General features: G+C 40.8%; 2 protein-coding genes, 2 long non-coding RNA genes and 1 pseudogene across 8 annotated transcripts in view; 3 read left to right on the top strand and 2 right to left on the bottom strand.

Annotated features, from left to right (window-relative positions):
* Positions 1-7,034, top strand: part of LOC147578343 (uncharacterized) — a 7,154-nt gene extending 120 nt beyond the window's left edge. The window contains exons 2-3 of the long non-coding RNA XR_015255087.1: positions 2,873-2,963; positions 6,777-7,034. This is a non-coding gene — a long non-coding RNA (uncharacterized LOC147578343). The remainder of the gene's footprint in view (positions 1-2,872; positions 2,964-6,776) is intronic.
* Positions 7,035-47,500: 40,466 nt separating this feature from the next.
* On the bottom strand, positions 47,501-55,971 carry PLEKHO1 (pleckstrin homology domain containing O1). The gene is made up of 6 exons (XM_086718080.1): positions 55,757-55,971; positions 55,035-55,181; positions 50,704-50,844; positions 49,863-49,967; positions 49,393-49,494; positions 47,501-48,289 (listed from the first exon to the last, which is right to left on the bottom strand). Exons 1-6 carry the CDS (start codon positions 55,781-55,783, stop codon positions 47,585-47,587), a joined length of 1,227 nt encoding a protein of 408 aa, XP_086574206.1. The 5' UTR covers positions 55,784-55,971; the 3' UTR covers positions 47,501-47,584.
* Positions 55,972-61,391: 5,420 nt separating this feature from the next.
* Positions 61,392-128,320, bottom strand: VPS45 (vacuolar protein sorting 45 homolog). 5 transcript variants are annotated; one of them, XM_086718076.1, is made up of 15 exons: positions 128,123-128,320; positions 127,350-127,484; positions 124,374-124,434; positions 121,136-121,215; positions 119,767-119,835; positions 119,512-119,649; positions 118,970-119,080; positions 116,560-116,694; positions 115,860-115,973; positions 115,296-115,463; positions 105,429-105,587; positions 105,118-105,225; positions 104,178-104,299; positions 87,478-87,609; positions 61,392-61,789 (listed from the first exon to the last, which is right to left on the bottom strand). In XM_086718076.1, the coding sequence occupies exons 1-15, from the start codon at positions 128,213-128,215 to the stop codon at positions 61,510-61,512; spliced, it is 1,905 nt and encodes a 634-aa protein (XP_086574202.1). In that variant the 5' UTR covers positions 128,216-128,320; the 3' UTR covers positions 61,392-61,509. The 5 variants fall into 5 exon arrangements, with proteins under 5 accessions (XP_086574202.1, XP_086574203.1, XP_025787127.1 ...); XM_086718077.1 differs by having other exon boundaries at positions 127,350-127,504; positions 128,123-128,268; XM_025931342.2 differs by having other exon boundaries at positions 61,539-61,767; positions 128,123-128,318.
* LOC147578342 (large ribosomal subunit protein eL33 pseudogene) lies at positions 118,162-118,603 on the top strand (annotated as a pseudogene).
* Positions 128,321-129,456: 1,136 nt separating the features above from the next.
* LOC147578341 (uncharacterized) lies at positions 129,457-131,201 on the top strand. Its single transcript, XR_015255083.1, has 2 exons — positions 129,457-129,506; positions 129,572-131,201. It is a non-coding gene; the product is annotated as an uncharacterized LOC147578341 (long non-coding RNA).
* The last annotated feature ends 12,978 nt before the right edge of the window (positions 131,202-144,179 follow it).

The raw sequence follows: 144,179 nt of genomic DNA, 5'->3' as shown, positions 1-144,179 counted from the left end.
CCTTTTCCCGCTTCCTTCCTCCTGCCGGGTCCGCTCCGCTGACACCCAGGGACACTCGCCGGTCAGGTCCTTAGGACCTTAACTTTATTCATTCTTTTACACTTTCCAGCTCTCGCTTAACGATGTACAGAGCTGTTGTTTTCAAAATTTGAATTAGTCTCAGGTTCATGAATATCACCCAAGTTGGTGTTTTATGTACGTTTTCGTGATTTCTAACCTGGAAATGCGGCTGGAGCTGAGGACACTTTGCTTCTGCTTCTTGTTTGTGCATGTTCAAGTTTGCATTTGAGTGACGTTTGTTCGTGAACTTTGCTCCTTGTCTCTAGGAGCTAGCTTGCTATCCTGTGGTTTTCCTATTTTCATTTTCTGTATTAAAGTTCAGTCAGGTTGGTACCTAAGGACGAATCAGTTGTGGAAAATATTAGAGCAAGCAACTGCTTATAGGCAAAGCACTGGAAAATGATACTTAGACCACAAGTAAAATGACAAAAGAAATATAACACAGATTGAGTTTTTTCCCTTTCTCCTAAAAGGAAAGAATGGTTCCATTGGAGAAGTTTTGTAAAGGTCAACAAGCTGAGCATTTAAGGTTTTCTTTTAGGTAGGGCAGCTAAATTGCAGTTTGTTAGAAGTGTCTCAAAACTATTGAGAAACTGTCATGAAATTATACTTTTTATTGAAATTAGTCACCTTTCATTTCAGATAGTATTTGTGTGTATGCAATTAAAAAAATTTTTAATTTTTTTTTTTTTTTTTTGAGAGAGAGAGAGAGACAGAGTTTGAGCAGGGGAGGGGCAGAGAGAGAGAGGGAGACACAATCCGAAGCAGGCTCCAGGCTCTGAGCTGTCAGCACAGAGCCTGACGCGGGGCAGGAACCCACGAACTGTGAGATCATGACCTGACTGAAGTCCGACACTTAACTGACAGCCACTCAGATGCCCCTGTATGTAATTTTTTTTAAATGTTTTTATTTTTGAGAGAGAGAGAGCATGTGCATAAGCATGGGAGGGGCAGAGAGAGAGAGAGAGGGAGACACAGAATCCCAAGCAGGCTCAAAGCTCCACACTGTCAGCAGAAAGTTCAGGGTAGGCCTCAACTCTACAAACAGATATCATGACCTGAGCCAAAGTTGGACGCTCAACCAACTGAGCCACCCAGGCACCCCTGTGTGTACAGTTTTTATAAAAATATTAAAGGATGCTGGGGTGCTTGGCTGGCTCAGTTGGTAGAGCATGGGACTCTTGGTTTCTAGGTGGTGAGCTCAAGCCCCACTTGGGTTGTAGCGATTACTTAAAAATAAAATCTTAAAGAATGGGTTTATGTGTCTATAGAATTAGCAAGTGTACATTTTGTTTTTTAAGAAAAAAAGGTTGGGTTTATGTTTCTATAGAATTAGCAACTACATTTTTTGGTAAGATTTTATTTTTACTTATTTTTTAAAGTTTATTGTGAGAGAGACAGTGCAAGCCGGGGAGGGGCAGAGAGAGAGGGAACAGGATCTCAAGCAGGCTCTGCACTGACAGCAAAGAACTCAACGCAGGGCTCGAACTCACGAACTGTGAGATCATGATCTGAGCCAAGAGCCACGAGGGCACCACATAAGATTTTATTTTTAAGTAATCTCTACACCCCACGTGGGGCTCAAACTTACAACCCAGAACTTCAGGCATATACTCTACCAACTGAGCCAGCCAAGCACCCCTATAAATGTTTAACTCTAGTAAATCTAATGCCAATAATGTCTCAGGCTTTTTCTTTTTCCTTCCTTCCTTCCTTCCTTCCTTCCTTCCTTCCTTCCTTCCTTCCTTCCTTCCTTTCCTTCTTTCTTCTTCTTCTTCTTCTTTTCTTCTTCTTCTTTTTAAGACTTCATTTTTTTAAAAGTAATTTTTACACACAATGTGGGACTCAAACTCACAACCCTGAGATCAAGAGTCACAGGCTCCACCAACTGAGCCAGCAAGGTGCCTCTTCTCAGGCTTTTTCAATGGCTTTTACAAAACAGTCACAAAATTGGGTTAAATGAAGACCAACTACTTTGTTTAAAATAAGAGATGAGAACATACCTGGATTTTAAGAAGCCAAGATTTTCTGTTGGGTAACAGCATTTCTCAGAAAAGGATTTTCCTTTTGACAAGGTAAATAGGAGTAAGTTCTCCTCCCCTCCCCCTTATATTGAGAAATTGTATTTTTAGCATTGTTTTGATGTTGCCACAGCACTCAAAAATAATTATTGGAGCGCCTGGGTGGCTCAGTTGGCTAAGTGTCCCACTCTTGATTTCAGCTCAGGTCATGATCACATGGTTCGTGAGTTCAAGACCTGCGTTGGGCTCTGTGCTGATGGTGCAGAGCCTGCTTGGGATTCTCTCTCTCCCTCTCTCTGCCCCTTTCCCTCTTGTGCACTCTCTCTCTCTCTCTCAAAATAAACAAACATTAAAAAAAAATCTTCTCTAAAAAAATAATTATTAACAGGGGAAGTTGGCAATGAAGTTTTTTTTTTTTTTTTTTTTTTTTTACAACCAGTAGAACACTGAGAGACTAATTGCTGAGAAAGAGGTTATAGCCATCTGGTCTATATTAAGAGGCCAAAGCATTACACCGATGTGATGATAAATCTTTTCTTTTTGTGTCCTTTATTTTTCCCTTCCACCACTATTCTGTATCAGCCATGAGGTTGCTGTTGGAGTTCAGGGACAAATAAGAGGTCATATAATGTAGGTCATTGCATAATGATGAAATGTCAATTCTGTGGTCTGTCTGTAAGGCTCTGTCCTTCATAGTAAGATACACTGTGCTGTGATGGTTGTGAAGCTATCACTCCATGTTAGAGATTCATTATTTTTAGTTCACATGCTTGTGATTTACTTTCTTTCAGGTTGTTATGTGTTCAATCTTCACAAGTCATTTCCAATTTACCTGGTGAGGAAAAAACCAATGGAGAGGTTGTGTCCACATGTTTTTTTAAGGTAAGGAGGTCTAGAGCTATGATCAAAGGCATAAGATGTGGAAAATTGTTCATTTAACAAACGTTTTAAAGATTTTATTTATTGGGGTGCCTGGGTTGGCTCAGTCGGTTGAGCGTCCGACTTCAGCTCAGGTCACGATCTCACGGTTCGTGAGTTTGAGCCCCGCGTCGGGCTCTGGGCCGATGGCTCAGAGCCTGGAGCCTGCTTCCGATTCTGTGTCTCCCTCTCTCTCTGCCCCTACCCCGTTCATGCTCTGTCTCTCTCTGTCCCAAAAATAAATAAACGTTAAAAAAAAAATTAAAAAAAAAAGATTTTATTTATTTATTCATTATTATTTTTTAGAGAGGGAGGGGCAGAGAGAGACTGTGAGAGAGGATCTTAAGCAGCCTCCACACTCAGCCTGACTTGGGGCTTTATCTTAGGACCCTGAGATCATGACCTGAGCTGAAATCAGAGGAGTTGGACGCTTAATGGACTAAGCCAGCCAGATGCCACCTAAAGATTTTATTTTTAAGTAATCTCTACCCCCAACATGGAGCTTGAACTCATAACCCAGAGGTCAAGAGTTGTGTGCTCTACTGACTGAGACAGCCAGGTGTCCCTAATGAACTTTTTAATACCTTTGTTTAAGGCAATGAAGTGCTAGGAAAACAAAGATGAATAATATACAACCCTATCCCTTGAAGAACACAGTCTTTTTTTTTTTAATATAATTTATTGTCAAATTGGCTTCCATACAATACCCAGTGCTCATCCCAACAAGTGCCCTCCTCAATGCCCATCACGCACTTTCCCCTCTCCCTCACCCCCCATCAACCCTTAGTTTGAAGAACACAGACTTAACACAAGATTATGAGCCAAGAGAGAAATGATAGAAGGTAGACAAATAGCAGAGCTGACAACTTGTGCCCAGGAAGTGCGGAGGCTGCCAGAACCTTGTTTTACTCACCTCAGTGAAGATCTGATTTTGTCAATGCAGATGTGAGGGATAGACTCGTGAGGGATAGACCTGTGCCATGAAAGCTCACAGAGACTGATGCCTAAACCTGAGGGTCAACATAATTGGTTTTCAGGGATATTGTACATTTATATTAACTGCAGTATTCTTGTTCAATGCTCTAGATAAGTGTTCTCCAATAAAAATATAATACTATCCACAAATGTGGGCCACAGAAGTAATTTAAAATTTTCTAGTATCCATATTAAAAAAGTAAAAAGAAACAGATAACATTAATTTTAATAATATATTTTATTTAACCCAGTATATCTAAAATGTTATTGTTTTAACATATAATCAATATATACTTATTGCTGAGATATTTTACATTCTTTTTTTCATACTAAGCCTTTGCAAGCTGGGGTGGATTTTACACTTAAGCACAACTCAGTTAGGAGTAGCAACATTTCAAGTACTCATGTGCCCTGTGGAGGTCTAGGATATCCCCTTCCTAGAAAAAGAAAAACTGGGAGGCCAGTTAATTACAGCATGGAATTAGAACTGAAGGTGCTAGATGGTTGGGGGATAAGTTGTTGGTCTGGCAAGCTGGATGAACTTACTTTGATCCCCATTAGAATATACCTTTTTCATTGTTTTAGTATTTATTCAAAAATTTTAAACATTTTATTTATTTTTGAGAGAGTGAGACAGATCAGAGTTGGGGAGGGGGAGAGAGAGGGGAGTACACAGAATACAAAGTAGGCTCCAGGCCCTGAGCTGTCAGCACAGAGGCCGACGCGGGGCTTGAACCCATGGACTGCAAGACCACGACCTGAGCTAAAGTTGGCTGCTTAACCAACTGAGCCACCCAGGCGCCCCCATTGGTTTAGTATTTATTGTATTAAGCATGTCTTGCCTCAGGAGTATGAGACTACTATGGCCAAATTCTTCTGATTTTATGTGAACTGCTTTCTTCTATTAACATACTTTGTATTCAAACAGGTTTTTAAATTTCTTTACCTCTTTTATATTTGGCCATGTTTGAGTACAGAGAAGTTAATCTGATTTATATGTATCTAATCTCTTCACCCACACAGTTATTTTCTTTCATGGGGGTTAATACCACAATTGGCTAACTTTATCCATGATGTATTTTTAAAAATAAATATTTTTAATTAGAAATGTATTTTAAGAATGTAAATTATAATCATATTACTAAAATTTTGGAAAATAGAGAAAAACAAATAAAAGCTACCATAATACAATAATTGTTTATTATAGTGCATATTTTTATTTAGTTGGAATCATAGACTATAAATTCATATTGTTAATTTTATCCCTTAATATAATAAGACATAAAAACTTTCCCCCATATTATTAGAATTTCAAATGAAATGGTTTTTGAAACAAATGGAATTTCAAATGAAATAGAATTTTACTCTGTGCATATGCCCAATTTATCCAATGTTTTTTTTCTATTTCTCTCTTTGTCTCTCCTCTCTCTTCGTATAAAAAACACTGTAGTGAACAGCTTAATACTGTGATTGCATTCCCATATTTTAGGATAGTTCCTTAGAATGAATTCCAAGAAGTAGAATTTCTAGATTAAAGGGCATTAATATTTTTATGATTCTTAATTGCCTATTTTCCCAAAGGACTTTTTTTTGGGTAATGTTTATTTATATTAGAGAGAGAAAGTGAAGGAGGGGCAGAGAGAGGAGACAGAATCTGAAGCAGGTTCTGAGCTGTCAGTGCAGAGCCTGATGCCAGGCTCCAACTCACGAACCGTGAGATCATGACCTGAGCCAAAGTCAGATGCTCAACCAACTGAGCCACCCAGGCACTGCCTCCCCCCGCCCCAACAAAGGACTTCTAACAAGCTATCATTGATTATGAGAGTAACAGTTTTACTTCACTCATAATGGTTATTATCTGTCGTAAAACATTTACTTATTTAATAGGCTTATACATTCATTTATTCATTAAATATTTATTGAATACTTATTATACTCCAGGCAATGTCCTCCCAACACAGCAGTGAATAAAACAGACAGAAGTTCCTGCCCTCACAGATCCTCTTGGGAGAAAAAAATCACCTGGATAAATAAATAAAACATATGTGCTAACAGATAAAAATAAAGCACGAAGGAGAATTGGGTGTCATCGGGGTGAGCATTTTAGTTAGAGTGGCTTTTAAAGGTCTCATTGAGTAACTGACAAAATTTGAAAATATATTTTAAATCACAGGCCAAAGAAAACTTGCAAGTATAGAAGCAAGAACTTTTTTTTTCCTGAACATTTGAGAATTACTCATGTAATGTTCTACCTCCCCAAATACTTTGATGTGTTTTTACTGCAGAAATATTTCTCCTACACAACCAAAATGTAACCATCAAAATAAGAGTATTAACACTGAGACATTAATACTATCTTATTCTCATACCCCAGTCAGATTTTGCCAATTGTCTCAATAATGCCTTTTATAGAAAAAGGATCCAATTTTGCATCAAATTGTTGCTTTTAGTTATCATGTCTCTTTAGTATCCTTCAGGCCGAAACAGTTTCTCAGTGTTTCTTCAACTCTTGTGACCTTGATACTTTTGAAAATTCCAGGCCACTTATTTTGTAGAACATCCCCTAATTTAGATTTGTCTGCTGTTTCCTCGTGATCAGATTTAGGGTTATTCATTTCTGGTGGGACTATGACAGAGACAATGCTATGTTCTTATTGTATCTTATCAGGTGACACATAATATCCGTTTGCTCCATTAGGGATAATGTTTACTTTGATCACTACAATTGTAGTATCAAAGATAGTATCTTTCAATCTTGTCCACTGTGTTTTATTTTATTTTTTTAACGTTTATTTTTGACAGAGAACGCAAGCGGGGGAGGGGCAGAGAGAGCGGGAGCCCGATGATCCCAGGTGTGCCCTGTGCTGTCAGAATAGAGCCGGATGTGGGGCTTGATCTCATGTACTGTGAGATCAGGACCTGAGCTGAAATCAGAAGTTGGACACTTAAACTGACTGAGCCACCCAGGTGCCCCTCAATCTTGTCCACTGTAAAATTGTTCCTCTTCTCTTTGTAATTAAGTGTTTTGTGGGGAAAAACTTGATCACATTCCTCATCAGACTTTCAGTTTGTTTGTTTCTATGTATGTGAGCTCATAGTTTCCTATTTTAGTCAGTGAGTGAGTGTCATTTCTTCAGTGTTTTTAGATTTTCCCATTGGAACCCCTTCAAGCTTAGCTTCTGTGTCCTTTTGACATGCCCCCATCATTCTTTGAGCACTTCCTTGTTTTCAGGCATGCCAGCAAGTTCCAGGCTTATCTTGTACTTTCCTGGCCCAGCCCTGGAATCAGCTGTTTGTCTGAGGAGCTCTTAAGAATGCTGTTTTGAAGCCATTCCCTGGGGACTAGGTGTGCTCATTGCTACAGGGATTGAATGGAGTTGCTCCTCCCAGGCCCTTTTTTTTTTTTTTTTTTTTAAGAGAGAGAGAGAGCGCAAGTGAACCAAGTGAGAGAGAGAGAGAGAGAGAGAGAGAGAGAGAGAGAAAGAAAGAAAGGGAGAGAGAGAGAAAGAAAGAAAGGGAGAGAGAGAGGGGGCAGGTGAGTGCAGCTCACCTGAAGTGAGGCACAAGTTTACCCAAAGCGGGACTTGGGCTCACCTGAAGCAGGACTTGAATTCATGAACCGTGAGATCATGACCTGAGCTGAAGTCAGATGCTTAACTGACTGAGCCACCCGGGTGCCCCTCCCAGGCCCTCTTAACAGACAGTGAATATATGTGTATGTGTTTGTCACTTTTGCATATATACACACACAATATATATACATATCTATCTATCTCTGTATATCTATATTGAAAACCATGGTTCACTCCCAATTTCAATCCAACACCTCAGTGTTCACTCTAGTTTTATCCCCTTTGCATCTTTATACCTCTATAATCTAACAGAAATTAGCTCCCCTTATCCTCAATTTATTTACTTACTTGATCAAACCCTCTGTGTATTATCAATCTCTTCCTCTGCTGCCACACCTTTCCCTGACTCAATGCCTTTTTTTTAAAAAAATTTTTCAATGTTTATTTTTCAGAGAGACAGAGAGACAGAGCACGAGGGAGGGAGGGGCAGAGAGAGAGGGAGACACAGAATCCAAAGCAGGCTCCAAGGTCTGAGCTGTCAGCACAGAGCCTGACGTGGGGCTCGAACTGGTGAACTGTGAGATCATGACCTGAGCCAAAGTTGGACACTTAACCAACTGAGCCACCCACGTGCCCCTCCATGCCTTTTCTAACCTCGTTCAGCATGCCCCCACCTCGCTCAGGTCTGACATCGCATGCCAGGCCATCCCTCTGCAAGGGTGCCCTCCTTACGCTTCTTGACTCTGACACACCACTGTGGGCTAGTCTACCTTGTTCTGCCCCATCCTAATGTCTTTAAGACTGAATTGCTTGGGAAAGGAAGGGAATGGGAGGAGGAAAAGTGAAGGAAAATTTTTAGTGAAGACCCAAAGGAAATGGAAAAGCTAACTCTTTGATTCCTTGGTAAGACCACTCCAGATAAGGAATAGCAGGTGTAAAGGCTGGGTAATAGGAGCATGACTGGTGTGGTGGAGGGATACCAAGGCCATGCGGCTGGAACAGTGTAAACAAGAAGGATGGAAACATTAGATAAGCTTATGGAGATAAGGGGTAGAGAAGGGTAAGAAGGGGATAGATCAGGTAGGGCTCCTAAGGTCTTTGGATTGTACCCTCAATGAGAATGAGAAGTTATGGGAGAGCTGAGCAAAGGAGTGAGGCATCTATCTTCGGTTTTAAGAGGTTCACTCTGGCTATTCTGAAAACAGGAAGAGGGGCAAGGACAGAAGCCAGAACACCAGTTAGGAGGCTATGGCAATAATCCAAGAGAAAGATGATGGTGGCTTGCATCCTGGTGGTGATGGGGGAGGTCAATTGAATTCTGAATGTGTTTTGGAGATGGAGCTGACAGGAATTGCCGACCGATGAGATGTGGCATATGAAGGAAAAAGTGGAGTCAGGGTGGTACCAATATTTTTGGTCTGGGCGACGGGAAGAATGGAATTGCCATTACTTGAGAAGGGGAAGACTGCAGGAGAAACTGGTTTGGGAGAGAGAGGGGGGCTCAGTAGTTCAGACTGAGATACATTTTCATTAAGTTTGAGTCACTTGTTAAAAATCCGAGGAGAGATGTTAAGTGGGCAGCTGGCATTCCAGTCAAAGCTGGAGATATAAATTTGGGGAATCATTGATAAATAGATGCTATTTAAAACCATGAGACTGGATGAGATCATTAGGGAATGAGTAGAGATTGAAAAAAGAGAAGTCTCAGTACTGAGTTCTGGGAGCACTTCAACACACAGAAGTTGGGGAGACAGGAGCAAACGAGACTAAGAAGAACCTACCAGGAAAGTAGGAGGAAAAGTAGGTAAATAGGTTACCTCATTGTTGCTTTCATTTACATTTCTTTCACGACTGGTTGCAAGTTCCATTGTAGATTGTTTATAACATTTATCAGGTGGGCTTTTACCGTTTGATTTAAAATAAAATTGTATTAATTTGTTCACGTAATAGGGACTTTAATCCTTTGTCATACAACATAAAACTATTTCTTCCATTCTTTTAAAAAAATATTCATTTGAGAGACAGTGAGAGAGCAAGTGCAAGCCGGAGAGGGGCAGAAGGAGACGGGATGGCACAGAGCCTGATGCGGGGCTTGAACCCATGAACCCAGAGATTATGACCTGAGCCGAAGTTGGGTGCTCAACTGACTGAGCCGCCCAGGTGCCCCGTCTTTTTATTTTGGTTATATGAATGTTCAAAATATTTATGTAGTAAGTCAATTAGTATTTTTGTTTGTGATTCATCTTATCCTTATGAAGCCTGGAAATTCATCTCATCTTCCGGAGATTTGATGATCATTTAATTCTACTTTATTCTAACTTTTCTGTACCTTGATTTATTTTGATTGACTTGTTGACTGCCTAGAATTAGTTTTTGTGCATAATGTGAGGTCAGAATTTAAACACATTTCCTCAAGCAGTGGGCTCAGGCAAATACCAGAAAGCATTATTTGGTTCAAGCAGGAATTCAAAAATAGAAAGGTCAGCGGGATTCATGGGGTCCTGTGCTCACTAAGCAGGAGAGTAGTGTGTTTGCTTGAGTGTACCAGGTGTGCAGGGTCAAACATGGGAGTGGCCTTGAGATTGGAGCTGAATTTCGGTGTCAAATGGCCTGAGCTTGGGTGCTAGCTCTTTAGAGAGGAGCTGGGAATGTTAGCTGCCCAGTGCTTGGATATTTTGGGGGAAGGTGAGATCAGGTACCTCCAGATACCAGCCAGCTCATTCTGGATGATTCTTTGGACAATCTTTGTTGTCTCTCCACACCCTCAAATTGTTAGTTATTCCAACACTACTTATTATTGAATGATCTATCCATTTGCCAGTGATTTGTGATACCTTTTTAAGCATATATTAAATCTTATATTTTGTATTTTACTTATGTCTAATTATTTGAAAATGTTAGTACCATTAACATCAGGATATTAACTTCATGAAGTTAAAATTTAAACATATATTAATCTAATCTGTAAAATGTACTATCATTTAATACAGGGTATGTTAGAGTTAAAAAGAAGCATTACTATATGTATTTACTATTCCTATTTCTGAGAAGTCTTAAGTTCTATCTCTAGTATCAGTAGGATTTTCTCTCTACCTTGAATGCTTCAACAGTAGAGAATATTCAAATAAAGACAGTGCTTAAAATAATGGTTTTCTACTTGATTAAAGCAGAAATTTGCAAGTAGGTTTATTTTCATTTCACTTAAAAAATTTTTTTTAATGTTTACTTATATTGAGAGAGAGAGAGAGACAGAGTGTGAGCAGGGGAGGGGCAGAGAGACAGAATCCGAAGCAGGCTTCAGGCTCTGAGCTGTGAGCTGTGAGCTGACATGGGGCTCGAACCCACAAACAGTGAGATCACGCATGACCTGAGCTAAGTCAGAAGGTCAACTGAATGAGCCCCTAGGTGCCCCTCATTTCACTTTTGAATACGTTTGATTGTTGTTACATTCTTGAAGATGAGGCATTTATTTATTATTCTTTGTAATTATAAGTGGCTACTAATGTTCTGGTTTATCTTTTTTAGTTACCTGAAAGATGACCTCCTAATCTGAAAATAAAATTATCCATTGGAAAAAAAAACACAAGTAAGATTAATACTGACTACTGAAAATGAGTCTTACCAACAATATATAGAAAGAATAATTCAATAACTGAGAAATGCTTATCTCAGAAATTTGAGGATGATTCAATAATAAATCTAATCTTAAAACATTAAATATTAAGTTGCGCCTGGGTGGGGGTTCAGTCCATTAAGCATCTGACTTTGGCTCAGGTCGTGATCTTGCGATTTGTGAGTTTGAGCCCCAGATCAGGCTCTGTGCTTACAGTGTGGAGCCTACTTGGGATTCTCTATCTCCTCCTCTCTCTGTCCCTCCCCGCTCATGCACTCTCTCTTTCTCTCTCTCTCTTTCTCTCTCAAAAACAAGCAAACAAACAAACATTTTTTAAAAATACAAGATATGGGTCGTTTGGGTGGCTCAGTCGGTTAAGCATTGGATTTCGGATCAGGTCATGATCTCTTGGTTCCTGAGTCTAAACCCCGCACAGAGCTCTCTGCCCTCAGCATGGAGCCCACCTCGGATCCCGTGTCTTCTCTCTCTGTGCCCCTCTCACAGGTTCATGCTTTTTCTCTCTCTCAAAAATAAACATTTATATCTATCTATCTATCTATCTATCTATCTATCTATCTATCTATCTATCTAAAATGCTGAAAAGGTATCTGATAAAAATGAACATTCTATCTTAAGTAGTTATTACAATGAAATAAAAGGACAACTCAACATGATAAAATCTTTTTCAAAATAAGAATACTATTCTTAGTGGCAAAATAATTAAGAATGTTTCCATTAAAATGAAAGACCTAAATGTAAGACAGGAAGCCATCAAACTCCTCCAGGAGAAAGCAGGCAAAAGCCTCTTTGACCCTGGCTGCAGCATTTCTTACTCAACACATCTCCAGAAGCAAGGGAAACAAAAGCAAAAATGAACTATTGGAACCTTATCAAAATAAAAAGCTTCTGCACAGCGAATGAACAATCAGCAAAACTAAAAGGCAACTTACAGAATGGGAGAAGATATTTGCAAATGACATATCAGATAAAGGGTTAGTATCCAAAATCTATAAAGAACTTATCAAACTCAACACGCAAAAAACAATAATCCAGTGAAGAAATGGGTGAAGAAATAGGTGAATCCAGTGAAGACATGAATAGACACTTCTCCGAAGAAGACATCCAGAATGGCCAACCAACACATGAAAAAATGCTCAGCATCACTCATCATCAGGGAAATACAAATCAAAATCACAATGAGATACCACCACACACCTGTCAGAATGGCTAACATTAACAACTCAGGCAACAACAGATGTTGGTGAGGATGCAGAGAAAGAGGATCTGTTTTGCATTGCTGGTGGGAATGCAAACTGGTGCAGCCACTCTGGAAAACAGTATGGAGGTTCCTCAAAAAATTAAAAATAGAACAACCCTGCAATCCAGCAATTGCACTACTAGGTATTTATCCAAGGGATACAGGTGTGCTGTTTTGAGGGGACACATGCACCCCAATGTTTTAGCAGCACTATTGATAATAGCCAAAGTATGGAAAGAGCCCAAATGTCCATCAATGAATGAATGGATAAAGAAGATGTGTACACACACACACACACACACACACACACACACACACACACTGGAGTATTACTCGGCAATCAAAAGGAATGAAATCTTGCCATTTGCAACTACGTGGATGGAACTAGAGGGCATTATGCTAAGTGAAATAAGTCAGAGAAAGACAAGTATCATACGATTTCACTCATATGAGGACTTTATGATACAAAACAGATGAACATAAGGGAAGGGAAGCAAAAATAATATAAAAACAGAGAGGGGGACAAAACATAAGAGACTCTTAAATGTGGAGAACAAACAGAGGGTTACTGGAGGGGCTGTGGGAGGGGAGATGGGCCAAATGGGTAAGGGGCATTAACGAATCTGCTCCTGAAATCATTGTTGCACTATATCCTAACTAACTTGGATGTAAATTAATAATAATTAAAAAGAATGTTTCCATTAAAAGGAGCAAAATTAAGGATGCCTGCTGTTGCCTGTGCAAATAAATGAAGACCAACCAAATGAGAAAAACAAAGACTATTTATTCTGAGTTTGATATAGCAAGGGAATCCTACTGTCACTGGAGTTTTGTCAGTTACTCAAAGGCAGGCAGAAGATTGGGGAAGCTTTATAGTGGAGAAAAGGGAAGATTTCATGTGTGGCCCGCCTGTCTAGAGACTGTTGGCATGGGGAAGTTTGTAGACTGGCTAACTAGAAGTGGGGCATCCTTCTGTGGTTGGTCCCACACAGGGAGTTGGGACCAAAATTAGGGAGGCTGTTAGTTATTAATGAAGTCCTGGCCATTTGGGGCAGATTGTTACAGAAGTGATTGTTCAGCTTCTTGGATTGTCAGTATAGATAGCAACCTGGCTTCCTGTAAGTCTGACTTGTAATAGGCTGGCTTCTTGGGTTGTTTATTGTAGATAAGGGTTTGGTTTCCTGGGCAGGTGGCTGAAGCTTGTGGGCCAAGTTTATATTTTCTATATGGTCTGGCCATTGTCCATTTGTCTATTTAGTCTCTCAGCCACTATTATTAAAAATCGTAATAGGGCTCCTGGGTGGCTCAGTAGGTTCGGTGTCCGACTTCAGCTCAGGTCATGATCTCACGGACTGTGGGTTTGAGCCCCACGTTGGGCTCTGTGCTGACAGCTTGGGCCTGGAGGCTGCCTCGGATTCTGTGTCTCCCTCTCTCTACCGTCCTCCACTCACATTCCGTCTCTCTGTGTCTCAAAAATAAACATTAAAAAAATAATAAAAATGAATACAAATAAAATTGTCTGGAAATTTTTGACTAATGCAAAAGATAGTAAACAAGTGTTTTAATCTAGGGGTTGCAGAAAGTAGATGATGGAGTTTTTATGTTAGACTAAATGTTTGAATTAATAAAGTTGTTCAGGAAAAAGCACTTTACTGTTCTGACGGTATTTAGGTAGGGAATGTAATGAAAAATGATTTCATTTACCATATCAAAAAATGCAATTTATAGTTATGCTCTTAATGAAGAGTGTGTTTGATCTATATAATCCAAATTATCAAATTATTACCAGAGAAGAAAACATTGGAAACACCCTCTAATAGAAACACCCTTAATTTTTCAAAATGCTAAGTTTTGGATGCAAAGCCTAAACATTGTAAAGATTTCAGGCTATCTTAAATCAGCTTAAAAATTTAATACAGTTTCCATTTAAATTCTCACTGGAATGTTTTGAGGGGCAACTGAAATTATTTCTAAAGTTGATCTAAAAGAATAAACAAAAAGTAAGACATATTTATTCATTCAATAGGTATTTATTGATTTCTGTGTTCCAAGCTCTAGGGATACGTTAGTCAGTAATAAGATGTAAGTAAAATGTGGTATCGTCTTTTCTTATGGGTTGTTATCATTAACAAATTTAATTTTATGAGGAAGATGTAGACCTGATGTAAAAAAATTAGTTATAAAATTTGTTTAAACAAATCAAATAAAAATGTGTTACATTTTTTTCTCACTAAATTCTTGTTCTAAGCATCACCAAAGGGAAAACTCCTGGAGGACAGGTATTTGCATTTTCTACCTTTTGTAGCAGTATCTTGTTTATAATCCTTGTTTATGATGCTAGGTTAAAAATGGCTAGAATTTACTTTTCTTGAAATATTTCCCCATAACCTCACACTGTTCTTATTGTTTAGACATAAAGCATAAAGTTGTCTAGAGACATTTTTCCATATCAAAGGAGAAAAAATAAGTTGTGTAAAGAGAGAAATACAGTTAAATCCCTACAGTACTATACATATTTAATCGATATATTAACAATTCAGGTTAAATTGCTTAGTACAAGGAGCATCTTGATGTTTGCATTGATGCCAGCTGAAAATAAAGAAATGTTCTGTAATGAATTAATTTACTCTGTGGACACTAAGAAGCAATGAACCCATGTTCTAATTGAAAGGCCAGGTGATATTCAAACAGGACAAGAGAAGATGAAGCAAGATAATTTCTGAAGCTTACTTTCTTAAACTGTAAGTGCTAAGCTAAACTAATTTCTTACATTTCAAATCACGGAAGAACACATTTTGGCCAATTTAGGAAACAGCATCTGGATTAAATATTCTTGTTTTTCATAAGTACTTTGGAAAAGATGTGTACAGAATTTTCTTCACAAAGTTTCAAAAGTCAAAATCATAAGCAATAATGAACATTATGTTTGGAGTTGGATCTTTCTAAATTTGTCAGTGGGTGGCAAAGGAAGGAAAGTTTTCTTTAGGGAGTATGTGCCATTATTTTAATTATTTGAAGGTAGATTTTAATTATAATTCCATAAAGCGTGTCTGAATAATACCTCTAGTTGAGAAGGAGTGTTGTATGGATGCTTCCCATTGGAAGGACTCTCCGGAGCTGCATCACAATGAGGCTCTGAGGCACCGTGGAGGGAGCCTTCACAATGGCTGCTTTCACGTGAAAATACCAGTGAAATGAGATGAGAATACATTGACAGCCAGTTCCCTCTGTCCACATGAAGGGGGTAGGCCTATTTTTCACAAGTTATCAAGCTTAATTCTCTCCTACAGTAACCTAACATGTTTCTAACATCTACTGAAAAGGTCAGCTTTCTGCTAAAGGGTCACACCAAAGTAGCATTGTTGACTCTGTCATTTTGTCTTCTGAAGTCAGCTTCTATTTTCTGAATCAATTTCAACTTTTTTGGCTGTGCTACTGGATTTACTTTATCTCTTGAGATTTCATGGGTAGCTACTGCCACGTGTTTAAATGCAAGTGTCATGGGGCGCCTGGGTGGTGCAGTCGGTTAAGCGTCCGACTTCAGCCAGGTCACGATCTCGCGGTCCGTGAGTTCGAGCCCCGCATCAGGCTCTGGGCTGATGGCTCGGAGCCTGTTTCCAGGCTGTGTCTCCCTCTCTGTCTGCCCTTCCCCCATTCATGCTCTGTCTCTCTCTGTCCCAAAAAAAAAAAAAAAAAAAGTTGAAATGCACGTGTCATGTCCACTAAATTTGTCTTGCGGTGGTTAGTATGGGTGCTCCTCATTGAATGTGTTTGTCTCCAGGTTTGGCTCTTGGGAATGTTATTTAACTTAAGGTAGATAGCAAGTATATTTTAGTGAAAACATAGTTACTAGCAACCAGCAAAAGAGAACACACATTTTAAAAACACAAACATGATGAAATGTGATTGTTCAAATGGTGAAATGCCAACTTAATGGGATATTAAAAATACTAAAAGGTTCATGAAATGTTTCTGTATTCGTTTCCTATTGCTGCTATATATAACAAATGACCATAAACTTAGTCATATTATACAAATTAATTTTCTTACAGTCCTGGAGGTCAGAAGTCTGAAATGGGTCTAATGGGGCTAAATCAAGGTGTCAGCAAAGCTGTAGTAGAGAACCCCATCCTTGTCTTTTCCAGCCCCCATTCCTAAGCTCATGTCCCTTTCATCTTCACAGGTGGCCACTGCACTACTCTGACCTCTGCTTCCGTGATCATACCTCCTCTGACTTTCCTGTCCCCTTCTTTCATAAGGACACTTGTGATGATACTCTGGTTTCTCTTCGGATTGAAGACGGAGACTTGTGATTGCCTTGGGCCCAGCCAGATAATCCAGCCTAATGTCCCCGTCTCAAAATCCTTAGCTTAAGCATACCTGCAGAACCTCATTTGCCATGTTAGGTAATACATTCACAGGTTCTGGGAATCAGGACATGGACTTCTGGGGAGCAGTGGGTGATTATCCTGTTCCTTTAAATGAAAACCTAAGGAAATATTTCCTTCACGGAGTTTAGAGTGCTGTGAAATTAGCAATGAATACATAAACTAATTTCTAGAATAATTTGCTTAAAAAATGTTTATTTATTTTGAAAGAGGGGAGCGAGGGGCAGAGAGAGAGAGGGAGAGAGAGAATTTCGAGCAGGCTCCAAGCTGTCAGTGCAGAGCCAGGCGTGGGGTTCAATCTCAAAGTGTAAGATCATGACCTGAGCCAAAATCAAGAGTCCAGGCACCCCTGTGTTATCATTTTAAATACACATTCTAAGCCATTTGGCTGTCCTTTAAAAAGATCAAAGGCTAAAATCTATCTTACCTTGCTTTATTATACGACTAGAAGACTTTCTAGGGGTGCCTAGGGGAGCCCCGTGTTGGGCTCTGCACTAAGCGTGGAGTCTGCTTGGGATTTTCTCTCTCCCTTACTACCCCTCCTTCACACATATACACACTCTCTCTCTCTCTCTCAAAGAAAAATAAATACATTTTTTTAAAAAGGTGAATTTCTTTTTTGAAAAAAATTTTAATATTTATTTTTGAGATAGAGACAGAGCACAAGTAGGGGAGGGCAGACACACACACACACACAGAATCTGAAGCAGGCTCCAGGTTCTGAGCTGTCAGCACAGAGCCCAACGTCAGGCCCAGACCCATGAACCGTGAGATCATGACCCAAAGTCTGATGCTTAACTGACTGAGCCACCCAGGCGCCCCAAAAAGACAAATTTCTAATCGAATTTAATTAGAGAGGATAGAATGAAACCAGTATAAACAGAGTTAGGAAAGCAGTAGCTTCTAAGAGGAGGCTGGGGAGTGATCACATACTACTCTGTGTAGCTAAAATAGATTTCCATCCCAAGGTTCTGCTTATAGAGCTATAATATTTCCAATTTAAGTCCTAAATATAATAGTAGATCTGAATACATTAATAATAAGTGATATATTCTTTTTTTTAATTTTTAAAAAATGTATTTATTTTTGAGACAGAGAGAGAACATGAGCAGGGGAGGGGCAGAGAGAGAGGGAGACACAGAATCCAAAGCAGGCTCCAGGCTCCGAGCTGTCAGCACAGAGCCTGATGTCTGGCTCAAGCTCACGGACTGTAAGATCATGACCTGAGCTGAAGTCAGACGTTTAACTGACTGAGACACCCAGGTGTCCCAAAAGTGATATATTCTTTTTTTTTTTTTTTAACGTTTATTCATTTTTGAGAGAGAGAGAGCATGAGTGGGGAAGGGGCAGAGAGAGAGGCAGACACAGAATCTGAAGCAGGTTCCAGGCTCTGAGCTGTCAACACAGAGCCTGACGTGAGGCTTGAACTCACGAACTGCGAGATCATGATCTAAACGGAAGTTGGACGCTCAACCGAGCCACCAAGGCGCCCTGTAAAAGTGATATATTCTTAACCAAATAATAATTATTTATTGATTCTTATTTCTTTATTTTCTTTAGTAAAACCAATTTAAGTCAGTGAGAAATTTGATGAAGGGGGTAAGTTACATTCAGGGCCAGTCCAAACTCCTTTTTCATTTTTAAAGTATCTAGTTTGTAGGTTTTAAAATTCATTTGTAGTCATTTGTAGGTTTTAAAATTCACAGAATCAGGATTTATAAGCATAATGTACTTACATGAGGAATAATCATTCACAGCAGGCAGATCTGAATAAACCCTCTTACTGTAACTTTCTAAAATCCAGATTTAAAATTTTGATAATTTATAAGAATTTTCATGTTATGTGTACAATTATTATGTTTCATATTATGTTAGAACACAGAACAGACCATACCTCCCCCTACCCTTTTCCCTACCATCTTCCCTACATTCAGCTAGAAGTGCAAGCTTTGTTTTCTAAGCACTTTGAAAGGAAGTGAAAAGATCTAAGAAGTAAAACTGGGGTATAAAGTTAAAGGTGTAAAGAATTTCCCACTAGCCAGAACTTAGGGGGGTAGGGAGGGAGACCTGATAACCTTAATTCTCTATTTTTTTTTTTTTTGTTTTTATTTAATGCAGAAATGAAATTCTCCTTTATCTCACTTAGAGTAATTACAGGAGACCCTTTTCTGCTTATAATTTTCAGGACTAATGTGAACATTTTGGACAACTTTTTAGTATAATACAGTGGTTTTCAACCAGAGGTGATTTTGCTCCCCAGGTGACATTTAGCAAAGTCTGGAGACCTTTTTGTTTGTCACAACTGGGGTTGGGGATGCTACTGCATCTGGTGGTCAGAGGCCAGGGATGCTGCTAACACCCAGGATACGCCAGGACAAAGACTTATTGACCCAAAATGTCAACAGTGTGAAGTTGAAAAATCCTGGGTTAATAGGATGTTATTTAAGTTTTGACAGACTTTTTTGTGGTATGATGTTAGTGTTTAATTTTATTATACATTTTATTATAAAATTTTATTATAAAAGTATAAGCACTAGAGGGCAGTACCCGCCCAACAGTTGCGGCTAATGTCACTTTACTCTGGAGGGGTGGGTAAAAGTGGAAGGAAAAAAGGAGCTTGTGATTGAGGTAACTTGAAGATAAGGGACTGTAAAAGATCCTTAAAGAACTACTTAAGTCATTCTAGGTCAAAAGACAGTTTTAACGATTACTGTTTCTGAAGTCAGTAAAAGCAGAGCAAGAAGGGTTTTTTTCTTCTTTTTATAATACCTTGTGAACTGTTGCCAGAGAAAGGGGAAAATTCACACTAGGTTTTCACACACTGAAACACTAACGTCATTGCCACTTACACTTCTATTTGCTCTCTTGAAGCAGATTGATGCCAAGTCACTATTCCTAGGGCATGTGGATCTGTCATGCTGTTGAAGCTGTGTCTTGGGCAAGGGACTTAGAAAGGCAAAGCTGATTGAACCTATTAGACAACTCAGAGTCTGACTCAACTCTGATTCTGTGAGACAGAAAAATAATTCCCAGTTTGTTGCTGGAAGATTTACATAAGCTATCTATGCGAGAATGCGATACAATTTTCTATTTTTTTCCCTAAGGGTCAGTCTAGTTTTTAAAAATGAAACAACTTTTTTCTTTTTAGTATGAGACATCCAGGCTTAAACCTGAGTTTTCAAGGATTTTAATAAAGATTGACCCCACTTCCCCAAAACAGGGTACACCATTTGGTAAACTCATGTTAAACTCACATTTTTATTTATTATTAAACATTCAAGGTATACAACTTGATATAAAGAATGGACATCCATGAACCAATCATTCAACTTAAAAAAAAAAAGTAATAATCCAATTTAAACCCACTGCGCACCCTTCTCCAGTTATGTCCTTCTCTCCCTGCCTCCTGCCTGCCCTCAGGCCCTGGTAGAGGAGTTTGATGTTTACCATTCCCCTATATTTCTTTGTACTTTTATTCTGTGTGTTAAATATGCACAGTAATACATAGCTTTTGCATATTTAAAAACTTCATATACCTGGCGTGTTAAGTGTTCTGTAATTTGTGTTTTTCCTTCAACATTCTGTCCATGTTGATACAAATAGCTCTAGTTATATCAACATTTATTCATCATCTTTACCATTATAGATTTTTTATTGTTTCTAGATATTTGCTACTACAAATAATGACGTTGTGTATGATCTCATATATAGTCATTTTGGTGCACATACTTTGTGTTTTGCTATCTTATCAATTAAATCTAATGTTGAAAAATGCAAAACCCTATAATCTGTTGCATCAGATTGCATATTTTCTGAAAGTCTTGAACAAATATGAAGAGAATTCTCTGAATCTTATGCTTTCATTTGGTTTAAGTAATGAGTTTAAACACATCATTGTTGTTGCCTCTGGGGCTAGGGAGAAGGTACTAATTAGTGTAGTGCTATAGAATACTGAATAGATTAATCTTTCTTTTGAGAGGGTGCTAGGAATGGATAAAAGACTAGGAAAATAATGGGCTCATGTAATTTTTGAACTTACTTTTTTTTAAGTAAAATTTTTTAATGTTTATTTATTTTTGAGAGAGACAGCACGAGTGGAGGAGGGGGAGAGAGAGAGGCAGACACAGAATCTGAAGCAGGCTCCAGGCTCTGAGCTATCAGCACAAAGCCAGAGGCTGGGCTCAAACTCATGAACTGTGAGGTCATGACCTGAGCCAAAGTTGGATGCTTACCAACTGAGCCACCCAGGTGCCCTTTATTTTTTTTTGTTTTTAATGTTTATTTATTTTTGAGAGAGAGAGAGTGAGAGTGAGGGAGGGGCACAGAGAATGGGAGACACAGAATCCAAAGCAGGCTCCAGGCTCTGAGCCACCCAGGCACCTCTTGAGCTTACGTTAAAAATCTCTTTTAAATATCCAAGAATAAGTCATATTAAAAGATGGAAATAGTTCAGATTGACTTTATTCATCTGGATGGGCTTTATTGCCTTCTACTAGAATATAAACTCCATGAAGACAGCAATTTTTGTGTTTTTGTTTATACTTGTAAAAATGCCTAGCTTGTAGTAAATGTTCAAGGAATATTTAATCATTGAATGAATGAATATATAGAACACAATGAATGAAAGCTTGAAATTCATTGAACCACTTGGATAGTTATAATACAGCATTTAATACTAAGCAACACTGTTTGGAATTATCAAGATATTTCTTGTTTTTCATCTAGGTATTTTACACAGTAAAGACATAGTTGTGACTTTGCTCTCCACGGTGAATAATAATGATAATGAAAATAGCCAACCCTGGTGAGTAAGTGCTAGGCACAGTACATACTCATGTACATGTACATACTCCTGTAACAACTCTATGAGGTAGGTATTATAATTATCATCATCTCTATTTTTATCAATGAAGAAACTAAACACAAAGCTAGTAAGTGGCAGAGCAGAGATTTGAAATCAAACAGTTTGGAAGAATTTTACTGTTTAAACCTGGGAGTAGGGATCTTTTTTTAAATTAAATTTTATTATTATTGTTATTACTTTTAAAGTTTATTTATTTGCTTTGAGAGAGAGCAAGTGAGCTGGGGAGAGGCAGACAGAGAGAATCCCAAGTAGGTTGCCAAGGCAGAGCCTGATGTGGGGCTCAAACTCAGGAACTGCGAGACCATGACCTGAGCCAAAATCCAGAGTTGAATGCTTAACTGACTGAGCCACCCAGGTGTCCCTGGGAGTAGGGATCTTTGAAGTCCTGGAGTCCAATCCTTTTAAGTCAAGCTTTATATAGAAAGATAACACAAGCCACTTATTTTAAATTAACATTTTTCTAGTTAGCACATTAAAAAAAGTAAAAAAAAAAATTGGTGAAATTCATGTTTTTTTGGAATCAAAATCTTTATTACCAGTACCCTCCAAGAGCACAGGAATATAACTGCATATAAAAAGGTCATTCTGGGGTGCCTGGGTGACTCAGTCAGTTAAGTGTCTGACTTTGGCTCAGGTCATGATCTCCAGTTCATGAATTCAAGCCCCGCATTGGGCTCTGTGCTGACAGCTCAGAGCCTGGAGCCTGCTTCAGATTCTGTGTGTGTGTCTCTCTCTCTCTCTGTCTGCCCCTCTCCCACTCGTGCACACACACGCACTCTCTCTCTTTCTCTCTCTCAAAAATAAATAAATGTTAAAAAAAGTTTTAAAAGTCCTCCGAGCAGTTCATCATTCATCTATGAAGATACAGATTGTAAGAGATTTTTGAAGAACGTTCAACAGAGAAATAAGGCATAAATTTTCCTGTAAATATATCAGTGAATGTATACAAATATGACCTGCTAGTCAAATTATAAAATGAATACTCTCCCAACTTATAGTCCAGAAAGATACCATTTCACTTGACTTGTACTGTATGCCATGGTCTGCGTATGTTAGTGGACTGCTGATATTGCCAGCAGCTGTTGTTGTTTGGAGATGGTGATATAAGAGCGTTTCTGGGGAAAGATGCCTTATACACATCTGAGAACCATGGTGAAGTTAAATTTTTTTTAATTGTATTTTATTTATTTATTTATTTATTAAAAAAAATTTTTTTTTTTTTAACGTTTATTTATTTTTGAGACAGAGCATGAACAGGGGAGGGGCAGAGAGAGAGGAAGACACAGAATCTGAAACAGTCTCCAGGCTCTGAGCTGTCAGCACAGAACCCGACGCGGGGCTCAAACTCACGGACTGTGAGATCATGACCTGAGCCGAAGTCGGACGCCCAACCGACCAAGCCACCCAGGCGCCCCAGGTTAATTTAAAAAAAAAAAAAAAAAAAAAAATTTTTAACGTTTATTTGTTTTTGAGACAGAGAGAGACAGAGCATGAATGGGGGAGGGGCAGAGAGAGAGGGAGACACAGAATTGAAAGCAGGCTCCAGGCTCTGAGCCATCAGTCGAGAGCCCGACGTGGGGCTCGAACTCACGGACCGTTAGATCGTGACCTGAGCTGAAGTCGGATGCTCAACCGACTGAGCCACCCAGGCGCCCCAAGTTAATTTTAATAGTATATTTTCTTGGGGCACCTGGGTGGCTCAGTCAGTTAAGCATTCGACTTCAACGCAGGTCATGATCTCGTGGTTTGTGAGTTAGAGCCCTGTGATCCTGGAGTGAGATCCTGACAGCTCAGATCCTGGAGCCCACTTCAGATTCTGTGTCTCCCTCTCTCTCTACCCCTCTCCCACTCATGCTCTGTCTGTCTCTCAAAAATAAACTTAAAAAATAATCAATTTTATTTAACCTAATATATCAAAATATTATTTTAAAATGTAATCAATATAAAAATTATTAAGATGTCTTACATTAGTTTTTATATTATTTTTATTTTATTAAAAATTTTTATAATGTTTATTCATTTATTTTGTGAGAAATAGAGCACAAATGCACGTGTGAATGGGGGAGGGGCAGTGGGCAAGGGAGAGAGAGAATCCCAAGCAGGCTCCCAGCTGTCAGCGCAGGGCCCAATGAGGGGCTCAATCCCACAAACCTGTGAGATGTGACTTGAACCAAAATCAAGAGTCGGACGCTTAACCAACTGAGCCACCCAGCTGCCCCTATACTAAGTCCTTAAAATGCAGTGTGTATTTGACACTTGCAGCATATCTGAATTTGCAGAAGGCACATTTCCAGGGCTCAAAAGGCACCTGTGGCCGGTAGCTACTGTGACTGAATGGGATAGCTATAAATTATAGGGAAAGCACATAAATTGTCCAAAGTCATGCAATTAGTTGGGTGATTCACAGGTATAGGTAAAAATCTTACCATTTTTAGAGGTGGGGGGAGTGGTGCCAGGTGATGGCAGACGAGGGTTTCTAAAACTCTGAGAGAGACTGGGACCAGGACAGACCCTTGGAAATACAGGAGTAATATGGAGTCCCCTGGAACCACTAGGTAGGTGTAAAATGGATTGATTTAAATGGCTAAAAACTTGTTCCCATTCTGAATTGAGGTTCATTTAGTTATTGGGCATTTAGCTGCCAAATGCGGCAAGAATAGTTATGTAATTACTACATACAGTAAATACAGTGTATCTTTGTCACATATCCCAGGGCATTAAAAGATCCTGGGATCCATTATGTCTGATTATTTCACCAGCCGCTCTACTTAGTGACTTAGCTCTTTATCAATGAGAGAAACAGTCATTGAGAAGTTCTGATTATATGCAGAAGGGATGGGGGATGGGGAGGTAGTTTTACTACAAAAAAACCCCAAATGATCTTGTTTCTCAGTAAGCTTGAAATCTACTGGGAAAGTTAGTATAGAGATTTAGTATAAACTTTATAATCCTAGAATGTTATGCTGTCAAAGTACTAAATTCGTAGTTCCAGAAATGCAGAAGGAGGGAGAGAGAGTTCATGGATCCCAACTTAAAATGAAATATCTAATTATTTCAGAAACAACTTGTTAATCATAGCTGTCATACTGTCATTTGTACATTATTGAGACAGTAGGTTTTTAATTTAAGTTTAATCTGTTTTTTTCCCATTGTGTAAAGCACCCTTTGAAAATTTGGAAAGTATGAAAAAAAAATTAATGCATAATGTTCAACACAGCAGTTTCTGTATATTTCCCTCCAAGTCTTTTAAATGTATTTTAAAAATATTTGGGATCATGAAATATAATTGCTTCTTTTGCTTTTTTCTTAAAATTATGAGCATTTTTTAAAAAGATTTTTTAGGGGCGCCTGGGTGGCGCAGTCGGTTAAGCATCCGACTTCAACCAGGTCACGATCTCGCGGTCCGTGAGTTTGAGCCCCGCGTCAGGCTCTGGGCTGATGGCTCAGAGCCTGGAGCCTGTTTCCGATTCTGTGTCTCCCTCTCTCTCTGCCCCTCCCCCGTTCATGCTCTGTCTCTCTCTGTCCCAAAAATAAATAAACGTTGAAAAAAAATTTTTTTTAAAAGATTTTTTATTTTTAAGCAATCTCTACACCCAATGTGGGGCTTGAACTTAAAACCCTGGGCTCAAGAGTCTCATGCTCTATTGACTGAGTCAGCCAGGCAAACCCCAAATTATGAACATTAAAAAAAATGTTCACAAATATAATTTAAAATGCCTACAGGCCAATAGTCTAATATATCATAATTTGTTCAGCCTTCCTCCATTGCTAGACATTTATTCTACTTTTCCATACAGGTATCATTTGGAGGTATTGTGGGTTTGATTCCAGATCACCACAATAAAGCAAGTCAAATGAATTTTTTGGTTTGCCAGTGCATATAAATGTTTATAATATACTGTCGTCTAATCAGTATGCAATAGCATTATCTCTAAAAAAACAATGTACGTACCTTAATTAAAAAATACTTTATTGCTCAGAAATGCTAACCATCATCTGACCTTTTAGTAAGTCAACTTTTTTTTCTGGTGGAGGGTCTTGTTGCAGTGTTGACAGCCACTGACCGATCAGGGTGGTGGTTGCTGAAGCCTGGGGTGGCTGAGGCAATTTTTAAAAATAAGACAGCAGGGGCGCCTGGGTGGCTCAGTTGGTTATGCGTCTGACTTCAGCTCAGGTCATGATCTCGTGGTTCGTGAGTTCGAGCCCCACATTGGACTCTCCAATGTCTCTCCTCTCTGTCTCCCCTCACTGGATTCTGTGTCTCCTCTCTGCCCCTCACCTGCTTGTGCTCTATCTCAAAATACATAAAGCGAAGCACAATAAAACGAGGTCTGCCTGGGTTCGATGCTTCAGTGACCATCTTTGTAAGCAAACTCTTCTTCATATTCAGCATTAATGTCTTTAGGTCCATTTCCTGGAAATGGAACTGCCATTCTGAAGAATGTAAACATTTGTAAGGTTCCTGATGTATCTTGACAACTTACGTGCAGGAAGGGTTGTCCTGTTTGCACCTCATTGTGGGTGAAAGGGCCCATTTCATGGCAGTCACCAGCGCTGAGGTAGTCTCATTTGCATTTTAGTTGCTAACTTGGGAGACAAAAAATGTTATTTTGGTGCTTTACTATCAATTGCTTGGTCGCTATTGTTCACTATGAACAGTTCCTTATATTGATGGAGATTTTCTATTTATATTATAATTTACTTTGCCATTTTTCTCAGATTTTTCTTATCAGTTCATTTGAGTTCTTGATGTATTAAGACCTTGTTAGTTTTTTAAGTGAATAGTGTTGATTGTTCTTTTAAGTTAATATTCCTTTAAACAGCAATTTCCAACATGTAGGGTTTTTGCTTTTTAAAATATTATTTGAAGAAAACACTCAGTTTCTGTTCTTTTTAGGTGCTCTTTTGAACTGGTTTCTTATACTGTCAATGGATGTGGCCTCAACTGGTATAATACCTATACTTAAGCCATATTTTAAGAAAAAGAAAATTACAAATTTTCTGTAAAATGTACACAAGGTATATATACTAAAGCGTAGAAGAAAATGCTTTTGGAGAAAAGTGTCTTTGGCACTGTTTACTTTGGATTATCTGCACCAGCTCTTCTATCGTAGTGCCAACAGAATTGGTTGATTGCACACAAAGATCTTTAAAAAACTAATTTATTGAAAGGCAATTCAGCATGAAAAAGTTTTTACATTCAAATTTTGGAAAGCTGTATGGTTTGATTTGGAAAGGATGGATGGGCTCTGCATTTGTTTTGTTTTGTTTTGTTTTTTGGGGGTTTTTTTGCTATTGCAAAACCTGAAGAGTGTCTCCTTGTTGATTCCTGGTGCTCAGGACTGACTTTCTTTTCTTTTCTTTTTTCTTTAATTAGTGCTGGTTTCTATAGGTTGCAAACTTTTCTCCAGGAGCTGAAAGCAGAGACTTCTGGGTACTTTTTTTATTTCTTCTTTCTTTCCAGTTTTAAAAGAGCCTCTTTGCCCGCACTGTTTGTCATTATGTGTACTGAAGTACAGAATAGAAAATGCAAAACGAGACAGCTGTACAGGAGGTTTTTCTTTTTAAAGAAGTTGATAGACAAATGGCACAAGGTTCACTGTTCTCACCAGCTGAGAGCTGAGCTTCCAGAAAGCACTACTTTAAGAGAACAAGTGAAGTAGTGTGGAAGGTCTGAAAGGCTTCATTGACACAACAGCTGGGAGCCTCTTGTACCGCATTGTCTGGTATGCACTGCCTTTCCGAAACCAGATCTTGAGACCGAAGTCTCAACATCCCCCAAAGCTTAAAAAATTGTTTTTGTTTTTGTGTTTTGTGTGTGTGGGTTTTTTTTTTTTTTGTTCCCCCCCGCCTCCCCCATTATACTTCATTTTCTAAGTGAAATTCCTGAAAAGGTGTTTGTTTTTGTTTATCTTTGACCTTTGGGTGTTAGTCAATGATTCCCATAATCACATGGCTTACCTAAAGGGAACAGTGGGGGTCTAGGCAGTAAGGCTGTGTTGCTGACAAATTAGTGGTCTAGCAGGTGTTTGTTTCCTGAACTAGAATCTAAGTGCTGTAGCAAAAAGGAGTACTGGAATAGGGGAAATAAGGCAAATCTGAAGCTGATGATTTAAACCATTATTGATAGTTTCTCAGTGTTCTTGAAGGTTGATGTGGAGAGACTTAAGTTTATTATAAGGAATAACTCTCCAGTGGAAGAAGATATTCAAAGTTACTAGGTTTGTGAGTTGTAGACTCACTTGTAGATGTAGAGCGGAGAGCTCTTCAAGGAAGACACAGTCATCTGTTGGTTTGGTATAGAAGGGTTGGGGCCAGGCAACCTCTTCATCAATGGCTTTCATTCAAGTCTTAATAGAGCTCCCATTATGTGTCTTGAGAAAGGATGTGGCCTGTGCTCCTGAACTTTAAGGAGTCATAGACCAGTCAGAGTCAAAGACCCGTAGACTGGAGGATCCTTTGAGATCAGTACTCTACCCTTCTTCTGCAGGGAACACTGAGGCCCAGAAAGGTGACTTCCTCAAGATTACACAGAGGGTTAGTGGCAGACCCTTGACTTTCTTGAAGCTAGATCTTTTTACTCCCAGCGGTATTTTTCCATTCCCCTGTTGTTGAAAGTGCTTTGTAGCTGTTAGAGAACAATTCAAGATATTATATAATTCAGTGTAAAAAACCGAATAATCAGTTGCCATTGTATATTGATAGAGTTCACTGTTAACTGGAATTATCTGGATGTGTGACAGATTTTGAGGAATGGGTATGGTGTGGACATTACAAAAGAACCAGAAAAATCTGGTCTCTGTTCTGTGTTGTTGGGGGACATGAATGAAGAAATTTATATCTTTCAGTCCAAGTACAAAGCCTTTAAAGGTGCTATCTGATGGTGCACATAACCCAGGAAATTGCCCTGGTGAGGATCCAAATGAAAACTGGGCTGGGTTGGGAGGTCACATTTCAGAGTAAACTTGGAAAGACCATCACACCTTTGAGGATGAACCTAGATTATTAGAACATTGAGTCTATGGCAGCCTTGTGGAAGGCTGGATGTGAAGAACTTGAGTCATTTCCTCATTAGGTAACTTCTGCCTGGCTGCTAGAAAAGTTATTTCTTGGCTTTAATATTTGCTCTCTTCTTACCTCTATGCCATATAGGTTTCCTTTCCATTTTTGGAGCACTGCTGAAAGCCAAAGTAACAATCTGAACGATCTGCCACTTAAGCAGAGATTTATTGCTTTTAATGGAAATGATACTTGTTCCAACAGGAGAAAGGTATGCATCAGAGAGGAAAGCCTGTGGCAACACACATTTTGGTCACTGCTCTGCAGTCAAGTTGGTAAGGTGCGGGTCCCCAGAGAGCATACAGCAGATGCAGAGTGTTAGATGCCAGAGAGGGTACACTGCTGGTTCAAGGAACAGGAAGTTCAGCTCTAAACTGGAGTTTAGAGCAAGGTGCAGGCCCGGAGGCATTAGTAAGGGTTTGGGAGGGGGAGACTGAGGCTGAAGAATCCAGATCTGGAGGGCCCAGTAAGCCCCATTAAAGAAGTAGGTTTTCCCTCAAGGACAATGGGGAATCTTCGTGTCATTTAAATTTTAGATGTAGTTCTGATTGCAGTATGTGGATGGCTTCTGGGAGAGAGAGGAAGAGAAACAATGGAATCAGTGAGACTAATTACAAACCTGTTCCGCAGTACCGGAGAGGGGGCCTCAACCTGTAGGGGCAGAACCATGAATAGCAATTTTGGTTCTCAGGGCTAACATCCCCAGATTGACCTTCAAGCAACTCTGTCATTCAAGATATGCCTTGCAAATGGGTGTGACTGGTAATGTGCCTTTCAGTAGCTTTCAATTTAACTAAATATTCTGGGTATTTAGTGCTGTTCTGAGAGTGATATTCTTTTAAATAATTATGTAAAAAATATCTACCTCCTGTAGCTTTTTGTCTCCAGGAACAAAGCATAGTCAACCCCTGGCAGTTAGTCTAGAGAAGAGGTGGGTGAGGGAGGGAGGTAATCAGATTTAGGAGATATTTAAGAAGTAGGATGGACAAGGAAAGCTTTTGAGGGATAAAGAATTTGAGTTCATTTTTTAAGTTGTTTTTTAATTGAAAGAGTAATACATGCTATGATAAAATTCAAACAGTACTAAAGACATAACAATGAAAATATGTCTCCTTAACGAAAGTCAACCACTATGAATAGTTCTTGCGTACTCTTCTAGACATTTTTGGTGCCAGTATAAGCTTATACGGGTGTTGCCAGGTGAACTGGGGAGACCCTGGGCCCTGGGGCCTTGACCCAGCCAGAGTAGAAGGAGTGGCTTCTGAAGGTTCTTGGTCTGGTCACAAGAAGGAATTCAAGAACAGACACAAAGCACAGCAGATGAGTAACACCAGCAGAAAGTTTATTAAAGTGACAAGTACACTGGAGATATGAGGGCCGCAAGCTTTTAGAGAGAGAGCTATGTACCCTGGGGTCGGGTTTCTGTTGTTTATTGACAGTCATTAACTAGGGGATAGAACGCTTACTACTTGGGGCTGCAAGCAGGGCTTCCCAGTTTGTTTGTTTTTTTCCTAATTTGGTCAGGGGTTTCCCCATCTTGGCTCCCACCATCTGGGGCCTGTCTGGTTTGATCCGGCTTCTTGTGTGGACTGCCTCCGCCAGGACAGGCCTCTGACCTTGCCAATAGCTGGCCAGCACTTCCTCTTTGCTGACCTCCAGGTGTCCTGTTAGAACCTAACTAACTGCCTGCTCTAACATAGCAGAGATATTGTGGGTTCGGTTATAGATCAATGCAATAGCACTAGTTCAATGAATTTTTGGTTTCCCAGTGCATCTAAAAGTTATGTCTCTACTATATTGTAGCCTATTAGGTGTGTAATAACATTGTGTCAAAAAAAATTGTACATGCCTATGAAAATCCCTTTGGAAACTTCCACTTGACTTTACCTCCCCCAACTCCCAAGTATATAATCAATCTCTCCTCATGGTCCCAGGGCAGCTCTTCCTGCCCACGGGTCCTGTCCCCATGCTCTAATGAAATCACCTTTTTTGCACCACCCCCTCCAAAAAAATTATGCATGCCTTAATTAAAAAAAAAAATTATTGCTAAAAAATACTATCATCTGAGCTTTCAGCAAGTTGTAATCACTGGTCACAGATCACCATAACAAATAATAATGAAAAAGCTTGAAATATTGTGAGGATTACCAAAATGTGATAAAGACAGGAAATGAGCAAACACTGTTGGTAAAATGGCACTGACAGACTTGCTTGATGTAGGGTCGCCACAAACCTTTAGTCTACAGACTGAAGGCAATGTTTGTGAAGCATGATGAAATGAGGTTTGCCTATTATTTTTAACATTTTGTGAAAATAATATTTATTTGTATTAAGAGAAATATTAAAATATTTTTCTTTTTATAAAATGGGAACATACTATGCATGCTGCTCTCCCTGTACTAAGTCACTTAAACATTATATTGTGGTCCATTGAGTGCATGTGTTACCATAATTTATTTATAGTGGTCTCCAAACTGATGGACTTTGGGGCTGTTTCCAATTTTCGATATTTGAATTAGATTTTATCTATTTATTTATTTATTTATTTATTTATTTATTTATTTATTTTTAAAAATTTCTTTATTTTGAGAGAATGTGTGCGTGAGCAGGGCAGAGGCACGGGGGGGGGGTGGAGAGAGAGAGAGAGAGAGAGAGAGAGAATCTCAAGCAGGCTCTGTGCTGTCACCACAGAGCCCTACAAAGAGGCTCAAGGCAGGGCTGGATTCCATGAACCGTGAGATCACAACTTGAGAGCAAACACCAAGAGTTGGATGCTTAACTGATTGAGCCACCCAGGTACCACTAAAATTAGATTTTAAATAAGAACAGCCACATGAATTAACAAAGGAAGAATTCTAGGTGGTGAGAAAAGGTTTATACATAACTGGGGATCCTAACATTTTTGTGACTGAGGAACTATTCTTGACTTGCCTAAGCCTTAAGGTGCCCTATTTATGAGGGTGGAGGTGGGAGAGCAGAGGGCATTTATGCAGACCTTCAAGTCTATGTGTAGAATTGGAATGTGACTTAAGAGCTGGGCATTTCTTTTTTAACTTAGTTATTTTTATTTTGGAGAGAGAGTGCAAGTGGGGGAGAGGGGCAGAGGGAGAGAGAGGATCTCAAGCAGGCTCCATGCTGTCAGCACAGAGCCCAATGTGGGGCTCCATCCCACGACTCTGGGATCATGACCTGAGCAGAAACCAAGAGTCGGATGCTCAACTGACTGAGCCACCCAGGTGCCCCAAGAGCTGGGCGTTTCTAACAGGCAGTAGCCATTTCTTCACCAACTAAAGATCTTTCAGGGTTGGAGGTGTGAGCGCTGTGGGAACACTGCCCATACTCCCCTGTGGTTAGAAGTGCGTTCTTACCCATCCATAGCTGTCACCCTATTGCACCCTAAATCTGCCTGCTAGCATAATTGTTTCTCTGGGCACCCCAGCCCTCGTGAGAAACAGGAAGGATTTGTAAAAGAAAATAGGTGTGATGACCTGGATAGAAAGCTGTGTCAGGGAGGAAAGAGAAATGGGCCATTTGTGGAAGGCCGCCTCTTTCATTTAAGCACATTTGACTTCTCCCACTGCTGCTGGAAGGGTTTGTTCCCCAAGCACCTAGTTACCACTTGCGTGATTCTGGGAAAGTGTCAACATCTGCAAGCGTCAGTACCCCCATCAGGAAAGGGGCATAATAATTCCTGGTTGGCACAAGCATTGGGAAGGTTGAATAAGCCAATGGGTATCAAAGGGCCTATTGTACTTTTTTCCAAAGACTTGACAGAATGGAGTTTGTAAGGCAATATGTGATCCATTCCAAGACAGTGAAGCATAATCTATTCTTTCCTGGGATGTGCCTGCTGGTGGCCAGTGTAAGCCTCTCATACTCTCAGCCTGTGTGTGTGTTTTAAAGTGTATTTATTTATTTTGAGGGAGAGAAGGAAAGAGAGAGAGAGAGAGAGAGTGTGTGTGTGCATGAGTTGGGGATGGGCAAAGAGAGAGGGAAGAGAGAGAGAATCCCATTGGGCTCCATGGTGAGCCCAGTGGGCTCGATCTCACAACCATGAGATCATGGCCTGAGCTGAAATCAAGAGTCGGACACTTAACCGACTGAGCCACCCAAGAGTCCTCAGCCTGTGTGTTTCATTTAAACCATGCTTGAAAGTTCATCACCTTAGGAAAATACTACCAGATTTCTTTATATTTGTATATCGCTTTGTGGCTGGCAAAGAGACCTTAGCAACAGTGACCTAATGTGAACCTCCCAGCAAACCATCCGGTGTAAGAAAGGCATGTCTTATTCCCATGTAGCAGGTGGTGTAACTGAGGCTCAGAGAGACTGATATAATGAAACTGAGACTCAGGGAAGACACATAAATAATAAACACTGGAGACCAGGAATAGGTCCCCTCTAGGCTACTTACAGGACTCAGAAGGTGAGAGGTAGCTACCCTGCTCTTTATCGACCTAGGCTTGAAATTCCTGAGTCTGTTTTCCCAATTTTACCCAATCATATTTTATATCCTAGTAAAATGTATGCAACTTTAAAAATAGTTTTTACCCCAAATAGCCAAAGCAATCTTAAAAAAAGCAAAGCAAAGCTGGAGGCATCACAATCCCGGACATCAAGTTGTATTACAAAACTGTAGTCATCAAGACAGTATGGTACTGACACAAAAACAGACACATAGATCAATGGAACAGAATAGAAACCCCAGAAATGGTTCCACAACTATATGGTCAACTAATCTTCGACAAAGCAGGAAAGAATATCCAGTGGAAGAAAGACAGCAAATCGTGCTGGGAAAACTGGACAGTGACATGCAGAAGAATGAACCTGGACCACTTTCTTACACCATACACAAAAATAAATTCAAAATGGACGAAGGACCCAAATGTGAGAAGGGAAACCATTAAAATCCTAGAGGAGAACACAGGTAGCAACCTCTTTGACCTCAGCCGGGGCAACTTTGTACTAGATCTGTCTCTAGAAACAAGGGAAACAAAGGCAGAAATGAACTATTGGGACCTCATCAAGATAAAACGCTTCTGCACAGAGAAAAACAATCAAGAAAACTAAAGGGCAACCTACAGAATGGGAGAAGATATTTGCAAATGACGTGTCTGATAAAGGGTTAGTATCTAAAAATCTATAAAGAATTTATCAAACTCAACACCCAAGAAACAAATAATCCAGTTAAGAAATGGGCAGAAGACATGAACAGACATTTTTCCAAAGATATCCAAATGGCCAACAGACACATAAAAAGATGCTCAACACCACTCATCATCAGGGAGATGCAAATCAAAACCGTGATGAGATACCAATTCACACCTGTCAGAATGGCTAACATTAACAACACAGGAAACAACAGATGTTGGTGAGGATGTGGAAAAAAGAGAACCCTCTTACATTGCTGGTGGGAATGCAAACTGGTGCAGCCACCCTGGAAAATAGTATGGAGATTCCTCAGAAAGTTTAAAAATAGACTACCCTATGACCCAGCAATTGCACCACTAGATATTTACCCAAAGGATACAAAAATACTGATTTGAAGGAGCACGTGCATTCCAATGTTTATAGCAGCATTATCAACAATAGCCAACTTATGGAAAGAGCCCAACTGTCTATTGACTGATGAGTGGATAAAGAAGATGTATATATACAATGGAATATTACTCAACCATCAAAAAGAATGAAATCTTGCCATTTGCAATGACATGGATGGAACTAGAGTATATTATGCTAAGCAAAATAAGTCAGAGAAAGACAAATACCATATGATTTCACTCACATGTGGAATTTAAGAATAAAACAGATGACATAGGGGAAGGAAGAAAAAAAAAAGAGAAAGAGGCAAACCATAAGACACTCTTATGTTTATAGACTCTTAGGTTCTCTGATAGAAAACAAACTGAGGATTGCTGGAAGGGTGGTGATTGGGGGGTGGGCTAATTGGGTGACAAGCATTAAGGAGAACACTTGTTGGGATGAGCACTGGGTGTTACATGTAAGTGATGAATCACTAAATTCTTCTGAAACCAATATTGCACTGTATATTAACTAATTAGAATTTAAATATAAACTTGAAACACAAAAAATACTTTTTCATTGAAAAAAATAAATACCATTGGCAAGATATTTTAGTTTACACCTTAAACACTTAAAATCCATGGACTCATTTGATTCTTACAGTAACCCTATAGGTAAGCAGAACAAACATGAATAATTCCACTTTGCAGATGAGGAAATAGATTTAGGAATTGAGACCTGTCCAAGGTCAAAAACCCAGTAAGGAGCAGAGCCAGAATGGGAACCTGGGTTTTTGGTCAACAACTTCAATGCCTTTTTATACTTTCATTATTGTTATTAGGCTTTTATTATGCTTTTAAAATCAAATAACCTTGTGTAGACATTCATTACAAAACATTTATTGAGTACCTTTGTAAACTGCTCAGCATCTAGTTGGGAGAAAAGTAAATAAACAAAGAGTTGCAATAAAAGACAAAACAAAGTTTGCAATTTGGAGATTTCACAAATGGTTTTTAATGACAGCATGATGACAGGTTTTACTCAAAAGGTAATAATCACAGCTGACTTTTGTGAAAAGTGGGAGAAAGAAGCCACACACACATACCTGTGTGTAACTACCCAACCCACCCCAACCCCATCAGTGAAAATCCGAATCTTACATTCCAGGAAGTAAGTGGCATCTTCTTGGCATGTTAATCTGTAGGAAATTACAGGCCGAGGTGTTGTGGTGTATCGGCAGAGAATGTCGAGTAGATTACTGGGTTATGTTAATTTTGATGTCGCTGCCCAGCATTGTTTTGGTCTTTTCCTTGCTAACAGATACATTTACTAGATGTTAGCTTGACAACATCATGTGAAAAAGGGGAATTTATAATAATTTCCTTTGTAAACAGCTTATTTCTTGCTTGATAATAAAGACTTTGCTTATAGAAGTCCCTTTGCTATTTTTAGGGGTAGCTCAGGTGGTTAAGCGTCCGGCTCTTGATTTTGGCTTAGCTCGTGTCTCACAGTTTGTGCGTTCAAGACCTGTGTCGTGCTCTGTACTGACAGTGCAGAGCCTGCTTGGGATTCTCTTTCTCTCTCTCTGCCCCTTGCCCACTCGTGCTCTCTCTCAAAATAAAGAAATAGACTTAAAAGAAGGGGGCACCTGGGTGGCTCAGTCGGTTGAGCGTCTGACTTCGGCTCAGGTCATGATCTCACGGCTTGTGGGTTCGAGCCCTGCATCGGGCTCTGTGCTGATGGCTCAGAACCTGGAGCCTCTTCACATTCTGTGTCTTTCTCTCTCTCTCTGCCCCTCTCCCGCTCACACTCTCTCTCTGTCTCTCAAAAATAAACAAACATTAAAAAAAAAAAAAGGTCTCTTGCTATTTTGGGGCCTCAGTTGCTTGTTGGTCTGCTCACCTTCTTAGTTCTCCAGGGTAAATGTGACCTGGAGCAGATTCTAAGAGAGGAGGGGTGGAGCAAGGCTTTGAGATCAACGATTAGACAGAATAGTATCTTTGGAGCACTAGATTTGGAATTAAAAAAAAAAAGCAAAACAATCCTGTATAGTGAAGAATTAACTTTTTAAAAATTTATTTGAGGGAGAGAGAGAGAGAGAGAGAGAGAGAGAGAGAGAGAGAGAGAGCAGGAGAGGGGCAGAGAGAGAGGGGGAGAGAGAATCCCAAGCAGGCTCCATGCTGTCAGCGCAGAGCCCAATGCAGAGCTCGAACTCAGGAAGTGTGAAATCATGACTTGAGCTGAAATCAAGAGCCAGATGCTTAACTGACTGAGCCACCCAGGCACCCCAAGAATTGACTTTACCCAAAGAGAGGCATGGCTTTTGCCTTCTGCTACTGGGAGGTGATCTCTAGGCACCTAGAATGTCCTGCTTGATAGGAGTGTCTTTGTCCTGGGGGTGGGGGCTGGCTACTGGGCAGTCTGACAATGTGATTTGTGATGGCTTTGAAACATGCTGTATCAGTTCCAACCTCCAGAGAAGCTGGAGACTATGGGTCAGCAGTGTAGGTGGTGTCTGATAGAGCCCCGATAAAAACTCTGGACACCAAAGACTTGGGAAAGTGCCCCTGGTTGGCAACACTCAAGTATTGTCACACACTGTAGGTGAGAGGAGTATATGCCATCCAGGACTCCACAGGAGATGACCAGAAGCATTATGTTTGGGCCCTTCCCAGATTTCACCCCATCTGTCTGTTTTTTTTTTTTTTTTTGGCTGGTTCTGGTTTGTATCCTTGTAATAAAACTTTAATTGTAAGTACAGTGCTTTCCTGGTTCTGTGAGTAGTTCTAGCAAATTATCAAACTTGAGGAGGTAGTGGGACCCTTGAACTTGTGATGAGTGTCTGAAGTGAGGGCACTATGAATTTTGGCCTACCTGTGGTTGACAGCTGGTGTCAGACATCATTGCATTTCCCAAAACCTGATTTTAGATTCAGATTTTGGCACTTTCTAGTTTGGTTACTTCTGTCAGCTTCGGTTGTGTGTGTGTGTGTGTGTGTGTGTGTGTGTTTATCCTTAATTTGGGTATCATCTCTGTTCTATTTTCCACACAGGGTTAATTCTTAAGATCAATAAATAAAGTATGTAAAAGAATATGCTATTTAAAAACTGATGGGCTGTCAAGATATAGCAACATCATTACAATGGAAGTAAATGGTGTGGATGAATATAACAGAGGTTTGCGTGGGACTTTAATCATTCATTCGTTGCACAAATGTTGCATTAAATATTGTGTGCAGTGCACTGGGAGAGAACAGTGAACAAGTCAAGATCCTAGGCAAAAGAGGCAAATAATTAGACTGTGGTAATTGTTGAAGGAATTGAAGGGAGCAAATAGTAATGTGACATGGAGCAAGTCATCTGAAGGGGTGCTCCCCCTGGAAGAGACAGAGTGACCAGTAAAGAGCTCTCAGGGGGGCTGACATTTGAATAAAGATTTTAAGGAAGAGAACTAAAATGTTTTCTAAGTAGAAGGAATAGCAGGGGCAAAGGGCCTGAGGTGGGAAGAAGATTGGTGTGTTTGATGAATAGGAAGGAGCTCTGTGCGGCTGGATCAGGATAACATAAGGTGGGAGGTATGCATGGGTCAGATGACAAAGGGCTTTATTTTCCAGGGAAAGGAGTTTGGATTCTTATTGGATTTTCATTTTAAGAGTGTTGTGAAGCTTGGACGATTTTAAGTAGGCAAATTACAAGAATTGCAGGGGCGCCTGGGTGGCTTAGTCAGTTAAACATCTGACTTTGGCTCAGGTCACGATCTCACAGTTTTGTGAGTTCCAGCCCAGCATTTGGCTCACTGCTGTCAGTGCAGAGTCTGCTTCGGATCCTCTCTCTCCCCCTCTCTCTGCCCCTGCCCTGCTTGTTCTCTCCCTCTCTCAAAAACAAATAAATAAACATTTAAAAATAAGTAAGTAAATAAAAGCCTTCCTTTAAAAAAAAGTTACAAGGGTTGCTTCCCCAGTTTCTGAATGGGGAAGAGTCGAAGCAGAGACAGAGGTCATCAGGAGACCATGCAGTTATTTGGACGATGACGGCCTGGCAGGGGAGAGATAGAGAAATGGTCAAATACTAGATATGCTTTTAAGGTAGAGCCAAAAGACTTGCACATAGATTGTTGCACATGTTGCACATGTTGGCGCTGGGGAGGTCAAGAGGAAGAAAGGTATGTTGGTTGGGTCCTCTAGGAAGTAGATGCTGAGGAGTGGGGAGTGTAAGAGCTGTAAGGAGGGGGTATGCCTATGATAGGAAAGGGGAGAGGAAGCAGGCTTGGGCAGGGAGAGCCTTGGTCTGAAATGCAGATGAAACCTTGGGCAACCCACTGGGAACCCCAGAGCAAAGATTCTCAAGAGAGGAGTTCCCATTGGGCAGAAATGTTCAGGCCCTCACCACCCCTCACTCTGTTGTTAGTCAGGAGGGGGGGGGGGTGCCAGGAGGGGCGTGCCCTGGCTTGAAAACTGAGACCAAGCCTGAAGCTTCCAGCAGCTGAGGGCTGATAGCTGACTGCCCTTCCTGCAGCTGCTCAGCAAGCTCTTTCCTGAAGGCACATCTAAGCAGGGCACCTCCATGGCCACCACAGTCCATCCCTTGTACTGTGTGGACCCACTTTCCAGACACATACGAGGGGTAGTCCTTCATCCTAGTGAGCTCTCTTCCTAAAGGGACCTAGAAAAGGATGGCTTAACCAGAGGCTGTTGCTGTGGCGGGTCTTGGGCTGCAGCTGGTAATTTATTATCTTTCTCCTCCATTATCCACCGTCATCTCGGCTGGTGTTGATGGCTTACCTGGTGGAGTCATCCTAACCCTGATTCTCGAGGCGGTCTGAGCCCCTGATAACCTCACCCTTCATGGGCTGTGCTGTGCTTGCCATTCACATCACAATTAGACAACAGAGCGCCAAGAGGTGCCCATGTGGATCACCTGAGTTCCATAGGTATTCCCGCCCCAGGTGTTGCAGCATTCCACCTCCTTCTGCTGATCAGTCTTGATATCCCTGTCTCAGTTCCCACTCAAAGCCACAACCTTGTGTGTCACCCAGGATATAGACTGGAGCAGTATTCCTAAGTGTCGAACATGTTGTTTCCAGAACGAAGAGGTCCACCAGGTACCGGGCATGTAAGATGCAGCAGTTTCTTTATAGGGGATGTCCTAGCATACCTCTGACCACTGGATCCCCCAAACTACTGATGGGGGAGACCCCTAGAATCCTCATAGAGTTTATACCCCACCCTCTTGAGTGAATGTGTCTTACCAAGGCCTCCAGGTGTTAACCACCTGTTGCCCGTTCTCTACAATCAGCACAATGTTATTGATGCAGTGGATCAATGTGATGTTCTCTAGGATGTCCATGTGGTCCAGATCTTTCCTGAATAGATCATGACATAGATTGGGAGAGTTGTTACAGCCTGGGGGAAAAACTAAATGAATGTTGTTGTTCAGTCTGTGCGAGGGCTGTTTCTGGTCCTCTTTCCTGACTGAGATGAAGAAGAACACAGATGTTAAATCCCTGGCCACATGTCTTGTGCTTTGAAGCTATGTTTATAAGCCACATCCAGCACAGTGGCTGCAATCAGGGCTTGAATTGAGTTGGCTGTAGTCTACTGTCACTCTCCAGGATCCATTTCTTTTCTGCAGGAGCCAGACTGGCAAATTAACCAGAGGTATGATAGAGACCACTATCCTTTGAGATCCTTACGGGTGGTGCTGATCTGTCTTTCCTCTCTAACGGGATATATATTTTTTAAATTGAAGTATAGTTGACACACAATGTTATATTAGTTCCAGTGTACGACATGGTGATTTGAATGTATGCTATGCTTACTACAAGTGTAGCTACCATCTGTTACCATACAACACTATTATAATACATACCATTGACTACATTCCCTATGCATACCTTTCATCCTTGTGAGCTATTCATTCATAATTGGAAGCCTGTACCCACCCACCCCCACTCCCCTTCACCCATTTTGCCCATCTCCCCCACTCTCTTCCTCTGTGGTAACCACCAGTTTGTTCTGGGATATTGTTTTTTATTTGCCATGATGCTTTGAAAGTATGTGAGTGGGGAGAGAGGCACAATTTCAGAAGCTTCCCCACTGTGATAGCTCTTACAGTTTATTTTGAGAGAGAGAGTGTGCATGAGCTGGGGAGGGGCAAGGAGAGAGAGAGAGAATCCCAAGCAGGCTCTGCACTGCCAGCGTGGAGCCTGATGCAGGGCTGATGTAGGGCTTGAACCCATGGACTGTGAGATCCTGCTCTGAGCCAGATCATGGCCTGAGCTGAAATCGAGAGTTGGATGCTTAATGGACTGAGCCACCCAGGCCTCCCCCTCATCCCACCCCCCCCCCCCGTGACAGCTCTTACAGAAACCAATGACCCAATAATGTAGGGGCTTTCCTAACAGCCAAATATATCAATTGCAGTTACACATTCAGAAACTGGGGCAATGACCACCAGGTGGGGCCATGGGCCCACGGAGCACCTTGAGATGGATGTCAGCCAGGACTCCATTTTGACTGGGCCCATAGTCCATCACTCTAGTGAGGGTCCACAATGACATTTCAGGTCTCGAAATACCAATATCATTTCAGACCTTATGTTGTACTGGATATTCCCTCTCCCCTAGTTTACAGTCACTGAAGTAAATGCCTGTAAGTCCCTTTGAGAGAAGGACTGGTGGAATTAGCACAATACATACTTGCTGTAGGGTCCTTCCTCCTGGGGTGGGGGCGGGGGGGGGGGTGTTCAGCCACTTTTTCATTCAATAGATTTCAGGTCTGAAAACTATTTCAGGTGTAGGAACTGGGCAAGAGATCATGGCATTTTTAAAGTGTCTTTAAAAATTTTTATATTTAACTGAGGTTAACATATATAATAAATATATAATAAAATTTATCATCCATTTTTAAGCGTGCAGTTCAGTAGTGTTAAGCATATTCACAATGTTGTGCAACCCAGCTCTAGAACTTTTTCTTCTTGCAATACTGAAACTCTGTCCCCATCAAACAACTCCCCATTTCCCCCTTCCCCCAGCCCCTGGAAACCACCAGTCTACTTTCTGTTTCTATGAATTTGACTACTTTAGATACCTCATGTAAGGGGAATCATACGGTATTTTTTTTTGTCTGACTTAGCTCATGTAGCATAATGTCCTCGAGGTTCATTCATGTAAGTATATGACAGATTTCCTTCCATTTTAAGGCGGAATACTATTTCATTATATGTATATAGCACATTTTGCTTAGCCATTCATCCTTTGATGGACACTTGAGTTACTTCTATCTCTGACCCATTGTGAATAATGCTACTATAAATGTGGGTGAGCAGATATCTCTTCAATATCTAGCTTCAGTTCTTTTCGATATATATCAGGAGTGGGATTGCTAGATCATGTGATAATTCTTTTTTTTTTTTTTTTTTAAGGAACCGCCATATTGTTTTCTATAGTAGGACACACCATTTTACATTCTTACCAACAGTGCACAAGGGTTTCAATTCCTCCAGTTTCTTCTGGCTGGAGACTGTTCCTGTCTCTTTATGATTTCCCCCTCAAATTTTGCTTGAAAACGGGTTCCTTTGTTAGTTCCTTTCTCTTTCAATACCTTATCATTTACAGCTAAGAAAAGCATATTGGTATTGTCAACATTCTCCTTGGAAATCCCTTTAGCCACCTCCAACAACTTCATTAGGTACATTTTCTATTTTCCAAGTACCACAGATGATGGTTTCATAAATTATTCCACCACTACATAACACAGGTGACCCTTTCTCAGAGCATCCAACAACAATTTCATCCCTGTTCATCCAGCCTCTACTAATAGTCTTTTTGCTGCCTGCCCTTATAGCCTCTGTCTGTTCCCTGGTCCCAATGCCAATGCCATGTGTTTTAGGTTTTAATTATGATGGTATCCCACTTCTGCATACCAATTTCTGTTTCCATATCTACTGCTGAATAACAAACCACTTCCAAACTTAGTGGCTTCAGACAACAATGATTTATCAACTTCTCACAATTCTGTGGATTGACTGGAAGGTTGGCCGTCTGGTCTTGCATCGTGTGCTACATTTAGCCAGTGTTTGTGTGGAGGCTTGGATGTTGGGATGATTCCATGTGGTTTCAGGACCTCTTTCCCCATTGGTCTCACATCCTTGAGCTAGCCCAAGCTTCTTGCATGCAGCTGAATTTTAAGAAGCCCAGGCTTCTTACATGCAGTGAGGGAACTGCAAGACCTCTTAGGGTCTAAGCTTTGGAACTTACACAATGGCACATTCCATCGGTGAGATCAAGGCAAACCCAGATTCAAATGGCAGTTGGAGAAATCTTGAGCGGAGGATGGTAACTCACATTGCAAAAGAGCATGGAGGAAGGCTGATTCACCAAGAACCATTGTTTAAAGATCTTCCACATTTATGTTAAGTTTAAGATGCCTGTAGACACTGAAGTAGAGATGTCAGATGGGCACGTGGCTGTAAGTGCCTTTATTTCAGAGGCGGGTTCGGGCCCGGAAGGTAAATCTGGGAGTCCTCCACATATAGACATGCTGCTTCTGTGGGTTGTCCTGCCCACCAAGTACCTGGTTCCTGAGTAAATCTGGACTGTAGATGAGGCGGGGTGTGAGCCGAGTGTAGCCCACTGCAGCCAGAGCTGGGTGGAGGCTGGGGGAAGAGACACCTGTTCTTGAAGTGACTCCAAGTCCCCTTACCACTTGGGCAGAGCCTTGTCCTTCCCTTCCCATCTCAACAGAGCCACAAGTGCCAGGGATGGGGTTGGGACAACTGGCCCGCACGCAGAGGACATAGGACAGGGAACCTTCCTACTGCCCTGTTTTGCCACCTAAAGAAAGGAACCGAGGGAACGAGGGCCACATTGCCCTCCATCTTTTTTCCTGTGGTGCTGAGGTTGCTGCCAGGTCGGAAAGCTGCAAAAGCAACCGGATTCTACCACTTCTATTTCTTCTCATTCTTCCTCTAGAAGACAGTAAGTTGGGCATCATCACCATATTTCGTTAACCCAAACCTGATCGCCTTTGTTTTACCCTATTCCATGTTTCTTGGGAGGAAGGAACTGTTTGCTCTCATTGTTTTCATATCTGGAAGAAGGAGGAGCAAGAGTGAGGTGGAATCTAGCATTTCTGAAAGAAAGAGGGGATTTCAGAGTTACTGCAAACCAGCAGGAAAGATAGGGGAGACAACCCCAACTTGTCCGAAGTAAAGAGGAAGAGGGATGATGAGTTGGAGATGGGTGCAGGCCCAAGATTCCAGTGCTACCCGCCCTTCTGAGTTCCTGGGCTCCGTATTGTCTTTCAGAGAAAGAAAACTGCCAACTGCCTGCCGTATGGCCCTGCACCAACCTCCACCCTACTGATCACTTAAGAGGAGATGGGAATCTGTATTCTTCCCAACTTCAATGCAGTTTTCTGCACGTTTGTCAACTCTCCAAGATCCTATTTTTAAACTGGTCCTGCTAATCTTTGCCTTCTCCCCTGCCTGCTTCCAAAGCCAGGGTTGAGGTGGGGGTGAGGCGCCTACAAGAGTTTCTGGCTCCACCCCTCATTTCCTGGGCTGAGCTGGGTTGCACTAATTGACCTCAAGGGTCTCAGCTGTGCTAAGCTGGGTGTTTGTTATATCTCGTTAGGCTTGTAATTAGTGCAGAAAATCTAGGTCAGAGGCAACTGGTTGGAGTGATGGTCTCAGGGGGTGTGAATAAAGGCGGGGAATAGCAAACAGGTTCCTCCTTCTGTGTGTGTGTGTGGGGGGGGGTGGTGGGTGAGCCGGGGACAGGGAGCCGTAGGGCTGGTGTCATCCACACGGAAGAAGGGACACAGGGTCTTGTGCAGAAAGGTGCTCAAACTCTAGGGTGTGTGCGTGTGCTGGTGTGTGTGTGTGTGTGTGTGTGTGTGTTTGCTCCCGCATTTACTTGGGTTTCTTTCCAACCTCTCCTTATATGGTGTGGCTCCAGAGCAGGCTGGAGATTGGCTGTCGCGGTTAGGAGCCTGGGAGCTGGGAAGAAAGGAGGAAGAGAAGCAAGCCGATTGGGGGAATGGAGTGAGAAGGGGAGGGGGCTGGAGCCAAGCTTGGGGGTTACAGACTGGGGCTAGGTCTGCTTGCCTGAGAGGTGTAGAAAAGGGAGAGATCTGGGGTTGGGGGACTGGTTTTTAGGGGAGGCTGAGGGGTAACATACTGTTGACACAGGGGCTGGGAGAGAGGGCAAGAGCTGTTTCCCTGGGGTCAGAGCTCCAGGCTGGGCATGGCATGGTTTCCACAGGCTTGCAGTAGGAGTTAGAGAAACTCATGGGGTGGTCTCTTCTCACCCTAAACATCCTATAGCTATGCGAAAGAGCATGCACAGGAACCCATCAACTCTTCAGGTGGACACCTCAGACGTTTTCCTCCTGTTCCCCAAATCCCTACTTAAGTGAATGGAGAAGAACAGGCAGAGTTGAGGGGAATGTCACCGAAATATGAAATGGCATTTGGTTCTTCGCCTGTCTTTACTCCTTACTCGGCTTCGACTCTGTCCTGGATTTCCTCACCGCCCCATCCTAGGACATCCCAAAAGATTCTCCCTTTTCCAGTTCATTTGTGCAAGAAGAGATGTAGCACACTTGATGGAGGAGAGAAGGGGAGGAACAAGAAATACACATCCTGGAGAATGTTGGCGACCGTGTAACGAGCAAGTTGGCTCACATCCCCTACTCCGTCTACCCGGTTACCCCAGAACCCAGCAATTGGGAGGGAATGGGAGCAATTCGGCAGACAAAGAAGTTGGGATGACGGAATGAATGAGGGGAGAGAGGTCCTGGGAGAGGGGGAGCTAGGGTCCCAGCTGTTGTCCTCCTGTCCTTCTGCCTGTGCTCGCTCTGGGTTAAGAGACCTTGCTAGTGCCCACCTTCAGGGTGTGCTTTAAGCTGGTTTTCTAATGGGAAGGCCAGCTTGATGCCAATCTCTGCAGTTCCTGAAGACAGGAGGTCTAGCTTTCCCCCTCTTATCTCCAGCCTTACACAGTCCCTGGCACTCTCCCCTTGAAGAAAGGGTGTGGGCACCGTGTGTGGACTCAGCTGATTTACTAGAACAAAGTGACAGTGATCCACCCCATGCCCCAGGCCTTGTTCCAACTGTCTTCTAGCCCTCGTGTGCATAGCCCGAGGAGTCGTTTCACTAATAGCAGCAGCTGCAGCCACAGTGGCCATTTGCTCAGGGCCAGTAGCCTTTCATTGGCCTACAGGCATTTTCCACGTAATGTGCGGTCTTTGCCTGTCCCACAATAACTCTCCATTTTGCAGATGAGGAAACTGACCCTCAGAAAGTTTAATGCCTTGCCCAGGGCATCATGACTGAAAAGTCAGAATTGGAACCCCAGATCTGTCTGGTTCCAAAGCTGGGCTTGATTTTACTACCTTGTGGCCTGGAGACAGCAGGAGCCCAGTGTCTGGCTCTTAGTCTCCTGGGGGCCCTGATCTTTCTTTTCTGCTCTCCTCACCTGTCATTCTCCTCCCAGTGTCCCCCTCTGTGCTCTAGCCCCCCCTGGGAGCCACAGGTAATTGGCATGTTGGGATATACATGTCCTTCTCGCTCTTGTCTTTTTCTTCATTATGAGGGAGCAATAAGGAAGAAAAAGAGGAAAAATACTGGTAAGATAAAATTAATACAAAGGTGGGACCTACACAAAGAAAGTAAATTTTCCTGATTTGACCATCGGTAGGTCTGCTGAGTTTAGGAGAGGAAGCCCTGTTTGGAGGAAGGCAGGTCCGCAGACGGATTTCCTCCCATGCTATCCGGGGAGATCTTGGGGACGACATTCAGGTGGTGCTCTGGTGCACTGTCCCTCACTCAAGTAGGATACACGTTCCTCAGGGAAGAGACTGGTTGAGAGATGTACAGGCTAGATCTAGGGAAAATCTTCAGGATCACATGGTGCAGGGCTAGAAGCAAGAACTTCTCTTCCACAGAGACCATTTAACTTGGAGACAGTCCCCCATCATGCTTACTTGGGATATAGGAGGAACAAATCCCGGAGCAGAAGAATGGGAATTGAAGGGTCTGTGTTCCACCCAGAGGACTCTCCTTTTCTCCTTCCTACCCCATTTTCCTGAATGTCCCAACGGGGCAGACTCATCGCCAAGACCGACAGGCAGTCTGTCCCCGTGTTACCCCGTCTTCCTTCTCACCCCCAGAGAGGCTCTAGGTCTTGGAGGCCAGAGGAGATGTAGGGAAGAGGGGCTAGCAAGGGGCACATATACCTCAAAGTGGTTTCTAACCCCTCTACTTGATTCATGAAGCTCTGTCCCCTTCTTGTCAAAAACCACTCTTGCCTTCCCAAGTCTTCTCTGGACCCAGTCACTGTTGCTAACTTGATCTTAGGGACTTGAAAAGGAAAGCAGCAAAATACAAGGAGCGTGTGGAATCTACCATTAAGAATGCAGGGGGGCCTGGCCAGGAGGGTGGTGGCATGAGCATAAAGATGTTTTGCCAAAGTTGGGGCTTGATGAGTGTTGGAAGACAGGTTTGAGGAAGGAGAGGGAGAGGCTACGGAAGCCCTAGCTTGGCCAAAAAGAGGAACACGGGCATGCTTTTGGTTTTCCCCTCAATCCTGCCCAGCTCGCATTGCAAATCAGTTTCATTCTTAGTGGGGTTCTTCTGTGGGGTCAGCTGTCCCTAGTTCCCCTGAACTGGGCCCCCCTCACCAAAAGGCCAAACCAATGCCATCTGCCCAGCATTGGATCTTTGAGTCAGTAGTGGGAAGGCTGTGGGAGATTAAAAGGAGAAACCCGGCAAGAGATCCAGACAGCTCAATGTCATTCAGAGGCTATGAGGCAAGAAGCTGGTGTCTGGCGGGATCCCCCACACCCTGATCAGGGCTGGGGCAGATGTCACTTCTGTGTGCACACACAGGTGGCAATGGCTTCCCTATCCCTAGGGCTAGAGCTGGGTAGCTGACATGCCACCCTCCGATAGAAAACTGGGAATGGGACATAGGAGAAAAACCCTTCCCCCAAACTCAGGAGCTTACACATGTCCTCGGGAGCAGGCATTCCCCTCCATGCCTCAGAGGGGTGGTGTGTGTGGATGGCCAGATTATGCCCGTATCCCCCTCTATCTCTCCTCTAGGTGAAAGCTTTTTGACATTGCTGTAGGGGTCACCTCCTCAAACCTGAGGCAATTTAGGTGTCAGAGAGACAGGGACAGGGAAGGAAAGGAGGGTGGGAAGAGGACTGGGCATCAGCATGCGCAACGAGTTTCTTTTTTTCAACTGAGGTAAATAAAAAAGCTTTATCCTGCAACACTCGGAGATGAGTCTGTGCACCCCCCAAGTCCCAGCCACCGTCCCCCTGCCTTCACATCAGGCTCTTGCGGTACTGACTGTGCTGAGTGGCTGGTGTGAGGTGGGGGCCGGGGGCCTGAAGGTCCATCTGTCTGTACAGGTCCCTCAGCTCCCTGACCTCCTGCAGCACCCTCTTCGCCTGGCTCCAATTGGACGAGGCCTCTCCAAGCAGCCGCTCGGTCTCCAGCAGCCTCTGCTCGGACTCCGAATCGGGAGGGGACCGAGGGGGGTCCTTGGCCTTTCGCTTTCCATCTCCCAGTCCCTGAACCTCTGCCAGCAGCTCCTGAGTCTTCTCCAGTTTCCTGGCTACCAGGTCCTGGATCCGGGACAGCTGCCCCGGATGGGGTGGAATGAAGGCCGGGGGTTCCTCGGCCCACAGCTGGGGGGTGCGGGTGGGGGCGGCGTCCCGCTGAGACAGGATCTCCTCCAAAGAAGCGCAGCGCCCTTTCTCCGTGGGGGTCAACTTCTTGGGTGCCTGGGGGGTGTAGGTGGCCCCTCTGTCTGGCTTGTCCCAAGCTCGGGGTAGGCCGCTTGCTCGGTCTGAGGAGGGCTGGATACGGTCAGAGTCTGCTCTCCGCCGGCTGCCTGCCAGCGGGGCCACAGACTTGTCCAGGTCAACCCGGAAGCTCTCGGCACAAGAGGTGGGTTCCTCGGGAGAAGGGTCTTCCTCCTGGATCAGGTCCAAGGTCAGCATCCCATCCGAGGTAGAGGTGGAAGCCTGGAGGGGAGAGGGCGGGAATGAAGGGGAAGAATTGCCAGCAGTGGGCCCTTCGGGACTGACTGGGAGAGAGATGCAAACTGGTCACTTCCCTCCTCGACATGCCTTCCCTGAATGAGAAGCACGCCATCCTCACCAAGCCCTTGGGCTTTTTTACTTTTTCTTACTCCTTTGATGGTGGTTTGAACCTTTCTCTCATTTTTCTGTGATCTAAAGTAGCTTCTGCTGGTTTCCCCTATTCTCCGCTTTACTATGAGTGTCCTGAAGAGTGTCTTTCTCCTCTGTCTAGCGGACTCTAAGCATCGAACTGGGTCTGACACACTCAGGATACTCCACACAGCAAGTTAACTGTCCTCCTCCACCTGTACCCTCAGAGCCACGGACCTCAACTGCTTCTGCTCCTGACAACTCTGAGCCCCTTGCCTTAAAACAAAACTTGTTCTATTTCCAGAATACTGTAATAAAAAAACTGACAGGGGTGTTCGGTACCTCACGTGGATTGATACATAAATTGCTTCAATCCTTCCTCACAGCGACCCTTCAAGGCGGGCACGATTACCGTTCCGCTTTACCGGCGGTGACGTGCAGCTTCAGGGAATCACACAGAGAGAGCAAAGCACAAAGATAGGCCCCAACCCAGTTCTGCCCGGTTCTACTGTACCCGGCTGGCTCTCTCCCTAGAGACCGAAGGCTCGGACAGGGAAAGGAACCACACTTTGTGTGTTACAGTGGTTCACGGTGAGCCTTCCTCCTGGAGACGACTGCAGTGCTTAATGCTGTCACCCACCACAACAGCCAGCCGCTGAGTGGTCGCTTACATTCCCTGGAACAGCATTCACCTCTTCTACTCCTTCACTTTCCTTGTGGGTATATCTCATTTCCCCACAAAGGATGAAATGAGGGCAAGGACTTTTGAACTCACAGTAGGTGCTAAATATTTTTGATATGGAGGAATCAGGCAGGGGGATGGGTAGAGGGACTGCCCCAGCCTTTGACCTTGGTACCACAAATGCCTCTGGTGGGCGGTCTCAGGTACCATCATGTCTGACATAGATGTGGAACCGGCCCTTCCACAACTTTTACTTTCTTACAATCTTACGTACCACGGCCATTAGGTGTCCCCGCGTTGGGGGGCGGCGGGAGTGTTGGATTTTTGCCCTGTCTCGAGTGGGGTGGGCGAGATAGCTGTCTTCCTCGACGGTGACCTGAAGAGATGCACTGTGAGTCATGGGTGCTCTTCAGAGACTCTGTCCTGACCCAGCAGCCCCTGAGGCGGGCACCTGCCTGGACTGGGAAATAAACCCACCCCATTAACTGCTTCTGAGAAGATCCAAGGGCAAGGCATTTACCGCACATGCGGGGCCTCTGGGGCTGGCCCCATGCATCACAAAGCAGGGAAAGAGGAGTTGTGGCAGAGGGACTTAGAAGGTAGGAGAATGGGGTTTTTAAAGGGAGCTAAAGAAGTGTAGCTGGTGGGGGGAAACATGTAAGGGGGGGCCGCCCTGTAATCTCCCCCTTTAGTGAGTCACTGCCTCTGCGCCGGTGTTCCTCCCCTCCGGATGAGCCCCCTGACCTCATCCAAGATACGGTTCTTGGCTCGGGTGATAGCGGAGTTGAGGGCATTGATCCACAATTCCTTCTCTTCTGGACTAACTGCCAGGAAGATGAGGCTGGGAGCCTGTGGGGGGAGACATTCGTGGTTCAGCCAGGGCTTTGCGGTTGGTGCCTCACTATGACAGTGAAGAAGTTACGGTCTCATTCCCTCAGACCCAGCTCCTAGAAGGAGAGGCCTTCTGCTTCTGGAGTCATCCATAACCTAAGGAAACCGGCCTTTCTTCCTAGAAGGGGCCACAGCTTAGAGGTTGCTTTAGAAATGACCAGGGAAGAGTTAAGAAGGGTAATGGATACTAATATGGTGCTGGAGAGAATGAGAGGAGGTTCGGTAAAGCACAGGTACCAAAGTAAAGATCTTTAAAGGTCTGAGTAAACAGAATGTGACAGGAACTTCCCTGAGGTCCCTCAGACAAGAGAAACTAGATTCAGAACTTCAACCACCCATCAGGGTACAGGGAAAAGTGATTTTCTCCCAAGAGATGTATGCGTGTGCATGTGTGCATGCATGTGTGTGTGTGTCTGTGTGAGAGAGAAAGAGGAGAGAGAGAGAGAGAGAGAGAGAGAGAATGAGAAGAGAGAGAGATATGATCTTTGTGGTCGGACAGTTTAAAGGCTGGCTTGCCCGGGGGGAAGGAAATGGCCAGGATATTCTGGGGTTAAATAACAAAAGTTGGCAGGAGAGCAAGTCCAGGCCTCTGAACCTGGAGTGGAGAGGGAGAACCCGCAGAGGGAAGGGTTTCTCCCCTGCCCCCTACACACAAGCGGGCTGAGGTTCCCGGGGCGGAACATACGGGACATACCGTGTTGCCGGGCTGCTTGGAGTGGGCAAGAGTAAACTTGCTATGATTTTTCTTGCTCCTGCTCTTGGATTTCCGGAGCTCTTCGCACTTCTCATAGTCACTCAGGTCAAATACCTCTTGAATATTTTTCTCATCTTTTACCTAGGGGAGGGTTAGAGGGGAGGTGCTGAGGAGAAAATTACTTGGTGCCTCCCCAGAGTGTTAGTTTAGCCCTAACTTGGGAAGCAGAAGCCTGAGGAGAAGGGAGGGATGACAGGACAGGGGGGCTGTCCTACCCATGGCCCGCTCGAAGGCCTTGCCCTGACTCCTCAGGCGGGCTTCTGTTTCAACCCCTTATCGGCACTCTCTTCAGCTAAGCTACTGTTTCCGGAGCCCCACGATGTCTCTTTTCACTCTGACCCTGTTTTGTCCTTCAAGACACGGCTTAGACGGCTAGTAGGTTAATCCTATCATCCTGAAGAAAGCAAGACCTGGATAGACGTGGATGCTGATCATCCAGAGGGAGGAGAGACCAGCAGGGCCGGCATCAGGGCATGTCTGGAGGCAAAGGCCGCCTCTGGGCGCCCCCATCTTATTAAACATTTGCACTGCTGCTTTAGTACCTGACCTGACTCCCTCCTCAGATCTACACTATTCTAGAGTCATCTACCTCATTCCTTTCAGGAGCTTCAGCACCACAGAAACAGCGTTCCCCTGTGTTCAGTTTGTTGAGTTTGTTCAGACATGCTGAAAAATACACCTGTAGTTAACCCTCCTTCTTCCCTCCAAGGTACTCTGACAACCCAACCTAGCCCCTGCAGGCCTCAAAAGCCATTTAAATCATCCACCTCTGGGCACCTGGGTGGCTCAGTCAGTTAAGCGTCTGATTTCGGCTCAAGTCATGATCTCATAGTTGCTGAGCTCTGTGCTGCCAGCTCGGAGGCTGGGGCCTGCTTCTGATTCTCTGTCTCCCTCTCTCTTTGCCCCTTTCCTCTGCTTATGTGCTCTCTCTCTCTCTCTCTCAAATTAAGTAAATAAGACATTAAAAAACAATCCTCTACCTCTCTCTAGACAAAGATGCACTTATACTGTCCCTGGAGGATGAAATTTCTGACTTGTATTCTGCTACTTCTTGCCATGGTTCCAATTTGAGAGCCTAAGCCCCTTACTGCTGGGCAGTTCTTGTGTCTAAACGTAGTCTTTCCTGCATGTGGTATCTATCTGGCACCCTGGTTCTACCCTTAGCAGCTGTAGCCAGCATTTGGCTCTGAACTCTCTTGCGGAAGGTCTAATCAGAGACCACAATCCTATCCGTATCCTCTGACCCAACTAGCCTTTGCAGAGTGCCACAAATTCCAGTAACATTTCTGCCAAGGTCTGTTTTATTTTTTCATTATTAAAAAAAATGTTTATTTATTTTGAGAGACAGCAAGTGAGCAGGGGAGGGGCAGAGAGAGAGAGGGAGAGAGAGATGTCAATGCAGGCCCTGAGCTGCCAGCACGGGAGCCCGATTTGGGCCTCAAACTTATGAATCGTGAGATCATGGCCTGAGCTAAAATCAAGAGTTGGGACACTTAACTGACTGGCCCACCCAGGAGCCCCAAAGTCTGTTTTAAGACTTGCTGAAGGCTAAGCGGCTGACGCAGAGGAGGGGGGCTAATTGCACGGCCTCATTCGGGTCAGTGACTGCTCGTATATCCGTCTGTTTCCCCTGGCACAGGGCTGTCCCTTTCCCAGGGCTCCCTGGCTTTGGGCTGGGAAGTGACCAGAGGCCTGGGAGGGTTGTGGATGGAAGTGAAGAAGATGTCAGCAAGGGGATCCGAGAACAATTCCCAGAAACACGGGGCAGGGAGGCAGGGTGATGCATCAGGTCACCTGCCCTCCCTCCTCAGATTGGAGGCTATCAGCAGAGACCAGAAGCCCTGGAGAGGAAAGTGCTGGGTGTGTATATGCAACCAGGGAAGGAGAGTTACTTGTTCTGTTTCCCTTACAGGAAGGGGAGAAGGGAAGGGCAGGAACACGGCCGACAAGGAGCTCCAGGAAGCAGGGGACAGTGACAGGGGTCGGGCCCTGACAAGGCAGGGGTTCCCAGGGAAGATGGGTAACTCCAAGGCCCTTGTTCTCTGCTGTACGGTGTTTCCTCTGTCAAGTTCCCAAAGCCTCATTTATAATTTCCCATCTTCCAGAGTGAACCTTTCTTTTCCCCGGAGCCTGCAGAAAGGGATTTTCCCTTGCCAAAACAGATGCCCTGAACCCAGTCTCCTCTACCATGAGATCTCCTGAAGATCTAGTTCCTGTTGCTCTACATCAACCCCATGATCATAAGGTGCCCTTTGACTGAGAATGAGGAAAATGATTAATAACAACAAATACAGAAGGATTTCTTGGTGCAGGCAGTTGTGAGAGATCCTGCCTTTATGATAAGTAACGAAAAAAAAAAGACCACTGAAAAATCAAGAGGAGAGGGTTAAGAATATTTGTGCACTAACACATAGGTTACAAACATTATACTTTGCATTTCAAACACAAATCTTGAATCTCTTAGCTCCGGAGCTCATGGGAAGTGGACAGAATAGAGCCTAGAGTCCTGGGTCAGCTTCACCCTCAGCCCAGGCCCGTCGTGGCACGGACGGGCTCCCAAGAAGAGAGGTGACAGTTGGCTGGTTCCCACTTCTCCTGTGCCTTTCTCAGCAGGAGCAGTGGGCCCCGTGACCAGTCAGATGCTCCTGACTCACAGGATACCAGGCATGGGAGGCTGAGGTCATTCCATCCTTCCCCCTGTCTCCGTACTCCTTCCTCCACACACAAGAAACAAGTATGCTCTTTTGCCCCCCAGACTCTGTTCTTGGGACGAACATAAACAAGAAAAAAAAAAATGTCTTCTTTCTTCTACCCCTTTCACTGTTCTCATGGTTCCCCTCTGACGTGTAGGAAGTTCTCTCTGACTGCTCACCAGAGTTTCCTGCCATTATGAACTTTGAGGAAGACAGGAGATACACTTTGACACTCGCTTCTTAGTATTATTTTTTAAACTGGAAAGCCAGCCAATTGTGGAAAAACCTTCTATAGGATTTGGGATTGGGTAGAAGTGGCCCTTAAAAATAAATCCTGCAATCAAATTCTTCTCTCACCTCCCTCCATCACCAAGTTCCTGGCTTAGTGTAAACAGTAAGGCTGAAACACCCTGAAGGGGATGTCTCTCTCTGGCCCTGACACAACTTCGTTCTTCCCTACTTGCCTAGGTAGATGTTCTGTTCGGATGAATACTTTCTCTAGGACTGTGCGTGTGGCTGTTTCAATACCATAAAAGGATTTATTTACCTAAATATAGTCTGCAGAAAGCAGAAGAGGTTAGAACTCAGGGTGGACTCCCAGGAGCCTCCGGGGGTTAGGGAACACAGGATTGGGGGAGAAAGGGCCCATCCTACCAGGGGCACAGGGGACAGTCTCCCAGGCTAGGCTGACACAGTCTCAGAAGGTAGGGGCTGGAATGACTTCTAACTCATGGAGGGGCAATTCAGTTTCTCAAGTGGTACGGGTCTCTCAAATTATAGAGATAAAAAAGAGTCTGGATTCAATGATCTGGTCTCAGGTTCCGAATGTGGACTGTGGGCTTCATTTTAACTCTGCAGAGACTTACAGGAGTTCGTGACTCCATTTGTCTCCTTTCCGATACAAATGGGGGAAGTTGGGAATGGTGGAGAATACGTTCCTTGCCTTTTTTTTCCTTTAAATGGATTAGGAAGCATACTGGCTAGGAACCTTGGCTTCAACAGAAACAACTACACTCACAGATACTCTACCTGAGGTCATGTGAGGATGACCCAGGGCTGTGCATGTTTTCTGTGATTGGGACAGCTGCACTAGTGAGATGACCTGCGTAGACCTTCCTTCTAGAGACAGGAAAAGAGGAGGCTAGCTGGCTTAGGGTTGAGGGGGACAGGAAGGGGTGGAGGAGAAGCTGAATAGAGTTTTTCAGCAGCAATAGCAGAGGAAAAAAAATCCTACCTTCAGCCAGCTGCCAGGACGGGGTAGGGGGCAACAGGGGACACTTAGAACTTTTGGGACCTCTTGCGAGGGGGGTTATTGTCATTGCCAGAAAGGTGTTTGCAAAGAAAATTCATTAAATAAGATGCACACTCAACTTCGAATTCCAACCCGGGTCTTCTAGAGAAGAGGTGACCTTTCTCTGCAGATCTGATGGGGGTAGAGACCAACCGAATTGCTGAACTTGCTTTTGGAACAAAATGGGGGTTGAGGGCAGGGGGAGGACGGAGATAGGGAAGTCCCCTGTGGAGGGACAAAACGGGGAATATGAGAAAACGGGGACAGAGGTGGTAAAGGGCACCTACCTCCTTCTCAGAGATGTACAGCTGGTCCCCCTTCAGCACCACATAGCGGTTTTTCCAAATCTCCCTGAAAATCCCTTTCCCGCAGAATTTCCGGACCCAGCCGACCTTCTCCGGAGGTGCGGACGGATGGTTTCCATCCTGAGGCCCCTGCCCCCGGGCAAGAGCAGAACCGTCCGGTTAGGGGGCTATCGCTTTTCCCTCCTCTCGTTCCGTCCCTCGCGACCCCCCTCGGCTCCCCTCGCCCCTTCTTTCCCGCGACCGCCCCCTCCCCCCACCCCCTCCCCAGGCTGGACTCAGGGCGCCCAACGTTCGCTCCCCACTTCTCGGCAGGTCTGCGCTCGGGGCAACTCTCTCCCCCACAGCCGCCCTCCCTCGTCCCCCAGATAAACAACTCCAAGTGCGAGAGCGGGGGGCCCGGGCCCAGCCTGGGCGGAGGGCGGCCTCGGGATCGCCGCCGGGCCCCCCGCCCCCGCCCGCAGCCTCGGGCCCCGCCGCGCCGGGAGAAACGGCGTTTCATTTTCTCTCTCATTGTCTCCTCGCCGCCGCAGAGCGCACGCAGGCGGCGGCCGGGAGCCCGGGGGAGGGGGCGCCGTTGGGGGGGGGGGCGGCGGGAGGAAAGTGAGCCAAGTCCGCGCCCCCGAGCCGAGTCCCCGCACGGAAGCCCCCGGGGCGGCGGGGCCGGGGCCCTCGGGGCGGTGGGTGGCGGGCGCGGGCGCACTCACCCTTTTGGCGGAATTGTTCTTCTTCATCGTTCCGGGTGGGCGCGGGCGCGGGGGAAGGGGCGGCTGGCGGAGCTGCCCCCGGCGCCGCCGCCGCTCCGCCCTCCCTCTCCCGGACGCTCCCCTTCTTTGTAGCTCCGGTTACACTAGAGGCCGGCCTCCCTCGCACTCGCACACACACGCACGCCCGCTCCCCGCCCCCCGGCGCCCTCCATCCCGGCGCCCACGCGGCCCGGGCCCCCGCGCGCCCCCGCCGCCTGCTCCCCGGCCCGGCCCGCGCCCCGCCGTTCCATCCGCCGGCCCGCTGACGTTGCGAGTTCAGAATAAAGGGCGAATCGCGGAGCCGGAGATGGTGCGCTCCCCCACCCCCCTCCTTTGTTTCTGACTCGCTGAGGGTGAAGAAGACGGACCCAAACCCAGCCGGAGAGCGGCTTCCCGGGGAGGTGGGGGGCGCGGGACCCACGATCGCACCTGCGGCCCGAGCGAGAGGTGGGGCCCGGGAGACCCCCACCCGCACCCCCCACCCCGCCGGACCTGCCCGGACAGACCGCGGAGGCAGCCGGAGCGGATAATAGGGAGAGGTTTAGGAAGACCGAGATAACCCAGATCGAGATTGGCTCCCTCCCAAACAGAAAACAAAAACAAGAGCGGAACTGGCATCTGGAATTCACCCTCCTTAGGTGGCAGAGATAGTGGCCTGGGTAGGTCAGACGTTGGGGAAAAGTTTTACGTTCCGGGAGCACGGGGGTATCGATGTGTAGGGGGACGCGTTGGGAGTGGAATTAATATTAATGCACAATTCTGCCCGTTTACAAAGCCTCGGGCCTTCTTTGAGCCTAAGGATGAAGTGGATAGAATGATCTCCATTGCACACAGAGAAAAGTGAGACTCAGGATGGCTCAGGGATGTGCAGACACACATGCTAATTCCTGGCAGGAAGAGATTTCTCTGTCTCCAAAGCCATTGTCCAGAATATCATGTGGCTTTAAATGTAAGCTCCGGGGGAGGCTTAAACTTCCTACGACCCTGGGTATCTCTTCCCGCCGCACTGACATGTAAACATCCCATCAGAGTCCAGTGGAGGGAAGGGCTCAATGCCCAGAAGATGCTCTGATGACTGGGGGAATGGCTGCTGATGCCTCCTACACCAGATCTGCTTCAGAGCTTGCAGACCAACATCTTAGTAACTTCATTCCTCCCCACTCGCCCCCGCCCCCCCCCCATACGTATTTAAGGGGAGGAGGCGAGTCAGGAGACCCAGGTTTGGGCACTAGTTTCATCATCACCACTTTGTGGCCTTAGGTCAAGTGACCGAATTTCTTTAGGCCTCTGTGCCTCCATGTATTAAAAGGTGAGGGATGAACCGCCACTTCCATCAACAAGCAAAGGGGACTATCAGAGGTGACCTGTGAAAGTCCTATGAAAATATGCAAGTGTTGCCCTCTAGGGTCAATTATTGAATAATAGCAAGCAGACACATCTCCTGGCGTAGGGTAGACACGCAATAACCACTAAATGAATACGAATCCCCGGCACACAGGAGCAGGGAAAAGGAAGAACTCTTTTTCCGGAGATGTCTCCAGATAAAAGGAAGTATTGGCCAATTTTGTGGTTTGAGGAATGGGGTGGGCTCAGCTTTTTCTGGCATCTGTCAAATGAACAGGGGCTTCTCTCTTTTTCTGGCACCCTCCTTTCCTCCTAATCCAACAATATTCCTCTTAACCTCTTTTCACTTACCATACTAATTGATTCCTCTATTTTAGGCTGATAAAGAAATTTATCCTTGCAAAATGCTCTTGTACATCATTTCTTTAAATCTTTAGTGCCACCTTGTGAGGTATATAGAATAAATATTATTCCCACTTGGAAAATGAGTAAACTGCTCAGCGAATCAATCGGCTTGCCCAAGTTTACCCAGCATGTTACTGGCTAAATGGATTAGAATCCAGGTTTTCTGACTCCAGCCTACCATTTAGGCTTTGTACACACACACACCACACCATATACACACACAGTCCCTCTCCCCTTCCCACCATCTGTATTTCTCAAGAATAAGAATCCAGGGGTGTCTTCATAATGAGGAAGCAAAATGTCCCAGCGTACTAGCCTGCACGATCGTTTGAGGGCTTGCTGGCCAGATAGATCAGAGCAGTCTGAATTCAGAGTTTAAATAGATTCTGGTGTATGGGAAACATGTAATTCATGACTTTCCCTATCTTCCTTCTTTCCCCTCCTTTTAGTCAACAAATATTTGAGTGTCTTCTCTATGCACGGTAGCGGGGTCCTTGTCTGTGGCATCAGGCAGGTGCTGGAGCCTTGTGGAACATCAGGCAGAGGGACTGCTCGGAAATCAAAACCCTCCAAAGTAATTTTCAGATTCCAGAACAGATGCCTGTGGGCTGGAGAACCTTTCTTGCCTATTTGCTCCTTAAGATGTTACATAAATCTCTGGGCTTCTCCCCCCACCACTAACCTGCACTGCTGTACTGCCTCATGTTATCCTGCCCCTGCCTTCCCACAGTTTTGTCTCCCCCGGTCCTATTATGCACGCCTCTTCCCCTGTGCCATACTCTTCCGGGGCCCGTTCTCCAACTGGCTTCTCTCCCACCAGGTGATCCTCATGCCACCTGAATTGGGATCTATGACTTAGGACTGTTTCCAAAGACCAGTTCTTAAGTGAGAAATCTCAGAGTGAGAACTTATGGGCTCTTTTGCACATTTTCATAGTGCTGTGTCTTCAGTGAGCTTGACACCGCCATACACATAAACCACAAAAATATGTTAATTTCTCTTTTTGGAGATAAGATACTGGGAGGACCTGTGATGGGGTTACCCCACCAACAGCATCACCATGGATAAGATACAACTGCCAGTTTTTATTCTTCAGTTGACTTTTTTTTTTTTAAGTTCATTTATTTTGAGAGAGAGAAAGAGAGAGAGAAAGTGTGGGTAGGGGCAGAGAGAGAGAGAGAGAGTGTCCCAAGCAAGGTCTGCACTGTCAGCCAGGAACCTAATGTGGGGATCAAACTCATGAACCATTAGATCATGACCTGAGCTGAAGTTGGATGCTTAACGGACTGAGCCACCCAGGTTGACTGTTTTATAAGCCAGTCCACTTGAGGGAGGAATAAAGGAGCTCTCACCAGTGAGGATTTGTGAGTTGCTGCCTGCAAGTTTACTGGGCAAAAACTGTCATCCAAACAGTTCGCCTAAAAGCAGAGCCTCGTCTTTTGTAGAGTAACTGGGACATTTGACTAGGGCATTTCAATCTGTGGAGGAGAGGGCATCAAAAGCACATGAGACTTTAACCAAAATGCTGTTTTTTAAATGGTAAAAAAGAAAGGCCACTAATAATGTGATCAGCTCTGTAAATCTTAAATAAAAATTTAAGTCTTTCATCCTCAATAAATACCAGGGGCGCCTGGGTGGCTCAGTTGGTTAAGCGTCCAACTTCGGCTCAGGTCATGATCTCGCGGTTCGTGGGTTCCAGCCCCGCGTCAGGCTCTGTGCTGACAGCTCAGAGCCTGGAGTCTGCTTTGGATTCTGTGTCTCCCTCTCTCTCTGCCCCTTCCCTGCTTGCACTCTCTCTCTCAAAAATAAACATTAAAAAAAAAAGAAGAAATGCCAACTTCTGGCATCAAACATCCTGAAGTTAAGGCTCTGTCTCTTTCTCTCTTTTTTAAAAATTATTTATTTATTTTTGAGAGAGAGATATCATGACCTGAGCCAAAGGCAGACGGTTAACCAACTGAGCCGCCCAGGAGCCCCTGTAAGGCTCTTTTCTTAGACTTGGCACTGTCAGCTGGGTAGCAGAATGGGAGCGGGCAAATACTCAGGGCAATGGTCTAAGAAAAGTCTCCGTTCTTACTCTTCTTATTCCAAAGAGTTATCTCGCCTCGAGGAAGGGAAGCACAGGTCTTCCAGCTTGGAGGGAGGGTTCTGTTTATTCGAAAAGACTGTGTAACTTGTAACATGCTGCATTTAAAATACTGTCTTCCCCAAATGTCATATGACTTCACTCAGGAGGACTTTAAGACACAGAACAGATGAACACAAGGGAAGGGAAGCAAAAATAATATAAAAACAGGGAGGGGAACGAAACCTAAGACTCTTAAATATGGAGGACAGAGGGTTACTGGAGGGGCTGTGGGAGGGGGCATGGGCTAAATGGGTAAGGGGCACTAAGGAATCTACTCTTGAAATCACTGTTGCACTATATGCTAACTAATTTGGATGTAAATTAAAAAAAATAAAAAATAAAAAATAAAATAAAATACTGTCTCCCCAAGTGAAGGCTATCTCCCTTTTTTTAGGATTATAAAAATTGGAAAAGTAGAAAAAAGTACCTAAAGTGACCCACCAAAAAAAAAAAAAAAAAAAAAAGAAAAGAAAAGAGAAGTAAGACCTAGCTCTGAGCTATACTACAGCCAAAAGCCTTAGGGCTTCACATGACTGGAAGTTAAAGAAACAATGATGAAAAGGGGGGAGGAGGAATGGGAAAAGGGGGATGGATGGAATGACCTTTATTTTTCCTTTTATTTCTTGAGTTGCTGATTAGTGCAGTGGGAGGGTTGACAGGAATCCAAACTTTTTATGTAGTGATTTTGTAGCCCCAAGTTGGAGATAGGAATCAGTCTTACTGTCCTATTCGTAGTCAAATTTCATTTAGTGTTTACAATGTTCTAAGTGCTTTATATGTATTATCTCATCTAATCCTCATGATCCTATGAGGTAGTTTATCACTTTTACATATATATCATATATATTTATATTTATATTTATATTTATATATCATCCCCAAAGTCTGATAATTGTGACAGATTTGAGCCTAGGGTATCTGAGGCTAGAGAATATTTTCGGTTCCACATGAAAGAAAGGTTAAAAAACATATAAAGGGCCTACAGAGAGCCAGAGAGGGATTGTGCTGTGTTTTTGCTATGATCTGAGGATGCTGTAATCTGGCATTAGTGACATCAGCTTCCACTGTTTTCAAGAGAACTGAAATTGACACCAGAAGTTATGAATCTGCCTTGACATTAATTTTTGGAAGTTTATTTATTTAGAGAGAGAAACAGAGCATGCGTGCGGGGGAGGGGCAGAGAGAGAGGGGAGAGAGAATCCCAAGCAGGGTCCACACTGTCAGCGCAAGAGCCCGATGTGGGGCTTGAACCCACAAACTGTGAGATCATGACCTGAGCCAAAGCCAAGAGCTGGATACTTAATCGCCTGAGCGTTGACATAGTTTAAATATCCTCTGGATAGAAGCGATGCCTTCTCTCTGTTTGGTGTAAAGCCAACTCATGCCTCATCTTGCGAATTCCCATAAACCCCATTAACCCCAAAGAAATAAAAACTTGTATCTTTTCACAAAATGGATTTTTATTGTAGTCATACATGGTTTCTCAGTGCCACAGAAAATTGCAGTGTAGGAACAATTTTGGGATGGCTTTCTACAGAAACATGATGAGTTTTCAAAAATGAGGTGTGCAGGAATGTGGTTAATGAAAAGTAAAAGGGGTCAAGAGAAGGGAGGATGTGTAGCGTGTGCATCAAATAGTTTACTTTTTAAACCCTTCTGAGCTCTGATAACCCTTTACTCAAGTGAGATCCCAACAAAATTCATCAGAAACCAAAGTGATTGTGCTGTCAAATACAAGGAATATATCTGTTTATTTGATAAGGAAACCACGGGAAAGGTGGGTCAGGACCGGCACAGAGTTCTTCTCAACTTGTCCCTGGGATGTGGGTGTCTGTGCCTACAGTTCAGGAGTGAGCAGGCTACCTGGAGGTGGGTTATAAGGACAAGCGTGAAACCCAAGGCTCTCCTCCAACACCCGCGGCCAGTGGGGACAGCCTGCAGGGAGGTTGAGGGCGAGCTGCGCCGGCCTCCTCGCCCTGTGCCTCCTCTCCCCGCGCCGGTTCAGGTTCACCGTCTGCTTGTGGACCTCGCTGTAACTTGAGAGCTCTCCTTGCTTCTGCTGTGCAGTCCGGAAGCCAGAACTTCCTCTAGGAAACTGACCGGTAGACTTGAGGTTACTCAAAGGGGGAAAAGGAAAAGCATCTCCAAATTAGAAGATCTTGCCCGTGACTTGTGACTGGATGAAGGAGATCGTGAAGAGTATGCAAGGATTACTGTCCTGGTGTGCGGGGCACTCAGACATCCGGGCTAGGAGAGCCCTCCCTCGGTGCTCCTCCCCGGGGATCTCATGGGGTTTTTTAGCACTAAATCTGCAAGATCTGGTAAGGCTAAAACTTCCTGTTTGAAATTTCTAGTTAGGAACCCAGGAGTTTTAAGGGCAAGGCTACTGTATTAACTGAGAACCACGTTCCATCGAGCACCTCTTATCTGTACTCTCGAAATGGCTTCAGAACTTGGACTGTGTCCCTTCAGTCTCCTCCTCAGCCAGTGTCCTCTGCAAAGTGGCACTAGAATTCATTTTCTAAAATACAGACGATATCCTATTGCATATTTTTGCCTCTTCCACTTGAAGACCTTTCTTTTGCTTACAGAATGACACACAAGTTAAAACTTGAGGCCCTTCACATTGTGTCCTTGTGATAACTCATACTTGTATTTATTGTGTTCTGAGAACTGTTTTAAGCCATACGTGCATGTGTACGTATGTGTGAAATAGACGCTATTATCCTTATTTAAAAGATGACAAAATCAAGCTATGGAGAGGTGAAGTGATTTTCCAAGGTCACCACAGCCAGTAAGTGGCTTAGCTGTGACTCAAACCCAGGCTCTGGAACCTGCGCCCTCGGGCCCCACATATACTGCCACTGGATTGTTCCCTTGCTCGTCTGACTCCACTTCCCACCCTGCGGCCCCGGGAGCGCCCCAACACTTGCTGTCCCCTAAACACCTCATGTGCGTTCCCACCTGTTTGCTCTTAGGTCCTGTGTCCAGAATGCTAGACAGCCCTTCTCTGTCTGACGAAATCCTTTATATATTTTTTTAATGTTTATTTTTGAGAGAGGGAAAGAGAGAGACAGAGCACTAGTGGGGGAGGGGCAGAGAGAGAGGGAGACACAGAATCCGAAGCAGGCTCCAGGCTCTGGGCTGTCAGCACAGAGCCTGATGCGGGGCTCAAACCCACGAACCATGAGATCATGACCTGAGCTGAAGTCGCACACTCAACTGACTGAGCTACCCAGGTGCCCCTGATGAAATCCTTTAAGGCTAAGGATTAAAAGCCACCTTTTCTGTGAAGCCTTCTCAAACTCCTCCATGCTGGACGGATCCCTCCCACGGCTCTAATCACTTTCTGGTGCTATTTTAGCTCTGTATGATTATTCCGTAGGTACTCCTCGGTTATTTCTGTCACACTAGACTGTGAGGTGCTTAGGGTGGGTCTGAGACTTCTTCGATCTCCAAGGTGGATCTCCAGCGCTCACTCAGCACAGATGCTGACTTCTAGCAGGGACCCAATAAAGGTATACTGAATAAGTGAATTCATCTGAATGGCTCCTGTTGGCAAAAGAGCCTTTGCTGTGATATAGGAGCTCTGGGGGCGGTATTTTTAAGTGCCACACTCACGCTCAGGAGACAGACCTGTAGCAGAGGGTTGGAGGGGTGATGGCCAGGTCCCTTATTATTACCAGTGTTTTGCAGTTTTAGACCTGGCAGATTTGGCACTTGGAGGATTTAAATGAAAACTCCTTTGCAAAAGAAAAAAAAAAAAAGATGAAGTAGAGGGAAAGGAGTAGAAGCTAAATTCATTTATTCCGCTACTGAAATATGGGCACATCTGTCTGGACTGGTTTTCTGGCCAGTAGGACTGGAGACACGTGGAGGACAGAAAACAAGTGTCAGGAAACGAAGCAGCACTGCTTTCTTGAAAGACAGCACAAGAAGTCTTTGGTCAGTGATGGTTAAGAATGAAACAAACCTGCTGGGAAACCCTACAGGAATTCAGCGGTGACCTTTATTTGCTTCCCTTCAGACTCTGCTACCGGTGCAAAGAAAAGAAGTAACTTAACTGAAATTATACGTAATGATCCTCCTCTGCGTATCAATAAGACCCCACATTTTTGACTGCAAAGAGAAAATACTATTTATATTTGCCAAGTCTAATTTTATTTCCTAGGGCCATTGTGACTTTTAAAAAGTATCTATTTGAGGACTTTGATGAGTCACTGCGGAATGCTTAAAAAATTATGGGCGGTGAACATATTGGTATCTATACCCCAAATTTAGACTATGTTTATGAAAAACAACAAAAGAAGGATTTTTCTTTCCTAGCTTTGTTTTAAATCAATTTCGCTTACAAAGCAAACTAAAAAGTCCCCTTCTCCTGTGGTACTATAATCTAATTCAATTCAGCTCAGTTCAATTCAATTTAACAAGTGTTTTACTGAGCATCCGTTATGAGGTAGGTGTTGAGCTGGGTGTACAAAGGATCACTTGTTAGGGTTCTTTTTTTTTTTTTTATTTATTTTTTTTATTTTTGAGACAGAGAGAGACAGAGCATGAACGGGGGAGGGGCAGAGAGAGAGGGAGACACAGAATCTGAAGCAGGCTCCAGGCTCTGAGCGGTCAGCACAGAGCCTGACGCGGGGCTCGAACTCACGGACCGCGAGATCATGACCTGAGCCAAAGTCGGCCGCTTAACCGACTGAGCCACCCAGGCGCCCGCTTAACCGACTGAGCCACCCAAGCACCCCACTTGTTAGGATTCTTACCTTTAAGGGACTGTCCGAGACAGATACAGTCACAATTCAATGTGAGACAAGATATAAACAAAGAAGGTTCCAGAAGCTAACCCAGGAGGTTAATGCTACTGCTCGTCTTGGTTTGTGCTGTCATGATTCCCAACTCTATGGGAAGAAGCAAGGTGGGCAGCAAAAGGCCCCGATTTTAAAGTCAACCTCAAGAAAGGCTTGCATCGCACATTGAGAAAAGAGTTTCTTCACTTTCTAGTCTTTGGTAAGGAACTAAAGACTAACACTTATAGGATTTTAGATTTTCATTACTAAAGTAATTTCGTTGAACAACTGTGTTCTTAAAGCTATATAGCAAGACTGTCTATCACCTACATCTTCCTCTTTTTTCACTATATTCCACAGGTAGAAATTATATGGGATTTTTTTTTCTTTTTCTTTTGAGAGAGAGAGAGAGAGAGCATGAGTAGGGGAGAGGGGCAGCGGGAGAGAGAGAGAGAGAGAGAGGGAGAGAGAGAGACTCTTAAGCAAGCTTCCACTCTCAGCCTGGAACCTGATGCGGGGGTCGATCCCATGACCTGAGCTGAACTCAAGCTCAAATGACTGAGCCACCAGGGTGCCCCTATATGAGTTTCTTAATAATAAGAAAACCAAAGACACCAAAGGAAGCTAGAATCAAATGTGAAGGGGAATAATGAAACAAAATGAATGGAATTTATGGGAAGCAGGAACCTAGAAAAGGACTTTCTGGAAAATAATGAGAAAAAAACTTGAAATGTTTGCCTTAATGGAGTAATAATCTTCTAATTACAGCCAAACACTAGAGATGCTGGAATATAGGAGTGGGTCAGAGAGAAGGATGTGACGGAGCATTTAATAGCCCAGAACACTGAAAAGTCTTCTCATTTTCCACTGCTTACAGCGCTCAGAGCTGCTCTGATATCTTGTACCTCTTTGCTTTTGCACATTCTATTCCCTCTGCCTGGAGGACTGCCCATCTGTGTCATACTTTATCTGAACTATGCATCTTTTACAACTCAACTCTCATATTATCAATCCTCTAGGAATTCATTTGTCTACATGTCTTTTTTCCACTGAGGTCTATAAGCTTTTTGAGGACACAATACATGAACACATTCTTTTGGTAAAAGTTTTAAATGGTACACATAGAGCTCAGGTCTTCCTGGATTCATCTCTTCCCCATTACTCTTTCCAGAGGACAATTTGATTAGCAAATATTTGTTAAGTGCCTACTATGTGCCAGGCCCTGTTGTGGAAGCTGTGAATATAGCAATAACCAAAGTAAAAAAGTTCTCTCATGGAATTTACATTCCAATAAGGGAAGGGGAAGATAAAGGAAGTTAATAAGTAAAATACAATAATAATAACACAACAAAAATAATCATGGTGAACTCCTAACACTGTAGGTGAGGTTCTGTTCTGATGAGAGAAAAACTATCCCACTTTACAAAGCAACTGAGGCACAGAGAAGCCTAGGTCCTACATCTTGAGAGTGACAGAGTTGGGATACAAACCTAGGCAATCTGGCTTCAGAGTTTATTCTTGTAAGCAGGATGCAGTGGTCTGGGGTATGTCAGATCAAGAAAGCGCGATGGGGAAAAATAAAGCAGGTTTGAAAGAGAGGTGGAGGTGGTGTTGGTGGTGTGAGATCTTAAATCCTGTGGTCAAGGAAGGCCTCACTGAGAAACTGATATTTGAGCCATGACCTGAATGAAGCAACAGAGAAGATTATCTGGGGAAAGAGCAAGTGCAAAGGAACCAAGGCCGCGTGTGCTGGGGACCAGAGAGGAGGCCAGTGTGGCTGGAAGTCTGGGTAGTGAGAGAGGAGACAGGAGACGGATGGGAGTAGAAGATGAGATCACGTGAGGCCTGGTAGCTTGCTGTAAGGATTTTGATTTTTACTTTGAGTAAGAAAGAAAACATCTGGAAGTTGTTTATTTATTTATTTTGAGGGGGTGCGGGGGGGGGGGGAGAGATTCCTAAGGAGGCTCCACGCTGTCAGCGCACAGCCCGATGTGGGGCTCGAACTCATGCATGGTGAGATGTTGACCTGAGCCAAAATCAAGAGTTGGATGCTTAACCAACTGAGTCACTCAGGCACCTCACATCTGGAGGTTTTTGTGCAGAGATGTGACATGCCCTGAATTACGAATTTTCACAGGGTCACTCTAGTGATACAGAGAAGGTGAGGCAGTTGTAACAATCCAGGTAGAAAATGATGGTGGCATGGACCAGGGCAGTAGTAGTAAGAGCGTGTCAGATTCTAGACACACTTGGAAGCAAAGGATTGTAAGATTTACTGATGAATCAGGATGCAGGCGGGAGAGAAAGAGGGGAGTTGAGGAAACACCCAGGTTTTTGGCCTAAGCATACTAGTAGAAGGATGGTATACAATTAACTGAGGTGGCAAGTCTGAGGGAGGATTAGGTTTAGAAAGATATATCAGAAGCGTGGTCTTGATCATGTTACATATGGATAATTAGACACTCAAACCGAAGTGTCAAGTAGACAGCTGAATATACAAATCTGGAGTTTGGGGAAGAAGTTCAGACTAGAAACAGTGGTTCTCAATGGGGAAGGGGGGCAGAGAGGTGTCATTTTATCCCCAGGGGATATCTGGCAATGTTTGGAAACATTTTTGGTTGTCGTAACTGGTGCGCTCCGGCATCCAGAGGCTAGCGACGTTGCTGAACATCCCACTGTGCACAGGACAGTTCACTACGACAAAGAATTATCTGGTCCCCAACACTGATAGTGCTGAGGCAGAAACTCTGGACTTGACATACACATTTGGGAGTCTGTAGCAGAGAGACTTTAAAGCCATGAGCCTGGAGAAGACTGCCAAGGGAGTGGGTACAGAGGAGAAGACTAAGGACATCTAAGCACTAAGGAAGTCTAAGGACAGTGTTCTAGGGGCTCCAAACATAGGAAAAATGAACAAAACTGACAGAGCAGGAATGGCCAGCGAGACAGGAAGACCGGGAGACTACAGTTTCTGGAAGCTAAGGGATAAAGGTGTTTCCAAGTGAAGGGACTATTAACTGTGTCAAATGATGTTGACAGGTCACGTAAAATGAGCGCTAGAAGTTGACTCTGGGTTTCGCCATGTGGAGGTCCCTAGAGACCACAGTGGGAGCAATTCTGGAGAGTGATGGGGGTGAAAAACTGAACAGAGTGAGGTTTAGAAGAATATGTGGGTTCAAGAGAATATGTCAGGAGAGGAATCAGGGACAGTGACTATAAAGAGTTCTTCAAGAATTGTGCTACAAAAGAGAACAGAGAAATGATACGGGACCTGGAAAGAGGAGGCTACCGGAGGGTTTTTAAGGGTGGGGGAAAGTCAGTAAGTTTCTATGAATGATCCACTAGAGTGGGAAAAACTGATTTGAGGAGAGAGGAGCCAGTTTGGAGTCATATCCTGGAGTAGGTGAGGGATAAGACCGGGTGCCTATGAGGGGGGCTGAGCTAGGCTAGGAACACTGGTCCCAGGGGACAGGACAGATGGAACTAGCGGGGGAGGAGCAGAGAGAGAGAGAGAGAGAGAGAGAGAGAGAGAGAGAGAATGAATGAATCTGAAGCAGGCTCTGCGGCATGCCCAGTCAGTGTGAGCTTGACAATGCGGGGCTCGATCCCACAACCTGAGCAGAAATCAAGAGTGTGACGCTCAACTGACTGAGCCACCCAGGCGCCCTGGAGGCAGTATTTTCTTTAAAAATTTTACTGTTTATTTATTTTTGAAAGAGACAGAGAGAGAGAGAGAGAGACAGAGACAGAGAGACAGAGAGAGAGCATGCAGGAAGAGGTGGAGAGAGAGGGAGACACAGAATCTGGAGCAGGCTCCAGGCTCCGAGCTGACAGCACAGAGCCCGACACGGGGCTCAAACTCACAAACCATGAGATCGTGACCTGAGCTGAAGTTGGACACTTAACCTGTTGAGCCACCCAGGCGCCCAATAAACTAAGTTTATTTTCTAAACTTAGTTGGCTATAGAATCCTTTTTTAGTGGAATACCTATCAATACTAAACAAATGCCAAACACATTTTCTATAGGACAGACCTTGGGAAACACTGAATTAAGACAAAATATTTCCTTGATTATAACCACTTCCACTGAGGAATTGACACTTTCTTACAAACAATGTAACTGCCTATTAAAAAACATAGCTTCTCCTTCCCAGTTCCCACCTTAGCACTAGACACCTGACTTATGGGGAAGAAGAACTAAAACCCTAAAAACAAAGCAAAAGAAAACAAATAAACAGGAGCCCTTGGCTTTATTTTCTCACTGAGAAGAAAGAGGACAAAAGCCACCAGTGGGATTCTGCCTGTAGCCAGCATTGTGCGTATATCATTCACTGGAGGGCTGTGTGAGGAGAAAGGACTACCGTTGGAGTCCACAGGGCAGAAAACAGACTCCTCAGGGACACAACTGCCTGTAATATCAGTTATACAGGGGCCTGAAAGGAGGTTATCAACCGAAAACCAAAAGAGCTAGAGATACACTTTCTCACCACTGGGAACATTCAAAACCACATCAATTTCTCAAAGCAACCACAACTACAGGAGTAGAATGGTGACCACCACAAAAAAATACAAGAAGCAAAGCCCCAAATAACCTGCCTGCAGCAAGCATGGCTGTGGAAGGCTCTGTGCTGGCCTATTAATTACACAGGTGCTGACTCTGGGAGCCTCAAAGGGGACATTTTAAGTGAGCACAAACGGAACCTGAGCTACTAAACATTTTTGTCCTCACAGACCACAACACAAAGGTCATCTGGCAGCTGGGCTACTACCTTCATAGTAAATTTTATCACTGCCCTGGTGTATTCCTACTTGGGATAATAACAGAATTCTGCTCTTGAAGGGTTTCAAAACAAGTGATTGAAGTATGGGTGATGGCAGAGGCGGTTGATGATGAATATCCAGAGTTCCCCAAATAGAAGAGCAGTTAACAGTAGCAGCAGCAGTAAGTAACAGCTATTGACTGCTTCCCCCACGCCAGATTCTCCTGCAAGCATTTCATATATGTTCTATTATCCGTTCATCACCACAGTGATGTGAAAGAGCCATTATGGACCTCCATCTTACAGCTGAGACACTGAGGCACAAAAAGGTTAAATAATTTGCATAAAGTCATATAAGTGGACACATGGCAAAACTGGGATTTATTTTTTTTTTTTAATTTTTTTTTTTCAACGTTTTTATTTATTTTTGGGACAGAGAGAGACAGAGCATGAACGGGGGAGGAGCAGAGAGAGAGGGAGACACAGAATCGGAAACAGGCTCCAGGCTCCGAGCCATCAGCCCAGAGCCTGATGCGGGGCTCGAACTCACGGACCGCGAGATCGTGACCTGGCTGAAGTCGGACGCTTAACCGACTGCGCCACCCAGGCGCCCCAAAACTGGGATTTAAAAAGGTAGTCTTGGCACTGGAGTCCATGCTCTTAACTGCTAAGCGAAACTGCCTTTTTTTTTTTTTTTTTTTTTTTTTTAAGAGAGGGAGCATGCCTCAGTGGGGCAGAGGGGCAAAGGGAGAGACAGAATCTTAAGCAGGTTCCACGCTCAACGTGGAGCCCCACGCGGAGTCCAACTGGGATCATGACCTGAGCTGAAATCAAGAGTCTGAGTCACCCAGGAACCCCTGTACTGTCTTTTAAAAGATGAAAGGTACCAAAAAGTGATGTGTAAATCACAGGTCCCATTCAACCCCAGAGGCTCTAATGACAATCCCTGTGAAAGAACAGGTCTCTTGGTGGATACATCACTCAGCTGGGGAAGGTAACAGAGTTTTGGCAGAGGAAAGACAACTCAGGGCTGTGCTGACAATAATCAACTACTTGAGTATTTAATAATCTGTGACATCAAATTGATAACTTTTAAGAATCTGTAGAACATTTCAGTATTTTTTATCATAAAAAACAGAACTGTAGATCATAAGGGTGCCTGGGTGGCTCAGTCAGTTAAGCATCCGACTCTTGATCATGATCAAGGTCGTGATCTCACGGTTCTTGAGATCGAGCCCCACATCAAGATCTGCGCTGACAGCCTGGAGTCTGCCTGGGATTCTGTCTCTCCCTCTCTCTTTCTAAAAATGAATAAATAAACTTGAAAAAAAAGAAATGTAGATAATATATGAAGTAAACAGGTCACTTTTGTGTCACTACACAGAGTTAGAAGTTTTGAACTTTTCCTTCTATTTTTAACTTTCTATTGTTGAACCCAACAAATCCTGAAACAAATATGCAAATACAGATTGGGTCTTACACACTACACAAAAAGGCATATCCTATAGACTTGTAAATGACGAGAACATTTTTCTAAAATGCAACATCCTGACTATAAGAAACAGAAACTATTCAAACAAGCTTATGTAAAAGAAAAAGGTGTATTAGATGGCGTGACGCTGGGGGTAAGCTGAAGCGATGGGAGGGAGAAGGGGGTCAGTATCTCCCTCTGACTCTCTTGTCTCTATTTGTGTCTCTCTCATTTATTGGTTTCTCAACTTCACAACGTTTATCTGCTTCTTTCTTCTTTCTCTGATTTGAGTTGAAGTTTTTTTTTTTTTAACCAACCTCCATACAAATTGATGATTTTTGATAGTTTTTTTTTTTTTTAAGCAGGCTCCTCATCCAACATGGGGCTTGAACTCCCGACCCTGAGATCGAGAGACTGAGCCAGCCAGGCATTCCAAGAATTGAAGATTTTTAAGTTTAGTTTTAAGAATCAAGTGCACCTAACCTCAGTGTTGCATGGACATGATGTGAAGGTTAAACTGGTAATAAAATCTTTGTGGCTGGAAAATTAGTAATTTAGCATCTTAAAAATATTTGGGGTGCCTGGGTGGCTCAGTTGGTTGGTCATCCGTCTTCATCTCAGGTCGTGATCTCATGGCCTGTGAATTTGAGCCCCACGATGGGGTCTGTGCTGACAGCCCAGAGCCTGGAGCCTGCTTCAGATTCTGTGTCTCCCTCTCTCTCTGCCCCTGCCCCTCTCACACTCTGTCTCTCTCTCTCACTCTCAAAAATAAATAAGCACTAAAAAAATTTTTTTAAAAATATTTATGTTCTGTGACTCTTGATCTCAGGGTTGTGAATTCAAGCCCCATGGTGGGTGTACAGCTTACTAAAAAAAAAGTAAAAACAAACAAAAAAAAAGTTTATGCTCTTGGAGGCAGTAATTTCACCTTAACATTGCTAGCAGTGCATGAATCTAGGATCACACAAATTTGAACTTGATTTACAGGTTTGCACTTCCTTGTCGTATGACCTAAGGCAAATTATTTCATTTCTCCATGTTCTTGTTTCTTCATTTTAAAATTGAAATCACAACACTGCCTCTTGGATCACAAAGATTAAATGAGATAATATATGTAATGAAGTCACCAGACTGTCTGGCATCTAGTATATGCTCAATTATTATCCCAAGTGAACGACTGGACAAGTATATAAGGATACATATAAAATAATGTTTATTATAGCATTATTAATATGATTGAAAAATTATAAACAATTAATACTAAACAATTTTATCCACCACTGTAACACAACACTGTAGTCTTAAGATAGCTCCTGGAATACAGTAGGTACTCAATAAGTGCTGAATGAACAAAAAAGGGTTGGTTGAATAAATTGGGGCACAATCAGACAACAGAATGCTATTCAGTCACTCTAAAAATGACATATGTTGGAATTTTCATTGAAAGTACATGTATAGTACAGTCCTTTTGTTTAAAAATATATGTGCGTACATTAATAGAAAAAGGTCCAAAAGGCTATACATACATCAAGATGTTGACATTTCCTATGGTGGGACTGTGGCAGTATGGATATTTTTATTATCTTATTTTTGCTTAGCTGTATTAAATTTTTTTCCTACGAGTATTATGCATTGATTTTGCAGTGAAAAGCTATTTTTAATTTTAAAAATATATGTTCCAAATGCACAAATAAATTGGAACCAAGAGACAGACCTAGATTTGAATCTTGGTTAAATCCAGTTTTTTCAAAAAGCATCTTATTATTCATTTATATGCTTATTTTTCCCATTGGACATCGAAATCCTTAAAAATATGGAACATGTCTCCATGTTTGTCTCTTTGTAGCGCCTTTCACAAAACCTTACACGTTATCAGTGCTCAATAAATGCTTGTCAGTGACAGGCAATACACCCCACCACAGCTCTTGCAATGGTGTTTAATGCGTTGGTCACAGCAGCAAAGTAACTCCCTCTAGAATCTCTACGGAGATGGTGATGGTTCCAACACTTTTAAAAAACTGATCCTGAAATGCCCATAAGTGAACAAGAGTGTCCTCTGGATTCCTCTTCCTTTGAAATGCAAATTCTGTTACAGGATCCTAATTTTTCTGTAAATAATTCAGAGATCGAACCAACTTGTGGTTACAGGAGAAGGTCCAAGTTTCTAGTGTTACTTGTTTAGGTAGAAATCTATAAAGTACCTGTTGAAGATATTAATCAGCCCCCTCCCAGCTTCACATTTATTTACAGAAATCCAAAATGCCAAGTGTTTTCTAGGCCCTAAAACGTACTCTCTGCAAAAAAAAGTACTCTCTGCACTGTAACTTACTTACTCTGTCAGGATTATATTATTACCAACCCTTAAATTATCATCTTAGGTAGTGATGAAACTAATAAGAGTTATAACTAGTTAATCAAGTTAACCATTTTTTATTCAAAGAGCAACACTGTCTTAAATCTCATTCTTAATTATTCCTCACTTTCGTACTATTTTTTCCCCTGCTTTGGTTTACAACATATCTTAGTAGGCAGAAAGCTTCACATATTTGTGAATTTGGTAAAAACAAATTCTGCCTACTTTATAAGTGATATTTATAAGCAAGGGATTAGAAAAATCATAGCTAGATAAATCTTAAAATATTATTTCAGCTGAGTGCTTAGTTGTCCAGACTGGAAACACACCATCTGAGTTCAATTCCAGCTTTGTCGCCTATTAGGTCTATATGACTTTGGATAAGGTTTTCACTTCTCTAAAACCTCAATCCCATCTGGAAAATGAAGTTGATGATAATAAAAATATCTATCTCGTTGGGTCGTTACGAGAATTAAACAAAACTGAATGGATAAAGCAGTACTATCCAACAGAAATGTAAAGCAAGTTACAAATGTGAACTGCTACGGGATTCTAAATGTTCTATGACTATATTAGAAAGGTAAAAAGGAAGGTGAGATTAATTTTAATAGCATATTTGGCTTAACCCATATATCCAAAACATTATCAACATCAAAACATTATTAATGGGATTATTTTACATTTCTTGTTTAGTATTAAGTCTTTGCAATTTGATGTATATTTCATATCGGCAGCACACCTCAAATTAGACCAGCCACATTTCAGGTGCTCAGTAGCTACATGTGACTAGTGGCTATCTTCCTGGATAGCACAGGTAGAACGTGCTATCTAGCACATACTATGGCTAAATAAATTTAATTCTTGGTATCATCATAACTCCCTTTTTAGGAATTGCTATGGATTTTTCTCCAAGTATGTGAATCATAACACTAGCTAATATTGGGTGGTTCTGGAACAATGGCGTTAAAAAACACTGAATTACATGGTCAGAAAACTATTCCTTCTAAAATTACTTTTTCATCTTTCTGACCATATCGAGAAAAAAGTGTCAGTTTGATACTACAAAACTTTGTTTTTAAAATTTAAATTTCTTATTGATATATAATTCACAGACACAAAATGTACCAATTTTAAGGGTGTTGTTTGATGATTTTGACAAATGGATACAGTTGTGTAACCACTTCCCTAATCAAGATACAAAACATTTCTATCACCTGGGCCAGGGCTTCTTAAAAGCCAGGAAAACTAGTGCAACCTCAACAACAAGAGCCCTGCAGTCAACCCTGTATCTTTGAATACATACAGATTGCTTTCCGGAAAAGTTCTACCAATGTATATCTCTAAGCAATACTGAAACAGCCTCACTGCACACTTACCTTAAGGAAATAATCAGAGATGGGACAAGGGTTTCTCAATACACAAGATGTTTATTGCCATATTACTTATATCAAATAAAAATTGTAAACAATCTAAATATCTAATAGTAATGGTTAAAGATATATTCTTAAAACTGAAATTATATAGCCATTAAGATTATTTTAAATAATTTTTAATAACATGGGAAAGTGTTCTCAATATAATTAAAAGAAAACAAGTAGAAAACTGTATAGACAATATGGTCCTAATTATGTCAAAAACAAAACAAAACTCAAAGAACTTTAGGTAAAGAAAAAACCAAAGGGAATATGCCAAAATACTAACAGTGGTTAATTCTAACTGTGGTGTTATGAAAGGTTTTTACTTTAATACTTGAGTTTTCATTATAATGAGAATGAACTACTTGGTGGAGGGAGCCTATTTTTCTTTATTTGTCTTTACGAGTTAGAAAATAGTTGAAAAATGGGACCATTAATTATTCTGCAGGCGTATAGCTAATGAGGGTTTAACTGAATCCGGTAGCATTACAGAGAACCTACTATGTGTAGTCGTTATTATCAGATTGAAAGGGAATTTGGCTGTAAAGGGATTGTTGATCTGGGGTCACCTTCTAGCAGGATACGTCTTCCTCCTTGTTAAAATTCTTAAGTAGTAAACTGACAGCACTGGAGACTACCGTGCTCTCTTCACCCAAGTTCAAGTGGGGTTCAGGCAAGGGCAGCACTTTGGCTAATACATCTACGTAGCTTCCCCGTTCCCCTCCACTTCTATCCTGAATTCCGAGAAGACAGAGGGATTTCTTCTACTGAGAGAACAATTCCATCCGTATGGATCTGGTTCTTGGCCTCTCAGCTCACACGGCTAACTTAAAGTGTCAATTGCGGCCGGCAGGGACTAGAACTCTTTAATATTGATTGACTTGTGAAGTGATAAGGCAAGTCAGCTCAAATCCCTAACCAAGATGCTCATTTATTTGCAAGGTAGGATCATGTGCATTAGAAACACAAGAACAACAGATCAGTCTATTGTAGGTGAATAAATAATGGGTATGGTTCATTTAAATACACCTAGGAATTTGCATTTTTCTATTAACACATGTTTATTTTGAACATTTAAGAGAAATAATACCTCTCTTGAGCATATTAGCTTTTAAGCATATTAGCCAGGGTGATCCTGATAAAATATCAGATGTCACGGTTCTGCTTAAAAATCTACAAAACACATAAAAACTTGTACCTAAATGTTTATAGCAGCACTGTTTATAACAGCCAAAAGGTGGAAACAGCTCAAATGTTCATCACTGACAAACGGATAAACAAAATACAGTATAGGCATACAATGTAGTGTATGCAGCATTAAAAAGGAAGGAAGTATCGGTATAGGCTACAACATGGAAAACATTATACTAAGTAAAAGAAGCCAGTCGCAAAAGGCAATATATATTATATGGTTCCCTTTACATGAAAAGCTCAGAACAGGGAAATCTACAGAAACAGAAAGTAGATTAGTGGTTGCTTAGGCCTGGGGGGGAGAGGGGTTCTTTCTAAGGTCATCAAAATGTTCTAAAGTTGACTGTGGCTAATGGTTGCACATATCTGTGAATACACCCAAACGATTGAATTGTATACTTTAAAGGGATGAATTGTATGGTTCATACGTTATAGTTCAATAGAACTGTGAAGAAAACCCAAACCCTTCAATGCTAACTTACAGTGCAAACCAGTGCTCGAGACAGTGGACAAGACCTCCCCTGTCAGGTTCCAGATTCCTCTCTGACAGCACATCTCCCTCTCCTTTCCTCAGCCTCTCCTGTCTCCTCAGACACACTGCATGACTGTGCCTTAGGACACTAGTTCTGCTGTGCCCGAAATGTTCTTCCCTCCACCTATTTGGTTCACTCCCTCAACCCCTTCAAGTCTTTCCTCAAATCTCTTAATGTGGCCTTTTCTGACACCATGCTGAGGAGGGTAACTTACCTCCCACAGCCCCCATGCAATACCAATTGCCCTTTACCTTGCTTTGCTTTTTTTCTCCCATAGTATTTGTCACCTGATTTACTATCAAGTTTACTTATTAAGTTTATTGTTTATTTCTGTCTCCCTCTGCATTAAAATGTAACTTTCACGAGGGCTAGGATCTTTATGTTATTCACGGAAGTATCTCCCATGCTCATTTACTGAGCTGAATTTATTTGCTGAATGAGTGAGTGAACTATGAACTTTATGCTGTTCTCATGTGTTCAATATATATTTATTTATGAATTCTAGAACTCTCAACTAGGGCAGTAAGACTTCTGACTGTTCCACACAGATGTTGGTGAAAATCTCGGTTGTGCTATGGAACAACTCATGTCATGCACAATTCCTAGAAGTTGAAATTTTGACCCCCACCCACTCCCCGACCAGCAATTGAGGGTATATTAGGTCAGTATGACTAATGAGACAAATGAAGAAGGAAGTTGGTAGTGGTGGTGGTGGTGGTGGGGGGGTATTAATTCCATAAGAAGGGAAAACACTGAGACAGGAGACCACAGTGTATACACTGCAAACCTGCATGGACCCCAGAGACACAACGGACTAACCATTCAGGGAAAGCACACCTGTATGTGTTCAGATCTCTGCTAAATCCACTACCCAGATCCTTTTTAGGGCAGGTTCTCTGCAAAGAAGCATGAAAATTATGCCTTTAAAGAGGTCCCTGTGACCGGTTAGTATCTTTTTTTTTTCTTTGTATTTCATTATGCACAAAAAAGAGAAGGGAAAGTAAATCAAAATTCATATTAAACTTCATGTGGCTATGGAGAGGAGATAATATTGACTGCCTCTCTTTATCTGGAGGTAATTTTATTAAGAATGTTGCTAAGGAGATAATTAGCTTCTGCAAAATTCCTTGGTGTCTTAGCAGCAAATACATGCCTTCTATTTTAAATGGTGTTTAAATCAGGGCGCCTGGGTGGCTCAGTCAGTTAAGCAACCAACTCTTGATTTCAGTTCAGGCCATGATCTCACCATTCATGGGATAAAGCCTTGTGTGTTGGGCTCTGCACTGAATGTGGAGCCTGCTTGGGATTCTCTCTCTCCCATTTTCTCTGCCCTTCCCTGACTCTCACTCTCTCTCTCAAAGTAAATAGATAAACTTAAAAAAAAGTTTGTTTAATCTTTTAAACAAGATTTAAATCTTGTTTAAACCCAGACAAAGATGATCACAATTACACTTAGAGCAGGACCTATAGAAACAAACCCTGTAACTACAGAAGGCTGTGGAACTCTGCTTCACTGTAACCAGTACTTGAATCATCGAAAAATGTTGTCACAAAAGAATTGTTTTAAAGAAAGAAGATGCTTATATACTACATTAACAAAATGAAAGATAAAAAATGATATGATCAGATCACTTCACTAGATACAGAAAAAGCATTTGACAAAATTCAACATCCATTTTAGATAAAAATTCTTAACAAAGTGGGTACAGTGGGAATGTACTTCAACATACATAGTAAAGGTCATCTATGACAAGCCCACACCCAACATCACAGTTAACGGCGAAAAGCTGAAAAGCTTTTCCTCTAAGATCAGGAACAAGACAAGGATGTCCACTTTCACCACTTTTATTCAACATAGTATTGGAAATCCCTGCCAGAACAATAAAGCAAGAAAAAAAAAAGGCATTCAAATTGGAAAGTCAGAAGTAAAACTGTCACTTTTTGCAGATGACATGATATTATTTACAGAAAACCTAAAGACTCTACCAAAAAAATATTAGAATAATTCAGTGAAGTTGTAGGTTACAAAACAATAAAAAGAAATCTATTGCATATCTATTCACTAATAATGAACTATCAGAAAGAGAAATTAAAAAAACAATCCCATTTACAGTTATATCAAAAAGAATAAAATACCTAGGAATAAATTTAAGGAAGGAGGTGAAAAGACCTGTACATTGAAAACTATAAGACATTGATGAGAGAAAATGAAGACATAAATAAACGGAAAGATATTCCATACTCATGGATTAAAAGAATTAATATCGTTAAAATATCTACACTACCCAAAGCAATCTACAGATTTAATGCAATCCCCATCAAAACTCCAATGACATTTTTCATAGAAATAGAATAAAAAAATTTGTAACCACAAAAGACCTTGAATAACCAAAGCAATCTTAGGAAAGAAAAGAGCTGGAGACAATGTGCTCCCTGATTTCAAAATATATTACAAGGCTATAGTAATCAAAATAGTATGGTAGTAACACAAATGGATCAATGGAACAGACCAGAGAGTCCAGAAATAAACTCTTGCATATATGGCCAATTAATTTATGGCAAAGGAGGCAAGAATATACAACGGGGAAAGGATAGTCTCTTCAGTAAATGCTGTTGGGAAAACTGGACAGCCACATGCAAAAGGATGAAACTAGACCACTATCTTATACCACACACAAAAATAAACTCAAAATGGATTAAAGACATGAATATAAGATCTAAAGCCATGGGGCACCAGGATGGCTCAGTTGGTTAAGTGTCCGACCCTTTTTTTTTTTTTTTTAACATTTATTTATTTTTTGAGAGACAGAGAAAGACAGAGCAGGAGCAGGGGAGGGGCAGAGAGAGAGGGAGACACAGAATCCAAAACAGGCTCCAGGCTCTGAACTGTCAGCACAGAGCCCAATGTGGGACTTGAACTCACGAACTGTGAGATCATGACTTGAGCCGAAGTCGGACACTTAACCTACTGAACCACCCAGGTGCCCCAGTGTCCGACTCTTAATTTTGGCTCAGGTCATGATCTCATGGCCTCAGTCATGAGATGGAGCCCTGCATTTGGCTCTGTGCTGGGTGTGGAGCCTGCTTAAGATTCTCTCTCCTCTCCTTCTGCTCCTCCCCTGCCCACATGGACACATGCATGTGCACTCTATCTAAAAAAAAAAAATAAAATAAAAAAATTTAAAAAAAGATCTGAAACCATAAAACTCCTATAAGAAAACATAAGCAGTAAGCTCCCTGACATTGGTCTTGATGATAATTTTTTGGATTTGATACCAAAAGCAAAGGCAAGAAAAAAAAATAAACAAGTGAGACTGCATCAAACTAAAAAAGCTTCTATACAGCAAAGGAAGTCATCAACAAAATGAAAAACCTACTGAATTGAGAAAATATTTGCAAATCATACATCCAAAAAGGGGTTAATATCCAAAATTCATAAAGAACTCATATAACTCAATGAAAAAAACAAACAAACAATTCAATTAGGGGTACCTGGGTGACTCAGATTGGTTAAGCAATCTGACTGCAGCTCAGGTCATGATCCATGGTTCATGGGTTCAAGCCCATGTTGGGTTCTGTGCTGACAGCCCAGAGCCTTGAGCCTGCTTTGGATTCTGTGCCTCCCTCTCTCTCTGCCCCTATCCCACTCATTCATTCTCTCTCTCAAAAATAAATAAACATTAAAAAAAATAATTTGATTAAAAAATGGGCAGAGGATTTGAATAAACATATTTCCAAAGAAGTCATACTGAAGGCCAACAGGTACATGAAAAGATGTTCAACATCAGTAGTCATCAGGGAAATGCAAATCAAAACCAGGATGAGCCATTACCTCACACCTGTTAGAATGGCTATTATCAAAAAGGCAAAAAATAACCAGTGTTGGCAAGGATGTGGAGAAAAGGAATTCTTATGTACTGTTGAGGGAATGTAAACTGTTGTAGTCTCTATGGAATAGAATATGGAGGTTCCTCAAAAAATTCAAACTAGAACTACCATATGATCCAGCAATTCCACTTCTGGGTATTTATGTAAAGGAAACAAAAACACTAGCTCAAAAAGATATACACACCCCCATGTTCGTTGGAGAATTACTTTCTTTTTTAAAAAAATATTGATTTATTTTGAGAGAGAGAGCATGTGTGCAGGCAGAGACAGAGAGGGAAAGAGAGAATTCCAAGCAGGTTCCATGCTGTCAGCACAGAACCAGGCTTGGGGCTCGATCTCATGAACCATGAGATCATGACCTGAACCCAAATCAAGAGTCAGATGCTTAACCAACTGAGCCATCTAGGCACCCTGCAGAATTATTTTCAATAGCCAAGATAAGAAAACAACCTAAAGGTCCATCCATAGACGGATGGATAAAGAGAATGTGGTGCATATCTATACAATGAAATAATAGCCATAAAAAAAAAAGGAAACTTGCCATTTGTGAAAATATAGCTGGATCTTGAGGGCATTATGCTAAGTGAAATAAACCAGACAGAGAAAGACAAATGTTGTATGATCTCACTTATATGTAGACTCTAAACAAAGCAAAACAAAATAAAACAAAACCAAGCTCACAGATACAGAGAAAAGATTGGTAGTTGCCAGAGGCAGTGGGTGGAGGGGTGGGTGAGATGGGTGAAGGGAGTTGAAAGGTGCAAAACTCATTTTATAAAATAAGTAAATCAGGGGGATATAATGTAAAGTCTGGAAACTCTAGTTAATAATACTACATTGTATATTTGAAAGTTGTGAAGAAAGTAAACCTTAAATGTTTCCCATCACAAGAAAAAGCATTTTTTGTAACTATATATGCTGATGGATGTTAACTAGACTTACTGTGGTGATCATTTTGTAATGTACATGCTGTATACTTGAAGCTAATATAATGTTATATATCAATTATACCTCCATTAAAAAAAAGGTACTTGAGAAAGTGCAACTTAAATTATAACTTTTTTTAAAAACTTTTGTGTTTCAGAGTTTATTTATTTATTTTGAGAGAGAGAGAGAGGCAGAGGGAGAGGGAGAGAGAGAGAATCCCAAGCAGGCTCTGCAGTGTCAGCACAGAGCCCAATGCGGGGCTTGAACTCATGAACTGTGAGATTATAACCTGGGTCAAAATCAAGGGTTGTACGCTTAACTGACTGAGCCACGGAGGCACCCGTAAATTATAACTTTGAATGGCAAGTTGAATTTCAGATTCAACTAATGTATATCTCCATTTAAAGTCTTAATGTCTTGGGGTGCCTGGGTGGCTCAGTCAGTTAAGCATCTGACTTCAGCTCAGGTCATGATCTCATGGTTTGTGGGTTCAAGCCCCACATCAGGCTCTGTACTGACAGCTCAGAGCTGGAGCCTGCTTCAGATTCTGTGTCTCCCTCTCTATCTGCCCCTTCCCTGCTTGTGCTCTGTCTCTCTCTGTCTCTCAGCAATAAATGTTAAAAAAAAGTTAAAAAAAATCTTGATGTCTTTTAGAAATAGAAGGTATCCCAGGATGAAGATTATTAAAATTGCTACATGAGAGATAAGGTTACATGTAATTTTCTAGGATGCAGGAGATCATTTTTGACCTACTTACCATTACATTAAGTATCTTGGCCCAAATCATAAACTAGTAAGTGGTGGTATCTGACTACAGAATAAACCTCTATTGATCTAAGGTTTTACTTAAGAGATCAGGGAAATCAAGTGACCTGTATCCCAGAAATATCCTGCAATACGCATTTCCCACTCTAGAGGGATAGTAGTTCCTCTATCAGCACATCACACTCCCAGCTATGAGACATGATTTCTTTCCTGTTTATTGAGACATCTATTAATCCATAGCCTTGTGGGGTAGCCCATACCACATTTTACATGATTCCAAGTATAAAAGGAGGGCATTCATCACTCACATCTAAAAGTATACTATTTCCTGATCACTACAATCTCTTAAAATAGTACTTCTGTGCCGTTGAACTCTTGGGGTCAATGCTGTGTGTCACTTATTTCTTTGGACTCTTCCTTAAGAAATAACCCCCATATTACATAGGGAATTGCATAATACACCCCTTCATAAAAATTAAACCCCAACAATTTACAGAAACAAATTTTTTTTTTTTTTTTTTTTTTTTTTTAAAGAAAGGCAGACTGCCACGTGCAGCGCCTCATTTGGATGTGTCTGGAGTCTTGGAAGCTTGACTACCCTACGTTCTCCTACAAATGGACCTTGAGAGCTTGTTTGGAGGTTCTAGCAGGGGAGCGCAGCTACTCGTATACCCTTGACCGAAGAACGGTCCTCCTCTATCGGGGAAGGTCGTCCTCTTCGACCGAGCGCGCAGCTTCGGGAGGGACGCACATGGAGCGGTGAGGGAGGAAGGGGACACCCGCCTAGCCAGCCAGATCAGCCGAATCAACCCTGGCGATCAATGGGGTGACAGATGTCGCAGCCAGATCGCCCTCACATCCTACAGAAACAAATTATTAAACTTACTCTCCCCCAAATGAAGGTTTTATTGCCAGCTCACAGCAGCCCTACTATATCCAGTTATGAAACTGATTTAAAAAAATATTAACCTTTCCACTTACTGAGAGTCCAAGATTTCAAAATATATTAAGAGATGTGGACTTATGCAACATGCTTAGCAATACCCAAGGTAGCCCACGTTCATCATGAAAATGGAGCCTTTCCACTAAAAGCTGAAGCTAAGTTGCTTTTGATTATTTAGGCCTTTATGATAATTGATCTCTGAAATACAAATTCCACTATCTTTTTACTGATAATGATAAATTTCACGATCTATTAACTAGAGGTTATATATTTATGAAATATATATGATAAAAACCTGATTGATGATTTTATCATTTTATAAATGATAAAAACCTGATTTTGGATCATTTTTGTATTGCAAACATTAATTTTTTTTCCAGGTTGGTTGTTACCATAGTAACTCCCTCCTTCTTAAAAAGTTTCATTGGTTAGGGCCAGCAAACAATCCTGTTCAAGATTTTAATGAACCTTCTATTGCTGAGGCTATTAGCTCAAACATAATTCAGTGTACTGTTAGGTCAGACGAGGAAATACCAAACCTGGCTAGTTGGAAGACTCTAATCTAAAGCTTTTGTAAAAATGCCCCACTTTCTTATTTTTACATAAAAGATTATTTGCTCAGGAACTAGAAAGTATTTTAGGTTACAGAATTAATGTGATTAAAGAAAAATGAGGAATTTGAAAACATGAGGGAAGAAGAAATTAACAAAATATCAAGAAAATTTGAAAAAGAAGCAAAAAGAACTTATAGACATAAAAATATAACCTTTGAAGTTAAAACCTGAATGGACAAATTAAAATAAACACAGATTAGACACAGATGAAGAGAGAATTATTGAAATGGAATACTGATCTGAAAAATTACACAGATCTGCAGCACAGAGAGATATGAATTGATAATATAAATGAAAGGTTAAGAGACAAAACATATCTCATAGGAGTTCCAGAAGGATGGAACAGAGGAAACAGAAAAGCAGCAATGTTAAAAGAAATAATGACTAGAAATTTTCCAATAATTTTGCCAAACATGAGTTTTCATGCCAACTACTATAAATATAAATTCACATTTAGATACATAATACTGAAACAAGAACATCAAAGACAATCTTAAAAGAATCAGAGAATATATTGCCTACAACCCAAAAAAATAATTATATTGAAAGGAGACTTAACAGCAACAATTAAAAATAATATTCCATTTCTTCTGACTTTTAAGTGCTGAGAGTAAATTATCAACCTGGATTTCTAAACTTAATAAACTAAGATATTTTTATACAAAAAAATCAAACTGACTAGTAGCTAAAAGAACTACTAAAGGATTTTTAAAAATGTTTTTAATTTTATATTTGAGAGAGAGAGAGAGAGCATAAGCAGGGGAGACAGACTCTGAAGCAGGCTCCAGGCTCTGAGCTGTCAGCACAGAGTCTGACGCGGAGCTCAAACCCAAGAGCAGTGAGATCATGACCTGAGCCAGAGTCGGATGCTTAACCCACTGAGCCACCCAGGTGCCCCAAGGATGTTTTTAATAAGAAGAAAATTGGATTAGAAAGAAGGAGCAGAGTGAAAAAGCTAGTGTTGGGGGGCAGGGGAAGCAAATACATAATGACAACTGAAAAATAATGATGATGATTAACCAAATTAATCATAATTATAAAAACAAGATGGAACCAAAATGCTAACTATGATAGCTTGTCAGTTGGGAGGAAGCTGATCAGAGATCCTTCTGATCATTCCAAGATCCTTGTATTATTTGTGAGAAAGGCAGAAATAGATTACTTTTAACCTGTTTCTTCATTCATTCAACAAATATCTTTTAAGGGCAGGTAAAACTAATCTGTGGTGATAGAAGTCAAAATAGTGATTACTTTGTGAGAGTTGTGACAAGGAGGGGACGTGAGGCATAAGGGAGACTTCTGGAGATGCTGGTAACATTCTACGACTTGGTTTGGGTAGTAGTGACATAGTTGTATTCACTTTGTCATATTTCATTGAGCTGTCTGCTTATCATTCATACGCTTCTCTGTATGTAATGAAGTATGCAAGTATATATTTCTATAAATTATAAAAGGAAACTACCGCACAATTTACTACAAAATAAAATTTTGATGGATTATAAAGCTATAACTTTAAATGCAAGTCTTAAAAATGGAAAAAATAGAGGTTAGCATTTACATAATTTTGGCTGGGAAAGAACTAAGAACGGCACCAAAGGCAGAAATCACTGGTAGTTTTGACTACATAAAAGTAAAAATAGGGGTGCCTGGGTGGCACAGTCGGTTAAGTGTCCGACTTCAGCCAGGTCACGATCTCGCGGTCCGTGAGTTCGAGCCCCGCGTCAGGCTCTGGGCTGATGGCTCAGAGCCTGGAGCCTGTTTCCGATTCTGTGTCTCCCTCTCTCTCTGCCCCTACCCCGTTCATGCTCTGTCTCTCTCTGTCCCAAAAATAAATAAAAACGTTGAAAAAAAATTTTTAAATAAAAAAAAAAATAATAAAAACTTTTATACAAAATACTGTGAATACTATCAAACGGATCATCAAACAAGAAAAAAGATTTGCTAAAATATGTAACAAATGGTCAATATCCTTAATTATACAGATATAATTAATAAAAATCATTGGCAAAAAATAACCAAATTGTAAAATGGGCAAAGAATATGAACTGGGCAAGTAAATAAACTTAAAAAAAAAAAAAAAGGAGTGCCTGGGTGGCTCAGTCAGTTAAGCATCTGACTCTTGGTTTCAGCTTAGGTCATGATCACACAGTTCATGAGTTTGAGCCCCACGTTGGACTCCGCACTGATAGCGAGAAGCCAGTTTGGGATTCTCTCTCCTACTCTCTCTGCCTCCCCCCACCCCCCACACCTGTGTGTGCACACTTGTATGTGCTCTCTCTCTCTCTCTCAATAAATAAATAAACTTAAAAAAAAATATGAACTAGCAATTCAAAAAGAGCTATATAAATGGCCAGTAAGCTCTAGAAAACTGACAAAGCAGTTAAGTAATTTGCCTAAACAGTAAGAGGGAAAGTCAGGATTCAAACTCTGGTAATCTTATCTTTCAATTAATATTTGTTTAATGAATGAATGATTATATACTTAACACTAAAAGATGTATACTTCATAGACTACAAAATTCAGGTCATAAAACAGAATGTATAAGATATCCCTTTCTGCTGATACACTCACATAAATCAGGCTCAGAAAAAAAAAGGTCTCACCAGAGTGGCTCAGTTGGTTAAGCATCCGACTCTTGGTTTCAGCTCAGGTTATGATCTCGTTGAGTTTAAGCCCTGCATTGGGATTCTTTCCCTCTGCCTGCCCTTCCCCCACTCATGCTTTCTCTCTCTCTCTCTCTCTTAGAATAAATAAATAAACTTAATTCAGAAAAAAAAAACGTGCTGGAAAGATCAAGGTGTAACAATGGTTAGATTATGGAAGCTTTTTTTTCTCTTTATATTTTCTGAATGAAAAGAATTTCAGAATAAATACATATTACTTCCATGATAAAGGGGAAAAGTTATGTTAAAAGGCCAAACAGCAATACAAACAAAAAAGAACACAAACACCTCTAAATGACTCCTGATGTATCCATGTGTTCCTGGCTCAGCATGGACAGATCTCTCAGCGCCCCATCATTAAATTCAACTATCATACCACGGTTCTCCATCTCCTCCTATCTTTCCTACTCTTAGTTTTTTGTTTTTTAAAGTTTATTTATTTAAGAGAGAGAGTGAGAGAGCGTACACGAGAGGGAGGAGGGGCAGAGCGACAGTAGAGAGAATCCCAAGTAGGCTCTGCCCTGTTAGCATGAGCCCAAGGTAGGGCTTGATTTCAAAACCTGTGAGATCATGACCTGAGCCAAAATCAAGAGTCGGATACTTACTTGACTGAGCCACCCAGGTGCCTCTCCTACCCTTAGTTTCCAAATTAATCTTCCTAAAATACTGTGACTCTCTTGTAATTTCTATTGCTTAAATACTTTCAATGATTCTTCATTTTCATTCTCAGCCTGGAATTCAAGGCCTTTCACAATTATAGCATTCAGTCAACGTTTTCACTTATTGTGCACATTCCAGCTGGTTGACTATTTGCTCTTCTTTTCCTATGCATGTTGCCTACAGCTTCTGTAACTTGTTCATGTGGTTAACTCTGCCTAGAATGTATTCTTCCTCTTCGTGTCCATTTTCTACCCATGGCTCAGCTTATGCACTATCTTCTCCATGAAATATTTGCTAATTTTTCTTAGTCACACTGAGAAGCCATGGCTCTTTAGTCTGTCTCTCCAGGCACTTACTTTGTTATTTTTTTCATGTTCTATCTTTCCTAACAGACAATGACTTCCTTGAAGTAGGATCTGTATCTTATTTATCTTTGTATTCTTCTTACTACTTATTGAATAAATGTAATTAATAAACAAAATAGAAAAACTCATGGAATTCAATATGATTATGCTTTAGTATTTTCAAAGTACCAGTCTGTGGCTATTAGATTTCTCCTTTTTTGAACATAAGAAATATAAAGTGTTAACAGTACAGGCTAGTCCTTATACTCTAGGTCCCTTGAACTAATTAAGTGATTTATGAACCTAATGGGAGTATAGATCCTTCATTTCACACCAAGTCTAAATTGCTAAATTGCTCTATGAACTGTTGCATTTTGGTCTAGAGCAGTTTACTCAACATTGACCTTACCTTTCCCACATAAAAGGAATTTAAGCTTTATTCTCTAGGAAGGGGAACAGAGTTGTAGGATGGAATGTTCTCCCTTACCTTTTTGTGTTATGCACTGTGGTTCCTCCCAGGACAATCCTCACTCCAGGAGTGGTACGGTTCAGGTTATAAACTGTTAGAGCCTCTTCATAGGTGGCTCCTCCAATTATAAACACAATGATATCCTGAGGTCTGCAATAATGAAGAAAAGTCAGTATCATAGGATAAGAGGGAAAAAAGGCAAAGATTTGTTGTTACTATGATATGCACAGTTTTAATTTCTAAATCTTTCATTTTTGGTGGAAGAAGCAGAATTAAAGCAGAATAGAATAAAAGGCTTAAAAAAAGTTTTAATTATCTGAAATTGGCAGGAAACAGAGCAGAAAATGCTGAATAGTGATTTGCTTTCTGTTTATGAGCGGATGTCTTATAATTTCTGTGCTGTGGATTTCAGAATAGCACAATAGTGTTTGCTAGAACCAAATGTAGAAATATTCTTTTATATTCAAGAGGCTTCAGAGTACTTCACTGTGACATGATATCAATATAGCAGTAATTTATGCTTGTACTACACAACTCCTTTCGTATATAAGCCCTTTATCAAATACTTAGTACAGTGTCATTACAATGGCCTCTGTCCAAGGACCTTAAAGTATTTTGGAAGTACTGGTATATTAGGATGTTCCCATAAGATGGAAACTAGAAACATTTAGTATTTTGAGTGTAAAAAGAGATTGGGACACATAAATAATGACACTTCTAGGAAATCTACCTCTTTGTAAAATCTTTGTTCTTGAATCCTTTGAAAAACCAAGAAAAAAAAAAAAAAAACAACCCTGAAAACAAACAAATGAAAAACTCTTGTGTCTGGTTTTGATACTGGAGATACTGACACATCAACTCAGTCACTTGCCTCACTTATCCACTGTGTGGGTAGCACAGTGCAGTTTTATGTGTTCCAACCTTTATCAGAATGGCTTATAACAAAGTAAGTGGACCTCGGTGGGGAGGGGGTAAAAAAGTAAGGACCTCCTATTGGTCCCTTCTGTAGATACTCACAAGAAGGAGACCATATCATTCCAAAACTGTTAAAGTTTGCCTTGTTTTTTCTCATGCCATCAAAAGAAGATACAATTACTTAATTTTAGTAGGCAAGTAATTTTATTAAATGACTTAACTGCACATTATTTAAAACTACATCAAGCAGAAGCATCCATTTGGAGGTTATAGCACAAAATTAAACAGAAACATCTTTAATCATATGTGCTTATGTATAAATCATGAAAAAGAGGACCTACATTTCCTTTCTGTTCATCTCTTTCTTTTTTTTCTTCTTCTTTTTTTTAATTTTTTTTAATGTTTATTTATTTTTGAGACAGAGAGAGACAGAGCATGAACAAGGGAGGGGCAGAGAGAGAGGGAGACACAGAATCGGTAGCAGGCTCCAGGCTCTGAGCCATCGGCCCAGAGCCTGACGCGGGGCTCGAACTCACGGACCGCGAGATCGTGACCTGAGCTGAAGTCGGCCGCTTAACCGACTGAGCCACCCAGGCGCCCCACTGTTCATCTCTTTCTAAAACACCATGAAGGAATTAGCTGAGAGAGTATTTATTCTTATGGCACTTCATGGAAACAGAATCAGATATTATGACCATAATTTAAAATGTTCTGAGAATCTGAATTGCAGAGATACCCACTAAGAGGCTCCAGATGATGAAAAGGTAGTTGTTTTGCAACTAATTAGGTAGAGAGTCAATCATGACATTTCTGTGTGAACTTGGAACTTAAAATCATGCCTTTAAATACTAAATTTACTTTTTAAGACAAAATAAACTTCATTTAAGTCTACTTACCTGAAACAATGTACTTAGCACTACAACGCTTTAGGAGTTACTTGCTATTATATATTCTATAATCGTTTTTGTTATTTTAAAATATGCTATTTTAACCTAGATAAATGTTTGCATATGGTATAAAACACAAAAAGGAATACTATAAAAAAAGTGAGTTTCCTCCCTGCCACAGTGCTCTCACACTTCAATTTGTGTAGAGGCAAACACTACTACTTGAATCTTCTGTGTTCTTTCATAGATATTATCTATGGTATATATGCAAATATACACACATATACATATTCACATACATATATACACACACTACATATATATGTATATATATTTATAGCACACACACATAAATAAAAGCATTTTATGTGCACAGTTCTGCTCCTTGCCCTTATCTTGGATCTAGTGTGCATTTTATTTTGTTATTATTTTTTAAAGCTTATTCATTTATTTGGAGAGAGAGCGAGCACGAGCAGGGGAGGGGCAGAGAGGGAGAAGAGAGAGAATCCCAAGCAGGCTCCATGCTGTCAGTGCAGAGCCCGATGTGGGGCTCGGTCCCACAAACCATGAGATCATGACCCGAGCCCAAATCAAAGAGTCAGACGCTTTGTCAATTGAGCCACCTAGGCACCCTTTAGTGTGCATTTTAAACTTTGGTAGATGTCACCAAGCTGCTCCACAGATGTCATTCCGCCAGCAACTCAGGAAAGTGTCTATTTCTCCACAACCTTTCAAGTACCGTGTATTATCAAGGCTTTTGATCCTTTTTTTTTTTTTTTAAGTTTTATTTTAGAGAGTGTATGTGAGCAGGGGAAAGTGTCAGAGGGAGAGAGAGAAAGAAAAAGAAAGAGAATCTCAAGCAGGCTCCACGCTTAGTGCAAAGCCTGACATGGAGCTTGATCCCATGACCTGGGATCGACCTGAGCTGAAATCAAGAGTTGGACACTTAACCGACTGAGCCACCCAGGCTGCCCAGTCCTTCTAAGTTGACTAAGTTGATCACTTGTTCCTCCTCAATATACTTTCTTCACTTGGTTTCCAGGGCATCACATTCTTGGTTTTCTTCTTACTTCATTAGTTGCTATTTTTCAGTGTTCCTCGATGGCTTCACCTCATCTCCTTGACCTCTTAATGGTGGAATGCCCAGAGCCCAGTCACTAGTCCTCCTTTCTTCTTCATCTACACTTACTCTCCAGATCTACTTTGCCCAGTGTAGTTACCACTAGCCACATATGGCTATTTAAATTAATTAAAATAAAATAAGGGTGCCTGGATGGATCTGTGGGTTAAGTGTCTGACTCTTTGATTTTGGCTCAGGTCACGATCTCATGGTTTGTGAGATCGAGCTCCATATTGGGTTCTGCACTGACAGCAAGGAACTTGCTTGGGATTCTCTCTCTCCCTTTCTGCCCCTCCCCCACTCACACGTGCTCTCTCAAAATAAATAAACATTTAAAAATTAATTAAAATAAAATAGTCAGGGAGCACCTGGGTGGCTCAGCTGGTTAAGCATCTGACTCTTGGTTTCGGCTCAGATCATGATCTCACAGTCGTGAAATCAAGCCCTGTATGGGGCTCTGCGCTGAGCATGGAGCCTTCTTAAGATTCTCTTCTTCCCTCTCCCTCTACTCCTCTCCTGCTTGTTCTCTCTTTCTAAAAAAATAATCGGGGGCACCTGGGAGGCTCAGTTGGCTAAACGTCTGACTTCAGCTCAGGTCGTGATCTCACAGTGTGTGAGTTCGAACCCCGTGTTGGGATCTGTGCTGACAGCTCAGAGCCTGGAGCGTGCTTTGGATTCTGTGTTTCCCTCTCTCTCTGCCCCTCCCCTGCTCGTGCTCAGTCTCTCTCTCTCTCTCTCTCTCAAAAATAAATAAAAAAAATTAAAAAATCAATCAATCAATTAATATTTAGTTCTTCAACAGAACTAGTCACATTTCAAGTACTCAACAGTCACATGTGGCTAATGACTACCTTACAGGACAGCACAGAGCACATTTCCATCACTGTAGAAAGTTCTATTGAGCCTACTGATTATCCCTAGATGATCACACCCAAGTTGTATGGTTTCTAAATACATCTCTCTGCTGATGACTCCCAAATCTCTGTCTCCAGCCCAGACAGACCTCTCTCCTAAATGCCAGCCTTAAATATCTATTTACTTGACACTTCTACTTGGATGTTTAACAAATTTCTCAACTCAAATGTTCAAATTCCTAACCTCCCCCAAGCTTGTTTCACCTATAGCTTTCCCCATCTTAGTTGACGGCCAGTCTATTCTTTCAGTTGCTTAGGACAAAAACTGGATTCATCCTAACTCCCCTGTTATGGCTGGAATGAAGCAGATAAATTAGAGACATAGTGAGAGAAAGAGAGGGAGAAGTAAGCATGGGCCAGACAATGGAAGGCCTTGAGTCTTCTAGGCCATGGGGGAGTCACTGAAGGGTTTTAACAGGTACCTTGATCAAATGTGCTTTTTTGAAGGACAATTTTGGCAGTTGTGTGAGAATGGACTGGGGGATGCAGGTAGGAAAAACTGGGAAACAAAAGGCTATTGTAAGACTTCTAGAAAGACATGGTGAAAAATGGAACTGAAGAAATACCAGGAGTGTAGAGAGAGACTGGATATAGAAGACACAAAAAATGAGGACTCTTCAGAATTTGGTCAATGATTAAATGTAGAGGATGAGGATAAAGGGAGAGGACATTATATGTTTAAGTTTTCTGGTTTTGGTGACTAGGTATAGTGGTTTAGGTTTGAGAAAGCAAGCAAGACTGGTTTACCGAAAATAAGACAAAAACATGTATTGGAGATACCTGTGGAGCATCCCAACAGAGACGTCCACTAAACATCTATCTGGACATTTAGGCCTAGTGATTTCCCTGAATACAAGTGGCAGCTGAAGCCATGGGAATAGAGTTCTTTTTTTTTCTTTTAACTTTTGAAGAAAGTTGATTTATTTTGAGAGAGAGGGAGAGAAAGAGAGAGAGGGATAGAGCATGTGAGAGGGGAAGGGCAGAGAGTGAGGGAGATAGACAATCCCAAGCAAGCCCTGCGCTGTCAGCGCAGAGCCAGACATGGGGCTCGATCCCACGAACTGTAAGATCATGACCTGAGCTGTAACAAAGAGCTGGACGCTTAACCGACTGATTCATCCAGGAGCGAGGAGTTCTACCTAAGGAGGTCGTGTGGTATGAGAAGAGAACCCAAAGACAGAGCTTTGGGGAATCTTTAACATCTACAGGCTAAGCAAGATGAATAGCCAGCAAAGGTAACTGAGAAACTATCAGAAAAGTAGGAGGAGAACCAGAAGGGAGTGGCCAATGGACAAGTGACTTTCAAGAAGAACAGAATGGTTAACAGTGTCAAATGCACAGTGGGTAAGTAAGGTGAGGACTGAAAGAGACCGCGGTGCATGCTGCTGTGATGTGCATTTGTAAGAAAAGTCTTAGTGTATTATTTTGGAGTAAGAACCCAGGCTGCATGGATTGAAGAAGTGAAGACAGTGATTTCATTCAAGAAGCCTGGCGGTGAAAGGAAGGAGACAGAGAAGAACGCAGGCTCAAGGGTTTTAGAATTATTGCTTGTTTAATAGGAGAAACCCGAGTATGCTCATAGTCTGTGGGAAAGTAGTTAGACAAGGAGAAGCTGAAAATATAGGAGGGAGGGAAAGAGAAGGAGGGAATCAACACAGGAAGGTCTCAGGAGATGACAGGAGTCTAAGACAAGAGTGTTGACAGAGTGATTAGCTCCAAATAGGAAAAAAGGATGTATTTCCGTTAGAGTGGAGGAAGGACATAAAGGTAGGGATATGTAAATAAGTTTATAAAAATGGGGGCTAGACACTGAGGGAGTTAATGTCTGACAGATTCAATTTTTTTCTCTAGGAAACACTGCTGGGCTCTGGGGTGGATTAGGTGATTTGTAGAGAATGGAAAACATTCAAAACTGATGTGGAGAATGAGACAAAGAGAGAGAATCAAGGGTACATAAAAGTTTGAGTATCTTTCATGTTTAAAAGACACTTTTAAAAGTTTGGTTGGCTCAGTTGGCTGAGCGTCTGACTTTGGTTCAGGTCATGATCTCTCGGTTCATGAGTTCAAGCCCCCCATCTGGCTCTGTGCTGACAGATTTGGATTCTGTGTCTCCATCTCGCACTCTACCCCTCCCCTCTCTCTCTCTCAAAAAATGAATAACCGTTAAAAGAATTTTTAAAAAAAGTTTGAGTGTCCTGGAAGGCCCAAGTGAGTTTAGAAATAATGAATTTGTAGTGGCACTAAGCTATAATTTGTGTTATTTCCTCTAGTATCACAAAGAAGTAGATACCAGCCTTTAGGCTAAGTTATTAATCCAGTATTAATCTAGTGCTTTAGGCTGTAGGGAAAGAGGTTCTTTGTAAACTTGCAGGAAAGCATTACCTGAATCACTAAAATTCTCTATACCATCAAGGTTTTTTCGGTCAAGTCCTTGCCTCCAGTTACTGGCCAGCTTTTTCTTGTGGAGAAAGGTCATTTGCTTAAGAAATGCTGTATGATTATGACAGTAATATTTTTTCACCAAGTATGATTAGCTTTTAATTATTTGGGGACTGAATATTCAGGCAAAATACAGGTTCTCTTCTTTTTCTCCAACTGACATGGGCTGTTTCAGTTCGGACTAATACTTCTACAGAAGGGGAACATGAACAGCTAAAACTCAAGTTTAGTTCTTGTCAGATCTTTAGGAAAGATTTTTTTCTTTAATTTGTTTTATTATTTTGAGAGAGAGAGAGAGAGAGAGAGAGCGCACGCGTGTACATACATGGGGGAGGGACAGAGAGAGAGGGGGAGAGACAATCCCAAGCAGGCTCCATGCTGTCAGCGGAGAGTCTGATGAGGGGCTCAATCTCATGAACAGTGAGATCATGACATGAGCTGAAATCAAGAGTTGGACAAATCAATTTCTTAAGGGGATCAAATAAGCTACAGTTGGCTATAATTTTAAATATGGACAGGAATCTCTGTAACCTTTATCACAGCATTACCCTCATGGATATATGCAATTTCTTTTTAACACCAAACTATGAAGGATATAAGTTTCTAATTCTTCCCACTATATTGATTCAAGAAGTACCAATGAGCTGAGATAATAATGACTTCCCAAATACAGTCATTACTGGTTTAATATTCATTAAAGGAAGTGAAGAATTAGTTCTGTGGAGGAAAAAAATCCAGTGTTGGAAGAATGTGCCATCAAGGAGACAGAAGACATTCTGTCAATTGTTTGGTCTATGTTGTAACCATCTGAGGTCAGCCTCGGTAGAAAATGGGGAAAAAAGCAGTTACACTGTTCGGAGAAGTAATAAAATCCTCAAAGCTGAAATGAAATTCCATTCTCAAAAAAATGAGTATTTTTTTACAGTGAGACTCTTTACATTGAGGGACAACTCTAGACCTGTTATGCAGTTTATCTTGAGTAAATACTCATGAATTGCACAGATTATTTCATTAAGAAGAAGGGAAGGAAGTTTCTCCCTTGCAGGGAGAAGAACCAGACAGGAACACTTCTGTTTTGAGCTTCTGATCTGATAAGTCAATTTAAAAAGCAGCTGGGCAGACTAATGAGGATCATCCTGGAAAATATTTGTTGATTTTCTATAGCTTCCCTCTATTTACCTCAAGAGTACATCTGTCTCTTATGGAAAAGAAAGGCGAGAACTGAGAAGGAATAAACTCAAGCAGACTCCGAGTAGAGTCTGAGAATTCCACCCTTTAGCCTGACAATTTCAGGGTGCCAGAGTATTTTCGTGTTACTGGAGAGGGAAGAAATGTCAACAGACAGTACCTGTGGGTGTAGGTTATATTAACATGAGGACAAAACTTAGATACAGGGATAGACTCTTACAGTCTGACTTAATTGTGTACTTAACAAAGATGACTATGTCACATTTGGTTATGAAAACATTAATAAATGTTTTCCTGAGCCTCCTACTACTTATTCAAACCGGCTTAAGGAGGAACATCAACGGAAAAAAAAAATCCCTGACATTTTTCCTTTTCATTCCTTTCCCTGGTGAATTTTAAAAGTAGATGTTCTGATGGGGCCAACAGTAAAATACACGACAAATCATTTTTATATGATGGTTAGAGCTAAGTGGAATACACAGGTTCAATTCTTTGTACACATCTTGCTGTGCTCTGTAATTCACCATAGCAACCAAAAGCATTAATTAATGCCGGCAACAAACATTAGAATAAACAGCAGTCAGTTCATGCTGTATATAGATATACAAGGATACCTTGAGAACTCAACCAATTTACACCTTATTTTATTAGAAAAATAAACAAAAAATTCTCACATATAGTATTTCTGGAAATCATTACTTCCATACATGAATAAGCTGAGTAGAAAAACTTAAAACTTTTGGGGCGCCTGGGTGGCGCAGTCGGTTAAGCTTCCGACTTCAGCCAGGTCACGATCTCGCGGTCCGTGAGTTCGAGCCCCGCGTCAGGCTCTGGGCTGATGGCTCAAAGCCTGGAGCCTGTTTCCGATTCTGTGTCTCCCTCTCTCTCTGCCCCTCCCCCGTTCATGCTCTGTCTCTCTCTGTCCCAAAAATAAATAAAAGTTGAAAAAAAAAATTAAAAAAAAAAAAAAGAAAAACTTAAACTTTTAAGAGGCAATATTTTATTTACTTTGTGGACCACTGTGTTTATGGCTAAAATTTAATTTTTTGAATACACTTACAGATAGTAAAGATCTTATGAGCATTTACTGGAAAAAAGGCCAATGTTAAAGGACTGCTGCCTTTATAGAAACAAAAATAAACTGCTACAACAAGATTCTACTAAATTTGTGTAAACGTGAAAAAGTACTTCCGTTTTGAATTGACTATGGAATGCATGACCAGATAGCTCCATTTTCTCACCAAATGTTTAAGTTGCTTGTTTTTATCAGGGACAAGAAGCAATTCTGGAGTGAGAAGGAAAAATGAGCCTGTTAAATAGGCTATGTGGGAGTCCCATCTGCAGAAGAAAGATCAAAACTCAATTTGTAGATATGGCTATACTGCCAAACAGGTAAACCATGAATTTAATAGCTAAGGGCTAAAACATTTCTATAAGAGTTCCTGGTTTTGCAAAAAAGTTGTATTCTTGCCACATCTCCTTTGATACTTTCTAATAACAACAAAACCAAGGAGCTCTATCATGATGAGACTTAACTTACATAAAGAGGACTAAAATCAATGACTCTTCTCAATGTGATGATCCAAGACAGTGGCTACAACTGAGAATGAGGCCAAGTGGAGGCAAAATACTGTGGACAGTTGATGGCAAACTGTAAAAATCTCAATTTTCTGGGAACATCAACCAATTTTATCCTTTAGTTTAAATTTTCCAACTGTAAATCTTGTCATTTCAACTGTTTTAAATGCCTACATAATAAATTTGACAACATCTATTGGACACCTATTTGTAAAGCACTGTGTTAAATATTGTGAAAAACCCAATATTAATAAAACATAGTTTTTACTTCAAGATTATGATACCTAATGCAATATCTAATGGGAAAGATAGGTATGTATACATCTAACTACTGTCTCAACATCCAGAGGTAACCACTATTAACATTTTCTTGTTAATTCTTCAAGAAATATTTACTATATACATAAGCATATATATTACATACATATTATGCATGCCTGTAGCCAAGCAGACTTGTTTATATACACATACGTATATAATCACATTTATGCTTAGATATGTTTTTTTACACAAAAGGAGTATTATAGCATCTTGTTTTTCTATCCAATGTATCTTAGAAAGTTTTTGTATTACCCCAAGAAGAGTTACACCACTTTTTAAGAACACATAGCACTCTACTACAATTTAGGTAACAAGTCCTCTACTGATGGATATTTAGCTTGTTTCTGTTTTTCCTTTTTTAAATGTTTATTATTTTTGAGAGAGAGCGAGTGAGTAGGAGAGGGGCAGAGAGAGAGGGGGACAGAAGATCAGAAGCGGGCTCTGTGCTGACAGCAGAGAGCCTGATGCGGGCTCGAACTCATGAACTGCGAGATCAACACCTGAGCTAAATTCCAACACTTAACTGACTTGAGCCATCCAGGCGCCCCTTGTTTTTGTTTTTTGTTTTTTTTTTTCCTTAAATTATTACAAATAATGTTTTGGTAACTATCCTTGTTTATAGGTGTTTGTGTACTTGCACAATATATCTACATGGAATTGTTCAGTAGGTCTTTTTTTTTTTTTTTTTTTAATTTGTTTTTGAAACAATGCAAGAGACAGAGTGCAATCGGTGGAGGGGCAGACAGAGGGAAACAAAGAATTTGAAGCAGGCTCCAGGCTCTGAGCTGTCAGCCCAGAGCCTGACACGGGGCTTGAACTCACAAATCGTGAGATCATGACCTGAGCCGAGTCGGATGCTTAACCGACTGAGCCACTCAGGCGGCCCTTCAGTAGGTCTTTTTAAGGCCTCTGTAGTCTTCCTTCTGTTAAGTGGGGCCAGAAAGTGACATAGGGATCTTCTGCGCCCTCCTCTGTTGTTGTGTAACCAACTTCCCTGCCTTCTTCAATGTTTCCATTGACCTAGAGGCTCATGATACAGTTGCAGTGTTTTCTCCTGACCTCTTTTCTTGGTCACTGTCTTATTCCCTAAAGACTTTAGCTCTGATTTATTGTCCTCCTTCTCACTGTTGTTCCTTTCAGGATTTTCAGTGACTTTCACATCAATGTGGATTACTCATCTTCTATCCTGGTCTCCTCATCCAGGATGATCTGTTCTTCCATCCCACATTACCAACATCCATGATTATACACTTGATCTTAACCAAAAGGCCGAGAAGTGATCCAACATCCATGATTATAACACAAACTTTTTCACTACAAGTATGTGCACTGTGAAATCTTGAATCCAAGATCTGTTTCTCCAATAATTACCTCCTTAACTTCTAATTCACTTATACTAATACTTCAACTATAATAATTCTTTGACGTCATCAAGACCTCCAATCCACTCAACAATACTTTATTCACCATCCAATAACCTCCTTCTGTTTTCAGTTCCCCAAATCCTGGTTGGGCCCAGCTATCACCCTTATCCTCATTTATTTATTTAAACTTTATTTTTTAAATTTACATCCAAATTAGTTAGCATATAGTGCAACAATGATTTCAGGAGTAGATTCCCTAATGCCCCCTACCCATTTAGCCCATTCCCCCTCCCACAACCCCTCCAGTAACCCTCTGTTTGTTCTCCATATTTATGAGTCTCTTCTGTTTTGTCCCCCTCCCTGTTTTTATACTGTTTTTGCTTCCCTTCCCTTATGTTCATCTGTTCTGTGTCTTAAAGTCCTCATATGAGTGAAGTCATATGATATTTGTCTTTCTCTGACTAATTTCGCTTAGCATAATACCCTCTAGTTCAATCCAGGTAGTTGCAAATGGCAAGATTTCATTCTTTTTGATTGCCGAGTAATACTCCAGTGTGTGTGTGTGTGTGTGTGTGTGTGTGTGTGTGTGTGTGTGTATCACATCTTCTTTATCCATGCATCCATCGATGGACATTTGGGCTCTTTCCATACTTTGGCTATTGTTGATAGTGCTGCTATAAACATGGGGGTGCCTGTGTCCCTTTGAAACAGCAGACCTGTATCCCTTGGATAAATACCTATAGTGCAATTGCTGGGTCATAGGGTGGTTCTATTTTTAATTTTTTGAGGAATCTCCATACTGTTTTCTAGAGTGGCTGCACCAGCTTCCATTTCTACTAGCAATGCAAAAGAGATCCTCTTTCTCTGCATCCTCACCAACATCTGTTGTTGCCTGAGTTGTTAACATTAGCCATTCTGACACGTGTGAGGTGGTATGTCACTGTGGTTTTGATTTGTATTTCCCTGATGATGAGTGATGTTGAGCATTTTTTCATGGTCTTCTTTGGAGAAGTGTCTATTCATGTCTTTTTTTTTTTTTTTTTCTATTCATGTCTTTTACCCATTTCTTCATTGGATTATTTGGTTTTTGGGTGTTGAGTTTGAGAAGTTCTTTATAGATTTTGGATATTAACCCTTTATCCAATATGTCATTTGCAAATATCTTCTCCCATTCTGTAAGTTATCTTTTAGTTTTGCTGATTGTTCCATTGCTGTTCAGAAGCTTTTTATTTTGATGAGGTTCCAATAGTTCATTTTTGCTTTTGTTTCCCTTTCCTCTGGAGATGTGTTGAGTAAGAAGTTGCTGCTGCCAAGATCAAAGAGGTTTTTGCCTGTTTTCTCCTCAAGGATTTTGATGGCTTCCTGTCTTACACTTAGGTCTTTCATCCATTTTGAGTTTATTTTTGTGTATGGTGTAAGAAAGTGGTCTAGGTTCATTCTTCTGCATGTTGCTGTCCAGTTTTCCCAGCACCACTTGCTGAAGAGACTGTCTTTATTCCACTGGATATTCCTTCCTGCTTTGTCAAAGATTAGTTGGCCATATGTTTCTGGGTAGCCTTATCCTCATTTAATCTAGTATAGCCAAAAGTTGCTGGAGAAAACCACTGGGCTCATGGGCTCTATTTTATTTTATTAAAAAAAATTTTTTTAATGCTTATTTATTTTTGGGAGAGACAGAGCATGAGCAGGGCAGGGGGAGGAGCAGAGAGAGAGACACACACAGAATCCGAAGCAGGCTCCAGGCTCTGAGCTGTCAGCACAGAGCTGGACGCGGGGCTCGAACTCACAAACCGTGAGATCATGACCTGAGCTGAAGTTGGATGCTTAACCCACTGAGCCACCCAGGCACCCCTCATGGACTCTATTTTAAATTAATGACCACAAAACTCTAATGGGCACTCAATTTGGCTAGAAGTCCTACTTACATTTCCCTAGTAAATTTTATTCCTATCCTGCAAGTTGAGTTTCACAGTATTTTCTTTTTACCCACTACCTCAGCTGATCACCTGACATCATGTTTTCCTGAGAAAATACAAGCAATCAGATAAGCTGGCCCCATATTCTCACCATCAAAACTGCTCAGAAGAAAAAAAGTACCTCTGCTTCCAAAGGCTCCTCTGCTTATGCTCTGGATTCCCTTTAGGCTTCATTTCAGCTCTTCTTCTTTCTCTTTTGTATTTTCTACTTTGCTTAGGATAATTCTTTTTTTTTTTTTTAATGTTTATTTATTTTTGACAGAGAGAGAGAGACGGAGTGTGAGCAGGGAAGGGGCAGAGAGAGAGGGAGACACAAAGAATCCGAAGCATCTCCAGGCTCTGAGCTGTCAGCACAGAGCCTGACGCGGGGCTCAAACTCATGGACCATGAGATCATGACCTGAACCAAAGTCGGCCGCTTCACTGACTGAGCCACCCAGGCGTGCCTCTTTAGAATAATTCTTATCAGATTCTAATCTCATTAGGAATGCTCTAGCTCTCTTACCCTTGAGCCCACACTCTCTCCTAGCTACCATCTACATTTCTCTGACACCTTCATGAAAAAAATTTTTTAAAGTGTTATATACATTTGTTATCTCTATTTTACCTTATATCCCGTAACCCTAATTAGGTTTCCAAGCTCACTGAAACTGGGGAATAGGTCCCCAAAGACCTTCTTCATGTTGCCAAATCTGATGGATTCTTCACTGTTTTTAGCTTTACCTCTTCAGAAGACTAGACTTGGGTTACCACTTACTTCTTGGTCTTTATGACACCAAGCTCTCCTGGTTTTCCTTCTACCTTTCTGTCTCCTCCTCAGTGTCCATTTCTGGCTCCACGTCTTCCACTCAATGCTCAGTCCTGGACTCTCTTCTTTTCTCTTTCTATGTTCTCTCCCTAAGTGATCTTATATATATTATATCCTGTAGCTTTAAATATTACCAAAACCCCGTTGACTCCCAATTTGGTATCTAACATTTCATCTTGGTTATCTAATTGGCATCTGCAACTTAACAACTTGATTCCCCCCAAAACCTGAGAGTTATTCTTGACTTCTCTTTTACCTTGTCCCATCAATCTACTCCATTAAGTAAGTCCATTGAGTCTCTCTCCCAGCCTCCTATCCAAACCTCTTTCACTCCTTACATGGACTATTAAAACTGCCTCCTAAGTAGTCTCCCTGCTTCTATTTTTGCCTTCAAAAATCTGTTCTCAAAAGAAAAAAAAAATCCATTCTCATACAAGGTGATCTTTAATAAGTAATTCAGTTCATGTCACTTACATGCTAAGCTCTTCAACAGTTCCCTATGACACTTAAAATTTAAAACCCCTCTTAACCAGGGCCTATAAGACCCTATGTCATGTAGCCCCCATTTATTTTTTCCACTTTTTTCCCCCTTCCTCGCTTTGCTCCAACCATACTGGGCTTCATTCTGTTCTATCAACTTGCCAAGTTCTCTCTTCGAGGCCTTTGCTCTGACATTCCCTCTGCTTGGGATGCTTTTTCTCCTAATCATTTTGTGATTAGCTCTGTCTTATAATTCAAAGTTAATCTTAAATATCATTGCCTCAGAGAGGTTCTCTCCATCTAAAGCAGCCCTCCTCACCTCTACAAAGTTACTTTGTAGTTTATTACCCTATTCATTTCCGTAGCACTTGTCTCATTCAAATTATATTCTTTATTTGTTTACTGTCTCTGGCATGTAAGTTCCTTAAGGGCAGGTAACTTGTCTTTCCTGTCACTTCTATTTCCCCAGCATTTACAACAGTTTTTGACATATTGAAGGCACTCAATAAATATTTGTTACATAAAAGGATGGAGCAATTGAATTATTAACTGTATTTGTATTTAGGTAATAGTGACAAATGCTAACAGAGGCTGACAACTCAGAAAGGTGCATTTTGTTGGCAGAACATCATTCTGAGCTTTGTTTGGAAGTGAATCACCCAAATTAGAAAGGTTTGCTGTTATGAACTAATCATACACAATATACTGTTCTGGTGGTATATGGTGTCCCTTTAACAATAAGTAGCTAATTGTTTGTTTGATAATCCTTTTTCTTTTTTAATTTTTTAAAACATTTATTTACTTTTTTTTTTTTTTTTAAATTTTTTTTTTTTCAACGTTTATTTATTTTTGGGACAGAGAGAGACAGAGCATGAATGGGGGAGGGACAGAGAGAGAGGGAGACACAGAATCGGAAACAGGCTCCAGGCTCTGAGCCATCAGCCCAGAGCCCGACGCGGGGCTCGAACTCATGGACCACGAGATCGTGACCTGGCTGAAGTCGGACGCTCAACCGACTGCGCCACCCAGGCGCCCCAACATTTATTTACTTTTGAGAGAAAGAGAGAGAGACAGAGCCTGAGCAGGGGAGGGGCAGAGAGAGAGGGAGACAGAGAATCTGAAGCAAGCTCCAGGCTCTGAGCTGTCAGCACAGAGACCGATGCAGGGCTCAAATTCATGAACCATGAGATCATGGCCAGAGATGAGGTCAGAGGCTTTACTGACTGAGCACCCAGGCGCTCCTGTTTGATAATTCTTATATGAAATTCATTAAAAAAGTAGTATTTTTACTTTTATCGTATTAATTAGAAAGCTATTTAATAGAGTTATACTGTTTTTCTTTTTTGAGAGAGTGAGAGTGCACATGAGTGGGGGAAGGGAGAGGGAGAGAGAGAATCTTAAATTCTATTTTTAATGTAATTTTATATAAAAAATGTTTATTTATTTTGAGAAAGAGACAGAGCAAGAACGAGCATGCATGCATGGGAGGGAGGGGAAGACAGAATCTCAAGCAGGCTCTGCACTGTCAGCATAGAGCCCAACGAAGGGCTCGATCCCAGGAACCATGAAATCATGGCCCAAGCCGAAGTCTAAGGTCAGATGCTTAACCAACTGAGCCACCCAGGCACCAGAGTTATACTGTTTTTCAGAAAGCCTCTAAGATAGGTGAATAGCTTTAGGCTGGTTTTCATTCTTTCCGCTTAGCTGACAGTTCTACATCTTGATGTCAAGGTCCTTAAACATTTTATCTGAATGAATGTACGGTTTGAATTTAGGCCCAGATATTCTGCCTCTCAACCTTGGATTTTTTTAAAAAGATTTTTTTTCTGTTGTTACCAAATTACAGTTTTTATTTTAAAGGAACAAAATGGAAAAAGAATACATTTTATCATATAAAAGAGTTATCTATGTACCTCAAAACATTCTTCTCCTTTCAGAAGTTTATTGTATTTATAAAACACTATTCTTCCAAGACTCTTAGATTATGATTAGCTAAAATAACAGAAGAATTCTATCAATAGTAACAATTCTCACATCAATCTATCCAATAGGGTTCCATTACATATATCAGGCTCTTTATAACATGAAGTTCCAATAGAAAAAATATACAAGAATATAATTTCTAACAACGTAGACTTTGTGTATATTTCAAATTTCAGGTTGTCTAAGTAAGTTGTTCTGGAGTTTTGTTTTTATTAAAACTAACAAACCACTGGATTAAAACTGCTTCCTTCAGTTAATACCCCCAAAGCAAGCCATCCTTTTCTTCTATGTAACAAATGGCCTTTGCTAATTAGCTCTGTTTGTATGCTGGCCACATGTGGCAAAGTCCAGTCCTCCCCCAAAATAGTAACAACCTGCTCTGGATGGCAATCAAGTCGCAAATCTATTTTTGGCTTTAATGTTTGAAAGTCCAAATGTGAAATGCCATGGAACTGAACCTTAAATGGCATAAGTGAAGTCATCTGATATGAAAGGACAGAATGCAAGTATTTGGGGGTACTCTAAAACACCTGTTTCTTTGTTCCGAAAGAAATAATGTTTCAGGCCTAGCAAGTGAATTTATAGCTAACTTGGACACACATAAAACCAAAATGAATCTCAGAACTGAAACAACAAGGGAGGAGGAGTGGCACAATATAATCTTAATTGTAGTCTCTTACATCACTCTACATTTCCTATTTTCTTAGTGTTTATGGTCTTTATTATGAATATCTTGGTTGTCTTACCTGTCTCTGAGTGTGTTGGGGCCTAGATAAGGGTACAGGTTTTCCTTAAGCTTTCCTTTGATGAGATGGTCCAGGGTCTCATGTAGGAAAGGTTGATGTTGAGTATACACATTTTCTACTCCCTAAGACAGGGAAAGATGGTTCTTATATCATTTTTGGGAAATGTGTAATATAAGAGTTAATAATACTCATCAGAAAAGGACATGCATTCAATAGGTTTTTCATGGGATAGATTCAAATAGGAATTTTAGAAGAATGCTATGGTTAAATCATTAAAAAATTTCTTTTCATCAATCAGAAATGTTCCAATCTCATAAAAATACTGTAATTTAAACCTAGCTATTAAAGAAGAATTTTAAAAATGGAATGGCTTAAATCCTTTATCATCTCTTCAGTGAATCTCATCCTTTTGTGAAAATGTTATATGACAGGTGGAGCAAATAAAAGGAAAACACGTTTTCCTTTCTAGAAACACTCAGGAAAACAGAAACATTTCAGGAAACCTAAGAAAGGCTTGCAGATTAAAACTAATTTGTTCCCATCTTAAGAAAATGGTTTAGTATTCTTAAAAGATCTACAATTGTTTCCTTTATCTTTAACTTCGTTCAAAGAAAAGATACCAAACAAACCTTGAATTATAAACAAATGGAGTAAAATGGCCATGACTAACAGAACTGTCTGTCTTTTTACTCTTGGGTATTTCCTAGAAATATTTCGTTATTCCCTATTTGGCTGTTTGGTCCAATGCTGATGCTGCTCCAATATAGAAAGTATTTGAAGAAAAGGCTTTCAGGAGGATGTCTGCTTTAATTTCATTAAATTGACACAGTACTAAGTCAGCAACAATCCTGAAGTTGCTTTGAAGATTGTATTTATTCGCTCTCAGCTGTAGGGGCTTCAACGGTTTCTCCTTTAGGAAAGCCCAGAGGACATGCCATACCTTCAATCCTTTGAGGAACTGTTTGGTAATAGCCACAGCGTCTTTGGGGCTGAAGAGGTCACTTCCTCTGACCCGTTTACCGCCATATTCAACTATTGCAGACACAAGCTATAAGGAGAAAAAAGAGAAACTATCTCTTACTGCTTGGGGATAAGGAGACCCATTTCATAAGAAAATACCTTTATTAAGGAAATGAGGACATGAGAGGACAGAATTATACATTTTTATTAAGTAAAACAGTGTAATTCTCCTCTGTCAGAGCTAAGAATGTTACTACCTATTTGGTGGGATTAACATACAGATTTGGTTACCTTTCGATACTTCTCAGAAACACCTTTATTCCTGAGGTCCATCATTAGTCCTGGCAGGCTGTTGCTGCTGTGTCGCTCATAATGTAGAGCATAAAGCATCACTAGGCGGGCAGCGTCAAACTCTGTCACTTTGGGGTTCTGCAGGAGCCTCTTTACATTCTGAAAAAAGAGAGAGCTGACATTTATCTCCCCTTCACTTGAGGCAGGTGTAATATCTTAGATCTAATAACTATTGAATGGCAGTGATGCATCTGAGTTTATGACTAAGATTACCACTATGGCAATGTACAGGTCTAGGTTCAGCCATTGTTTCAACTACAGAAAATTAAATGCCTTTGCCTAAGATATGAAGCAAATAAGAAAAAAATTCCCACTGTAATTGCTTTAGGATAATAGTGAATTGAACAATGGATGGTTCTTCCTTTCTTTCCTTTGATGAGTTGATCTGTGGTCTCAGGTAGGAAGGGTTGCAGTTTCCTTGCTGAAACAAGGAACACACATTACTTGTACCATTTCTTTTATTTTATTTTATTTTTATTTTTTCAACATTTATTTATTTTTGGGACAGAGAGAGACAGAGCATGAACGGGGGAGGGGCAGAGAGAGAGGGAGACACAGAATCGGAAACAGGCTCCAGGCTCTGAGCCATCAGCCCAGAGCCCGACGCGGGGCTCGAACTCACGGACCGCGAGATCGTGACCTGGCTGAAGTCGGACGCCTAACCGACTGCGCCACCCAGGCGCCCCTACTTGTACCATTTCAGTCAATACAGCTCACAAAGGAACTGACCCGGTGACTTGAACAAGTATGGCCTAGTGTTAGTGATTGACCAGTGACATGGAGATGAGTAGGGGGACTGGGCTTAATCTCCAAGAAGCATCAGATGAACACTATGTCTCAACATGGCTTTCAGATATACAAGTATGTAGAGCACGGGATCTTTAAACGGAACACTTAGGATTTTAAGAGTGCAGGTACTGACAGCAAAGGGAGCTCAACAAAGTCATTTAGGTTTTGCTGATGCTCACATTAAGGGACTTCCCTATAGTATCTATTTATATTTATTATGCAGCAGAATAAATTAATCCAGGCCAATAAATACTTTGTGATCTCCCTCTAAGCATAAGGCACTATGCCAGGCACTGGAGGGGATACAGAGATGAGCTAGACCCAGTTTCTGTCCTCAGTGAGTTCAGACAAGGAGGTGGAGGGGAATGAAACACTTATAGCCTATTCTGCTACGGAGCATTTTCTTGAAAGCACCTTAACTCTATGAGATCATTAAAATATGGGAATAGTGTCAGTTTAACAAGAAGGCATATTGCTTTATGGGTAGTTTTTTGAGTGTTTTAATATTAAGAAAGGAATAGGGACAAGTTTCCTCTTTAAAGACACTATGTTAAGAAAAGGATGTAAATCCTACACAAGTGTTTTCTGCAAGAAGTAGCTGGTTTGTAGCTTTAAGACTGCTGTACATTCCACTGTATTAAGCTATCTGGGGAAAGGGCAAGCGCAAATGAAAAGGATGCAAAGATATTTCTCTGAGTTAAAAAGCAAACAAAACAACAGCCCCAAACTGACAGATATCCTCATATTATATTTTTAATTTTGGTTCAACTAGTTTGTATGAGAAACAAAAGTTTTTGTAACCTTACATCGTGAAGACTAAATCATGAACCCCAGGAATAAGGAAAGCTACAAAGGATGGGCTGAGTGTATTTATAGGTGCAAATGCCTGTGGAGATTTAATCATGCTAATATTTTTACTAGGATTGTTATTGTTTTTATTAGGGCTTTGATTACAAAGTTATATAGATTTTTTTAGTTATGCAGATTTTTTTTTTTTTAATTTTTTTTTTTTTTTTTCAACGTTTATTTATTTTTGGGACAGAGAGAGACAGAGCATGAACGGGGGAGGGGCAGAGAGAGGGATACACAGAATCGGAAACAGGCTCCAGGCTCTGAGCCATCAGCCCAGAGCCTGACGCGGGGCTCGAACTCACGGACCGCGAGATCGTGACCTGGCTGAAGTCGGACGCTTAACCGACTGCGCCACCCAGGCGCCCCAAGTTATGCAGATTTTAAGTGACCTGCTTATAACCCTATTTTCCCAGAACACTTGGTTATTTTTATTTTTTTTAAGTTTATTTTTGAGAGAGAGAGAGAGAGAGAGAAAGTGTGAGTAGGGGAGGGACAGAGTGAGAGGAGAGAGGGAATCCAAAGCAGGTTCTGTGCTGGCAGTGCAGAGCCTGATGTGGGGCTTGATCCCATGAACTGTGAGATCATGATCTGAACCAAAATCAAGTGTTGGGACACTTAACTGACTGAGCCGCTCAGGTGCCCCAACTGGTTTATTTTTAGTACATGATTTTGCACAGTGGGAGGTTTTTCTGTTATAATACAGAAACAGATATAAAAAGCAAAACAAGAAACAGAAACTGAGAATCAGTGCAATGGGGGGGGGGGGAAGGGGACACAAAGTGACGAAAAGTACATCTGCTTGCTGAGAAATCAAGAAAGACTTCATGAAGGAGGTGACATTTGCCAAAGGCCTTAAACAATCAGTAAGTGTTGGAATTAGTCTGAGAGACTAAAAGAGGAGATGCTCTTAATGGGAATAAGGAAATCAGAGAAAGAAATGGGTTGGGTTGAAAATCTGGCAAAAGCCTTGATGGGCACTGGGTTCTGAGGACATAGCAACATCCAAATGGAACTTTACAACTTATGAGATGCTTTCACATACCTTATCTTTTTAATACTTCACAACAACCAGGTCTAATGTTTAAGAACTCTTCTGTTCACACCAAAGAGGGACTGTGATGACACGGGGCATCTCCCAGGTGTCTCCCAAGTAGAATGTTCTCTGGGGAGGATCCCTATTGTTGCTTTTCTGTGTGAAGATTTCACTAGCATCATCTTCAAGGGATCAAAAGGGAAGAAATTTCTCTTCTGTAGACTTAAACCCTGCAGCCATAAGAATTTCCTTGTTTTTTTTTTCTTTTGTGGTACCCTTTCCAGAGCTGTCACAGAATACAGACTACTTAGAATATCTGTTCAAATTTGCCACTAGTTTCTACCATACTACGAAGACATTTCAGAGTACAAATTACCATCAAGTAAGAATAGCCAATTTCATATGTATCTCAATCAACTTAGCATAAGCTTAAAACATCCATCTGCGATCTCTGTTGTCACTTTTCTCATAGGCCAATGTTTCACTCTGTGCCCTTGCAGTCACTGTCTTTTTACCTTAAATCTTCTTAATTTATATACCCTTCAGCAAATCTGAGACACTCAAGTAACTATAAAACCACAGAACTGGTACGGGACAGAGACTGCAGCAATCAGCCTGTACCCTTCCCACTTGCTCCCTTTCTAATTACTTTCACTTGCATCCTGACTCTTGGCTCTTTCCCATTAAAGAATCCACTTCTCTTCCCTGAGATCTGGTGCTCGTATTTAGAGTTCCTGGCTTGACTCTTAGTTCTCCCTTGAGGACATGGGCCAGAATCTGATGCAGGATGACTTGAGTAGACTACTTTGTTTACTTTTGAGCCCTTAGGATGCAACCCATGACTCAGGTCAGTGTTCCAGCTAGACTTATCTATTTCCTCATGAGAAGAAACCTGTAGGTACAAGCTCTTTCCTCTCTTTCAGCTGTGTAAGTCCTTGAAGAAGCAGGGCCTTTTTGTCTGCCTGGATCCCAGGTTACCCTTTGACTTAATTTTGAACTATTTCACTCATGGCTACTTGACTCATCAACTTGACTGACAGTGGCATACACTATACTGAGATTCCAGGGTACTAACCAGAGAAGGGGAGAAAACATTCTGAGAGACTTCTAATTACATAGAAGGTTATCTGCTACATGGTGGTATTTATATGCTGGAAATACGAGTGAATTACATAATGAACTTCTGGTTTCTCTTTTCTTATTAAATTTTCCATAAGTCTTGAGACTTTCAAGAGAGAAAAGTATACATCACATAATAACAATGGCTGAGTAACGAGAGAAACAGAAAACTATTGTCCCCTTAAGAAGACAGGATTCAAACATAAAATTCACTGAATTCTAACATTCATACAGGTTTAATGAAGGAATAGGAAAAGAAAAGCAAAAGCACTATCTCTGAAGGTCAAGTTTCAAAAAGTAGCTAATGTTCACTCAAAAAAAATCAATTAAAAAACAATTCTTCTTTTCTGATATTTAAAGATCCTTCCCATTGTTTGGGGCTACTTTTCCATTTTCTTCCACCAAAACTAGGATGACATAACACAACGAGAAAAGTTTTTTATAATGACATAGCTACATGTTAAGCCACTGTACAAATCACAGATGAAGTCAACAACTAAAAATAGTCCTTAATTTCTGCTTCAATTTAACCGAAAGAGTAAGAACTCTACCTTGTTATCTCTTTTTTCATCTTAAATCTACTCAATTTCTATACTTTTCAGCAAATCTGAGATACTCAAGTAACTATAAAACTACAAAACTGTAGTAAAATTGTCAATGAATACCATTATAAGCCAGCAGATTAGAATGGCAAGATGAAATTGGCAGAAGCCTTCAACATGCTGATATGATAAAAAAAAAAAAAATGAGTCTAATCTGTTTGAGAGAACACTGTTGTGGGACTATAAAGAACTTATTCAGGAAAAATGATAGAAAGTAGGCAGGACCCAATTCCAGTGATTGGTAATACATCTGAGTCAGTATTCTTTTTCTTAATATCTAGTCAATATAAAAATTAGCTTTTGCTGTTCCACACTGTTTCTGAAACACTAGTTAAATGTTGGTTTATACAGAAAAAGATCATTTTTATTCTTAATTGGTGAAAGTAAAATTGTCACCTCAAGGTGTCCCAAACAATTTTCTTATGATTTTAATGAGAAGCAGAAAAACCCTTCTGCAATCAGGGAGAGATCTGAGGTGATGAGTAGACTAGAAAACATGTCCTGGATACCACAAAGAAAATAGAATGTGTCATCAGATAATAATACTGATAATCATGACAGTTACCACTTACTAAATGTTGTAAGTACCAGGTACAATATTAAGTGCTTTATATGTACTAGCTCACTGAATCCTCAGAAAAATCTTTAAAGTAAGCACTGTGATTTTTTCCTCAGTTTACAGACAAAAAGACTAAGCCTTAGAGTGGTTATCATTTTCAAACCCAAGCCATCAAAGTCCTAAGCTCTTAGCCACTACTCTATACTGCTTCAAACAGAACTGTCCTCTTCATATTTCTAACAAGCATTTATTGAGTCTTTATACCAGTAATAGGATGATTTGAGATCTCTTACCCAAGGTCAGGAAAGAAGGATATAAAATAGTTCCTCCTTCTTTTTTTTTTTTTTTTTTAATTTTTTTAACGTTTATTTATTATGGAGAGATAGAGAGACACAGAGCACAAGCAGGGGAGGGGTAGAGAGAGGGGGAGACATAGAATTCGAAGTAGGTACCAGGCTCTGAGCTGTCAGCACAGAGTCCGACGTGGGTCTTGATCTCACAAACTGCAAGATCATGACCCAAGCCAAAGTTGGTCGCCCAACCAATTAAGCCATCCAGGTGCCCTGACTAGTTCCTCCTTCTAAATGAAAGCTATGATATGAGACATGGAGTTGGAGGACTGCTTACTTTCTGAAGATGTTTCTCTTCATGGCATGAAAATAAATCTTCCTCACTAATCAAATGAGTCTTTACTGAGGCTATGGATATGTTTCAATGATGTACATTACAGTTTGGTTCCAGTGAAAATTCTTCTAAATCAAATTTTTGTTAGCCTGTAGGATGACTGGTTAGAAGTGGAAGCAATTTATAGATTAATTTTTAGCAATATATGAATTTTTTTCCTTCACTATGATATAGTTACTATTCAATAAAGCAAACCCCATTCTACTCAAAAACCTCAATTCATTGCTTCATGATGTATTATCATCCAAGGTCAAGCCAAGGAATGCTATAACCCATCTAGGGGTCAGGCCCCTGGCATCTACTCATTACCAAACAAAAGCTCCCTTCATAGACTATTTAAATCATGTTGCCAAAGAAATCTTTTATGGTGGAGGAGTCCAAATCAATTGCTCACTGTAAAACCCTAACAACATGGGCAGGAAAACCTTCAAAGGATAACTTTTTAAGATATAAAGTGGACCACAAATGGAATTCATATTTTAAAGTATCTATTTTTATCTCTTAAAGTGAACAAGAAATAAGATTTCAGGCAAGGAATTATAGTAACCTTGTCCAACTGCTTTCCATATGGTAGAGAGATACAAATAAAGATACTAAAACTGGCTAGTGATTAAGTTTGGTTCTATTGTTTCAAAGAGAAAAATAAAATGATAAAGAAACAGAAGGAAATTTATTTATTAATTTTTTTTTTTAATTTGAGAGAGAGCATGCATGAGTGGGGGGAGGGGCAGAGGGGAAAGGGGGGAGAGAGAAAGAAAGAGAGAGAGAGAGAGAGAGAATGAATGTTAAGCAGGCTCCATGCTCGGCATGGAATCCAACACTGGGCTCAATCCCATGACCCTAGCTGAAGTCAAGATCATGAAGTCAAGATCATGACCTGAGCTGAAGTCAAGAGTTGGACACTCAACCAATTGAGCTACTCAGGTGCCCCAAGAAACAGAAGGAAATTTAAATTTAATTACAGGACAAAATTTTGTTTTTATTTAATGAGAGAAGAAAATTCATTTTATTGAGAAAAATAAAAAGTTTTCATAGGAATACTTCTATTAGACCCACAAAACAACTGTGAAGTATTATTAGTAGTATTGCTTAAAGTAAAGAAGTTGGTCAAGTTAAATAGATTGTGATACATCTTTATGAAGGAATACTGTTTAGTGATTAAAAAGAGAATGAGGGGAGCCTGGGTGGCTCAGTCGGTTGGGTGGCCGACTTTGGCTCAGGTCACGATCTAGCGGTCCGTGGGTTCGAGCCCCGCATCGGGCTCTGTGCTGACAGCTCAGAGCCTGGAACCTGTTTCGGATTCTGTGTCTCCCTCTCTCTGACCCTCCCCCGTTCATGCTCTGTCTCTCTCTGTCTCAAAAATAAATAAACGTTAAAAAAAAATTTTTTTTAAATAAATAAATAAAAAGAGAATGAGTCTCCGAGATACGTGGTTAAGTGAAAAAGTAAAATGCAAAACTATGTGTACAGTATGATATCATTTGAATTTAACAAAGAGAGAGATACACTCACTCATGCAGACTTGCATCCACAGAACAACTGTAAGGGTGTATGTGAGGCTGGTAACTGACTCAGTTTTTACTACACTCCTTTTGGTGAACCAAGTACTTATATTATCTATTTAAGAATTAGAATTTAATACAATTTAAAAAATAATAAAGCCAGCCTAAAAGTTCTTTGAAAAGATTTAAGGGATAAAATTCAAAGTGATGACGGAAGTACTTTTCATAAATATAAAGCAAATAGCATCATTATGATTTTCAAAATGATGGTGTTTTCAGAGGAAATCTTAATAAACACTAAAAAGTAACAACTATAAATCCCAGTAAAGACTTTGCTATAACTAAAGCAACCACAGGTGGATGGATTTCTTTGTTCTGGTTGTACCATACGTTTAAAACATGCTTAGAGAAGAAGAAACAACATTTACAAAGCACCTATCATATGTGAAGGATTTTGCATATTTCACTGAATCCTGGTACAAATCTAAAAGTTTCAAATCTTTATCCCTGAGGCTTGGGAAAAATAAGTAATTTCCTCAAAAAAAACCTCTGGTATGTAGAGACAGAATAAAAGCCAGGATGGTCTGGCTCCAAAGCCTGTGTTGTTTCCATTATACCACACTGGCTTTATTTTATAAAGTTGAATTGCAGCCGGGAAAGAGAGATACTAAGTTATAGAATACAGGGCCCTATAAATAAGGAAATGTACTTCTTATGGGGAGTGCCTTAGAAATGGCCATCTCCCTAAGGACTCTCATTCCCAAGTGACTTATTTATTGCCAGTGATACCACATTGTCATTTCTCAGGAGCCTTGGAATTATTGGATTAGTTCTGTCTTGTTATCCTTATATCCAATCTGTCGCTAAATTGTTGTTTTGTCCCTTTGAACTGTCTCTCAGATTTGCCCTTACTGTACATTTTTTTTTTTCAACGTTTTTTTTATTTTTATTTTTGGGACAGAGAGAGACAGAGCATGAACGGGGGAGGGGCAGAGAGAGAGGGAGACACAGAATCGGAAACAGGCTCCAGGCTCTGAGCCATCAGCCCAGAGCCGGATGCGGGGCTCGAACTCACGGACCGCGAGATCGTGACCTGGCTGAAGTCGGATGCTTAACCGACTGCGCCACCCAGGCACCCCTACTGTACATTTTTAGTACTATCACTATGAGTCTACCAGCCTAACTTGTTTTTTTTTTTTTTTTTTTACCTCCAAAGCATCCTTACTAGATTAAATTTCCTAAAATACTGCTTTCATCATATCGACTTTCTACAAATGACCCCACAATGGATGTCTTTGCTTATCTCAGCAAGTGCAAATTCCTCTTACAGGCTTCTTCATAAACTGGTTCCTGTGTACCAATCCAATTTTATCTCCTATTTCTCTTCCACACCCACTCTCACACTGCTTATTACTTTTTTGCATACTTTTTTGCATCTTTGCTTTTCTGTTAACCCTGAATGAAATCCTCCTCCAGATTCTGTTCATTCTTGATGGTCCATCTTAATATCATCTTCTCTAAGGAACTGTTCTCAATAACCTCAATCTTATTATAGTCAGCATCACAATTTTGACTTAATTAAATATTACCTTAAAACACTAAGCGTTTCTTGTGTTTTAGTTTTGTCCCTTCAACAATGCTGCAAATTTCTTAAGGCCAGGGTCTGATTATGTCCCTTTTTTTCTAAAATCCTCTGGTAACTCTCAACATTTTAAGATTAAAGCCCCATCTCCTTTCAGTGGCCATAATCGGGCCCCAGTCTTTCTGGCTTATCTAAGACCACTCCTCATCTTGTACCTTGCACTAGCTACATTGAATTATTCTCTGTTCCCTTAACCCACCCCCCCTCGCCCCCCGCCATCTCCATGCCTGCATTATCTCTGCTAAGAATTTCCCCTCTTGTCTCTGGTTGGTACACTTCTACTCTGTTTGGTGCACTCCTACTTATTTGTCCAGACCCAATCTAATGTCATCTTCTTTAAGAAGCCTCATCCTTAGGGAAAACAGTTGTCCTTCCTCTGTATTTCCATATCCTTTTGTAAATACCTCTAGTATAACAGCACTTATCATATGGTAATTCCTGGTTTAAATTTCCTTCTCCCCTACTATCATGTGAGCTCTTTGAGGAAAAGTATGGTATCTTTTTCCTCTTCGTACCTCTGGATCCTTATAGCACTATGTACAGGCAGCAGGCATTCACATGTTTATGGACTAAAGAGCAAGTGTTCAATAATAAAAAACTTAGATAATACATTTTGATATATATTGCATCTTTAAATCTTCCTTACAACATTGTGAGATAAATATCATTTACAGATGAGGAAACTGGCTCAGAAAATAAGCCAACGGCTCCAGGTCACAAAGCCAGTAAGTGGCAAATGGCCAAAATCCAGATCTTCTGATTTTGGTCTAGAATTCTTTCTAGTAGCCTAGGATGCCCTCCTAAATACTCATTAACTGCCTGAACCCTCTACTACTGCACATTATTCTTCTCCTGTGGCTCTTGTATCTAAAATCAAATTAATCTGTGTTCTTGTCTCAACTCCTTGTTAGACAATAAATTCCACGTTAGTGAAGAAGGATTACTTTTGCCTTTGTATCTCTTGTTCTGCCTGGCACAGTGACTTACACACAGTAGGTGCTCATCAAATTGGACTGAATAGATACCTGGAGAGCACTAGAATGGTCATTCTGACAGGCCAGTTCTTGCTCAACTTCTGAAACCTCCAGCAGATTCCGCTCACTGACCAACCGAGACAGCTCTCCAACCACTGTCACATGCTTTGATACCGTCCCAGACATCTTCTTAAACTGTGGGTAATTCTCAACAAAGGCCTGCCATGGGAAAGACATCAATTGGGGGTTCTGTTATTTGACTGAGGATAGACATGTATGAAGAAGGGAAAAAATAAACAGGAATTGTTCTGCCCAGACTAAGGCATCTACCAATCACATGGTATTTTGTTTATGCTTAAGAAGATAAGAACTGGTATATGTCAATACACTGACTCTTTAAATAGTCCAAATGTGACTGAAGAATGGAAAAAAGTACATGGCTTGTTATGAAGTTTTCACTATACTGTTTCCTAAAGAGAAATAGTACAGAAAATTATTTCAAACCAAACAAATGAATGTAGGCAGAAATCAGACTGAGAATATTCTAGAAATATTGCTTACATGAATAGTTCCAAAGTCTTGCATGTTAGTCATCCATGAACATGTTCAATTTACCTTCATGTCTGCTATTGATTCTAGTTTTTGCTGTTCTTTCGGTTTCTTCTTCTGAAAGTCTTCCATGAGATTCTTTATATTGCTACCAATCTCAGCAAAGTTCAGGTACATATTCTGTGAAAAAGGAAGTTGGAAACAGTTCCAGCAATGAGTCTGACTTCCAGATCATTTAAAAGAAGTGAGAAATGGAAACCAATTTGACAATAAATTTCATATATTGAAAAATAAATAAATAAATAAATAAATAAATAAATAAAATAAAAGAAGTGAGAAAGAATCCCAAAGACAGAATTGAAAGGCAAGAAAATTCCATTATAATGACCAAGTCTGGACACTGGCCAGGACACGGGTGATGAATGCCATTACTATTCTCACAAAGGGCTACAGAAGGGAAGGAAGTAAATAAATCGGGTTCTAATTCTGAGAGTATAAAACTAAATATGTGATTTCTATGGGAAAAAACTGTTAAAGGGTCAGAATCCAAATCTTCTGCCTTCTCTTGAGATGCAGTTTATCTACAGGATGCTTCAACAACCTTCCCCATGAAATCCCATACCTGTTTTCATTCGAACAAGTCAACACCAGCCTTCTTACATAAAAATAATGAAAAACAATGAAAAAAAATTTTAACCTACATTAGTCAACACCGGCCTTCTTACAGAAAAATAATGAAAAACAATGAAAAAAAATTTTAACCTACATTAGCATAGAATTCATCGTTTTCAGCAGATAGGACCACCTCTCTTAAGTCTTTACTGATCCCCGGCACTCTGGAAAGATCAATCCGATTGTTGTTTATGCCCAGTAGTTCATGGACCATGGCCTGATATGTCCACTAAATGAAGAAGTAGGACAGAAAAATTGGTAACTGGTAAAACATGGAAATAGCAAATGTTCAGGAAAACAAAGAAAAACTGGTAACATTCTTAGCAACTAATCTTCTTTACACAGAGGCTCTTTATTTAGTTCAAGTTTTATTAATACTTTGTGTTATACTAAGCATTAAGACTTACTGTAGTTGGTTAAACTAAAAGTCAAAATACTTTTAGAGTTTACACTTTTGGAAGAGGGGCAGCGAGATTAATATTCCTGATAGAAAGAAAACAAATTAGATCTATCATTAGCTCTACTTTTTGCCCGTGAATTAAGAGTATATTTTTGGCTTCACAGATAGGGCTATATTGGTACTGCAGTTACAAGCTGTACCATTTCCTGTACGCTTCTGTGGTTTTCTGCAGCATGAGAAGTGTGTTCTTGCAGATCTGAGTGGTGCTATATTTATCCTGGGAACACTAATATTAACAGAAAAAAACCTTGTAAGTTGATCAAAACACACATATTCAGAAGCTTGCCTCTGTATCCATTTTATTTCCTATTTTTCCTTAACATGAATTGTGAGGAAGGATTGGTTTCCATTCTTACAAAATGTGAACTTATTTGGCAAAAATGGAAAGGAGAAACTCCAAATTTTGCCTTCTCACCATTTATGGAGAATGGGTTACTTTTAGCCCTAGGTCCTTTAGACAAAACTAAGTATTTTCCAGCCAATTACTCTCTAACTCTAGAATCTAAATGCTAGAAAGATTTATACATTTCATCTTAAGCAATATAGATTTATTAAGAAAGAACTTAAGAGGTTATAAAAGAAGGTGTTTAATTTCCGAAAATATTTGCTAAATGAATCCTTAAAAAAGCAAGTTTCATTGGGGTATGTAAATTCAGTACAACAAAATGTTTATGCTTCCATAGGCAGCATCCTGTGCATGCGTCTACCATTAGCACTTACTCTATAATTAAAATTATCAGTTGGAGCACCTGGGTGGCTCAGTCAGTTAAGTGTCCTGAGCTGTAGGTTAAAGTTGGGCCTATATTGTCAAGGCTCTTAGACGCCAAGTTCAGGAGTCTGTATTTAAGCCAGTAGGCAAATGGGAAGCAATGAAGATTTTTGAGTCAAGAGTAAAAAGATCAGAACTGTGCTTTAGGAAAATAATTTAAGGGACGCCTGGGTGGTTCAGTTGGTTAAGCATCCAATTCTTGATTTCGGCTCAGGTCATGATCTTACTGTTTTGTTGGTTCAAGCCCCCCATTGGGCTCCGTGCTGGCAGTGTGGAGCCTGCTTGGGATTCTCTCCCTTCCTCTGCCCCTTCCCCACTTGTGCTCGCTAGCGCACGTGCTCTCTCTCTACATATAAATAAATAAATAAATAAATAAATAAATAAATTTAACAACACTGTGGAATATATTAGAGTGGGAAGAAATTAAAAGTGGAGAATCAAGCCCCTTCTGTTTCAGCAATCTTGGAGCCTGTGAAGGCCTGCTGGGAACAGGATTCCTAAAATGACAAATATGCCTGGAAGGCTATGGTCCAATGCCATTTTTGCTGACCATAAGCAGGGTCTCCAGAACCAGAGGGAGCATACAGCTCTTCTTAAAACTGAAGGTGTTTATGCTCAGAATGAAACTGAATTCTATCTAGGCAAGAGATGTACTTATGTGTACCAAGAAAAGAACAACACAGTGACTCCTGGTGGCGAAACGAAGAAAACCAGAGTAATCTAGGAAAAGGTAGCTCCTATTCAAGGAAACAGCAGCATGGTTCATGTCAGTTCCAAAGCAACCTACCTGCTAAGGCCATTGGACACAGAATCCATGTGATTCTGTATCCTCAAGGACTTAAACTTACTGAAAAGTAAATAAATAAAAGTGTATATCTGTTTTCTTATAAAAAAGGAAAATAAGAAATAAGAGTGAGGAATCAAGTAGATGACTATTTCAGTAATCTTATAAAAGATTAAGGGTTTATGACAAGGTGACAGCAGTATGAATGGGAAATTGCAGATAGACACTGGAAAAGCAGAATCTACAGAACCTAGAAGTTGCCTTGATTAGAGGTGAAGGTGGTGGTAGAAAGGGACAGAAAGGATAAAGCAGAAGAAAGAATCGAAGATGACCGTGGTTGATACCAAAATTATAGGAAATACAAGGCAAAAAAAAGAAAAGCTGAAAATAAGGAGGAGAATACATGGATGACATTGTTCATTTCCACATTGGCATTTTGATGAATACCACATGAAATTGTATTTGTATTATGCTAATAAAGGGTTCTGCACCTGGTTTAGCAATGGGGTGATGGCATCATCGCAACGATCTAAAATAAGCAGCAACGGAGGAACCTCAGTCCGCCGGAATTCAAACAGTTCATATTCTTTAGTTATTACTTGCTGTGGATGATACAGAAAGATGATTTGGTCAACCAATTAGTTACAGACAGAGATGATATAAACATAAAATTAATATATAAAATACACATTTAACAACAGTTCTTTGCATCTTCATAAGCTTTCCAGAAAAGGATTCAAAAGCTTGACAACGTCTGGTAGCGTCCTGTTTAAGAGGTTAGTATTTAAAACTCTATTTTACCAATGGCTTAACTGGATCAAAATAGGTTAAATAGCTTGCAAATTTTTTTTGAGTTAAGCCTAAGAATATCAGCTCTAATTTGTTGCTTTTGGTTTTTTATTACAAATATCTACCTCTTTGCCAGTAAACCTAACATATCACCTCATTGGTTATAGATAAACTATTCCTATAGTTTCTGAAATATGATAAGGAAATGAATGGTCTTTGGAACTGGGGATAGAAAAAGCCATACCTTAACACATTCTGCAAGTCTCTTTGCTGACTCTGATGAAAGCTGATAACGAATCATGGGACACTTCTTCAGAGATAGAAGGAGAGCCGTCAGTCCTTGAGTTGTTCTGGATAGCTGGGCTGGATCCCAATTTCGACCCTTTTTGTTAAAAATATATTATCAGAGAAAATATTTGAATTTTTTCTTACAAGTCCAATTACTTGCTGAATTAACTCCCACCTGATAAACTTATTTTTTTATCCTTTCATTCCATACCTGGCAGCAACCCAAAATATTCAGGGAAAACAAATGTGGATTCACAGCAATGTAATCACCATAAAATTCCTGCAAACGAAGCACAAGATCAGTCATTTGTTTCATAAATTCCAACTGATGATAAAGTAACATTTTCATATGTAATATAATACTATGTGATATAATCAAATTTGAGCAAATGCAGGGGGAGCAATGTGGGGGAATAAAATAATTATAAAATAGTAGCAATAATAATAAATCTTTTAAAAAACAAAAAACAAAGTTGTAGAAGTATAAATATTACATTTCTGGAGACTTCTGTGCACATTTATCAATTAGTAAAATTAAGACACTGCTATAGGATATACAATGTCACACACAGATGAAAAAGAACTTTGCTGTTCAGTGTATTCTTTTTTTTTGTTTTGTTTTAATCCAGTGTATTCTCATGAGGCAGAACATGATTTAAAATAGGTCATTCTTGGGGCTCCTGGGTGGCTGAGTCGGTTGAGTGTCTGACTTTGGCTCACGTCATGATCTCATGGCTTGTGGGTTCGAGACCTGCGTTGGGCTCTGTGCTGGCAGCTTGGAGCCTGGAGCTTGCTTCGGATTCTTCGTCTCCCTCTCTGTCTGCCCCTAACCCACTCGCATCCTGTTTCTCTCTCTCTCAAAGATAAATAAACATTAAAAAAAAATTTTTTTTAATAAAAAAATAAAAATAAAATAGGTCATTCTTTTTCATTCCTTTACCACCTAGCACATCCTTCTGAAAATCCAAAACTCATTTATTTGCTGCCCTATTCTTCGCTTAGGTGATAAATGTATTCAAACATTTGTGATAAATGTATCCAAGAACACTAAAGCGTTTAAGTAAAAGGTAACGTGGTATGTTCTAATGCCACGTATTCTATACCATGCAGAATAAATATTTAGAAGTTACCAAGTTTTAACCTAATGACAAAAGTATGCTTTTTACCTCCCAGACAGAGCAAAATAATCACAAACAGAACTTTAACAAACCTCACTCACATCCTTTACTTTCTATTCTTTTCCAATCAGACACAGCCCTGTAGATGAACATTCTTATAATGTGGTTCATAAAACTAGAAGATATATCTGACCCTGTCCCCAACCCTATGAAACCCTCCTTATCCATGCAATAGGATCCAATACCAGTGCAATCTCCTTATTTGCACTGATTCCTCTAATTTTGTTTTCCCTCAATTTGATACCTCTTACAAACTTTCTAAATATGAGAATAGTTTGATGCAATGCACATTTATTGTGTCTGATCAACAGCCTCCCTTGAGACAGCACTTTTCTTATTTTAGATGCAAATCTTTAAAAAGGGCCAATAACAAGAGATGTGTTAGAGGACCAATACGTTTACCTGAACCTCAGCCACGACTTCCTGTTCATCAGCTTCAGCTAATGACTTCACATCACTCTTGCTGATCACATTACTGAAATCTGAAACAGACATATGAGTTGTGGCTGATTCAAAGGAGATCACCTCGGGGCGCCTGGGTGGCTCAGTCGGTTAAGCGGCCGACTTCAGCTCAGGTCACGATCTCGCAGTCCGTGAGTTCAAGCCCCGCGTCGGGCTCTGGGCTGGTGGCTCGGAGCCTGGAGCCTGCTTCCGATTCTGTGTCTCCCTCTCTCTCTGCCCCTCCCCCGTTCATGCTGTGTCTCTGTCTCAAAAATAAATAAAACGTTAAAAAAAAAAAATTCAAAGGAGATCACCTCTGCTGCAATTAGACGTAAATGGGCTTGACAGTTAAAGCCTAATGACTAAGTGAAGTTTGGTATACATTGTGGTATATGTCAAAGTCAAACACCTTCAAACTGAAATGAGTAGCACAAATATGTTTAAATCCATAAGTCCATAATAATACTTAAAAAAAAAAAAAAAGACCACTATGTAGGCATTGGAGGATAGCAGGAAGCAAGTCCTTAATATTGAAAATAACAAATAATGGAAAGAAGTGCATCTTCTTCCCTCAAATACAAACTGTACCACCAGAGAGAAGACGAGTGGAAATTCCTCTTTATGGAAATATTCCAACTAAAAAACAAAAAAAAAATGATAATGATAGAATTAAAACATCATCATTTTTATCAACCACTAATGAATCAATGATGGACCTGGGCACTGAGCACCAACTGCCGCTGATATCACAGTAAGAGATAATCATCGAAAGCACACAACACTGACTATCAAATATTCTTGCCAAAAAGTAATCAAATCTAAACCTAATTAAGCCTCTATATCCAGGTACCAATTTACAAAACTAGAGGATAGAGGAATATTTTAAACTGCAAAGAATTTGTTAAACCACCCCACGGGGATACAATCGCCAAGATGCAGGCTGTCAGAAACTTTAACAGAACAATGTAGTTTCTTCAATAATAAATTGCCGGGGGGGGGGGGGGGGTGGGTGGGTGGGAAGAGGCGGGGAGAGAGACAGAGAGAGAGAGAGAGAGAAAGAGGAAGAGAGAGAACATCTAAAGAAGATTAAAGAAACTGAAACAACATATCAACCAATAGATATGTGTGGATCTTACTATGATCCTAATTCAAATACAAAAACAGTGGGGGAAAAATAAGAGTTTGAAATTTGAACAATGAATGAGTATTTGAAAACAGGAATCATTTGTCATTATTGGGAATAATAATGGTATCTTTAAAAATGAGTCCTTATCTTTTAGAGATGCACACTGAAATATTTAGGGATGACATATGTCTTATATCTCCTTCAAAATACCATTGGTGTGGAAGTAGGTGGCAGCACCATAGCTAAAACAAGACAGGCTGTGGCAAAGCAATGTTTGAAACTGGGGGATGGGTATACTGGAATTTATTATATTATTGTCTACTTCTGTATATAGTTGAAAACTTCCATAATAGAAATAGTTTTTATTTAAATAAAGGAAGGGAGGAGCCTATCATACAAGATGTTTAGTAGACATAAAAATGCAAAAATGAAATTATAAAAAAATGAGATGAGGGGTGGCTGGGTGGCTCCATCAGTTAAGCATCCGACTCTTGGGTTTCGGCTCAGGTCATGATCTCATAGTTTGTGAGTTCAAGCCCTCCATCGGGTTCTGTGCTGACAGCGAGGAGACTGCTTGGGATTCCCTCTCTGCCTCTCTCTGCCCCTCCCTCACTCATATTCTTTCTCTCAAAATAAAAAAAGAACGAGGAGACTAGGCAGTAGATTTATTATTGGTTATTAGTCTTAACTGCTGTATCAAAGAACTCTTTAGAGGAAAAGGGAGCCTTTCATCTTGTGACCTACTCAATTTTTAACTGAGAGACAGCACAAGAGTGACTCCATTAGGTGTCTGCTTAAATTCAGCAATACAGGGAATCTCTCTCATATACATATATATGTCATTGAGTACAAGTTTCTACACTTTCCTAAGTATCTGGCTTATAGTCACTCTAGAAAACATTTAGCAGTTTCTCTTTTTTTAATTTCTTTTTAATTTTTATTTTTAAATTTCTTTTTTATTTTACTTATTTATTTTTAGAGTTTATTTATTGTTGAGACAGAGAGAGACAGAGCATGAGCCGGGAAGGGGCAGAGAGAGAGGGAGACACAGAATCTGAAGCAGGCTCCAGGCTCTGAGCTGTCAGCACAGAGCCTGATGCAGGGCTCAAACCCATGAACCCGTGAGATCGTGACCTGAGCCAAAGTCAGATGCTTAACCGACTGACCTACCCAGGTGCCCCACAAATATTAATTTTTGGTACCATTATTTATTGTTGCATATTGTTGCATATAGTTACATAGAAAGTATGTATATCTTAGAGTATAATCTAAACCCTAAAAAGCCTTCAAGCAAGCTTTAAAATTTCTCAAATGTCCTACATACTGAGAATTAAGTTTTGTCTTTGTTTTGGAAATGGCACCAGATAAACTATACCTACTAATCCTATAAGGATCAATAATGACATCTAGAGGAGAATGGATGTAACTTCTAAAGCAGAATGTATTACATAAAAAAATAAAAAATCATATAAAATGTATAGTAACTGCAAACCTAATTTATTTCCACGACTGTACCCTCCCCAAACTCCCCCTCACAAATTATGTACATAAGAGGTATCTACTGAATAACTTGTTCTTTCAACCATTACATAAAGTAGCAAGAAGTGTTATGTTTTCATCTGGTATGTAAAATAAATCTTTGCTTTTCCAACACACTCAAGTATATCCTCCCTCCAAGTAATTCAGCTTCTGTGCCTCAGTTCATGAAAGTACAAAATAGGGAATAAGTGTACCCTTTCTTCTTCTTCTTCTTCTTTTTTTTTTTTTTTTTTTTTTTTTGCAGAGGTGGGATGTGAAATTTGGCTACTTACAACTTTTGCCTTGCAAAGAATCTTGAAAGGCAAAGGAAAACTTAAAAAATAATTTTACCTAATCAATGATGAAAAAAGTCACGCTCAGCTTTCTAAAATAGAATGTTAGCCATAAGACTTTTAATACTTTGAAAGGACATTAAAAAAATCAGACTTATATAGAGATGGATTCACTTAACTTATTGATGATATGAAGCACCTAACAGGAAAAAACTATCTAGGATACAGTTACATGATTGAATAGGTGAAATAATATACTTACAAATAAAATATATACTGTATTTTGGTCTCCGGAGCTCTTGAATCAGATAATCCACATTCTCCTAGAAAGGAAAAAATAAATAAACAAATAATATATGAGGAGAACTCATATATTTAAGTAAAAAATTAATAAATATCATCCATTGATTTATTTCAGTATCTAGTGAAAATCTGTGTGCTGAGGTCTAGATTAAGTGTTTGTATATTGCAGGGGTGAGGGCTGGCAGTGAAAAAGAGATACGTTAAGTATTCAGGAATCAACTATAACATTAACTAGCTGTATTACCTTGGCCAAATTAAGATTTAAAAATATTAAAAACACAGGGATGCCTGGGTAGCTTAGTCGGTTAAGCATCCAACTTGAGCTCAGGTCATGATCTCACAGTTTGTGAGTTTGAACCTTGCATCAGGCTCTCTGCCCTCAGCACAGAGCCCGCTTTGGATCCTCTGTCTCCCTCTCTCTCTACCCCTCCCCTGCTCGTGTTCTGTCTCCCAAAAATAAATAAAACATTAAAAAAATATTAAAAACAGAAATGTGGAACTACAACATAAAATTGATAGTAATTCTGCAAATTTGCCTCAGGCTGCTGGCCTGTAAATTATTCATCCAATCAAAATTCTTAAAAAAAATTTTTTTTAATGTTTATTTTTGAGAGACAGAGACAGAGACAGAGCATGAGCAGGGGAGGGGTAGACAGAGAGAGAGGGAGACACAGAATCTAAAAGCAGACTCCAGGCTCTGAGCTGTCAGCACAAAGCCCGACGCGGGGCTCAAACCCACAAGCTGTGAGATCATGACCTGAGCTGAAGTCAGGACGTTCAACTGACTAAGCCACCAGGCGCCCCCTAATCAAAATTCTTATATAGACTATCAAAATGTAGCTAATTCTTTAAAAACCAACATTCAAGAGAAAATATACTTAATTGTATTTACTTTGGCTTTTAACTTATTGGGACCTAAGATTGTACAACTGTAATGTTTGTGAAGTATTTGCACACAGTAGGCTAAGACTACTATTTAAAAATAAATATGAAATCTAGAAGTAAACATAAGAATTCCAATTACTTAAGATCATAATGCAGGTTTTTAATCTATTGTCGATAGAAATTTAACTATTAACAAGTTAAATTTCAATATGAATTTAGTCCCCAATCTAGACATGATATAAAATAGTATTGAATGTTTAAAAAATCACACATTTCTTTAAAGAATTAAAAATAACGTAAGCAATGCACATTACTTGTTAAATGGGTAAAAGGTTTTTAAAATTGTCGTTTAGATTAAAAAATACATTGAAAGTTAACTTTATAATTTTAAGGATAAATCATTTTTAGTTTGAGAGAGTATATATATATATAGCTGTGAAAGAGGTTTTCTCACGAAAAATCTTAGGAAATGGACTAGATGATCTCTAAGATCCCTCTCAGCACCAAAATTTCAAAAGACCTACAAATGTGAAACAACTAGAAATGACTATAATACAGTATTAAAGCATTCATTCATTCAGGAACTGTTTATTGAGGTCCACTATGTAGCAGGCACTGGAGACATAGCAGTGTGAAAAAACAGATATCACCTCTGTTCTCATGGAGCTTACTGCTGGTAGGTAAGACTGATATTAATCACACAAACCATATGAAACTTAGACTATGACAAGCAATAGGGAGAAGACGGTGCTGTAAGTGCTTGTAAGAGGGGGGTTTGGCTTGGTCAGCAAAACCAGGGAAGACTTTCTGGAAGAAGTGAGTAAGATCCAGGTTGAAAGAAGAGTCTGTTCAAAAGTCCTGTGGCATGACAGAATAAAGTGAACTGAAAGATTAATGTATCTAAGAGCAAAAGGGGGAGTGGTTTGAAATGAGGCTGTACAAATGACAGGAACTAGACCATACAGAACCACAATTAAGGAGTTTTGTGTTTAGCATAAAAACAATGAAAAGTCATTGAAGGATTTCAAGTGGGGATGACATGAGCAGATTTGTATTTCAGAAAGTACATAATATACAAGCATGGTAAAACAGCTCATTGGAGTTGGCGAACATGAATATAAAGAAAATATACAGGGGCGCCTGGATGGCTCAGTCAGTGAAGTGTTTGACTTCAGCTCAGGTCATGATCTCACAGTTCGTGAGTTCAAGCCCCACGTCAGACTCTGTGCTGACAGCTCAGAGCCTGGGGCCTCCTTCAGATTCTATGTCTCCCTCTCTCTCTGCCCCTCCCCTGCTCACACTCTCTCTCTCTGACTCTCTCTCTCTCAAAAATAAATATTGAAAAAAAAAAAGGGGAAATATACAAAATAAGCCTGGAATAGTACAGGATTTTTACAGGAGGACTCAAGCTAGATTTATATGATGATGGATGAAGATGGACAGAAGGCTAAAGAACAAATGGAGAATTAGGGGAGGGGAACAAATAGAGAACAGGAATGAGCATGTAGAGGGATGATAAAAAGGCCTAGTTGGCCGTAGTGGAGGAGCAGAGATTGGACACAGGAGGCTGTATACATAAGGGCAGACCAAACCAGCTAAAGGAGGATTTCAAGGACGGAGCTACTAGATATTGATTTAATCATGGAAGTAAAAGTGAGCCATTATATGTTCCTGTGCATAGAGGCAAATAAAATGATACAGACTCAAGATACTGGTGTAGGTATATAAGCGTGCAAGATTAAGTGGCAATGGTGTTCAGTGTAATAGGTATGGAGGTTAATCCAGGAATTAATCCAGGAAGTGATGTGCGTCTCTGGCAGGATAGTGGCTCTGGAAGTGGCTAAGAACCTAAAAGGCATCTTGGAGGAAAAACGGGCTATAAGGAGTGAACTGAGATGTGGAAAGGAGAAAAGTCAAGGTTATAACTCTGATGAAGCTGGTTAAATATGATGCCACAAATGACGATAATACAAATTTATTTTGCCTTCTTAATGCTTTCAGATCATAGTGTTCTGTATTTAGGCAGATGACAGCTCAGTTTATGTAGTACCTTCGTAGGTCGAAGAAAACAAATTGCTTTCAGATGTTTCATGATCTCTCGATTTTGAGAATCAATGCGTTCAAAAAGGTACACTTCTTTCTGAAGAATCTCTGATTGTGTGTATACCATACTCACAATGCCAGTCTGTGAAGAAAAAGAATCAACTAATATTATGCTAGTTAGAAATAATATAAATAAGCAACAATACTTAAGACTTAAAAAATTATTTTTCATTAATACTTAGCTGGATAACTTAAATACTAACATATGTAATAACACTTACTGAGCATCCAAAACATATAGGTAAGGTACCAGGATGAACAACATATTCTCTCTGAACACAATCCATACATTTCCAAAACAAAAAAATTTCCCCATCACCTTAGAGAGTTTTTTAGAAAAATAATTCTGTGACCAACAAATAATAACCTGTCATCTCAGCTTGAGCACTAATAGCTTTATTTTAAAAACACAACGCTGAGTGGAAATAAAAGTCTTCCAAGTGCTCTATCTCACATATTATTTCTTGCCAGAGACATTTAGAAAAGGATTCCTGACTCCAATAAATTGTTCCGGGTTACAAGAAGAAATCTCTGGTAGTAGATGGTAGAGCCATTTAGACCGAAAACCTACTAGACAAGCTTTATACCACCTTTCAGTTCCATCCAGAACTGACCCTCGTTTCAAAACCTTTCATAAATACTAAATCCTACAGCGGAGTGGGAGTAGCTATCGTAAGGGAGGGAGGGTTCCCTCACAAATACTGAGCAAAGCAAACTCACCGTCTCTTTATCCATGAGAAGTACTTTCATACCCGGTCCGCTGTCCTCTATCATTTTGGAAACGTACTGCTTCACAGCAAAAACCACGTTCATGGTAGCGAATTGACAGGTTAGCCCCACAGCCCTTCCCGCCCCCTTTTTTCTGGCTAAATTAACCCCCGGCCTTTTGGCCGGGTCTCGGTGGCTTCCTCCCCGCCCGGCTTCGGCTTCCGGAAGTCCGGGCAACGGCGGTGCTGGGAGTTGTAGTTCCGCTGCGCGGCGCGGGCGATCCAGCCTCCCGGCGGAACGGAAAAATCCCGCTGAGACCCCTGGGCTGCGACGCTCGGCAGTGATTCGCCGCCACGCACCGCCAGCCTAGAGGTGTGTGAGGCCTGGACTCGGACCTGCCGGCCGTGGTTCCAGGGTGCCCCGGCTGCGGCCGCAAGCCTCTCTTGCTGGCTTGGGGAGAGGGTAGCCCCTCGCGTGGTGGAGGAACTTGGCGTAAGGCTGGCTTGGAGGCAAGAACAGCAGAGTGTGGCCGTGGTCGCTGTTTGCCACGAATATTTTCCTGGGGGCAGTGAAGGATTAAGGGAAGAGAGATGGCGTAATGCGCTCGGCCGATCGGGAAGGTATTTGCTAAGTAATGGCCGAAGTTCGTCCTCCCCGGCTTCACCGTGTCTTTAACAAGACGAGGACAGTACTCTTGCAAAGTGAGGCCCGACTTGGTTTTCCGAAGAGTGAGGAGCATGTGAAATTGAATATTTGTTGAATGAAGGAGCAAAAGGAATGCCCTTGAGGGATGTTTTAGGACAGGCCTCAGATCCTCCCGGAGGGCCTGGAGCTGAGTCGGCCGCGGGGACTGGCAGCACGGGCGAGCGACCCCAGGTTCGGCACCCTGGGGGATTGGACTCTGCGGGCTCCTGCTCGAGCGGGGAGCGAGGGACCTGTGACGCTGACACTGCGGGCAGGAGCCTAGTTAACAGTCAGAAATGGGTAGGGGGTACGTATGCACTAGGGCTACAGCAAAGTGGCGTGGGGATTGTAAGGGAAAACACATTTTGATTTAAGAAACAAAAACTTAGCAGCAAAATGAATCTTAAAGCCATCAACTTCTTTTTTTTTTTTTTTTTTAATTTTTTTTTAATTTTTTTTTTTCAACGTTTATTTATTTTTGGGACAGGGAGAGACAGAGCATGAACGGGGGAGGGTCAGAGAGAGAGGGAGACAGAGAATCGGAAACAGGCTCCAGGCTCTGAGCCATCAGCCCAGAGCCTGACGCGGGGCTCGAACTCACGGACCGCAAGATCGTGACCTGGCTGAAGTCGGACGCTTAACCGACCGCGCCACCCAGGCGCCCCAAAGCCATCAACTTCTAAACGTCTGCAATTGTGTTTATACTCCAAAGGTCTTCTCTTTTTTTTTATTTTATTTTATTTTTTATTTTTTATTTTTATTTTTATTTTTTCAAAGGTCTTCTCTTTATCATGCCATTTCTCGAAAAGGAGGAAAAATGTTAGTTCTCCCCCCCCCCCCCCCCCGCACCTTTACGTTGGGGAATTGAAAAATCAGGAAGATAATAAGAAACAAGAATCTACAACTATAATTGCTTGTCAATATTTCCATTAAAATAATGACCATTGTTGGGGTCTGTTTAATCAATAGTTTCAACATTACCAAATCAATCATTCTTTCGTTATATTTTAAGAAGGATTCAATTACAACTAGACCCAGAGCACATTAACATTACTCTGGCTATTAAGATTACTTTATAAAACTTTATATCGGATAATCAAATCCTTTCAGGGAGATGGGAAGCCACTTGAAATATCCTAGATGTTTGTCACTTCTGAAATTGTGAAGAATGTGTCTTATTTTCTTTTCAACTTTTCTACCGTGTAAATAAAACTTCCCATTGGGCTTTTATCCATTTTTGAGTTATGTTTTGAAAGAAAAGTTAAAATGAAAATGTGAACTTTAAAGGGATACAAATGAGAAAAATCTAACATATGAAAATTCTATTTATTAATTTAAAATATTACTTAAAAACTTAAATACATTAAATATTTAAAATACATTACAATTTAAAATATAGAAAACAGTGAACCAGTGAAACACCTGCAAATCTTGTAAGTTAATCAATGTTTGAAAATTCACCACTTTCCTGTGTCCCTTGGTTTTTGTTTTTTCTTACCTATAATTTAGACTTCAGTATAAGATTGTTTTCCATTTTATACATTTTTTTTTAGAAGAAACAAGGAAAGTCTTGTCTATGAAATTTGTGCTTTATTAGGCAGTAGTCAATCTGGAGGCAATACATGGCAAGAAACTGCATTCTTTATTTATAGTTGGACAATTCTAACATTTTAAAGGAGATGGAAAATGCCTATTTTGACAAGGCTTAGCAATTCATTCCATTGCCCAGGAAGTTCCATGATATCAGTGGCACTGTTATTTTGTACATTGATAAGATATGGAATGTAAACATTTTGTACCAAAGTTGTGATGTATTTAAAGGATGCTGTGATAGTCCTAAAGTTTGAGAGCCTATTCCCTTTCTGAAGAAAACTACAAAAGCCATTTTAAATGTCTCCAGATTAAGAACTTTGTATCTCTCTCTAAAATTAGGACTGGCACCAATGATAAAGTCCAAACTCTTGCTTTGAGACTCATCCAGGATATACCCAGAGTAATTTGTTTGGTTGTAGGCAAGACACAGCAAATTCAGAAGCCAATATGAAGTGCCTTACTTATTTCTTTGTTTAAATTTACAGTGTAAGTAAACTGTAATAACAAATATTTTCAATAATAAAGGCTTCTCAATTAAAAAATAATGACATTCTTCAATTATGATTGCATTAATTATAAAAGTTTCTAATGTGATTACTTAAAAGTTACTTTTGCTTAGGTCCAAGAAATCAATGCTTTAAGGGTACAAAACAGGAAGTTAAAAAATACTGTATTTACATTTGTGCATTTTGTGTAGACTTGTAAATATGTGTGTAAGTGAAATAAACAGGAATGATTACCTGAATAATTACGTGTGCTCCAACTTTCTACAAAGTGTAATGTAATGTAATAATAAAATAATATAGAGGTTTAACTACCCATTTGATATTTAATTAAAATCATGTTTTTCCTGGGGCGCCTGGGTGGCGCAGTCGGTTAAGCGTCCGACTTCAGCCAGGTCACGATCTCGCGGTCCGGGAGTTCGAGCCCCGCGTCGGGCTCTGGGCTGATGGCTCAGAGCCTGGAGCCTGTTTCCGATTCTGTGTCTCCCTCTCTCTCTGCCCCTCCCCCGTTCATGCTCTGTCTCTCTCTGTCCCAAAAATAAATAAACGTTGAAAAAAAAAAATTAAAAAAAAAAATCATGTTTTTCCTGCAGAAGAACTCAAAGTTTGATATAAGACAAAGGATACGTAAATAAGCTTCAGTATAATTATAATTAATTGTATGGCTAACTCTTAGTTATCTTAGATTATTAATTATCTACTATTGTTCTTTGTTGCTGTGTGTTAACATTTCCCCAACAAGCCCTGGATAGGAGAGAAGTAAAGATGAAATTCAGTGAGACTTAGGTATTAGATTTCCTACTTGTTAGCAATTGAAAAAGTATTTGGAGAAAGAATGACAGTATTGCCCAGTGTCAGACAACTAGTCCCTGTGCAGTGTTCTTTAACCTCTAACCATTTTCTCATCTGATAAATGGTAATGATTTACTTTAGGAAATTGTGAGAACTTAATGAAATAATGTGCAGAAAAAAAGTGTCTGGTACATACTAAATGCTCAGTAAGTATCAGCTTTAATTATTTGAAATCAAAAGGTAAACATACCTTTTAGCTTATTTTTTTACATAAGATGTATTTTATTCCCCTTTGACAAGAAAATTTTTATTTTTATTTTTTTTTAATTTTTTTTTTCCAAAGTTTATTTATTTTTGAGACAGAGAGAGACAGAGCATGAACGGGGGAGGGGCAGAGAGAGAGAGGGAGACACAGAATCGGAAACAGGCTCCAGGCTCCGAGCCATCAGCCCAGAGCCTGATGCGGGGCTCGAACTCCCGGACCGCGAGATCGTGACCTGGCTGAAGTCGGACGCTTAACCGACTGCGCCACCCAGGCGCCCGACAAGAAAATTTTTAAATGTGGTCAATTTCAGAATTTGTAAACGACAGCTTCCAAATATAATTTCCATAATAAGTTTATCTTGCATTATCATACAGTAATAGAAGTGTTGATGGGAAGAATTGGGCTGCTCTTTCATAATTTGTAAACCATACAATTTTCACAGAGAGAAAACTTAGGAAAAATATGCTTCAAGTTACTTAGTGATTACCCCACTTCAAATCAAACAGCATTTGTTAAGTTTTTGTCACAGTTGGTAGTTTAGTACTGAACTTTATGGCAGCAAAAACATTGAATTGCTTTAAATCATTAAGTAAAAATTATGTGCACGGAGAGTCCTGTCTGCACATTGAGTAGTTTGCATGGTTTCACCTTTCTGATGGTGATGTTAACTTTGATCACTTGGTTAGTGGTCTTTGCTGGGTTTCTCCACTGTAAAATTATTTTTCTCCTTGTAATTAATAAATATGTGGAAATAGATAAAGGGAATTAAGAGGTAAAAACTTCCAGTTATAAATAAGTCATGGAGATGAAAAGTACAGCATAAAGAATATAGTTCATAATAACGTAATCGTGTACGGTGACAGATGGTGACGACACATCATTATGAGCATTAGTAATGTAGAGAATTGTCGAATCAATATGTTGTACACCTGAAACTAATATAACATTGTATGTCAGTTATGCTTCGATTAAAAAAATCTAGGGGTGCCTGAGTGGCTCAGTCAATTAAGCGTCCAACTTTGGCTCAGGTCATGATCTATCTCAGCTGGTGAGATTGAGCCCTGAGCCCCGCGTCAGGCTCCCGCTCTCAGCGCTCTCAGCGCAAAGCCTGCTTCAAATCCCCCACTCTCTCTGCCCCTCCCCTGCTTGCTCTCTCTCAAAGATAAATAAATAAATAAACATAAGTAAATAAATAAATACCTGCGGTTTTAAGCAGACTTCTTAGAAATTCAAATTCAAAATAAAGTCTTTTCATTATCTTTTTATGTTATTTTTTAAATTTTATTTTTTTATTTTATAAAATACGTAAACCTTACATTTCCCCCCAAACTCCTCTTCCTGCCTTCCAAATGTTCTGTCTTCAGGCAAAAAATAAAGTCTTTTTAAAAACATCTATACTTGAAGCAAAAATAAAAATATATGGAGAGATGCCATGATGTGTTGCAAGTGTCCCATTTCTCCTCATACTTGTCATACCTGCTAATTTTAACTGGAATCCATGGACAGTTCTTGCCTGCAAACATTGGTGTTTACCTGATGGTAATTACTTTCCTCATTTCTACGGTTATTGTTTGGAATTCTGTAAAAAAGAGCTATACTCCCCCCCTCCATTTATTTATTCAATCACTTATTTATGTCAGACTCATGGATATTTAAGAAAATGACTTTTTTTAAAATTTACATCCGAGTTAGCATATAGTGAAACAATGATTTCAGGAGTAGATTGCTTAATGCCCCTTACCCATTTGGCTCATCCCCCCTCCCACAACCCCTCCAGTAACCCTCTGTTTGTTCTCCATATTTAAGAGTCTCTTATGTTTTGTCCCCCTCCCCATTTTTGTTTTTGTTTTTTAATGTTTATTTATTTTTGAGACAGAGAGAGACAGAGCATGAACGGGGGAGGGTCAGAGAGAAAGGGAGACACAGAATCCGAAACAGGCTCCAGGCTCTGAGCTGTCAGCACAGAGCTCAACGTGGGGCTTGAACTCACTGACCGCGAGATCATGACCTGAGCCGACGACGGATGCTTAACAGACAGCCACCCAGGCGCCCCTCCCCCTTCCTGTTTTTATATTATTTTTGCTTCCCTTCCCTTGTGTTCATCTGCTCTGCATCTTAAAGTCCTCATATGAGTGAAATCATATGATATTTGTCTTTCTCTGACTAATTTCGCTTAGCATAATACCCTCTAGTTCCATCCACATAGTTGCAAATGGAGAAAATTACTTTTAAGTAATAGGAAGGATATATAGAACTTGAGAGTGCAGGCTCTGGAATTGGGCAACCTGGACTCGATTCTGCTGAACACTAGTTGCAGGACTCTGGCAAGTTACATAGCCCCTCCAGGACTCAGTTTCTTCATTTGTAGACAGGAGAAGGTAATACCTACCTTAGGTTGGAGTGAGCATGAAGTGAGTTAATACGTGCAGTTGTTAGCCTAACTTTAGTTTCTTTTTCCTAGCAAATATTTTGCACTGTGTTTACTGTTTATAAATTTCCCCACCTACAAACTGAATATAAAAATACTTGACACACAGATGGTAACCATGCTTGTGGTGAGCATAGTGTAAGGTACAGACTTGTTGAATCACTGTGTCGTATACCTGAGACTAACGTAATGTATGTCAACGATGCTTCAATTTAAAAAAAAGGGAGAACACCAGAGAAGGAAGAAATGAAGGTGAAATAGCAATAAACAAACAAATACATTGTCATGTGCTTGCTCTCCTGAGATATTATTAAAATTCACAAAACGAATTTAAAAGTGTACTGTTAAGAAGGTGCATAATAAGTTCTTATTTTAAAAAATGATTGAGCCAGAATATTGTAGGGTCTCTTTTATAATCATAATTCTGTTCTTGGATTACACTGGTTAGAAATGTAAATGACCAGGGGTGCTTGGGTGGCTCAGTCAGTTAAGCAGCCTGACTTCGGCTCAGGTCATGATCTCACACTCTGTGAGTTTGAGCCCCGCATCAGGCTCTGTGCTGACAACACAGAGCCTGGAGTCTGCTTTGGATTCTGTGTCTTCCTCTCTCTCTGCCCCTCTCGCACTCATGCTCTATCTCTCTTGCTCTCAAAAATAAATAAACATAAAAAATTAAAAAAAAAAAAGTAAATGACCATGAAATGTGATGAAATTATTTAAAAAAAAATTTTTTTAACATTTATTCATTTTTGAGAGACAGAGCTTGAGCAGGGGAGGGGCAGAGAGAGAGGGAGACACAGGATCAGAAGCAGGCTCCAGGCTCTGAGTTGTCAGCCTAGAGCCCGGCGTGAGGCTCAAACCCATGAACTGGGGGATGATGACTTGAGCCAAAGTCAGCCGCTTAACCAACTGAGCCACCCAGATGCCCCGAAATCATTTTCAACATTTTAGATGTTTCAAGACAATAAGCAAGCCATGTGAAGTAAATACCAGAAAATGCATGTTGTTATAAATCCTTAAATTTCATTAGTGGTAAAGGAATTTTAATTATATTTTTTATATTGAAATAATTCCTTTAGAGATGGCTCATTATTGACTTGATCAAGCATTTGATTAGGACTACTTGTTTTTCTTCACTAGAAAGAATATTTGATATTGAAAAAATAAGATAAAAAATATTTTGTTTGCACATCTTTCTATTAGAAACAAATGAAATTTAATGTAGGAGGTTGTTCAAGATTTATTTTTTTTTAATGTTTATTTTTGAGAGAGAGAGAGAGAGAGACAGAGCGTGAGTGGGGGAGGGGGAGACACACACACACACACACACACACACACACACACACACACACAGAATCTGAAGCAGGCTCCAGGCTCTGAGCTGTCTGCACGGATCCAGGCTTGGGTCTCGAACTCAGGAACTGCGAGATCATGACCTGAGCTGAAGTTGTACACTTAACTGACTGAGCCACCAAGGTGCCCCAAGATGTCTCTTAATAATATTAATAAATAAAAGCAAACATCTTTAACTGTGCTTTTACTATGTGCCGAGACCTTTACAAATATCTCAGTCAATTTTTGCAACTTTCCTTTGAGGTATTGTCTAGATATTACAGATAAACTGAGGTTCAGAGAAGTTAAATAACTTTTCTAAGGTGACACAGCAGCAAATTGAAAGAAATATTTCTTTTTCTGTGGGCATTTTACCATATTTCTTTGTACATGTCCTTTCCGCACATCCTTTTTAGGAAGTGGATTGTCATGTCTTCGAGGATAGAGGTTGTTTTTTTCCCATCCTTTTCACCTAGTGCAGTCCTGTGCACAGAAATTACCCAATAAATATTTCATGTTGGTGATACTCATCACTGGACTAACTTCGACAATGGCATGTTAAATAAAGTGTAGAGTTTTACATGGACAGTCCAAACAAAGAGATCAAGGTACTTATCCAGATGATTTATGCCAATAATTTTATTGAATGATACGGAATAAATTCTGGGAAAGATATCATGGGTTTTCTTTTTAAATTCCCAAGTACATTATAAGGATGTAGACTTAACCGTTCTGGCACTCTAATCACAAATGACATGAATTTTGTTTTTTTCTAGCTGCTAGCTGTGATTAAAGAGAATGAACTTCATAAAATTGTTGATTAAGTACTTGAGAAAGCATCAGTTTTCAAAAAGTGTTTAATTTAGCTTTGAATTTTTTCAGTACTCAGACAGAGGGCGCCCTTGGATACCAAGAAGGTATCAAGAACTAAAGCAGCTTTTTGACCTTGCATGATGGCTCACTAAGTAATGGTTACGTGATTGAAGGAAAATATATTGTTTTGGTCAAAATAGATTACAAAGTGCTTTGGTATTGAGTTTCATCTGGTTTTGGCTTTATATCTTATTGAAAGATTTGCAAACATTTACCGCTTTCCAATTTTTTCATTTCTTAAGGAACTAGACAAAAGTAATTGCTATAGGGTTCAAATCAACAAGCATTCAATTTGGGAGATTTGTTTAATAAATATAAAGTCATATCTAAATTTGAAGGCTGGAAAAGTGATTACAACTTCTCTTCATGTCTGATTGCAACTGACAGTAAATCTGTCAATATGAATATGTATGTATTAGGCTATGTGCTGAGTACTTTCTGTGCATTATTCTGATAACAACTCAATGACGTAAGTAGTGCTGTTACCCTCTTTTTGAAAATGAGAAAATTGAAGCCTAGAGAGGTTAAGAAGATTTCCATCAAGAAGTGACAAAACTGGAATTTGAACCTGGAGGTTCACCAGCATCCATACTTACAGCCAGAACTATATTGCAAACGACAGTTTCCCCTATTCATGGCACAAAATATACAACTAATGGTGAAATTGTTTTTTTTTTTCCTTTAATTTCCAGTAATTATTGAAAGAATACAGCAACATCGAGATTCACCATGGTCTAATTTAGGAATAATTTTGGGAAATCAGACTCTTTATTTCCTGGTGATATAGTCATTTAAATTCAGATGCTATAGACTGACTCAATTCCTGGAACACTCAAGTTTGCCATGATAGAATGCAAAGAACACTGAATTGAGAGCCAGGTAATCTGATGTATAGTATATTTTACTACTAATATCTGGGTGAGCTTCAGAAACTATTTTAGGGGTGCCTGGGTGGCTCAGTCAGTTAAGCATCTGACTTACGCTCTGGTCATGATCTCACGGTTTGTGGGTTCAAGCCCTGCATCTGGCTCTGTGCTGACAGTGCAGAGCCTGGAGCCTGCTTCGGATTCTGTGTCTTCCTCTCTCTCTTTGCCCCTCCCCTGCTTGCACTCTGTCTCTCAAAATTGAATAGATGTTAAAAAGAAAAAAAAAAGAAATGATTTTAGCTCATTAGACCTCTGTCTTTCAAATGAGGGGAATCGGCTAGAAAACCTCAGTTCATAAATCTCTGAGTTTTAGATTTTAATGTGGAAATCATCTTCTTTGTTTTATATCTGCATATGGTATATATCTTGTTCAATTTCTGGGAGCAGTATATTCATATAAATCTAATAATGCTATGCATCTGCCTTAGCACTGGTATGGAGCCCCCTACCCCCACCCCCCACGGTGTAAGGCATCTATGGAGGCACTTAGTTCTCAGCACTGGTTACTAGAGGTTTTGTGGAGGGTATTCATTCTTTCAACCAGCACTTATTGAACACCTACTGTGTGCTAGCTATGGAAATATAGCATTGAGCAAAACAGACAAATTTCCTTATTTTATGAAGTTTACAATCTTAGGACAATCAGACAAAGAAAATACATAAAATTTATGGTAATTAGATGATGATTCTATAGAGGAAAACAAAATGGCTTTATCCAGATGATAACCTCTTTAAAAAAGAGATGGGGAGTATAGGCATGTGTAAGGTTTGTAGTTATACACAGGATGGTCAGAGAATCATTGACTGAAAAGTAGACATCGAGCAAAACCCTGAAGGGGGTGAGAGGAATAACGTACGTGGTATCTAAGTGAAGAACCTTCCAAATAAAAGGAGGAGCGGTTGCAAAACCCCTGAGGTGGGAGTGGCCTGTTGGTCAAAGCGCTAAGTGGACAGTGTAGCTGGAGCTGAGGCGTGGGGGGCAAAGTAGATAATGGGGAACAGTGTGTGCAGGACCCTACGGGGAGGGCACTGATTTTTATTTTGAATGAGCTGTAAGTCACTGGAGAGCTTCACGGAGAGGATTGATGTGGCTGTTCGGTTGGGAATAAACTGCAGAGGGCAAAGGTAAAAAGGGAGACTAGTTAGGAGTATTTACATTAACCCAGGTGAGAGATGGGAGGCCTTAGCCAGGCAGATGGAGAAGGTGGGGGAGGGATTCTAGAGATTGAGGCAGCATTAGCTGAGAGTTTGGATGAAGGATATGTGGCAGGGGAGTCCCAGCAAGATGCCAGGTTTTTAGCCTGAACAACCGGCAGGATGAAGCTGCCATTAACTGAGGAAAAGCAGCCTTTACCCCTTCCAATCCCGCTGTTAGTGCATGACACATATGCCACACACCTAAAATGCTACAATAGCCAAGGTTTAGCTTCTTCCTTTCCCCATCCATCCTGCGCGCTGTAGGAACTAAGAATAGGTTGTTTGGACTGGGGAAAAGCGAAGGCTACATCAATATTCAAAGGTTAAACATACTTTGCATGTATTGTTTTTCTGTAATAGGGATGTGCCTTTGTATTTGATTGGTTTTGAAGTTGTTTTTTAAAGTGTATTTATTTATTTATTTAGAGAGCTAGAGGGCAAGCAGGGGAGCAGCAGAGAGGGAGACAGAATGCCAGGCAGGCTCTGCGATGTCAGCACAGAGCCAGATGCAGGGTTTGAACTCTCCAACTGTAAGATCATCACCTGAGCCAAAGTCAAGAGTCAGATGCTCAACTGATTGAGCCACCCAGGCGCTCCTGAAGTTGTTTTCAATGGTTCGATACACTCGGAATAGAACTACAGACATTATTTCCTCTGCTTTATTAAAAATACTTGTAATGTTAATTATATTACCTTATATTTCTTTGTAATTGATGTTTATACCTTCTGTAGGATAAATATAAAGCCTTTTTGTTCACATTTATATATTCTTGAGGACTTGCTGTAGGATTGCAGGAAGTTTAAAAATTGGCAGTGGAGTGGATTTGTATTATTACTCTGATCTTAATGTTGTAACATACTGATTATGCAAGATATATAATTAGTTTGTTTTTGTTATTTAACATGCAGGACTTAACAACACAAACTGGGGATGGTATAGGGTACAAGAAGGAAACAAGTAAATCACTATCTGATTAAAACATTTAATTCTAATATTGGCAAAATTCTCTATAAAATTCGCAATGCCTTTTTTTCTCCGTTGCCAAAAATTTCCCTCAACCTTGGTATGTGTCTGCTGAATAGTATTTCTAATTTTAAGAGTTTAGTCTAAAAACAAAGTGTAGGGTGTCTGAGTGGCTCACTCGGTTGATTGAGTGTCCAACTCTTGACTGCAGCTCAGGTCATGATTCCAGGGTTGTGGGATTGAGCTCTGTGTTGGTCTCTGTGCTGAGTATGAAGCCTGCTTAAGAGTCTCTCTCTCCTTCTGCCCCTCTCCCCAGCTTGTGCTCTCTCTTTCTCTAAAATAAAAACAAATAAAGTGTTACCTTTTTTTTCAATGAGAATTTGAAATCTGAATCTAAAAATCCTTATTATCACTGATCCCCTTGGCACTACTAGGTAATTTTTCTGTTAAGGATATTGGCTACAGGGGCACCTGGGTGGCTAGTCGGTTAAGCTTCCGACTTCAGCTCAGGTCGTGATCTCGAGGTCTGAGAGTTCAAGCCCCGTGTCAGGCTCTGTGCTGATAGCTCAGAGCCTGGAGCCTGCTTCAGATTCTGTGTCTCCCTCTCTGACCCTTCCCTGTTCATGCTCCGTCTCTCTCTGTCTCAAAAATAAATAAACGTTAAAAAAATTTTTTTTAAGGATATTGGCTACAAAAATACTACATAAATATAGTGATATATAATTTATCTATTTTAATACTGAGTTTCCTCCCCCACCAATTTAAAGGCACACAACTGAAGAACCATTTCACAGGTTAATACATCTTGTCTCTCCTTCACATTTTAAACTCTCATTTTTTCACCTTTATGAAGATGGAAAGAGTAGAGGAGTGATTTTATAGACATTGCAATATTGGGTTGTTATAAATAGTTTTCTTTGTCGCATTTCCTTGACTTTCATGTAAGCAATGAATGAGTTTGGTCACTGCACACCTGATTTTGATAAGTTTTGTGTTTTTAACTCTTAGAATGGGTTAGCCATCACATACATGTGCAAAAATATGATCTAACTAAACCTTTAACAACTCTCAAATTTGAAAAAAATAATTGTGTGAGATTTAATTTCTTCAGACCAATTTTTGTTATTTATTTAAGAAAATTTTTTTTCAACGTTTTTTATTTATTTTTGGGACAGAGAGAGACAGAGCATGAACGGGGTAGGGGCAGAGAGAGAGGGAGACACAGAATCGGAAACAGGCTCCAGGCTCTGAGCCATCAGCCCAGAGCCCGACGCGGGGCTCGAACCCATGGACCACCAGATCGTGACCTGGCTGAAGTCAGACGCTTAACCGACTGCGCCACCCAGGCGCCCCCCAATTTTTTTTATTAAAAAAAATTTTTTTTTAACATTTATTTATTGTTGAGAGACAGAGAGATACAGAGAGTGAGCAGGGCAGGGGCAGAGAGAGCTGGAGACACAGAATCCGAAGCAGCTCCAGGCTCTGAGCTGTCAGCACAGAGCCCAACGCGGGGCTCAAACCCACAGACCGTGAGATCATGACCTGAGCTGAAGTCAGTCGCCCAACCAACTGAGCCACCCAGGTGCCCCTCTTCAGACCAATTTTTATATACATTGTTTTAAATCACCAAATGCACCTGGATCCTTCACTATGAAGAAATGGGCTTCTGGTATCATCTGGAAATGTTATAATGATTATAACTCTCATTGAGCTCATGAACCTAAAATTAGAGAATCTTAAGAATCCTATAAGTCAGAAGGGAATGTAGAAATTACCTGGTCTGATGTAAAAGTCTCTCTTCATCTCTGGCACAACATCATTCATTATTTCCTTAGATATGTGCAAATAGGAGTGACGTCACTAATTTATAAGAAAGCTATTCCATTTTTGAAGAGCTCAAATTGCTAAAAATCTATTCCTTATATTAGAGCTAAAATCTATCTCAGTCTACTTTTTACCCTTTGCCCTTGTCCTTTAAAAACTACATGAAATAGGGGCGCCTGGGTGGCTCAGTCAGTTAAGCATCCAGCTCTTGATTTTGGCTCAGATCATGATCTCACTGTTCATGGAATGGAGCCCCACATAAGGCTCTGAGCTGACAGTGTGGAACCTGCTTAGGATTCTCTCTCTCCCTCTCTCTCTGCCCCTCCCCCTACTCGTGCACACAGCTCTCTCTCTCTCAAAGTAAATAAATAAACTTAAAAAAATTATAGAAGCTATAGGAAATAAATTAAAAAAAATTTTTAGGTGTGCCTGGGTGGCTCAGTTGGTTAAGCATCCGACTTCAGCTCAGGTCATGATCTCGCGGTTTGTGGGTTAGAGCCCTGCGTCGGGCTCTGTGCTGACAGCTCAGAGCCTGGAGCCTGCTTCTAATTCTGTGTCTCCTCTCTCTGTCCCTCCCCTGATCATGCTCTGTCTCTCTCTGTCTCTCAAAAATAAGTAAATGTATGGGGCGCCTGGGTGGCGCAGTCGGTTAAGCGTCCGACTTCAGCCAGGTCACGATCTCGCGCTCCGTGGGTTCGAGCCCCGCGTCAGGCTCTGGGCTGACGGCTCGGAGCCTGGAGCCTGTTTCCGATTCTGTGTCTCCCTCTCTCTCTGCCCCTCCCCCGTTCATGCTCTGTCTCTCTCTGTCCCAAAAATAAATAAACGTTAAAAAAAAAATTTTTTTAAATAAGTAAATGTAAAAAAAAATTTTAGTGCAAGCAGGGGAGGGGCAGAGAGAGAGGGAGACACAGAATCCAAAGCAGGCTCCAGGCCCTGAGCTGTCAGCATAGAGCCCGATGAGGGCTTCGAACCCACGAATCACGAGATCATGACCTGAGCCAAAGCCACATGCTTAACTGACTGAGCCACCCATGCGCCCCTATAGGAAGTAAATTTTAAGCATCTTTCATATCAGTAGCAACTTTCAGGTTCTTCCCACCAACTAATTTTTTCTCTAGCTTTGAACATCTTAGGTTTGTTCAATATTCTTTATATGACATGGTTCTTAAGGCCTTCCTACCTAGCTGACATCCTCTGAACTTACTGAAGTTTACCAGGGTATCATGTCAAGCAGCAGTTGTTAAATTTCAGTGTGCTACAATAGATTCACTTGGGATGCTTGTTAAAAATGGAGATTCTGACTCAATAGATCTGAGGTGGGGCTCTGGAAGCTATACTTTTAATTAGCACCCCATGGTCATTCTGATGCAAAAGGCCTCCGGACTTCCCTTTGAGAAATATTATTTCAAAATGTAATACTAACATCTCTGAATTCCTTCCCAAAAGGCCTCAGCTGGTGGGAAAGACAAATGTATAGAATGACCCTTACAAGGCAGAGCAGGGTGAAATGAAAGTGAGGTCCACTGGCTGGAGAGGGCATGCTGATCTTTAGGCCAACAGGTGGGGCAGGTCTTGGCAGAAGTTGGCCCTGAAGTGGAGGAATGGTTCTCTGAGTGGAAATGAGTGTGAGGGGAGGGGTAGGAGGAAATATATATATATATATTTATAATATATATGTGTGTGTATATGTATATATATTAATAATAATATATATATTATTAATTTTTTTTTTGCCAAAAGGTAGCTAAAAAAAAAAAACCTACAAAACTATCTGCTTGTAAGGTAAACAGAACTCTTAGAAATAACTTTGGGGTTGAAATGAAAGAAAATAAAAATTGAAATTAAAGACAACACTAAGAATGTTACACAGCAAAGCCTACAGCATACAGAAAATAGTACTGAGAAGAAAACATACAGTGTTAGAAATGCACTTAGAAAACACAAGATGTTGATGTTAATTAATGAACCAAATGTTGATCTCAATAAGTTAGACAAAGAACCTCAATAGCAAACCTGAAAAAACAGAGCGATGGAATGAAAAGAGAAAATGAAGTCGAAAACAATCAAACGTCCACTGACTAGTGTATCCAAAACTGATTCTTGGAAAGACCAGCAAAATAGACAAGCCTTGGGCAAATCTGATCAAAAAAGAAGAAACGATGGAGAAGGAGAGAAAATACCAAAAAAAAAACGATGTTAATGATGAAAGAGGGACATAATCGTGGAAATAGTGAAGACATAAAAAGCATAAGAATGGATTGTGTAATGCTTTGGAGCAAAACATATAAAATCTAAATGGAACAGGGGCGCCTGGGTGGCGCAGTCGGTTAAGCGTCCGACTTCAGCCAGGTCACGATCTCCGGTCCGTGAGTTCGAGCCCCACGTCGGGCTCTGGGCTGATGGCTCAGAGCCTGGAGCTTGTTTCCGATTCTGTGTCTCCCTCTCTCTCTGCCCCTCGCCCGTTCATGCTCTGTCTCTCTCTGTCCCAAAAATAAATAAACGTTGAAAAAAAAAAAATTTAAAAAAAAAAAAAAAAAAAAAATCTAAATGGAACAGAGGAATTTCTAGGGACATAAAACCCAAAGAAATAGAGAATCTAATAGGCCAATAACCATAGAAGCAATTAGGAAGTAAAAGGAATGTATATTTTTTTAATTTTTTTAACATTTATTCATTTTTTTGAGAGAC

The sequence above is a fragment of the Puma concolor genome, chromosome C1 (genome assembly GCF_028749965.1).
Source record: "Puma concolor isolate L17-30 chromosome C1, mPumCon1.1.hap2, whole genome shotgun sequence".
NCBI lineage: Eukaryota > Metazoa > Chordata > Mammalia > Carnivora > Felidae > Puma > Puma concolor.
Note: the sequence above shows the minus strand (reverse complement) of the source record. Positions and strands in the feature narration are given on the sequence as shown.

What these genes read in the sequence shown, in the direction of transcription:
- VPS45 (XM_086718076.1), bottom strand. Translation starts at nt 128,215, where the DNA reads ATGAACGTGGTTTTTGCTGTGAAGCAGTACGTTTCCAAAATGATAGAG. An exon ending in GACTTGCAGAATGTGTTAAG is followed by an intron (nt 119,081 to 119,511) that starts GTATGGCTTTTT and finishes TATCATCCACAG; the next exon opens with CAAGTAATAACTAAAGAATA. An exon ending in AGTTCCTCAAAGGATTGAAG is followed by an intron (nt 104,300 to 105,117) that starts GTATGGCATGTC and finishes TCCCTGTCTTAG; the next exon opens with GGAGTAGAAAATGTGTATAC.
- PLEKHO1 (XM_086718080.1), bottom strand. Translation starts at nt 55,783, where the DNA reads ATGAAGAAGAACAATTCCGCCAAAAGG. An exon ending in AGAACAATTCCGCCAAAAGG is followed by an intron (nt 55,182 to 55,756) that starts GTGAGTGCGCCC and finishes GCCCGGGGGCAG; the next exon opens with GGGCCTCAGGATGGAAACCA. An exon ending in CCAAGCAGCCCGGCAACACG is followed by an intron (nt 49,968 to 50,703) that starts GTATGTCCCGTA and finishes CTCCCCCCACAG; the next exon opens with GCTCCCAGCCTCATCTTCCT.